Source organism: Cupressus sempervirens, chromosome 2, assembly GCF_028749045.1.
Source record: "Cupressus sempervirens isolate cs-2001-9-10 chromosome 2, ASM2874904v1, whole genome shotgun sequence".
Taxonomy (NCBI): domain Eukaryota; kingdom Viridiplantae; phylum Streptophyta; class Pinopsida; order Cupressales; family Cupressaceae; genus Cupressus; species Cupressus sempervirens.
The window spans coordinates 249481991-249626169 of NC_143119.1; the positions used below are offsets into that span (position 1 = coordinate 249481991).

A 144179-nucleotide genomic window follows, 5' to 3' on the forward strand; every position below is an offset into this window, starting at 1 on the left:
TGGAATAAAGAATATTAGATAAGGAGATCAAATCAGAATTGGAAAGAGAAGATCCATAACCGAGCAATAGAGTGCTAACTAAAGGATCAAGTATTGACATATTCTAACTAGTATATCAAGGCAAATCTCTTAATAGAGTTCTTTTAACATACCTATTCAAATCTCCTAATAGAGTTCTTACTTAATTGTAAGTTTAAATCCTTTAATCAAGGTAGACTGAATAAGTCTTGTAAGATCTCAATAGGGTAGACCCCTCATAGTGTAGATCATCGGAAGTGATCAAATATTATAGCCTTAAAAAGCACACTTGACTACTACAATGGTGAATATTTTTGGGTGTCATCCCCACCCTAGTTTTACATTCATCTTGGATACTTTTTGGGTTACCAATTCTTGTTTGTTATGTGTTTTCATTTACTTTTGTGGAAGTGATGCATACTTTGATCTATTTGAACATAGCAATTTATGGTTATATGGTTGATGATCTAGATATGAGATGGGTTAATGGTGAATGCATTTGATTTACTATTTGTTTCAAGAAGTGAAAAGTTTTATAGATCTCGATTCATCCCCCTATTAGTATCTTACTTCCCAGTAAGACTGCAAACATTAATATGTGATTAAATATACTACTAAACATATGACTAAATAAGTGACTAAATGAATGATCAAAATCAATGACCAAATAAGTAATTAAAATTATTTAGTACTGTTATAAATAACTTGATATTAACTACTATTAGCCATGTGACTAAGTTTAGTCACATATATACAGGTTTTAGTAGTTTCTTTAGTCACATATTATTATTTTTGTACTAGTGCCTTTTTACTTACATATTCCAACTTTACTTTTTTGTAACTTCCTCTCTCAAAAAGTGATACTTGACTGATAGATGCTTAGTCTTTGAATATAAAAATTGATACTTTGACATGTTGAGAGTCCTTGTGTTATCACAATGAATGTAGATAGGCTCATCAATTACAATACTAATATCTTTTAACATTTTTTTCATCCATACCAAGTGGAATTAATTACAAAGATATATAATACTACTTCTTTGATTAACCAAGAAACCAATCTCATTCCAAGAAATAATTCTCCTTCACTTGTACTTTTCCTATCATCCAAAGTTCCTTCGCTATCAATGTCATTAAAAGAATAAAAAGTTAAATCATCAAATCTATCATAGAACAAACAATAATCCAATTTTCCTTTCAAATATCTAAATATTTTCTTTACAACCACAAAATTTGTTGTTTCTTTAGGTTCTTCTTGAAACCTTACAACAATTTCAACTACATTAGATATATCTAGTCTGTGAGTTAGATATTACAACTCTACAATAATTTACCTAAACCTTATCTAAAACACATCTAGTGAGTCATTAGTAGAAGATAATTTGTAACTTATAACCATAGGTGGTCTTAATAGCTTCCAATTCTCCATTCCAAACTTTTTCAACAAATCCTTAAGATATTTAGTTTGAGATATAAACCCAAGAAATATTGTATTTCCCCTATAATTGATATTTCAAAATCACCTATCATTACATTAGAATTTTTTTTACTCATTTCATCACTTCTATCAAATATGATATCATCAATAAAAATTAATTAATAAACAAGATACCATTAGAGCTAGTTTGTAACTATAGATTATTGTCTGCACTACCGTTCTTGAAACCACAATGTAAAAGATACATGTCCAATCTAGCATACAAATCCTTTGTTGTCTTCTTTAATTTATGCAATGCTTTCTTCAATTTGCATATTGTGTCTTATCTATCAGTTAATAAAAAACCATATGGTTGTTCTATGTAAACTTCCCCTAAAGTTCATCATTCAATAATTCAAATCTCACATCCATTTGATAAATCTTAAAGTCCTTATGACATTCATAAGCCAAAAATAATCTAATTGATTCAAGTCTATCCATAGGAGAAAATGTGTCATCAAAAGCAATACCTTCCTATTGTGAATAACCTTTACAAACCAATCTTTCTTTATTCATTATAACTTCACCTTTCTCATTTATCTTATTCTTGAAAACCCATTTAGTCCCTATAAAATTATTATTCTTAGGCCTAGTAATTGATGCCCAAGTTTTTTTGTTCTTAATCTGATCCAATTCTTCATGTACTTATTTAATGTGAAATTCATATTTATAAGCTTCATCAATAGACTTAGGTACTACTTGTGAAATTAAACATAACTCATTTCTCATTTTAGCTCTTTTCATAACACCTTTTTTAGTGTTAAAAATTATCTAATCTTTAGAATTATTCAATGTTACATGCTTTGAAGTTCTAGGATTTTCCATTTACTTATCAACACATACTTGGATCCAATTATCAATCTCACGAAAGCAATGAAGTGCAAGGCAAGAGAATCCCCAAATGAGATTTCCTAGCCCCCAACAAATAACCCCACAATGGTAACACAACGCAAGATATAAGATTTGATGTCAAACACAACTCTTTATTCATAAAACAACTAATTACATGCAATGTACAATGTTGTAAGGCCTTCCAAATTACAACCAAATACAAAGCAAGTAATAGTTTTGCAAGATCCTTTGAGATCCAACCCAAACCCTTACCTAGTCTAGAACTACACTCTAGTAGAAACCTCCAAGGAAGATCTAAATGTGTGCTTACAAGCCCACCAAGCAATCTCTTTGTTTTCCAAGCCACAACTATTAACTCTTCTCAAAATTCGCTCCTATTCCACATCCTCTTCTCCAAGCTGGATGAATATATCTTAAGACTCCACAAGATCCGTTACTTATACCTAGCTAAACCACAAGTCAGCCTAGAAAGTTACAAATTAAATAAATCCTTATATTAAATACATGTTGAGCCACAAGTCAACCTATAATAGATACTAAATACCAAATTCCTTAGAAGGCTTACAACATTCATTAAATACACCTAGAATAAATAACCAAGACTCAAATAGGTCCACACAAACTCCCATGATCACTCCACATCATGATCTCAATCCTCATGAAATAAATGCACTAAGTCAAATAAGAAAATCCATGAGAACTCCATCCTCCAAGCCACACTATCAAGCGTTAGCAAAACCCACAAGCATTGCCTAGTTTGATAGGTGTCGAGAAATATAGTATAAGATAAGAAACAATGTAGATGTAGAGCAAGCCTTCAACGACCAAGCCCCTTCAATGACTGAGCACCTTGACAAAAACTACACCTAGTAATGACCACGCACCACTCCTTTGGTGACCAAGTCCTCAACTCTAAAGCCAAAATGCAACATTTCTAACTACCCTAGGATGCTTTTGTATCATAATTTCTCTAGTTCTTGTTCTTGATTTTCTTTTAGTCTAGTTCCCTTCATTACCTGAATCATAATCATAAACTCTTTCGTGTATCAAAAATCTCTTATCAATATTCAAATTATCACTTTCAGTTATCTTCATTAATATGATATTATAAAATCTATATGATTTTCTCCTAGTAGAGTAACCAAGAAATATTCCTTCATGATGACACGGGAAAGATATGCTAGTAAGGAATAAGGTGGAATAAGCTCAACTTAAACCTTCCAACACTCTGTTGCTCAGAATCACACATGGAAGCTTTGTACAAAATTCAAATAAACAACAGAGAATATGAGGCCATATGCAACATATTCATAGGTTTAATTATTTCACTTCATATATAAAGAAAACCAACATGCTTGGCTATGAGGCCTTCCAAGTTGTGGCCATATACAAAAAGAATTCTAAAATAAGAGTCCAAGGTCACATCTCTATCTTCTTCCTATTACTCTATTACTTCTTGATGATATGTTTTTACATCTAACCAAGCTTCTTATATAGCTAGCTAAGCCACAAGTCAACTAGTTAGGCATATGATTACAATTTAGGTCCAAACTTGGAAGAATAAATTGGAACCCAAGAAAAGGATGAAAAAAAGATCATGCACACTTCAGGATAGGTCCACACAAGATTTAGGAGTCAGCTCCTAATTGCACAAAATGCCATGTAAGCATAGAAACTGCACCGATCAAAACAACAATGCCTCACTAGAAGAAAACTGTAAGAAACAGAGATCATGAAGAATGACAAAAAACTCAAGAAACATAAAGCATTAGAAACTCAAGAAACAGAAAGCATTAGAACTCACACTTTGTGATAGGATTAACCACAAACATAAATAATAATTAAATGCAAATATAACCAATATCAAAAAATAATAAATCACATAGAAGAGAGCACAAGACACAAAGATTTAACATGGTTCACCCAATTCTTGGGCTACATCCACCAAACAGTGAGTCCAATATTGTTATTATTATCCAGTGATTACAATTTGCAATCCCTTACAACTCAATACCGCCAAAAGAAGCTACAATCCCATCATACATTATGAATCCCTAACCTTAAGACATTTTATAGAAGCTTTTGTCACTTACAAAATTAGAGCTAGAATAAGTTGTCCAATAGAAAAATAATATCTGGTGCCTTTTACAATAGTTAATTTATTTTTGGCTTCAAGGGCAACACCCTCAAAAACCCCTGTGGGGTTGTTGCCCCTTGACCCCACCCTATACTATGACAGGGAGCACACCTAGGGTGCTTCCCAAGGACCCTACAAAAGGTGCTACCCCTTGACCCCATCTTGGTGGTGTTGCCCCCAAAACCCCATAGTAATAATCTAGGGGAAATTGTGTCAAATAAAGGGGGTAAATTAACCTCCAAGTAAGATTAGGCTCCACAATACAAAAATTCTGACTTGGAGACTGATCATAGCACCACTAAAATTGTAGCTCCCACTGGAATGTAAAACCACCTAAACTATGTTGTTCATTTATTTTGTTCAATCTAGAGGATCAACCAAAGATAAAGAGGAGTTCAAATTTTCTTTTGTCACTACCTTTTTAAACATATATGTTGGATTATCATCCATATGTATCTTTTCTAGCTCTGAATGTCTATCATCCAAAAATGACTGAACAAAATGGTACCACATCTATATGTGTTTAGTCATTGAATGTAGAGTAGAATTCTTTGCAAGATGAATGAAACTCTAGCTATTTGCAAACAAATAATTATCTCTTTGTGGGTGTCCCAATTCTTCCATGAACAATTGAAGCCATATCATCTCCTTGGCTACCTGTGTATCAGCAACATACTATGCCTGTGTAGTGGATAATCATTGGCATTCTACAACTGAGAAATTCAACTCACTATTGTCCTATCAATAGTAAATACATAACCTATAGTATTTGACCTGCTATCAATATCCCTTGCCAAATCTAAGTCAACATAGCCCTGAAAATTAGTAATAGATTCCCAAAAATGTAAATACTTACTGGATGTTCCTCTCAAATATCTGAGAATCCATTTGACAAAATTCCAATGCTCAATCCTTGAATGAATCATATACCTACTAACAACTCCTACTACATGTGTAATATTTGGCCTATTACATACCATAGCATAGATTAAACTTCCTAGAGCTGAAGCATCTGGTACCTTGGACATTTTAAAGTCCTCTAACAAGGCCACTTCTAATAGTGTGATTAAATCCTCTAAGCAGGTCACATTTAACAATGTGTATTGTAACTTTTAATAGGGTTAGATCCTAATAGGGCTCACTTTAGAAGAGTGAAAAAGTGGTGGCATGTTGCTGTTGGTTTTTCCCAAATTTGGTTTCTATGTTAAATCCTAGTGTCAAACTTTTGTTGAATGTTTTATGGTGTTTTACTTTTTAAATGTTTACATTCAACAAGTATGTTATATTAGGAAAATGAACTACTAGTAATTTTTTTAATACATTGTTGGGTGTCTTAATTGGAAACCAAGATACTTGGGGGGAGGGGGGGCACGTGAATCAGGATCTTTAACACTTATCACTTCTCACAATAATATAGTGCATTCATCAAATTTACCATTTCATATCTAATGTCTTACACATGCATAACTTATAAAATCAAATTGTTATAACATGTAGATCTAATTTATCACATGCATCAAATGTAATCACATAATGCAAAGATTTTTTTACCCAGAAACCCTCTGAGGTGAAGGTAAAATTGGGGTGAGGATGACATCCACAAATATTCACTACTACATTAATAAAGTTAACATGTTAGGGTTATAATGTTTGACCATATCTAATGAAATATCATGTGAGGGGCTTGCCCTTTGAAAGGTGTTTGAGACTGTTAGGTCTCACCCTATGAAAGGATTTTACACTTACAACAAAGTAATTAAGGACTTAGTTAAGAGATTTACAAAGATATGTTAAGACCACTCTATTAAGATATTATCCTTGACTCAATTTGTTAAAATTGATTCAGTACCTAATCCTCAGTTTTCTTTGATAACCTTATGTCAGAGCTCCTCTCTTCAGTCTGATCCAATCTCTTATCTAATAAAACTTTACTATCCTTCACTGCTTGATTAGGCCACTTCTCTTACTCTGCAATAACTGGCCTCTTCTACAATGCTCGCACTATCACCCTTGACCTTGCTTTGTGATAACACAAATATCTTGTTTTCTCCTTCTCATTACATCACCATGCTCTTCATGATTACTTTGCTCTTTCTAGTTAAGTTAAAATCTGATCTAAGTTAAGTTTTCTAGATGCTTCCTTGTTTCACCTCTTCATTTGATTGGTTCATCACAGAACACAGGGATATGTGATCCATGTCATAAAATGTGTATTAACATCTATAACAACCTCTACAAGTATTAAATATCTTGTCAATGTCTACTTGAAATGATTTACCTCAACTTTTGTATCATCCCTGACTTGACTGTCAATTTTGTGTTTCTTGGCACTAATTATCTATGATAATCGACATTCATTGTATATGCTATTGATGCTTGATATTTACTATGCTTGGGACTTTCTGTGTAACTCAACATCAATATGCTCAAACTGCTAGGTAAACATTAGACTTGGCTTATTAGATAACCAAAGACTTGCTAGGCTCCTATAAAGCTTTGGCATTTACATGTTTTATACATAAGTCTTTACATGACTCGGCCTATATAGAGTAGCTTGGTCATAGTGATGACCTTCTAACTCTTCCTAGTAAATGACTAAGTGTTTGATACTAATAGACAATAATAGTTAGAGATATCAACAATCTCCCCCTCTGACATTAGTGGTAAAAATACTTTGTCATGATTACATTGTTACAATGATATTATGAGTACTCCCCCTAATCTTGTGAATTAGTTCTAATAGAACTACAAAACTTTTTCTGAATATATAATAAAAAATAAACAATGTATACACTTGACTCTGAGTAGTTTGATTGTTTTAGTGTCATATCATGTTTGTCTTCTGAATTATTATCTCTGAGTCTTTTGCTCTAACATTACCTTTGTGATCATTATTCCATTCAAAATATGTAATCAATAACTACTTGTCAATCTTTGTGCCTATGTTGCCTATTAGTGTCCAAACATTTAGTCATTACTAGACAAGGATGAATGGTCATCACTATGACCGAGTCATCTAGTAAAGGTCAAGCACATGAGGAGTAGGATTTGTTTACTTTTCATGTTGAGCAAGTCAGAGATTGCCGAGCACCCTAGTTAAGACTAAGTGCATATATAAGCCAAGCTAACACAATAGAGACTGAGTAAATTGAAAAGATAGTTTTTGCCAAAAAAATAGTAAGAAATAAGTATGTAGAAGTTGAGTGCCAATATGAAATTTATTTATGACTGAATGTCAAAACATTCAGATGTTTAGCAGACTAGTTTTGTCATATGAGTTTGTAATTTCACAAATATCTATGTAATCATCTTGGCCGACTTCTATATGATATTTAATGATTATAGAGACAATTAAGATAGAGATTATGCACCATTACATAAGGTAATGATCCTGAGGAAAGAAAATAAACCAATCAAAAAATCAAAAGGAAATGACAAAAGAAGATGAACAATGAACCATTCATTATGATCCAAAACTTTCAAAGATTATCTCTTTAAAGATGGTTCTAACCCTAGGATCAAGAGAGAGGAGTGTATGCATGTAAGAAGGAATGTGTGAATGCGCAAGTGAAGAAGAAAACAAGGATAGAATGGAGTAAGAAAGGCTAAGTCTAAAAGGAGATCAGACAAGGGAAATCCAAGCAGTGAAGGATTAACAGAGATATCAAATTAAGAGATTTGATCAAGACATTGTACAGAGGATATCCAAAATCAACTTACAAAGAAAACTAAGGGTTGGGTACTAAATCAATTTTTAACAAGATTAAATCGAGGAAAATCTCTTAACCGAGTGATCCTAACATATTTATGTAAATATCCTAATAGCGTCCTTACTTGATTGTAAGTGTAAAATCCTTTAATAGGCTAAAACTTAGCAGTCTTGAAGCTTTTAATAGGGCAGACCCCTCATGGGGTAGGTTATATTACGATCAAACATTGTAACCCTAACAGGTTAACTTTATTATTACATCAGTGAATATTTGTGGGTTTCATCCCCACCCCAATTTTACCTTCACATTGAAGTTGTTATGGATTATCAAATCATTTGTGTTATGTGTTAAATCTTTCATGGATGTCATGTTTTCAACATTACCGTTTTAATATTACATTTGAGATATGAGATGAATTAGGTGCAAAATCAATAATTTGTATTTTCAAGTTAAAGTTTAAGATCATGATTCACCACTCTCCCCCTCTCAGTATCTTGTTTCCCATTAAATCCTTCTAAAAATTGGTATCAGAGCCTAGTTCTCTTGGAAGAAGCTTAATAGCTTGAGAGGATCATATCTTGGAGATGGAGGAATGCAAGATGGAAAAAATCACTGAGAACTAGATGATTGAAATCTAAATCATATTGCAAGAATTTGAAGGAGAAAGAGAACAGTTAAAGAAATCATTAAGAAAAAGGAAAGAGATAGAAATTCAACCAAATGACACTATATATGGAAATAGATACAGAAGGACTATTTGATAGCAAAAAAGATGGAAACAGTGATGAAGAAATAACATAACTATTGGAGAAGAACAATATTCTAAGAAAAGAGAAAAAAGGATTCAAGAGAGAACATGAAACTTGATCAGTAAGACTATGTAAAGTAAGAGCAAAAGAAGAAAGATGAAGAAGAAAAATTCATGGCTGAAGAAGATAAAAGATAGATGAGAACCAAACTTGAAGAGAGATCATTTCAAGTATAGAAGCTCACAAATAATCAATTAGATATTATGAATCAACTGATAATTGCAACTAAGGAAGCAAATAGAAAGGACACAAAGATCATAAATTTGAGGTCACAAAATGAAAAACTAAGAAATGAGTTGAGCAATGAAAGCAAACTTCTATAAAGAATGAACAAACCTAGTGAGGTTGTAAATTACTTTGAAGAGCTGATGAGATCACCAAGATCAACAAGAGATACTTTTGGATTGGGATACAACAAGCACTTTTCATCTACTAAAGAAGGTGAATCAGCAAAGAGTGGAGAACATTAAATGCAAAACCCAAAGGAAAGACTACATGTCATTATTGTGGCAAACTTGGACACACAACCAACATATTTCGAAGCAAGAAAGGTATGCAAACTTCTAAATTTAAGTCTACTAGTAATTGCTTTAATTACAAGAAGGAAGGACACCAAGCACATGCATTCGTCTACTGAAGAAGGTGAATCATCAAAGAGTGGAGAACAAAAAAATGCAAAATCCAAAGGAAAGCCTACATGTCATTATTGTGGCAAACTTGGACACACAACCAACATATGTAGAAGTAAGAATGGTATGTAAACTTTTAAATCTAAGTGTACTAGTAATTGCTTTAATTACAAGGAAGGAAACCAAGCACATGAATTTAGATCAAAGCAAAAATGTGGCACCCACAATACCTAGATTCCAAGGACATTCTATAACTGTGAGAAATATGGACATAGAGCTCATGAGTGCAGATTCAAGACAAAATCCAACTGGACACTTGAGAAACAAGCACATGTTGGAAATATAAGAGGAGTAACTGAGAGGGGAGGGGTAAATCTGTTACCACAAAAACAAATCCAAGATCTCTTAAGATGTCAATATAATACAAAACCAAAACTCTATTAAAATGCAATATTGTTGTAACTCGGTTAACACAGGAACACCTAGTTTATACTAAGAATTAATGTCACCTGGTAAACACTGAAATAGTCATGTCTCAAGATGTTTAGTGTGTTTAACTTTAATTAACTTAGTTGCATAAATATAAATCAAATAGCATGAACACAAGAGACACTAAGATTTAATGTGGAAACCCAATTTGGGAAAACCACCAATTGCAACTAGTTACTATTTTTCACTCTTCTAAAGTGAGCCCTATTAACAGTGGCCTTGTTAGAGGTCTTTAGACACTTTAATCTAGAAATGTCACCTTGTTAGAGGATTTACAAAATAGTTGTTAGGCTAACTCTATTAAGAGATTTGATTCATTGCTACAATTATTAGAGAATAACAATGATTTGACCTAATTGTTGATGCAATTGACTTTGCTAATTTCATATCTTAGTTCTGGCTTGAATACTTGATCCTCCTTGATCAGATTTATCTTTGTAGCTCAGTCAACTCTGGATACTCTTTTATCCTTCGAATTTGCTTCATGTATTCATCTTCTTCTCTTCTACTTATTCCACTTATTCAATCCTTAACTTGGTCTTATATTTATATGGTTTACCTTGTCAAGTCAACTTGAATACACTTTCAAACAACTAATATTCATCCCTTGAGTCGACTAGAATTGACCAACAAAACTGTTAGATCCAATATGTTGATGTAGGAAAATCCTTCGTTAGCCAACCCAAATCGATCAACACTAACTCAGAAAAGACTTTCCTTCAGACTTCCTTTGGTAACCAAGTGAGCTCGATTAACACTAGTTCCATGCCAACTTTCCTTTGGTAACCAAGTGAACTCAATTAACACTTTTTACCTGCAAACTTTTTTGGAATGCATGGCATACATAGGAAACTTCCTTCAATGCTCGAGTGAGCTTGATTGACACTGATTGCTCAATAAAAGGCTTGAAATTTGTGTAACATCAAAGATAACATGCAATTAAATAATTGCATTCAATAATGTCCCTCTTTAGTATTGATGACAACACAACATGTCATGATACAAAGAAATTTTTAGAGAAAAAAATAGAAGTAAGGATAATATCCTTAGTTTAATTTTGATTCTCATCCATGAGAACTCCCTTTATCAATGTGAACTCCCACAAACATCAATCTCTCTAATTTCTTTGATTTCAATTTCTCCTTCTGATAAAAAACTCTCCTCTTTGACATCTGACTCAAAATTTCTGATTTCTAATATGATAAACTCTCCCTCTTTGACATCTTATGCCAAAGACAATAATTAATGTATTTTCCATGTACCTAATGTACCGATTCATATGCCAATATTTATGAAAGAACAAGAGGGGAAAACCATCAAGACCAAGGGCCTTATCACCCTCAAAAGAAAAAGTAGCCTTAGAAATCTCATCCGAAGAGGGAATGGTAGTCAAGACTGAGTTTTGAGCTTCAAAAATACTGGAAGGAATATTGTCCAAGAACATTTGCTACTTTTCCATATTCAAGTTTGGTCACACTGCAGCAAGCTACCAAAGAACAATCTAGCCTCCCTTTTAATGACATCTTCATTATTAGTCATACCATTAGCCATCATGAGTTTGGATATTCTATTAGCCATCCTATGCTTCAAGGTAGTCATATGAAAGAACTTGGTGTTTCTGTCACCTTCTTTAAGAAAAACTTTTCGGGAACGCTGTCTCCAAAAGGTGTCCTTAAAAATGAGATCATGAAGTTCAACCAGTTTATTGCTCTCTTCTTCCCTAGAGACCATCTCATAACCATCAGCTTGAATCTTGTTTTGAATGTCTTTAAGCTCCTCCAATATCTTGGTTTTGTTCTCAAAAATATTACCAAAAGTAGTTTTATTTTAGATTTTAATGTGTTTCTTGACATTTTTCAGTTTGGCCACCACTCTAAACATAGCTATACCCTCGATATCTATATTCCACCACTCCTGAATGAGGATCTCCAAATTAGGATGAAGGGTCTACATTTTTTCAAATCTAAAAGGGTAATTCTTTTTAAAACTAAAAGGGTCAACAGAAAAGAAAATTGGAAAGTGATCAGAGCCCACCCAAACCTAAGCATTAAGAGAGCATTTAAACTTCAAAATCCATTCATTGTTGATAAATAATCTGAATAAGATCCTTACCAGCTCTTCTATTCATCCATGTATACTCAACCCCATGTAAATCAAGATCATGAAGCATATGGGAGTCAATAAAGTGCATAAGATCGAATCTATTGTCCAAAATGGACTGATTGCCTCCCCTTTTTTCAGATTCCTTTAAGGGGGTATTAAAATCCCCTATCGCCAACTAGTTATCCTTAGCAAAAAGCTTTCTTTGATTAGAAATTTCTTCCCACAAAGCTTTCCTCCCCCACTTAGTATTAGGGGCGTAAAAATTAGCGAGAACCTAACTAAAATTATCCTTAGAATCAACAAAACACACATTCATCATATTTCTATTTTGATATATGAGTTCCCCTTGAATCCATTTGTTAATCCAAAACACCGCCAAGCCACCTGAAGCACCATCAGAGTCACTTCCAAAAATCTTTCCTCCCTTAAAAATAGAGAGGCGTTCCACCTTATCTTTGAGCATCTTAGTTTCCTATATAACAAAAATATCAGGTCTATTATCCCTAATCATATTTTTTAAAATATCATGTTTGTGAGGATTATTTAACCCTCAAATATTCCACGATATGATCTTCATAGTTTAACAAAATGTTTTGAATAGAGGATAGTTCTCTGACAACCATCAGCTATACTCTTAATAGCCTCAACTATTCTTTTATGTTGATTAGAAGGTCTACCAGCAGAAGATGGCGAAGACCCAACATCACCATTCTTGATGGTGGCACTACCATTCTTACATAGACCAATCTTACCCTTAGAAGGCTTGGGATCAACTTTGGCTCTCTTCTTGTTGATATTCACTAGGGTAAAGTTCTCTCCATCTTTAATCCTTCTGCCTCTAGATTTCTTCCCTCCTGTTGTCCCTCTAGATTAATAAATATGTTAATTCATATAATTCAAAACATTAATAATTTCTTTTTAATAAAAAAATACAAATTAACTCACCTGCGCCAGCCTTTAAAGCAGAGGGTTGTGCGGCCCTTACCTGCTATCGCAGGGCTTGTGACGGTTATCGTAGGTACGGTGCTGCCAGCACCAACCACGGGTTGGGAGGTGGGGGGTGGTGGCCCTACCTCCCCCTAAATATTTATTATTAAAATTAAATTCATTAAAACAAGATTCAAGTGTGTGTGTGTATATATATATATTTATTTTATTTTATTTTTTTTAATTTTTTTTTAATATATATTTTTAATAATTTATATAAAACAATAATCCCTTGAATAATATTTAATATAAATATTTTTTTTTTTAAAAATTATTTTCAACATTAATCCGATAGAGAAAATTCGACCAACCAATCAAATTTTCTCTTTAAATTTCCTTTTAAATTTCAAAACCCTCCCTAATTAATTTTCTCTTTTGACTTTTAAAACTTCCCGACTTAATTTTAATTCTCCAAAATCTACAGAACAAGGTTTATCCTTTACTATATTTTAAATCTTTATGAACACACAGAGGTATTAACATGCATTCAATAATTACAATATTGAAATGTTCAAAGATTCTTCACAAAGCAATTCGAATTCACAATCCAAAACATTCATCACAAGAATTATTCAAACAACCATTTAACAGACACAATGAAGACAAGAAGAAAAGGGCATATTTTAAAATATGTGAAAATCACAAGCGTCTACTTGGACACTAATGCTAACCGCTACGCCCTAGAAATTGTAGAGAAAATTCCTCCTCTTAGAACCTTCTCCTTTCCAAAAATTCCTTCCTTCTCCAAAATTTTTCTCTCAAAATTCACATCCCAAATTCATCCCCCTCGAAAATGAACCCTTAATTGGTGATAAGGAGTTCTCTCCTTAAATCGAGGCACTAATTGTGCGTTCACCCAGGAGAACTCTGTGCTCACCAGACTTTAACTGCTATTAACTTTTCTTAATCTTCCTTTATCTTTTCATGCATGTTCATCAAATTATAAAATAACTTTATTTACTTTTTACTTGACTTCTATTTTAATTGATTTATTAATTTTAATCTCATGCACACTTTATGCAATTAGAACATCTTTATTAAATTCACATGTTTTATCTTTTTGATTAATTTCTTATATTTTAATCTCATGCACGCATCATGCGGACTTAAAACTTTTTCATAATTTAATATTTTTTCACTTTTAAATTTATTTTTGAAACTTAATTGATAAAATATTTATTAATTTAAATAATAATAATATTTAGCATTTATTTAAAAATGAACTCTTAATATATTATTATTAAATTAAATTAATATTATCATGTTCTAAAATTATCCTTATAACTTTTATCTTCAAATTTAATTAATTTTCTAATTAATTAAATATAATTAAATATTAAAATATCATAATAATTTTCCATTAAATTAAATCATTAATTTAATCTTTTAATTAGACTTAATTAATAGAAAATTCACCAAAGACTCATAAAGTAAAATACGAAAACCCATCATAGTAAAACACATACAAAATCAAACTAAGGGTTATAATCATGAATTAATGTTATTCGATGCATTCAAAAGGTACACGACTCAAATACTTGTCCTAATTATCAATTAGAACAAATGGCTTAAGGGCTTAAGATTTGGACTTGAGAATTTATCTCCCCTCTCTTACCATTGAGATAATGCGATAGCGTATGCTCATCCTGGCAATTCACGGAAGTCGATACCCAATACCTGCAACCTGCATAAAATCCATGCATGTACAGACACAATATATATTCTAAGCTAAATAGGAAATGGCAGGAAGTGGTGCATCGTGTAGATCTCGACCAGCAGGTGACTATGACTCCCTTCCTTAACCACATCAGAAACGTCATACATAAAGGAAACAAACATGCACACCATACACATGCAGTATGGGGTAAGTATTCATAAGAAAACACATATAATGATCCATCTAACTAATCATCGTGAATAACTAAAATCACTGTACTAATCATCATACATACATGAAGTATAGAACATCAAGTAATCTCATCATATAATCCATTCAATCTAAAACAATATCTAATAATCTTAAAATAATGCCACTAATCATAAGCATAAAACTAGCCTAAAAGAGTTTGGAAACGATAGAAAAATGTAAACTAGGGGCAGGCACTACATGAACTACCATGCTAATTTCTTCCTTCCAGTATTTGATAGCAACATTCTTCTCTATCATTAGTGTCCTTGCACAATCCATAATTTATCTATTCCTTCTCTTTGCTATGTCATTTTACTGAGGTGTATGAGGTGTAGATACCTGTCTTTTGATTCCTCTTTCATTGCAAAATTCAATGAATTCATTTGAGATGAACTCACCTCCTCTATCTAACCTTAAACATTTTAGTTTCTTTCCTATTTCTTTCTCAACTCTAGCTAGATACCACTTGAACTTTTGAAAAGCTTCTAATTTATCCTTTAAAAATATAATTGTCATCATCCTAGAATAATCATCAACAAAAATAAATAAATACTTATCTCCATAGTAACTTTGTATGCCAATAGGTCCACAAAGGTTTATATGAATAAGCTCCAAAACTTCTTTAGAATGATAATTCTTTCTTTTGAAACTTGTCTTTCCCATCTTTCCAATTTGACAATTTTTGCACATGCCTATATCAGGTTTCTTTAGGCTTGGAATGCCTCTAACCCTTTATTCTTGCTTATGTTTACCATGTTATCAAAATTCACACGACACAACCTTTTAAGCCATAACCAACTTTCTTCTACTTTAGCAATGAAACATGAATTTTTAGTTAGATCTAGGTAAAATATATTGCCTCTTGTTTAATTGCTAGTCCCAACTAGATTTCCTTTTCCATGTAGCAGCTTGACTTTCCTATTCATGAATTCTACCTTGAATTCAATGTTATTCAATTGTGTCACACTAAGTATATTATGTTTTAGTCCTTCAACCCAATAGGCATTATCACAACTAAGTTCATTGGTTAGTGCAATACAACCTTTTCCTTTCACACAACAAGGTTCGTCATTTCCAAATCTAACACTCCCACCATTAGAGTGTTCCAAGTGCTGAAATTTAGATTTATCACCAATCATGTGGTGAGAACAAACACTATCTATGATCCATGTGTCATTCTTTCGAACATGAGAAATGAGGTCCATCTTATCATTTTCATCATCTGATTCATCCTTAACAACAATGTAAACCATTTCATCTTCATCGCTATTGTCAGAATCTTTAGCCATGTAGCAAGATTTCTTACCTTTATCCTTGCAACCTTTGTAGATTTTGAAATATTTCTTGCCTTTGTACTTGTCATGCTTCTTTTCTTCTTTGCCTTCTTTGTTTAGACATCTTGCAGCAATGTGACCAACTTCTTCACAAGAAAATTAGATCAAAGGTATTTTGCCTTTGTATTTTCCTTTGCCTTTGGGAAATATTCTTGCAAGAAATGCTCCAATGACTTCAAGATCATCATCAAAACCATCTTCATCTTCATTGTCAAACTTTTTGCTTTTAGATTTTGTAGCTTTCTTTTTGAGTGATAATTTATCTTGAAATGCAAACTCAATGTTATCAGAGTTAGGAACATAGTTATCAAAGTTATCTAACTCAAAGGTTGTCAACCTTCCCACTAGTGCATCCAAAGCTATATCAATCTTAGGATCACATCTCACTTCTTAAATATCTAGAACTCTAATTTCATAAATAGGAAGAAGAGTTCTGAGTGCCTTGTTGACCACTGTTACATCATCAATTTTTCCACTTGAGGCTCTCATTGCACTCACACTAGCTTTGATTCTTTCATTGTACTGTGTAATGTTCTCATCTAATTTCATCTTCATTTGTTCAAACTGACCTTTGAGACTTTTTGCCTTAGCTCTCCTTACATTGTCATCACTTCCATATATATCTTTCAGCTTGTTCCAACTTTCATGAGCATTAGAACAATCTTTGACTTCATCAAATTTAGCATAATTGAGAGTAGAAGCAATGTAAATCATCATTATCTTATGATTCTTCTTTTCTACAATTTAATCTAGAGTCAAAGTTCTAGTAGGTGCCACATATTTGTTCTCCATATGTTTCATGCCTGTGTCACCAATGGTTGCTAAATGGAGCTTCATGAGTTCCTGCCATGCTTGGAAGTTATCTCTGTTCAGCTTAGGAATCTCCCTTCTATAAGACATCTTGATCTTTAGTTTAGGTCCTTGATATACATGATGTTTAGTGTGTTTAACCTTAATTAACTTAGTTGCATAGACATAAATCAAATAACATGAACATAAGAGACACCAAGATTTAATGTGGAAACCCAATTTGGGAAACCTGCCAATTGCAACTAGCTGTTATTTTTCACTGTTTTGAAGTGAGTCTTGTTAGTAGCCAACCCTATTAAAGGATAAAATACACACTATTAGGTGTGACCCCGTTAAAAGATTTAATTCACCCTGTTAGGAGTAGCCTTAATTAAAGGTGTTCAAACACTTCAATCTAGAAATGCCACCGTGTTAGAGGATTTACAAAATAGCTACTAGGCTAACTCTATTAAGAAATTTGATTCAATGGTACAATTATTAGAGAGTAACAATGATTTGACTTGATTGTTGATGCAACTAACTTTGTTGATTTCAAATCTCATTTCTAGCTTGAATACTTGATCCTCCTTGATCAAATTTATTTTTGCAGCTCGATCAACTCTAGATGCTCTATTATCCTTTCAATTCACTTCTTGTATTCATCTTCTTCTCTTCTACTTATTTAATCCTCAACTTGACCTTATATTTATATGATGTACCTTGTCAAGTCAGCTTGAATACACTTTCAAAAAAAAAATCATTCGTTGAGTCAGCTAGAACTAACCAACAAAACTGTCAAATCCAATATGTTGATACAAGAAAATCCTTCATTAGCCAACCTAGCTCAGTAACTCAGAAAAGACTTTCCTTCAGACTTTCTTTGGTAATTGAGTGAGCTCAGTTAATGCTGGTTCCATGCCAACTTTCCTTTGGTAACTGAGTGAACTCGGTTAACACTATTTACCTGCAAACTTTCCTAGAATGCTCGACATACACAAGAAACTTCCTTCAACACCCAAGTGAACTTGGCTAATGTTGATTGCTCAGTAAAAGGCTTAACATTAGTGTAACATCAAAGAAAACATACAATTAATAATTATATTTAACACATGCACCAAGAAAAGGCAATTCGTATAATTGGTATTACAACACACAATATACTTGTCACTATTGTGGAGAGTATGGACACATTCCAGAGAATTGCATTAAGACACATTTAAGAGAAAATTACAAGAAGTGGCTGAATGGAGAACTAGTATGTTTCAATTGTCTCAAAGTTGACATATAAGTAGAAACTACAAAACCAGAGCACCATCACCAAACAATAAAAATGACAAAGGCAAAGACAAAGTTGAGGTGAAGAAAACATGGAAAGAAATAGTGGAGCAAGTGAAGTTGAGATCACCCAATCCAATGGATCAAGTGATCACACCACAACTAACTAAATGAAGAAGGCACGTAGGAACTGTATATTCAATGATATATTTTACATCAGTTCCTAACATAAATGTGCTAAAAGTTCATATTTTCATAAGTAAAGATGCATCAAGAATATATTTATAAAGAAAAAAGTAAAAGAGAATAATTTGCAACATGAAGTATCGAGCATCAGTGGTACAATCTGTATTGACTGAGCATTGCAGTATGGATCAAGTGATTGACTAAAGAGATGAATTGCCAAAACAAATTGGTATTCATTGAGTAAGGTAACCTGGATTGAGTAAGCATGAAGACTGAGCTAGTTGTCATACACCTACCAAATACAAAGATATTTATTGTAGACCTAAAATGGAAATTTAAAAGTATTCATCAAATTTGGGCATACATTTCTATTTACCAAATGATTTGAGAGCTCGCAAGTGATTTAAAGGCAATTAAGGTGAATTTAGCAATGAAACAAGAAAATCATAGTGGAGCATTGGCAAAATCAATAACATCAATAAGTGTTACTTTCGGTCCCGAGTTAATCATTTTTTGAAGATATCATAGAAGAGTTTATTTTTCAAAAACCCTAGACTGAAATGGCATCAACGAGTGAAATGTTGAAAGATAGCAACGCTTAAATTGTGAAGAATGCCTAGTGTCCTCCACCAATTTTTAGGAAAAATGTAAATGTCAAAAAGACTGAAGATGATATTGGCACTCTGTCATCAATTCCACCTAGATTTTTAACCATTCAAGATGTAAGATCCTTCTATTTCTACAAAGTATGAGAGATTGGAGATTTTGGGATAAGGGAAACTTATGAAAAACTATGCAATAATGGAGTATTGGAAGATGAAAATGAAATCATTGCTAAGAAAGGGATTACTCATACCTTAGGTTTTCCAAAAAAATTCAAAGTCAAATGGATAAAAGTCATGCTCAGTCACATCCATGACATGAAGATATGGTTAGAGAGGACCAATCAAAATCAACAAGGCCATAATACCTTGAGTTACTGGGTACGCTACCTTGGATCGACCAAAGAGTATAAGGAGTGTAGCCTAAAATGAAATTGAGAATTTAACCAAAGAAAAATGGAATGGTTACGGGATGTCAATTGATGAAATTGGAGATCCTCTAACTGAATTTCTAGTTTGTGTGATAGCACACAAATTTTACCAATCTAACAGATTTAACAGCATGTCATGTGTTGTGGTAGACCTAGGCTACAAAAGTGTTTAAAAGGATCATTCTTATGACCTTGCCAAGCTAAAACTACAACAACTACCATAAAACTTGGAAGCAGTAAGGAAGGAAAAGAACACATCATGTAAGTTCGGATATTTGCTAGTGTGTATATTTTTCTATGCACATTATTCATTCCCTATGATTGGGATGGTAGCATGGGATAGAAGCTAACCTTCTATGGAGCAGATAAATGATTTAATTAATATGGTAGGAGAAAATTTTGAAGCCATAATGGATAATTATTTTGAAGAATTCAAAATTAAAATGAGAAACTGAGTGAGGATCCCCAAATCAGTCATAGACAAATATTATGATGAGATGTGTTTTGTAGTAGATACAAATTTTGTACATGCTTAGGAAATATTACCAAGGATTTCATGGTTGAAACCTATTCCTTATGAGGTCAATGTTGACAAGGTTAAAACATTAGTGAGTTCTCTTTTGATTGAAGATATAGATGCAAATGTTGAGCAATTAGATGCATATGAGACAATAATGGCTAAACTAAGTGCAAAGGTTAGCGTGCCCAAAATAGAAAAGAAAAAGAAAGAGGAAAAGTCTTGAGGGAAAGGATAGCAAAGAAGGTGAAGGATCAGGACAACCTACTAAGGCCAATGAAGTAAAAAGTGAAAAATTAATTGTTACCGAGCCTAAGAGAACCAAGCAGAAGAAAGTACTAATTGTTGATCCAAAGGTGAAAGATGGTCCTAGTAAAGGTGTGAAGAAGGTTATTACACCTCAGAAGCTGAAATGAAAAATCATAACAAGATCAAAGACAACCCATCCCCTAGTTGTGAAAACTAAAGGAAGTCAATCTAAAAAGAAATTAGCCAGCTCATCAAAGCATAATATACAAGAGAGGTTGAGGAGAAAACTGATCATAGAACAAGAGGAAGAATATGATGAAGAAACCAAGTCTAATGAACTCAGAAAAATGCAAATCATGAAAAGACTCCCTCCAATGACTGTGAGTTAGGTTTGTGCAAAGATTAGAGAATCAGTAGATTTTGCAAGATTTAAGATTATAACTTATGATTCTTTGAATAATGGCAATCAAGTTAAGCTTGAAGGAGCTATGATTGATATGATGATCAAATTTAGATGTACACCCTTGGAATTGGGAGATTGATTCCCAAGATGCTTGTATAAATGGATTGATGCTAAATGGAAGTGGGTAGTATCTATAGAAAAGAAAATAAGAGAAAATAAATTGTCACAAGCTATGCCACATTTAGGGAAGACACATATGTCTATAGCCCTCAAAGATATTGTAAAGAAATTCATGCCAAGAGATAGTGCATACAAAATTTTGAAAAATAAAGCTCATGAAGTTGAGCAAGACAATATTTGTACATGGAAAGAAGCATTTGGATTTCTTATTCTAGGGTAAAAGCACAAACCTGTGTCACCCTTTTGTAGGGAAAAGGATAACAAAAGTATAATTGTTCACCTTTAATGACATAAAACTGGTATTATTATTTAGAGTTTGAAAATGAAGAAATTAAGGAAATGTGTAGAAATGGATGAAGTTTAGGATTATATATTTTAATTATTTGGAATAAGAATTGATATTTCCCTAATTTTTATAGAGTGTTTTTCAATTGCTCAAAAATGCTAAAAATTAGAGGTCTAGTTCCCACCACAAAACTATATGGAAATAAACTTATTTCCCTATGATCTGACTATATTATAGATAACATATATAGCTAGAACAATAAAAAATAAAAATTGACTTTAGACCTAAACTTTATCTTTTATAATGATTCACATTTCAACTCACCTAAAATCGATAGTTTTCATCTCCCACCATATTTTTCAAAATAAATCTATTCTAACTAGAAGAAAAATTATACATTTTGGAAGAGGACGCTCTCCTCTAGAACATCATATATATATATATATATATATATAATTTTTATTTTTATTTTAATTTTAAATTTTTTTTAAAATTTTGATATGACTTGTTATTTTTTTCTTTCTCAAAATTGACATATTTTCGAGTGTTAAAATATGTACTTGAATAATTTTTTAATTATAATACACTATATCTAATGACAACACTATAAACTCTATATGAGAACATTCTTGACTTTGTGCTCTATAAGATGGTTGTGATATTGCTATCAGGATTTAACTGTGTGATTATTGAGTCAAACTCATTGACCCATGTTTCATGAGTAGTGATTCAACATGAATCCATCTCTCATGAGAATAAATGGAACACTTAGCACTCATTAGATCTAGGTGATGCTCACATGGTAGCAATATCACAATTTGACTAGCTATGGAAATTATCTCCTACTTATCTATAAGATGGTATTTATATATTATTAAAAAGATATCTTAAAAATTAGTAATTGTTATTGAAACATCAATTTTCTTAGATAAACTTTTTTGTTTAGTAATTGTATACAAACTAATATAAAACATGCATTTAATAGACATTTCCAATTGGAAAAGTGTGAGACCATATGTAACTTAGCTAGAATGAATTTATCTAGATCATATGTTTGAAAAATAATAATTTTTACATAGAAATACTCAAATTTAGTCATTCTAATAAGTGAGCTTGAAAGGTGACACAACTATGTACTTTTACCCTCCAATAGGAGAAGTTAGAGATGGAAGAGATGTAATAGAATTTGAAGATTCCTATAAGGAAGAAGTTGCTAAACTAACTGAAGAAATCCAGTAACTAGTAGGCTAGTGTGAACAACAAGAGGTTGTTACCATTAAAGGTTTATCTAACACACTTCCACAGAAACAAAATGTACTAACTAAGGAAGACATGCATAGTTTAATGTTAGACACAACTCTACCTTGTACAAATCTAGTTCTGTTATAAATTGTAGATTATCCAAAGATTGAGAGTGCAAAGACTGATAATTTTGAGGTTACATCAATTATGGAGGATACAATTGTCAAGCAATAGGGAAAGGCTATAATTGTGTTTTCATAATTTACTTGTATGCCTATACTTCAGATAGAGGTGAAGATAGAAGAGGTCAAGGGCACAAAGTTGGCAGAAGAGGAGATGACACTAAAAGAGCAAGAAATAGGTATTACACACTATTAAGGACATTTTTGTGGATGTATTTGGCATAACTGACTTAGATAATTAGCATCAAAATTTGGATCACTTAGTGTATATAGTTGATAAAATTCAATTAGAAGATATAGAGACCAGTGATAAATTGATACAATGGTTTGAGAGAATAGTTGAGCATAAAGTACTGGAGAAAGTCTCTCATGAACTTGTAAATAGACAAGCAGAGCTTTCCAATTTAGTCACACAATTAGAATAAATTTTGAAGACTGTTCACTCATTATACATGAAACTATGTGATGTTAAGTCATTTAAACCAGAACATCAATTCTCCATTGATTTATTACATGTTAATATGCAGCCAAGTGTTATTTCATTGGGCAAGGACGTAAGTTCAAGCTCACTCTCATACAATAAGTTGACATTTAGTTAGTAGAGGTTATCTGAGCTCATGACTAGAGATAGTGAAATATGTAATAAGTTGATATTAATTCAATTCAAGTTGTTACCTCATTTGAAGATAATTCAAAAAGAAGTGTCTATAGCACAAAATATTTTGAAGAGAGACACACATTTTCCACATATTGAAGGTCTAATTGATCTAACTATCGAGCTAGAAATTAAATTTCAAGTTTTGGAGAAAGTAAAGGACCTATTGAATAAAGGCTATGTAGAAATTTTGGTGAACCACAAATAGTTTTTTGATAAGCACAAGCTAACCCTAGCAGCCCCAAGCCACTAATGATAAAAATAAGGGGGAAATATAAGTCAAGTCAAGGAGCAAAAAAGGGGGAAATATAGGGAAAGTCAAGGACCAAAAAAGGGATAACACACAAAGGAAATGGGAGTCATAAAATGTCACAACATTAGAATTTTTCATATTTTAGATCCTATTATAGTCTCAGGGGGAGCATCATTATTTGCATGGACAAATCTTTCATGAAAAAATATTTTTTCCACTAATGTCAAAGGGGGAGATTGTTGATTCTATGCCTATGTTTCATATTAGTGTCCAAACACTTAATCATTTACTAAGCAAGGATGAATGGTCATCACTACAACCAAGTCATCTAGTAAATGCCAAGCGCATGAGGACTTGTTTACTTTTCATACTAAGCAAGTTAGAGATTATTGAGCACCCTAGTTGAGATCAAGTGCATATATAAGCTGAGCTAACACACTGGAGACTGAGCAAATTAAAAAATAGTTTTGGACAAGAAAACAGTTAGAAATAACTATGTAGAAGCCGAGTGCTAGTGTGAATGTTATTTATGACCAAGTGTCAAGAATATTCAGATGTCGAGCATACCATTTTTTATATGAGTTTGTAATTGCACAAACACCTTATATGTAAATCATTTTGGCTGACTTCTATACAATATTTAATGATTGTAAAGATAGTTAAGATAGATATTACACATCATTACAGAAGGTAATAATCCCAAGGAAAGAAAATCAATCGATTAGAAAATTAAAAGGAAATAAAATAAGAAAATGAACTATGAACCATTGATTCTGATCCAGAACTTTCAAATGTTGTCTATTTAAAGAGGGTTTTAACCTTAGGATGAAGAGCGAGAAGTGTATGCATGTGTGAACAATTGTGTTAATGCACAAGTGAAGAAGTGAATAGGGATAAAATAGAGTAGGAAAGGGTAAGTTTAAAAGGAGATTAGACAAGAGAAATCCAAGAAGTGAAGGATTGAACAAAGATATCAAATTAAGAGATCAAATCAAGACATTGTACAGAGGAGATCCAAAATCAACTTACAGAGCAAACTGAGGGTCAAGCACTGAATCAATTTTTAACAAGATTGAATCAGGGAAAATCTCTTAATTGGGTGATCCTAACAAATCTATGTAAATATCCTAACAGAGTCCTTACTTGATTGTAAGTGTAAAATCCTTTAACAAGGCAGGACTTAACAGTCTTGAAGCTTTTAACAGGAGAGACTCCTCATAAGATAGGTCATATATTATAATGAAACATGGTAACCCTAACAGGTTAATTTTATTGTTACAATAGTGAAGATTTGTGGGTTTCATCCCCACCCCAATTTTACCTTCACATTGAAGTGTTTCTAGGTTTCAAATCATTTGTGTTATGTGTGGAATCTTTCATGGATGTTATGTTTTCAAAATTATAGTTTTAATATTACATTTGAGATATGAGATGAATTAGGTGTGAAATCAGTAATTTGTATTTGCAAGTTAAAGTTTAAGATCCTAATTAACCCCCCCTCTAAGTATCTTATTTCCCATTAAATCCTGCCAACACCTTGGACATTTTAGCCTCCTCTTCTTGTGTCTTTGGACACATCTCCTTAGTAAATTTTAAATGACTAAGTAAAGGTGTGTTGATAGCTTTAGCATTCTTCATAGATAAATGTTGTAAAACCTTCTCAATATAATTAGCCTAAGATAACGTCAATTTTATGTTCTTTCTATCTCTGCAAATTTTCATACCAAGGATTTGTTTTGTTGCCCCCAAATTCTTCATAGAAAATGAATGTGCCAATTGTTGTTTTATGTTAGACCCAGCTACAAGCATATCATCAATGTATAAACATAAAATATTGTAGATGTCATCATCTAACCTCTTAAAATAAACACAATGGTTAGAATGCCATCAAGTGCTCGTTCATAAAATTGACAAATTTAAGATACCATTGCTAAGGTGCTTGCTTCAAGCCATATAAACTTTTCTTCAATTTGCACACTAAATACTCCTTAACTTTAGCCTCAAGTTCTGTCATGACCCCTCCTAAAGAGAATCTTATAATTAGATAAAATATAATAATTCATATACTCTTATTGATTACTCACAAAAAGAATAATAATGATAAACTACATAGACTACTTATTATTTATTTATTTAACTATATTATCCATAATAATATAATTTATAATAATAATCCTATTTAATTATTTATATTATTCCTAAATTAATATTATTCATAATATATATATATATATATATATATATATATATATATTATTAGTCATATAAATAAATAAATAAATAATATAGTATACATATTTCAAAGTTTAAACACATGAGATTTCAATATAGTTATTTAAATATAAATAAACAAAATAGAAAACAAACTAACCATATATGATAGACTATATATATTGTTTGTTAAACCAATTTTATGGGACACGTCTGTTCAAGTGGGTGTACACATGGATATAAAAGTTGGTAGTATGACTTGGAAGGAGTATGGAATTACATTTCAACAAGCTTTCACTGAATTCATATTAACACGTGGACCGAGGAAAAGTATCGACATCAACATTAAAATGTGAAGGACAACATCCGAGATCGAATCATGGGAAGGGGAAGGTCATCACGAATCCACAGTGGCTGCAACATTTTGAACAAGGGAACCATTCCCATCGAGACGTAGTGGACGGAGGAGACAGACTGTTGTACCTTTCATTAAGACATGGAACGAGAGGTAGTGAAGAGTAATAATACCAATTATTCCCTTCTAAATACAAGACAAGACAATGGAATAAGGAAGAAAAGCATATCGTATATTTGGGGAGAAGCCAAGGCTTTTTAATATTGCAAAAGGGTAAGTCGCAACGATTTAAGGGGAAAGTCAAAAAGGGGGTCAATTTCATAAAGTGATTAATAGGAAGAGGATATAAAGTTGGGAAGTTTATTTATTAATTAAGGAAGGAGCATAAATCTTTTAATAAGGGAAACAAGAAGAAACATCATTAAGAGAACCTAATCCCAAGTGTCTTTTATCTTATACAAAGTTATCAAGTATATATATAAAGGATTTGTGATCTTCTTGGAAATAATTATAATTTTAAGTATAAAAAAAATATTTAGAGTCATTCATAAGACTTTAATTGGAACTTATAGTGATATTGAAGGACATTTAAAAAGGGGACATTAGAAATTCTCATGGTTGTGCCATATATATCTTCATTGAAATCACCATGAAGAAAGGTTGTTTTAACATCAAGCAACTCCAAATGAAAATATTCAGTAGCCACAATACTTAAAACAATACAAATAGAAGTTATTTTAACAACTGGAGAAAATATCTCATCAAAATCAATGTCTTTTTTCCATGTAAATCCTTTTACAACTAATTGGAATTTAAATATTTTCTTACTTCCATCATCTTGTTTCAACCTGTAAACACATTTATTCTATAAAATCCCTTTTACCTACAAGCAACTTACATAAATCCCAAGTCTAATTTTTCAGCAAGGAGTCCATTTCTTCAGTTATTGTAGACTCCCATTGAAGCTTTGTATCCACCTATAGAACTTCATTGTAGCATTCAAGTTCACTAGCATCTACTAATAAAATAGAATACAAAGAGGGAGAAAATCTTTTTGGAGGTCTACTTAGGTTTGTTGAGCATCGAACATTCATTGGGGTGTGTGGTTTTTTGTTGTTGCAGTTATTGTGGGGCATGAGCAATTGTTGGAACATCATCTTTTGGAGTATCATCCAACACTACGTAATCATTTTCTTTCTTCTCATGTTGCTCCAATAGATCTTTGTACAACACTTTCTCACTGAATCTGACATCCTTGCTTTTGAAAATTCTACAATTTTCAAAATTTTATTGGCTATAACCAAATTCATCAATGCCATATCCAAAAAATACACATTTCTTTGACTTAGCATCTATCTTGGTTCTATTTTCAAAATCTATATGTGCAAATGCTTTACAACTGAAAGTTTTGAGAAAAGTATAACTCACTTGATAAGTAGGAGATAATTTCCACAGCAAGTCAAATTGTGATATTGCTATCAGGATTCAACTGTGTAATTTTAAGTCAAACCCATTGACCCATGTTTCATGAGTAGTGATTCAACATGAATCCATCTCTCATGAGAATAAATGGAACACTTAGCACTCATTGGATCTAGGTGATGCTCACAAGGGTGAAGCATCGAGACTTCTCGGAAGGTCACCCATCCCAGTACTACTCCAGCCTGAGAGCACTTAACTATAGAGTTTCCTCCATGGTTAAACCCAAAGCTTGCAACCATTTGACTCAAAATTACACAGTTGAATCCTGATAGCAATATCACAATATAACTCACCTTCTTATCAGTCCATGCTTCCTCTATAATATCATAGTCCAAAGGAGTAGAGGGACCTCTATTGATCAAATATCTAATAGTATTGACATCCTCAATGCACGTGTCTAAGGGAAGCCCAACATGCAACCTCATGCTCCTTGCATGCTCCATTATTGTCATGTGCATGTGGTCAACCACTCCATTTTCTAGTGGAGTCCCTGGAATAGTTTTTTGTCTACGAATACTATTAGTGGAACAATAATATTCAAATTCATTACTAGAATACTCACCGCCATTATCAGATCTGAGACATTTTATCTTTTTACCAGTTTCATTTTCAACCAACCATTTCTATTTCTTAAAAGTTATGAATATGTCAGATTTATGTCTGAGCAAATAAAACTGTACTTTTGTAGTTGCATTATCAATAAATGTAACATAATAATGAGAGCCACCAAGAGAAGATACCTAAGATGGTCCCCAAACATCTATATGCACAAGCTCTTTTTTCTTTTCTTTTTCCTTCCAAGTCTTCACAAAACTCACTCTCTTTTGTTTTTCATACACACAAATTTTACAAAAATCTATATTGACACATTTAAAACCTGAAAGAAAATATTCTTTGAATGAACTAATTTCATACCTTTCTTACTCATGTGTTTGAGTATATTGTGCCATAGCACTGTATCAGAAACTACAACAATTGTATGTTCTCCCTACTCAACTATAGCAGTTGTTCCTAAACATTCATTTTTCTCTTAAACAATTAAAGTAGAAGGAATAGTATAACATATACAAAGCTATAAGGTGCCTACTTTCACACCTTTTGCTACTATTAAGGAACCTTTTGAAACCTTCCAATTTTTATCATTAAAAGTAACTCTGCAACTCTTATCACCCAATTGCCCTGCTGAAATTAAATTCCTACTCGGCTTTGAAACATATCTTACCTCTTGTAGTAGCCAATAATTCCCATTATGCAACTTAATTTTAATTTTTCCCTTTTCAACAACCTAATAGGGTTCATTATCCCCCAAATAAATAAGCCCAAAATCCCCTTGGATATAATTGAGGAAATAACCTCTATGGGGAGTAGCATGAAATGAAGCCCCTAAATCTAAAATGTATGAATCATCAACACTTTTGAAAGAAAGAAGTAAAGCTTCTTCTTTGGATTTTTACTTACCATATTGGCCTCCTTGTTCCCTTCTTGTTTGTCTCCTTCAATGTTCTTTTGAGTCCAACAATCTTTCTTCTTATGCCCTAGTTTCGCATAATACTCAAAATCTCTTGGTCCTCTTGATTGAGACCTCTTCCCCTTTGATTTTCCTCTTGATTTACCATGATTTCCAAAATTACTTCCTCTCTCATTCATTTTGCCTCTTGTTTGTGCACTCAAAGAACTTCCTAATGTAGAACCACTTAAGATTTTTCTACAAGTTTCTTCACCCAAAATAGCACCAATCACATCATCAAATTTTAGGGTATTAGATCCAGAAATAGAATTATGCATAGACATGACCAAGTCATTCCATCTTTTAGGAAAAGAATTAAAAATCAAGAGAGCCCTAATTTCTTCATAAAATTTAATATTTATAGAAGATAATTGACTAGTAACCATATTAAACTCATTTAAATGATTTGCAATAGAAATAAATACTTCATGAAAAATACCTTGTTTGAAGCAAAGGGCTTTTCATACAACCTTGCTAGGGTTTGCATCAACTATTTTTTTGTCTTGGCTTTTGTAATATTAAATGCCACCAATTGGGTTAAGCATAAACAAATACTTCCTAGTGCCTTTCGATCCAAAATATCCTAGTCCTCAACTGTCATAGTTGTCGATTTGTTGGATTTTCCTTCTAATGGCCACCATAAATAATTTTGATAAAGATAGACCTCCATTTTCATTTTCCATAATTGAAAGTTCTTGCCATTAAACTTCTCAACCTTCACCTTACCCTCATTTATGATTTCTCCCACTCAATTGTGAGACTCTCACTCAACCGCGAGACCTTCCTATGGAAGATAGCTTTAAAAAATGATGACACCTCACTTTGATAGCACTTGTTAGGTTTAACCACAAACAAAATTAATAATTACATGTAAATATAACCAATATCATTAAATAATAAATCACACAGAACAGAATACAAGATACAATAATTTGACGTGGTTCACCCAATCCATGGGTTATGTCCACCAAACAATGAGTCCAATATTATTATTATCTAGTGATTAAAATATGCAATCCCTTACAGCTCAATACCACTACAAGAAGCTACAATCTCATCATACATTATAAAAATCTTAAGCCTGCACCATTTTATACAGCTTTTGTCACTTACAAAATTAAGGTTGGAATAAGTTTTCCAATAGAAAAATAATAGCATATGCTTTTTACAATAGTCAATTCATTTGTGGCTTTGGGGGTGTTTCCTCATAAAACCCTCACAGGGTTGTTTCCGCTCGATCCCACCCTGTACTGCCAAAGGGAGCACACCTGGGGCACTACCCCTTGACCCCATCTTGGTATTGTTGCCCCCAAACCTCCATAGTAATAATCCGGTGGAAACTATGTTGAATAAAGTGGGGGAATCAACCTCCAAGTCTAATTAGACTCCACAACACAACACTTAGGACAAGGATGTAGGATAGGCCATCGACATGATATCAACTATGCACAACATGAAACCAAAATTAGCAATGGCTACTTCACAAACAATAGACTAGTATAGAAAATAATAAATATTTTTCGTTGATGCAAGATTGCTCAAAGACCTAAGATGCTCCTACATCATATACTTAGGGTTGATTAATAATTGATGTTCACATCGGGGATTCTTGGTATTCTGACATGAATCATAAAGATCCAACTTATCTTGCATAATCCATGAATTGCCTTCAATTGGTTTATCTTTACATAAAACTAAGTATTCCATGTAGTATTTCCTTTGGTACTCTTGCTTATTCTGATATTCAAGATCCTCTCAATGCCTTCTATCTTCTTATTTGGATAATCTAAATTGTCTTTCAATTCATCATCTGATTCAAAGTACTCAAAGATGTATACAAAATGGAATATAGGCAAAGTATCCATTTCTTCTAGTAATTCAACTTCAAAAGCATTTTCACTATCAGAATTTCTCAACATCTTACAAGGACCGAATTTCTTAATCTTTAGCCTATTGTAGGTGCCAATTGGAAATCTATTTTTCTTCAAATGAATCATAACTTCATATCCAACCTTAAAGTATTTATGTATCTTCTTGTTATCTACTCTCTATTTTTGTTTAAAATTATTGTCCTTAAAATTCCCCTTTACTTCCTAATGCAATGTCTTCATAAAATCTGCAAATTCTTTAACTTCAACACTTCTTTTATCATTAATAGGTAAATCTTTAAAATTTGTGGTTCCTTTAGGATGAAATCTAGTAACAATCTCAAAGGGTGTCTTCTTAGTGCTTCTATTCACTGAATTGTTATAGGAAAACTCTTCTCGAGCCAAAACCAAATCCCAATTAGCAAGCTCATCTTCAACCAAACATCTCAACAAATTACCCAAACTTATCTTCACAACTATTATTTGTCCATTTGTTTTTAGATGAAATGTAGAACTAAACTTTGGCTCAATATTCATCTTCTTCCAAAGTGTCTTCCAGAAATAACTACTAAACTTAGTATCTCCGTCTGAAATAATAGTTTTACACAAACCATGCAATCTTACCACTTTCTTAAAGAGTAATCCAACCACATGCACTCCATCATATGTTTTCTTACAAGGTATAAAAGCCATCTTTGAAAATCTATCAACCACCACCAAAATAGAATCAATACTTCGTTAAGTTCTAGGCAAACCAAAAAATAGACTCCACACTGATATCTTCCCAAGGATTACTATGTATAGGAAAAAGTGAATACAACCCCAAATTATGACTAGCTCCTTTTGTTATTTGACAAATTATGCAACTTGTAACAATTCTCTGCATGTCCTTATAAATATGTAGCCAAAAGTATCTCTCTAAAATCAGTCTTAATGTCTTACCAACGCCAAAGTGTCTGGCAAGTCCACCACTATGTTTCTCCTTCATGATGTTCTCTATCATATATCCTCTAGGTATGCACAATTGAATTCCCTTATACAACATATCTTCCTAGATAAAATAACCAGTCCACCTATGTCTCATGATATATTCTTCACAAGCTTTCCAAGGTTCTATAAAATTAGGATCAATTTCATACAAATACTTGAAATCATCAAAACCGAACACCTCAACTCTCATCTCTGTCAATAAATTCCTTCTGCTCAATACATCAACAACTTTATTTGATTGTCCACTCTTATGTTAAACTCAACCCACTTCATATGTCTCTAATTCAACTTAATCAGACTTCCCAAATATTGCAAAGCTTTATGGTTAGTATACAACACAAAATCTTTAGGCATCAGATAATGTCTCCATTTCTTCAAAGCTTGAACAATAGCATGGAGTTCCTAATCATAACTTGAATATTATCTCTTAGCATCATTCAAATTCTCACTAAAGAAAGCTACATGTCTTCCTTCTTGACTTGAAATAGCTCCAATAGCACTTCCACTAGCTTCACATTCAACTTGAAAAACTTTACTAAAATCAGGAAAATCAAGTGTAGACAATTATACAATCTTTTCTTTCATTGTTTCAAAGGTCTTTTGTGCTCCACGTGTCCTTTGAAATCCCTTTTATCTCTTCTCATATTCTAGTCATAACATTACAAATAGAACTAAAATTTTGGATGAAATTCCTATAAAAACTTTCCAACCCATGAAATGATCTCACCTCATGAATACTATTAGGTATAGGCCAATCAAGAATAACTTTTACCTTTTTAGGATCCATCTTCAAACCATTAGCCAAAATAAAAAAACTAAGATACACGGTCTCTTCCTTCATAATTAATCATTTCTTCAAGTTAATCATCAACTTCTCCTCCTTCAATTTCTACAATACTTGTCTAATATGCTCAAGATGTTCTTATTTAATCTTACTGAATATCAAAATGACATCAAGATAAACAATCACAAATTTACCCAAGAATCTCTTCAGAAATTCAATCTTCAGACTCATAAGAGTACTATGTACATTAGTTAAGCCAAAAGGCATAACTTGTTGACCTTGTTGTCAAATCATTTGTCAATTAGTGCCAAAACACTTGATCATTTGATTGGTCACATTGCTATTGAGCTTCACACTGTTAACCAAACTATTGTAGTGTTAACCAAGCCTTCACAATTTTAAATGATCTATTGCAATGTTAACTGAGCCTCACAGTGTAAACTGAGCTGTTGTAGTATCAACCAAGTAGAAAATAAGTCTTAAATAAGCAGAACAAAAAGCCAGTATAAACTGAGCTAGTCGTGTTAACCAAGTAGAGAAAATGTAGTGCTAATTGAGCTTTAGTGTCAACCGAGTTCTATATTGTCAACCAAGTTCTATAGCATTTTCAGAGTCATCAATGTTAACCAAGTTCATGTCTACTCCTGAGTGATCAATGTGGACTGAGCACCAGTGTCAACCAAGTGCTAGAGTTTGCAAAGTTCATTGTATTGCCGAGAGTAAGAATATCACCCGAGTGGTCTTCAAAACCTGAGTATCAGTAGTGAGCCAACTTGGTGAAGATTGTTGAATTTGGTATAGTAGCCGAGGTTAGAAGGTAGTTATTTAGATTGGTATATATGTAAGATATCTTGTCATATCCAAATGAGTATGTATAACAAGTATGAATGCAAATTGAAGAATAAAGGCTACAAGTAGTACAAGGAAAAGTAGAGTCTCATTTATCACAACAAGGTGATCATTTTAAACCAAAGGAATCTCATTCAACAAACTGAGTTGCAAAACAAAGATCAACTACTGGTTCATCCTAACAGATGCATTAGTCAAATCCTCTAACAAGGTGGACTTAACAGCCTTATGTAGAATCTCCTAATTGAGTACATACTTCATTGTATTGTATAAATCTTTTTACAAGGTGGACCTAGAAGTCCTTATTTCTCCTAAATTTGTAAGCCTTAACAAACCAACTTTATACTACAATACTAAAGCTTGTGGGTATCATCCCCACCCTAGTTTTACTTTCTATTTGCAAGGTTTCTAGGTTACTAATTATTGTGTCAAGTGTTATGAATGTTTTATTGCTTTTAGTCTTTTATGCATGCAATTAGATCATATTAGCTTAAAAGGGATTAATTGGTGAAATGAAGTAAAAAAATTATTGGTTCCTGATTCACCCCTCCCCTCTTATTCACCTAGCCTATTCTACATTTTCAACAATTGGTATCAAAGCATTTGGTTCTCACATCAGAAGTCTAGTAGCTTGAGAAAAGATCAGAGGTAATGGAAGTGTATAGATTGGAGAAAGCTATTGAAAATGAAAAGTTGGATCTGTAATTGGCCATGGAAAAATTCAAGAAAATGAAGGAGAAATTCTCTAAATCTCTGCAAAGAAGCAAATAACTAACAAGTACAAATGAATGATAATATCTACACAAAAGAAAGAGTTGAAGAAATTTTCCAAGACAGAAGTTCAGATGAAGCTGATGCAGAAATCAAAGACCTACTTGAGAAGAATCTCACTCTTCATGAAGAAGTCAAAAAGCTGAAAAGAGAACGAGAAATTTAGTCAATCAAAATGTGCTAAGAGATGGAATAAAAGGACATAGCAAAAGAAGAGAAAATATTGCTCACTAAAAAGATAGAAGAAAAGGATAATGAAATTCAACACCTATCTCTTCAGAAAGCAAAATTGATAAATCAACTCAATTGTGCAAAGCAAGAGCTAAGTAACTTAAGGATAGACAATGCAAGATTACAGAATGAATTCAGTATAGAAGGCAAGCCAATGAAAGAATAATGAAATCTCAAGAAAGCATGAATCAATTAGACAAGCAACTCAATTCAGTCATAGAGGAAAAGCTGGATTAGGCTATACAAATGAATCATCTTAGTAAGCAACTTAGAAGAACAAAATACCTACATGTAATCATTGTGGAAAGATAGGGCATACATCAAACAAGTGTTGGAGCAATGGTAAATCAAAATTTAGTAGAAAATGTTATAGTTGTAAAAAAAAATGTCATAGAGAAAGTGAATGCACAGAGAAAACCAAGTTTAAAGGAAAATGTTTAAATTGCAACAAACGAGGGCACAAATCTTCAAAATACAAAACCAAGAAATAGAACCTAGCAGAATAGATTGTGAAAGCTATCTTTAGTTGGGATTATAACACATGGTGTAGATGTTACTTATGTGGTGAGCATGGACATATTGGAGAAAATTGCATAAGAACTCACATGAGAAAGAGAGACCCTACAAAGAGATGTTTTGTATGCAAAGAACTTGATCATCTAGAAAAGAATTGTATGAACCGAACTACAATTGAAGATGAAAAGAAAGCAAACGCTGACAATATCAAAAATCAAATGAGGAAGCAATGGGTAAAGAAATCTCTAGAAAATGCAAGTTAAAGTCATGAGAATGTTGACACCCAAGACAATGAATTGGGTGACTCAACCATTTTAAAATGATGATCCATAAGGATCACTAGAACTGTGATTCTGAAGAAACATATTATATTAGTTCCAATCTACAAGCAAGAAGATCTAAATCAACATTTTAGATACATTGGGATCATTGAGTTGAAGAACTTACTGAGCAAAGTCAGGTTGTTGACCTAACTGAGCTTGGAGGTAGATGGCATATACCAAGTTTGGGACATAACCGAGCTTATGATTAGCAAGTTGAAGATCGAAGGTATCTTCCAAATTAAAGACTTCATTGAGCATCTCATGCCTGCCAAGTTTAACAGGCTATTACTAGGTTGACCTTTGTATGATGCATTAATGGTGACTTAAAGACAAATTTTTGGTTAAAAAGAAGAATAGAAAGGTTTTATTTTTCATCGTGAATTTGAGAGCGAAAAGAGAAGAGCATTCCAAAGCCCTTGAGTGATTTATTGTGAAATTTTCAGAGTTTATTCTTCCATCACTGAGTGATATGGCATCCTTATCAAGCAACAAAGTCAAGAAGGGATCCAAGATGTTAGTAAGGAATGTTGCGCTTGCAGACTCGAAGTTCAAGCTTTGTTCAATGATCACAGAAGAATTAGACCTAGTTGGTGTGCATTCACAAATTCCACTTAAGATACTTTTGATACATGACATTAGATCCTTTTATCATTGTTTGATTCCAGAATTGGGAAATTTAGAGATGAATCAAGTGTATGAAGCATTGTGTGTGGACGAAAACCTAAAACCTAAGCATAAACACCTAGAAGCAAAGGTTTTAACCCACATTTTGCATATATTGAGGGGTTCCCAAATCAACTGGATTAGGTTCATCCCGAGTCGTGTTCATGACATGCAGTTCTGACTCAACCAACCCATCCAAATCACAAAGAAAATGATTCATAAGGTTACCGGGTTTCCCGTGCTTGACAGACCTAAAACAACAAAAATCCTAGGTTAGGTTGAGCTGGTGAAGAAGAATCTTGTCAAGTGGGATGGTAGAGGAATGAAGCTTAATTATGTCATAGACATGGAGATAAATTTTGGAATTCATGTGATTGCTCACAAGATATATAGTTCCAGCTGACTGAACAATGTCCCGTGTGAAGTTGTGGACTTAGCATTCAAGGTGGTCAAGGAGAATCTATCCTTTGACCTCACCAAGTTGCAACTAAGCCAGTTAAGCAAGAACATGGAGAGCATATGAACATCCAAGACAAATCCATGTAAGTTTGGCTCACTTTTGACATGTTTATTCTTTTATGATTAGAATTTTTTTCCTTTCAAGGGCAATTTAGTATGGAAAAAGGACAAACCTATTACATATCAGATCAATGAGTTTATAGCTGAAATGGGAGACAATTTTGAGGGATCATGGATGTGTATTTTGATACTTTCAAGGAAATGATGCATAGTAGGTTTAAAATACCTAAGCAACTAGTGGATGATTATGAATAAGACATGTTTCTTTGTGGGTAGTGACAAGGTACATATACAGGTAGTTAGACCTAGAGTTGCATGGGTAAAACCTCTTGGCTATGAGGTAAACATTGATGATACTAAGGATATCATAGAGGCTCTTGTCAATGAGCCTATGGACCCTAAAGCACCCTATTTTGGAACCTACGAAGAGGCCAAAATTAGGATTTCTCTTGAGATCAAGATTCCTAAGATTTTGAAGAGAGGAATGAAGAAGGTAGATAAAATTGAGAAGGAGAATGTGAAATCTGGTTCCCCTCTTCTTCTTCTCATTAAAGGTAAGGGTGATGACATTGAAGATGAAGAAGAAGCAGAGGAAGAAGAATCATAAGAAGAAGCACCCAAGAAAAAAGGGAAAGTAACTATAACAAAAAGAGCTATGAGGTCCTCTCCTGCATTTTTCACCTAAAGGCATGCCAAATCTAGGAAGATACTCAAACTTGCAGTTGAAGATGAAGATGAAGAGTAGTAGATATCATTCAAAAGGCCTACCCTAACCTTTGAAGATAGATTGTAGTAACTCAAAGAAGGATGAGATATGGTAGATCTCAAATTTCTTAAGTATGAAACTAGAAATAAAAAGGATCAAAAGCAAATAGAAGAAGCCTTAGTGGAGAAGATGGCAAAGTGGAAATACTCTCTGAGTGAACTAGGCAGTCAAGTTCCTAACATTCTACTTGAGGTAGTATCACATCATTGGGAAAATGCAATCAATGTTGCCAGAGACATCCATGATCAAACCTTGGGAAAGGTAATGCAAGACATTTTAGATAAAGAAATAAAGGAGGCATTAAAAAGGCACAAACAATCATTAACCCTTAAGTTCAATGCACTCCTAATTTTGGCAAATGACATTGAGTCTGTTGTGCAATCCAATACAAATGCATGGAGGAACATTTATGTATTGAATGTTCCAAAGCCCACTGAAGAAGTTGTGCAAATTGATGATGATGAAGAGGAACAAGATGATCAAACAATCAGTGAAGATCTACCTGACATTCAGAATATCCAAGATTTATATCTTGAAAAGATTGCTATAGAGGTTATGGCCTCCCTCCCTAACTTTGTGAGCAAAGCCTTATAAGTGATATATAGCTCAAATAAGGCCACAACCGAGTCACAGACAATTGAGCTAAAAATTGTTCAACCTAGCACTCAATTGGCTATTGGAGATATCTTATCGAGTACATTGATGAATACTTTCACCACTACTTCATCTATCAAGCAATAGGCTCCACTCTTCATAGCTCCAAGCTAGACTGAGTTACAACAAAGTAGTGTAAGTACTCTTGCTATTGTTGTTGTTTATCAAATCAATAATGTTGTTTCTATTATGAGTGATTCCACAGTAAGTGCAATGACAGTTGAAGCTAAGCCTCAACCAAGCACTGAGGATTTTAACAAAGGTAAGGAAATCATTCCTTCACTCATTCCAAAGGAAAAAGGTAAAGAGGTAGAAGTTTCTCATGAGGAAATTAATCTAGAAGAGGACATAATAATTCTAGATTGGGATCTTTCCAATCTTACTCTTGATTAGATGGATACTCTTGGAGAACTTTGGAAGAAAAGGGCTAGATTGTAGAAGGTGAGAGCAGAGAAGAAGATAAGAAATCAAGTGCTGGAGGATATTAAAAGTATTCTTATGAATTTTTTTATATATACTAATTTGGATTTATCATACTACTTATATAATTTACATTATTACTAGAACTAATGTTATATCTTTATCTTATATAAAATATATTTTTCAATTTTGACAAAAGATAGGGGCTCAAGCTCTATTAGAGCTCTTGTTTCATCAAATGTTGAGAAGAATGTTAAATTTGTGGCTGAGAAGTTAGGCCACTAAATTATATTTGAAAATCCTGTCATCGGACTTGGAGCTTCCTACTGGAGATCTTTCTTTAACTCTCGTGTTAGGTCCCCCTTGTTGCATGAAATGGAGTTTGTGGAATTGGTGGCTTACACAGATATTAATTGTATTCATCTGGAAGGGAATGATGGGCTTCGATGTATGACATCATGGAAAATATTGAAAGTCCCTTGGCCATTTTCATGCAGATGGCCATAATTAGGTCATCTGTATTTCTTTCTTCTCATGTCAGAATTGCATAGTGTGGTTTAGGATTAAGACATGGCCTCCATGTAGTCAGGGAAAAATTTGCCATAAAAAAATCTCGAAAAACACAGAGAATATCTTTCATTGTTTGGGGGATATGGTCTTCCAAGAAAAATGTTATAAATATCATGATCATGGTTGAGATTTGAAAATTGTGACTGTGCAGAAAAAACCCTTTTCCTAAAAAATGAAAATCTTGCAGCCAAAGCTGGTTAGGTGCAGGGGCTTGGTAGTGTACATGGTGTGACATGAAGTCACCACAAAAATATAGGTGCTCGAAATTGTGCTGCTCAAATGGGACAAGGGTTACAATGTTCTTAGGAAGTAGGAGTCATGCAAGGCACTGTTGGAAATGACATCATCGACAGAGGCATCATTCTAATAAGTCCTGGTGTTTAGAGCAATTGCTCGCCAAGAGCCTCTAACAACCTACTCACAACTCCTATTTTTCCAGAAGCTTCCAAAACAAGAAAAATGATTGAAAGTTTCTACAACAATTCTTGATTTTTTTTAAAATTTAAAAATTGATAAAAACCCGAGCTAAAGTTTTCCACTCCACATGTGACCCTCCAAAGTGTTTGAATTGCTGCCTCTTGAAACCAATTTTCTGATAATTACCAGATAGATGATGTTGAATGTAAGGGACAATAAATAGCCACATTGTTGACTAGATTGGGAGGATTTTGAAGAAGAATGAAAGAGCCCATTTACGCAATTTTAGAGTCCAGGCCTGCAATTTCTGAAATCAATTTTGTTTGGCCTTCTTAATGGGGGCATCCAAAATGTATTCTTCACCCTCATTTTGACTAAATGTGTAGAGATTCAAAACCAAATAGCTTGTAGTCACTGTAGATGATGGAGCCTCCATCACTGCCTGTTCCATCTCTTATTGATGTCAGTTTGCACAACAAGATCAACAAATTGGCTGAAAATGCAGCCTTCGAAAAAATAATCAAGATGACTCTCCATAAGAGCCAAAGGGCATGCCTATTACGATTCGCTTGAGCTTTGCACTCGCTGGACAATTGATTTCGACAATGTTCTGAAAATGGAGAACTTTCCAAAAACTTCTTTTAAAAACTTTTTTTGATGCAGAAAATTAAATTTTACCCTTATTATAATTGCCACCATCCAATCAGAAAGTATAAATTATTGCTTAAAATTTTTTTTTTTTAATTACTATTTTGACCTTAAGAATTTATTTATTAGCTTTGATTATAAAAATTAATTGTGCCCACTACTAAAAACATTAGTACCTTGCCTTATGCAAGGTAAGGACTAACAAGAAAAAAGATCTTTTATCACATTAAAGAGACCGCGCAACATTTGCTACTATTGGCATACATATTGCACCTTGAATGTAAGTGCTAGTTATATAAATTAATTCAATAACCATTAAAAAAAATAAAATAAAAAGAGAGTGCTAGCATCATCGAACTTTATTTGGAAACCAACCATCGTCATTCTATCTTTTCGTATAAAACAAGTTTAATGCATTTATTCAACATGGCGGAAAGAAGGGGCTTCCAGATATGAGTTCGAGTTTGACTTGACAATTATCGTGATGCACATCGTACCGACCTTTTTATTCTCATGCTCAAAATTTATATTTCTTCCAAATTAACCACATTATTCATGAAAAATGATTTAATATTAAAAACAAAGGTAGCTTAGAAAATCTCCTCTAAATACGCAACCTCAGTATGTCCAAATCAATTTTAGTAATCAATTATGACGAGTACGATAAATTGCGTAATAATTTCGATAAAAGATAAATACAATATTTGCGATCATTACGCTCAAAAACCCCTTTCTGAAGAATCCCGAGACAAAAGTAATAAAAACAAAAAATATTCAGAAAAATCAATAAATATAAATATGAAAGTTTTCATATTAAAAAACAAAAAAGCACATATCATGATGCAGCGAAAGCTATCAGGTTCTGTCGGTCCTCGTAGTCCAAGTTGTTCCACATTTCGGCGTGTCATCAGAAGAGCTGCAGAAAATAATGATTTCCGCCTCCTCTCAAAGATCTTGACGAAATCAAACAACAACAGCCAGGGCTTAAAAGCAATACACATTTTTCTAAACTCCTTCAAAATCCGCCATTTCATGTCCATTATTAGACCACTGTATCCCACCAATACAGATCAGCTCTGCAGATATTTCTCTGAAATTCCTCTCAAAAATTAGAACAACCAATAAAAATGCCACAGGTGGCAAATGGTGGTTTCCCAGCGACAGAGAGGAAATGGCTGTTGCCCCTTCTGGCCAGTTTCGCCATCTCTTTCATTCTAATTATGGCAGCTTCGGAGGAATTCACGGGCCCTTTTTACAGAATCTTTTCTGTGCGACGTTCAGGGTTCGAATCTAGGGCGTCCACTGCGGTTATTAAGGGTCCGGGGCGGCCTGCCGTTCTGGCGTATGTGATTACAGGTACTCGCGGGGACGGGCCAAAAATACAGAGGTTATTGTGCGCGATTTACCATCCACGGAATCTTTATCTTCTGCACTTGGACCGCCTTGCTTCCGATGAAGAGAGGGTTCAGCTTGCGCTATATGTACAGTCAGTTAGGGTATTTAACGTCATGGAGAATGTTAATGTGGTGGGAAAGGCGGATACTGTGAATTACATGGGTTCTACTGCAATTGCAAATACTCTCCACGCGGCCGCGCTTCTGCTCAGGCTTAGCAACAATTGGGACTGGCTCTTCACGCTTAGCGCCGTGGATTATCCTATTGTTACGCAAGACGGTGCTCATTTTATTTATTTTTGCCTCTTTCTGAATATTTTATTTCCTTTTATAGAATATTTGTCGTTTTCTTTTTGATAGTTTTGTTTTGTTTCTAGTGAGTTTTCTAGTTTTGTTCGTCTGATTAAGGAGTTTGTTAACTTCGCTTTATTCGATCCTTTGTTCGGTGTCGTGATAGAATTTTATTTGATTTTAACGCTTTGTCATCTATTCTGTGGTTTGATCATTGCTGCTTTTCAAAGCTCAATTGCTATTTACTAGTACAACAAGTTACACGCAATTTTTTGGAATTCTCTAAATTGGGACATATAACTGGTTCAGATCCTGATCCCTCCATAGCCATGTACTTTAGTAACTGTGTTGAGTCTGGAAAGAATCTATACTATTCTGTGTTTTAGGTGTTCACTGTCTAAATTGGGTCATACAACTCGTTAAGTAACCGTGTCGAAGTCTGGAAAGAATCTATATTATTCTATGCTTCAGGTTTTTTTGCCCCTGTACTATATTGCTGTATTGTTTTGTTATGGGTATTTCAACGAGTTGCCATTTCGGGGAGAACAATCAGGCAAGCCCGTTAGAGCGATCGCAATTTTCGCAGGATCAGTTCATTTTAATTTTCTAATTTTATAGTCCCCTTTTTGTTGTGAATTTAGAGTAATGCTCTCTTTTTGTTCAGGAACCGAGAAGTAATACTAAATTTGTGTGATTTAGACACACCTTTATGTTTTTCACTCAATCATAGCATCCATGTTTGTGAAAAGAATTTCACAACTAAACATGATATTTGTTGAAGGAATATATATTAAAACGTGTATCCTTTAAATATCATCCTATATATAAACCACGACAAGAATGCTGTATAACACAGAGTGCTTGTCAATGGCAGTAAATTTGTTTTGTTCTTGAAGCTTGTGAATGACGAGTTTTGGTTTTGATGTTTTATTGCTCATGATGATTTCATGTTAGGAACTTGGGACAATAAAATAAAAAAATCGAATTGAACTTGGGCTAGAGAAAGCATAGGTCTGCAAATGTGACCTGCTTTCCTAAAAAGTAGAAAAAATAATGTTTTGATTGAATAGGCAATATTTTTTTTGTTTTTTCCTACTAGTTTGGAGCCTTTAATACTATGCACTTAATGATTGATTTATGGATAAAAGGGGCGCTTCTATTTGAGGTCATCTTACTGAAAGAAGCATTATTTAGTTTTATGATAATCCTTTGTCTAACATGCGAAACCAGACATCTGAATTCAGTGTCCATTTGATGGCGAAAGTATCTCCATTTACCATCTCTACAGCTAATAACAAGATCCTATAAGCTGAAATATAATATGACAAATGTAAAACTCTTTTACCTTCTCCGCCTCTGTCCTTAACCTCATTTCTCTCAATGTATGATACCATAAGGTAGGACCTATATTTGTGGACTGGAAGTAACATAAAGGGTATACTTAAAATGGATTCTTTAATGAGTTATCCAAGAACTAAACTGCTGTCTTATGGGAATAATATATCCAAATCTAGAATTATGGAATTCACAAAGGAAGGATTAAATCCAAATCTAGAATTATGGAATTCACAAAGGAAGGATTAAATCCAAATCTAGAATTATGGAATTCACAAAGGAAGGATTAAATCCAAATCTAGAATTATGGAATTCACAAAGGAAGGATTACAATATTGAATAGAGTGCAGATTAAGAACCAATATGCCCCCTTAATCTTATTTTTGAGGAAGATTGTGACTACAAAGAATCCCTGGAGTCTGGCGCCTGCAACAATATAAGTATGCAAGATTGCTCCTCCAAGTATGAAGGTTTAGAAGCTAACTCCTGCATGCCTTCTGAAGATGAAGTCTAGAAGTTGACTTCTGCATGCTTCCTGAAGATGAGTGCCCTGGCATTTCACTTGTGGGATCATAGCTTCTGCTATATCATTAAATAATATGAACTCTGAATTGTGTCTGTACTAGCTGCATCCATCCACAAGCTAATAATGTGGACTGCCTTCAATTGTGCCATCTGAAAACAAATATAGTTGTTGAGGAACCCAAAGAAAAAAATGTAGAAATACATGTAGGCCCTTCAGGTCCAAAACACACCAAGATCATCTGACTAAGAGGTGGTTGCAGACATAGAAACAGAACCAACCTATCTATAAGAGTCAATCCTGATGCCATCTCTATGCATCAAGGTTTGCTGGTATTGTTCCATTTATCAAAGCTTGTGGGCATCCATCCATCAAAATACATTTGCATACCATATAAACTGTGGGAAGCACTCATAATTCCAAATCATGCAAATCTGAAAACAAAAATCTACTCTGTGACAATTACATAAGTAGAATGTGGTGTATGCAAGATCTAATCACCTAAGTAACATCAACTGGAAGGGTTCCATGAGGAGTAAATACAAGTAAGAAGACTAGTTGCATAAGAGAAAATAACCAGTATCAGTTCATCTAAAAAGACAGGTTCGGTGTTATTGGGAAGAAGGAAAGATATTTGATTAGATGGTAAGACCATAGTTAGAGAACTCGCCAAGTTTTTCAGAAAAACTCTTTTTAGAAAAAAGAAAATAAATTATTTTTTAAATTTTTTTATTTTGTTAAAAACAAAAGGCTAAAAGCCTATATATATTGCATAAAATAGAGATATTTGCAGTATGCTACTAGAGCTGGGAAGAGGAAGATGTGATTGTAATGATGGATTTACTTCTAATTTGACAGAATCTATTTACTTTTTTGCTTCCACCATTAGCATTCCGCATGAGAATGCAATTTTGTACCCACTGTGCATTTCTATATATCTAAACTCTGCTTGTTTCATTTGTGTTCTCTTTAATTAACTCATTACATGCATCTTCTCATTGAATTTTGCCAAAAAAAAGTATTTTAAATTCAATTTAAGCTGTTTTTTAGGTTCCCAAGTTTTTTCCGAGTTGTTTTGAAAAACTGGCCGAGTTTTTCCCATTTTTTTGGGGAGGCTTGGCGAGTTGTTGCCAAGTGAGAGTTTTCCAACTATGGGCAAGACTATCCACAAACAAGTGGAACAATTGTGATCCAGCAATATTCATATTTTCTACATACAATGAACAACTATTCAACTCAAGAATGACAGCACAGCCCAGCATTGTACCACATATACAACAAATACTCAAATTCCATCTACAAGCAAGGCTTACAGGATTGTCTTCAAGCAACAAATGCAGTGCTTCTAAGCATAGTTCCAAGAATCACGGCGATTCATGCGATTCACGCGATTCAGCGATTCGATTCAAGCCAACCGATTTTTTGTGAATCGGTGAATCGAATCAGCGATAAAGGGTTTATGAAATAAGTTACTCACTAAATTTCAAGGGTTTTTTAAATTTTCCGATTCATGGCCGATTCGATTCCGATTCATGGCCGATTCACGATTTGATTCGGCCTTGCCGATTTCGATCCGATTCTGATTCTTGTTACTTTGCTTCTAAGCAAACATTTCAATATCTCAGTCAAAATATGGATTCATGTTGCGACAGTGTTGCCTAAAATTTAATGGCTCCTCTTTGGATTGCCTTATACTTTGTCTTTTGAAAGTGGTAGCTATCTATTCTGAGCACCATCCATGTCTGAGACATGAGATAATAGGAACATCGAACACTTTGAGAGATTCAGATTATACCTCAAAAATGTATATATTCTGCTAATTCTATGCTTTGATCAGACTTATTAATGATCCTTAGGTGGTGAACAATGAACTTCTCAAACCCTGATGTAATGAGTAATGATCAACCTTTGATCTGATCTGAAATTGAATTATTTTTGCAATATATATTCGCTGGATATTGTTGTTTGAAGGAGCAGACTGAAATGTAATTGTGTCTCTTTCAAACTACAACAATAACCTATCTATATATCATCACTAAGGGGCATGTCTCTCAAAGGGACATGTCCCTTAATCGGCGTACATCGCCTCTCCAGAAATTGGCGATCTGCTAGGAAAAATATATTAGTTACTAACACAATGTGTTAGTTTAGTAATGAATATTAAACAAATCCTTTAGAAATCGCTGGCTCACAAGGTAATTATAAGACTTAATGCCAGTCTTATGATATTCAAGGTGAGAAGATCAAGTGCAGTCGGCACATTCAGACCTGTAGGATTATCGGGTTACATACTTAACACTCCCTCTTAACTTGATAATCATACAGAGAGATATTATATCTAGCAACATCAATAGAGATGAATAAGCAAGAATTAATACTCTATATCTGTTTGAATCTTCTGAGTATGTGGTGTTGTAGAACACATGATACAATGTCATATTACTAAACCTGTGATATGACAAATCACTACTACTAGTGATAAGATATAGGGTAAATTGGAAGAGTAATTTGCTTTCTTCATTTATCCAAGTTGTGACTCATACATACTGGTATTTCTACATCACAATCATGATCCTGAGCTTAAGATCTGCCAAAAACAGGATAAATCTGGAAAATAATAAAATTCTTCCTTTATCCAAATTATGACTTATTGACATAGTAATTTCAACATCACAATATGATCTTAAACTCATCTATATCTTACAGTAGAACTCTATTGTTTAACACATTATCTAAGAGATCATCATCTCTCATAATGTGTTTTATACAAGTGTTCATTATCTCAGAGATCGTCACCTCTTAAATAATGAATACAAATGGTGGAGCCCATAACAGTCAATAGCTTGACAAAAAAAATCAATTATATTGATAATTTAAAGAGTACAGATGGATTACAGCCCTTAGGAAGTAAGAATTCATTGATTCTCCTTTCTTTATTTGACTGTGATTTAGTTGCCTTTTCAATGCGAGAACCCTAGTTGCATTGTTGACCTCATATGCATTTCGTAATGCTTTCATTATATCAAATGCAGTTTGATGTTTTGTAAGCATGGATACGATATCATTTTTTACTCCATCTAAAATGATTTGAATGACTTTCGCATTTCCTTTGCTCCAGATAGATTTATGAGGTTCAATTGGAGGTTGTTTGGATGCTTCATCAACAAATTCTCTTACATCATTCTCTTCAAGAATCATCATGATTCTGAATTTCCAGGCATCAAAGTGTTCTTTCCCATCAAACCTGCCCTCGGGTCTGATTGTGTATGCCATTGAAAATAGAAGATAGTTGCTAGATATATATGAAGTCTGATAACTGAATTTTGCAGAGCCTAGGTTCAACTACCAGAGCTTTGATACCATGTAAATATTCTGCTAATTCTGTGCTTTGATCAGACTTATTAACAATCCTTAGGTGGTGAATAATGAACTTCTCAAACTCTGATGTGATGAGGAATGATCAACCTTTGATCTGATCTGAAATTGAATTATCTCTGCAATATATATTTGCTGGATATTGTTGCTTGAAGGAGCAGATTGAAATGTAATTGTGTGTCTTTCAAACGACAACAATAACCTACCTATATATCATCACTAAAGGGCATGTCCCTCAAAGGGACATGTCCCTTCCTTAATTGGCATACATCTCCTCTCTAGAAATTGGCGATCTGCTAGGAAAAACATATTAATTACTAACTAACACAATGTGTTTGTTTAGTAATGAATATGAATATTAAACAAATCCTTTAGAAATCACCGGCTCACAAGGTAATCATAAAACTTAATGCCAATTGTATGGTATTCAAGGTGAGAAGATCAAGTGCGGTCTGCACATTCAGACTTGTAGGATTATTGGGTTACATAACAAAAAATAAACAGATTGCTGCTGAGAGAAATCTCTGAGTTGTGCCCAACCAATATTAAAGTTTCCATGGCTATTAACTCAGTGATAATGACACATGGCCTCCACTTCAATACTTCACTTTGGCAAGCTTCTATACTGATGAATATATGGTGTGGGCAGCCTTCTCTCAACTTCTTTCACCCACGGACAGCAGCAGAGGATGCCCCAAACACTGTATTTTGCAGTAGTTCCAGATAAGAACATTCTGCAATATTATTGCATCAATTATAATCTCTAGGACACAGGATTTGCTGAGGAATTATCCGCTACAATATTAAGTATTAACATGCTATACTTAATGGCAGGAAAATCTGTGATTATCAAAATCCTTGAATAGCCACTGTTAAATATTTGGTTTCCCAATTTAGTAATTGCTCTCTTCCCTTTGATAAAATCGCTTAGAGAATATTGCAACACTAATATGAGGAGTGACAGTCAATAGAAAATCAACTTTCCACCGTAATTTGTTTTATATTACATTATGTGTCTCCATGCAATCAGCAGAAATCCAATATTAATCTCCCAACATGTAATGTCCCCTCAGACTGGCAGGAGCATTGCTCTGATACCACTGTAATGCAAAGTTGCATGGATATGGATACGGCCATACATTAAGACCCCCAATATGGATACGGTTGGATACGATATATAAATAACACATACATATATATTTAACACTGTTTTCCAAGTTATTATAGGAGATTTTATTACTTCAAAACCAATATTGACAGATAAATGCTACATAATTATTTATAAGTTAATTTAACACTTTACAATATGTAAACATAGTAGAGTTGCAGTAGAAGATAACCCAAAACAGGGGTTGCTGAACTAGACAAACACTTTATTTGTCTTTCTCTTTTGGTGTAGGTTTTGTTTGTACTATTTTAAAAAAAAATTGCTTTAAAAATGTTTTTAAAAAAAAATAAATTTTGGAAGATTTGTGTCAAATCTTTTAAAAAATCAAATCCCATAGTATTTGGCACAGTTGGAAAATAAAGTTGTTTTAGGCAGACATGGGTTCCATATTCAACTTGTATCTGGGCAGTATCTGATATGTTTCCGAATTGGATACGGGGATACGTGAGCCCAAGGAGGGACAGAGGAGTTTCTGGCAACTCTGCTGTGATGTCCCCTTTCTGGTTTCCCTTATACTTTGCTTTCTGAAAGTGGCAGCCATCTATTCTGAGCACCATCCATGTCTGAGACATGAGATAATAAGAGCATCCAACACTTCTGAGCTAAGTTGCCAGTTCTGGTTCAGATTTGGATTCAGGTTTTAGATCCGGGTTCATGGGTTTGTTAGATTTTTTTTCGGGGTGGGTTTGGGTTCATCCATAAAAACCATATAAAAAAAAAAATATACATATATACAGCAGCAAATAAGCTCATATTACACCAGTATGCTAGTAGTAAAGTAACGTAGCAAAATACACCACCACATATATTAATGTTATAGTCCAAGTAACATAAAAATTGCCAAAATACACTATGATATCTATGTTTTAGTTCAAAAATAATAATGTCAACATCAACAATCAGCTTACAGGCACCCTTAAACACTCCTTGAGAAACAACAAGCAAACAAGAAAGTTTAGCAATGGAAGCAAGGAGTTTTCTTTTTCATTCATAAATGCAGAAATGAGATATGTTTCACCTTTTTAGTATTTTTAGTAGTCTATTTTAGGGTTGGAGGGTTGAGTTGATCAAAATAGACCAAAAAAGAACTTAGACCAAAAAAGAACTTTTGAAAATAAAGTCAAAAGTCCATCGAAATTTTGCTTCAAATTTGGCAAAATTTCGCCCATGTCCTTCTCAGCGAACGCACAGTCTAGATGTGGGGCCCTGGTTGTATTTTGGCCAGACAGCATCTGGACCCGTATTTGGGCTGGACCAAACCAGGATGCTGGGTTTCCAGGGAAGAATCTGGCAATTTAGCTTCTGAGAGATTATACCACGAGAAGATAGAGATTGCTGCCAAGAGAAATCTTAGAATCATTACCAACTAATATTAAAGTTTCCACGGCTATTTATCAGAAGCTTAGTCCCGATTGATATTCTTCTTGTTTATGTTTTCCAATGTCTTTGGGGGAGTGTAGGATATCATTTAAGTATGCCATGAAGGAATATGAGGTGAGGGTTCACATCTCTTCACAACTTAATTATATCCAAACAAATTGGGCTTATCTCATAGCTTTTATACCTATTTATTTTTTATCAGTTTTGAGTCTTTGACAAAAATCATTGAGCTCTAAACATATTAAACTCCTTTGCAGGATCGTACTCATATATCAGCTTGCTCTTTATTATTGGTCACTAGTATTACTGCATAAGGGGACAGGCTTACAGAAAATCATAAGTGTTAAATAAGACGATTTTCTGATGATTATTGTCTATTTTAGGGGTCTGTTATGCTGGGGACATGACATAAAACATATGAGAGGCACAAACTTAAGCCTTTTGATATCGATAGTGGCCATACATATCAATCAAGCATGCACATGACCACATCAAAGCAGTCAAAAAGGTTACATATGGAAGAAAAAAATAAAGCATTTGAATATGACACCATCGAAGGTTTTTAAAAGAGAGATGAGTTTTTAGAAAATGAGAGACAGAACTAAGGCTCCACATAAATAGGAAATTCCTGTCATTCTCAATGGGCTATCATTATATATCCAACACAAAGGAGCGACCTTCTGATCCTCATGTATGTAAGCATTGATCCAATGAACCACTTGGGATTACATATCATCATTACTACTAAGGGATATGCATGTTAAGAAAGTTAGCAATTAAGTATATTGAAACATCTGCTTAGAAGTTAGTAATTGATATTCATATATATATATATATAGAATTATAATTACTGTCAATATAATAGTGCAGTGTTTCCTTTATGAAATACATTATCATTATAACCTTAGACATTCGGATATGTAGATATTGGTTTTATCTGACATATGATTCACTGCCGATAATCATAGTCTTATTGCAATGGCAGGCACTAATCCAGTGCTATCGCAATCCTTATTTACTGCTAATACATCGACTGTCTTAGCGGGTGTCATCCCGTGACTTATATTAAGTATTATGTTGTTATTGGGTCTAACTTATACCCGCAGCATATATTGGTGTTGTTATCGTTTTTTTAAATGGTTGTGAATCAGTTGAGGCATGACAACGTAGGGTCATGCCCCTACTCGGTTGTGCTTCCATATGTATATATATCGATTCCAATCTATTCTGCAAGTGCAGATCATATCAATAAAGTGGCATAACGATCTCAGACCAGAATTGGATACTTCTACAATAAGAACAGATATATAAACAGTAAAGGATTCTAGTATATATAAGAAAGACACCAGTCTGCAATACCATATAAATCAGACTGAAACTGATTAATAAGTCTCCACCAAGATCTATTAAATTTACAATGCATACCTGTTGTGTGGCAACCAAATATCCAACTTTCCCTTTGGAAATTTGAGTGACCAATTCTATGGGCTCAAAAACATCTTGGCCATGCTTGCCTTGCAAGTCGTGTTCATATGGGCTCCAAACTGTTAAGAACCGTCCATGTAACTTCAGTTCTGGAACTATGGTCTTGCTTGGCTCCATGGGAAAAGTACTTAATCTTAAACTGGACATGATCTAACATTGGATGAAAGTATGTGACAAGCTTTCTCCTGGATCTGATGAATAAACAAAACTTTAAGTACTTTTATTCTTATTCTCTTCAAAGAACTAATGGATTAAAATTCTGATTTCTGAAACCATTTGAATCACAGTGTGAACTTGCTTGGATCTTCTTGCAAATCAGTTATATCTTATGTGCTAGTAACTGAAATTATATCTCTCAAGAAAGTGCCTATTGTTTAGGAGTCTTGAAGCCTAATGAACTTATGGGAATTTTCATCAGTGTCAAGAGTTCCTGATGCAACAGCCATGATGCTGCCTTTGATATCTTTCATCACAAACTTATTAAAATTCTTCTTTCTTTTTCAATTTGGTCGATTGAGACGGGAAAAGTAAGTTTGTGCTCAAACCAAGTAGACGATAGACATAATTAATCATCCTTTCAATACTGCAACTTTGCCAAATCCAAGTCTTTTCTGTTCAATTTTGGCTTATTTGATATATGAAATGCAAATTTGTAATTAAGTACATAATAGACACTATTAATTGTTCTATTGGCCATATCTAATGATATTTGATGACATATTATTTTGATGTACATCTGATCATCCGTAGACTTGCTAATAAAATTAAACTTAGTCATGTTTTTGGACTTGTAATGAGAACATCTTGAACCCATCACCTATTGACATGCATGAGAGCTTGTATGCAAAACTTGAAAATAGCAAAGAAAGCATTACTTTGATGATAGCCTGAATGGTAGTCCATGACCCTTGTCAACTCTTCCAGCTTCTTGAGATGCTTTCAACATTTTATGTTCTCTTGTACCAATTATTTCTGTTGTACTCTGATTTGCCACAATAGGAACACTTATTGACATCTTTATTTTTTTGTTTACATGCTTTAATTCTATAATTTCTCTTCCTTTCCGTACGATGAATTGAGTTTGCTCCATTGACCCGTGCATTCCATTATAGGCCAATTAGATTTGCTCATTAACAAGAATAGTGTAATCTACACTGACAACCTGCTTTTTTTTATGATTATTTATTTTCTGTTTGTTCTCTGAATGTTGAGTGTGGAGTTTTGAAGATGATACAATAATGCATCGATAGATAATACGATAGATATTTTGCAATAATGTTTAAAGAGAATAACACTCAAATGCTCAATATACAAAATATGCACAACTGGAAATAACATTCAGATATCTGACATAGCTTGAACAGTAGTATATTAGTTAAACTAACAATACCTGGATGACCAAATAGCTTCTAAATGATAGCACAAACTTACCCAGAAGGTGCAACACATTACAGGTCTGAAGCAAACTCTGGAGCAGCAAACTAGGTTTCTGAAAATACCTCCAAAATGCTTCCAAACCCACAATTGTTTCTCGTGTTTAGAACACCCAGATGCCTCTTTTTAAATAATAATCCCACTCAAACTGTAGGTGCCTAGAGCACAAGCCCTCACATACCACAGTGAGCTGTATGACCCGTTGGAGGAAATGAATGGCCGATAAAGGATGGACAAAATCTGCAACAATGCTCCTCCAACCTCCTTTCAAGTCTTTAACAAATATGTCCTCCATGTCCCTATTAAGTTTTGACACTAACTGATAAAACTGTAAACAATGTGCAAGGCACTCTCTTGCTTTGATGCCATGTAAGATTGGACTATGACAATAGCCACCCAAGATCAAGAGTACACAAATGAAAGCACAAAGAAGATCAATGTTACAAAATAATTATATTTTATTTGAAGGATGCAAATACTTAAGATGATCAGATTGCTTGTATGAGAGTTACAAGGGAGTATATATAGGATGCACCATCAAAGGACATGATTTCACAACAAATGTGGGATGAAGGAGATGCAGTCACATGTAATATCTGTTAGAGTGGAGTTTCTGTTGCACCAAAAGACTGATTTGTCAATGCTCGATACAACCACTCAACTTATAGTACACAAGAGGCGGTTAAGCCCATGTCACGAATTCTGAGGGGAGCACTGAACAAATTTTCAACAATCTCCCCCTCAGCGTTACTTGAGGGTTCGAGGGTTCGAACTTGTGACCAAGCTTTGATACCACTTGTTAGAGTGGGGTTGCTGTTGCACCGAAAGTCTGATTTGACTTGTTAGAGTGGGGTTGCTGTTGCACCAAAAGTCTGATTTGTCAATGCTCGATACAACCACTCAATTTATAGTATATAGGAGGCGGTTTAAGTCCCTATCACGAATCTCGAGTGGAGCACTGAACAAATTTCCATCTATATCTCCACCAAACTAAGAAAGTATAAGTTACATGATGCAAGTCTAGTTGAGTATATGCCTACCTAAGCACACATATAGTATCATATGTGCATATAATGCAATAAAATAAATATCTGAATTCGAAAAAACAAAATAATATACCAGCAGTTTGAAACCATAGGGTTAGCAAATGGAGGCTTGGGAATTGTTCAAGGATCTATCCAAAAGTCCAATGACTGGAGAGAAGATCCCCCTTTAAGACATGGAAAAGTACTCGTAAGATTATATAATAAAAGGTTAATGATTGATTAAGAACTTCACATTTTGCACATATAATCATTAAAAAAAATAATCATGCAATTATTGATCTATATGTACATTCCAATGTCTAACTTACTGGTATTTTGATTAGTGGAACTGAATGCATGAAGTTGGTGGATTTTTCTTTTTGGAAGGTGTTGATGTCAGTTTTGTACCACTACATAACATATAGGAATTGAATACTTGATACGGAATATCAAACACTCAAACCTCTCTTGAAAAGTAAATACTTGTGAAGACATGAGAAAAACTCCAATGTTCCTTACACCTGTGGACACTAACTCAGTTATATTAATGTGATTTGCTGGTTAATCATGTAGGCAACCTTACGTTGTTCATTCGAAGATAGCTTGAACTTTCTTTGTGATGGTGATGATGTCTGGCTTCGTAAAGTATATGAGCACCAAATAATGATGATGATGATGATGATGGAAGGTATGTTTGTCAATGACGCTTCTCCTTTTCTAACTTTCTTCTTAAATGAACTTTAACTACTGAACTACTTGATGCTTTACTTCTACTCCTATCAATGGAAAGATTAGCAAATGGATGGGGATCAAATATGATGAAAGCTTACTAGTGGCTCAGCCTCCATAGATGCAATGATTCAAGGGAAAAAGACTAGATTACTACACAAGGCTTTCTAACTAGCCGCTAGGATGCTAGTGGCCTAGTTTATGGATCCCTATCAAACATCCACTAATATCACCATACAACTATCCATCTACTCTTGCTCTTAACAACTTTCTTGAAATAAAATCTACTTTAACAACTTCAATGAAATTTAACTCTATTGGAAGTAGAAACCATGCAATAACACCAAGTGTTCTTAATCACCATGCAAGTCACAAAAATGATAACGAGAAGCAAATTTGGTATTATCTTAAGCAACAATTTTCTTCAACCCTTTGCAAATGAGAGCAAATGACCTTCTATAGGGGCCAAAATCACAACCAACGGTAGAGATTAAGAGACAAAATCAATGATTCATATTAGATCCCAAAAACCTTAATTAGGGTTGCCACCCCATCGGCTAATGAGAAGATGCCACTTCATCAATGTACTAATGAAAAAAAGAAAAAGTGGCAACTAATGAGAAGGCACCAAAATGGTAGCCAATCAGAATCAGATGCCTATCCTATCCAAGAAGAAGGAGAAATTGCCACTTAGGCTTACATCAAATGATCTTCTAATACAATTCTACCATTTTCTTTCATCTTTTTAGCCAAGGCAATGAACTTGGCTAGCTTGTCATTGACTTCCTTCATGGGAGGGCAAAGCATATGCCTTATCTTGAGCTCAGCTGAATTCATCATGTCACTTGCTGCTTGTAGTGTCTTCTCATGATCCTTCTCATATTCTTTTGCATATCCGATAAAGGCATTGAGGGAGGTAAGGGTGCCCAAATGTTTCTTCTTGATGGCAGCCTTCCCCAACTCATCCAATCTCGTTCTAAATTCTATCTCATTGATGCTCTCCTCTTTGATATCTTCAAAATCAAGTCCAACCCCAACATCGCTCATCATGGTTGAAATGGAAGTGTCAATGCTTGGGCTGTGCTATGCAATCTCATTCCGTATCTCTTCAAGTATCCTCAATCTGATAGTTAAGGCAACAAACCAAGACTTCACTGTACCCATTCCTCCTTCATCTGCCAACTTGGCTCTTTCCAAATATCTCTCCGATAGCTCAATAAATTTTTGTAGCCTGGGAATGACTAAGTCCTTGATTGGAAGGAAATCCTTCCACTCCCCTGCAAATGCTCTGTATTTGGCTTTAATAGCCACCAATGACTTGAATGTCGAGATAAAGGAAGGCAAAAAGTTTTGCCCATCTTGAATTATATCATTGATCCAATCCTTGACTTCGCGCAGCTGAGCCCTTCTATGTTGCTCCCGCTGTCTTGAGGAAGGGTTACCTGGTGCAACTGTTGGATAGGCTAGCAATCTCTCCAATACTTGTTTTCAGCCTCCAACTTTATAATCCCCTTGTTTGCCTTCCTCAAACTTTCTCTAATTGAAACCATGCCTTCCTGGATCTGCTCACATTCCATGTCATCTGTGATTCTTCCCAAGTTATGCTCTACAATCTCATACTCCTAAGCTACAAACTCATCCACTGCCTTGCTAACCTTTGGTATAGCAATCTAAACTTTTTAGTGACCCTCATCATTGCTCCTAATTATCTTCGCCACTGTTTTTGCAATTTGTTTCTGTTTCTCACTATCCTCCTTTTCCACTAACCCTTGAATATCTTCAATTGTTTGAACAGTCACCACCTCGCCTCTTGGCATAAGCATTTGTCTTAACCATAGTGGTGCAATGCATCTCCCCAAATTTAGGTTTGGTTCGACTAGCAAAGCATCACCAACAGCCTTGGGCACATGACATACTTCTTCACTAGTGACTGTCATATCATCTCCATCTTAGTTTTCCGAGAGAGGAGAGTACTCGGTACTATTACTGTAATTGCGTGATTCCAAATCAAAGCTCACCTCTATCGTAGCCCCTTGTCCACTTGTATTATCCTCTTGGCCTCTAACCTCAATTATGCTTTCCCTTGACAGTGCTGCATTCTGTCTCTTTGTTGGAGGTTCCTGATGTTCTTTATTTTTCTCAACCTCCAAACTTCTCTTCTTGCTCTTAATTGCTCTTTGTTGCTGGCTACTGCCTTCACCTTTCTGTCCGACTGACTTTGTTGGACCTTCTTCCTCTGGTTTCATCTTCTCATAGTAAGGTGTACCTTCCGACTTTGTAATTGTCTTAACTTCCTAGCGTACCATGACTCGGTGTGTAGATCAACTGTCCTTGTAACTGCCTCTAAGAAAGGATCGTGATGATCATCCCAGTCCACTGGACCCAATTCTCTTCCATCTACTGTATCATAATCTTCTCTTAGCACATTTTCACATCTTCCAGTTGATCGGGAATATCAAGGGCTCTCCCTCTAATTGCCCTCATCATGCCCACTGACAACTTTGAGAAAGCTAGCTTTCTCACATGAAGGTCATCCTGTGCATTGGCCCAAAAATCTTCTATAGTAGGAATATGTTTGAACGTTTTTTCGTGAGATGCCTTGATAAGACCATTAGGATCGAATCCTTGTCTTGCTCTATACCATCCTAGATGATATCGCTCTAACTCTTTCTCTGTAGCTGCAAAGGCGACAACATTGGGGCAAGTATCATTGCCTATTCCAAATGAGAAGGTAATCCCTATCTCACCTTTAAGCTTCATCATCTTGTCATAATGCTCAAGTTGCCCAGCCAACTCCATCAAAACTATCTTGTCGGGTGGGTACCTTGGTAGTCTCTTGGGACAAACAATACTTCCTGCCACTCTAATGTTTGTAAATTGTGGAAATTGGATGAATCAACTCCCATAGTTCTTAATTTTTACTTCCACTTCCATTGAGAGCCTTCTAGCAGGTGTCCCTTTTAATATCCTTACTGTCTTCATAGCAAAGGTGCCATAAAACATCTTTTGGTGTTGTGCAAATGAAGCTGTGGATAGCACTCATGTACCAAACATTGCCCCGGCCCATTGCCAATCACTCCTAAGGCCTTAAGTCTAGGATTTTCATATAGACTCGCAATCAGATAGAAAAGATAGGACCCTATATAGAATTGTTTTTGATTTTGCACTGTCCTAAGTTGCAACTCTAAATTTTCACTTATGATTCTAGCCCAATCAAATTTTCTCTTTCCATTTTCAATTTCATCAATAAAGTAGTACATCAAGTTCTCGAATTGAATACCTTGAGCCATGCCCATGATCCGGCTAAGAATTACAATAAGGTCGTCGTACTTTGATTTGAAATCTGACTTGGTGAGTTTTGACAACTTGGTAACTCCCTTTTTGCCTTTGTGTAACCAATTCAGCTTTAAATGAATGAAGTAGGCTTCCTGATTATCCTGAAATAAGTTGGCATCCGGATCCATCATTACGACTATCATGACTCTATGTTGGGGAATATTGAATACTTCTTCGACCACTTGTCTACTGATGTTAGCCAACACTCTCTTTCCTTCATACAAAATGATGGACTTGGTCACAATATCAAACCGGGATGCACACTCCATTACCAATTCCAGACAAGGCAAGGTAGGAGGGAAAGCCGCTGCATATACAATTCTGCTCTTGTAGATCTTCTTTGCCATGGGGAATTGTCTTTCCTTCAATCTATCCTTCAATTGTACCATGTTTACCATGCCAATATTGGTATCACTTATTCACTTCACTTTCGAGAAGAAGGTGGTCTTAGGCATCATGTCTTTTTTGTCTTTTTTGGTATTTGTTCCCTTTGGGTTCTTGCCTGCACTAACATCTACCAACTTAAACACTTATTTCTACCCCTTTGTTCTAAATGATATGGACTACACTTATCAATCTCCAACCTTCTTTCTATCGATGGAATCTAGCTTATTTCTGCCTCTCCAAATCCTATCTCTACACTTATCAATCTCCAAACTTTAATTCTAGGGGTGGGACTATCACTTATTTCTGCCTCTTCGTTACCTTAGGATAGAGTACACTTATATCTCCCAACTTCAATCCTAGGGTGGTCTAGCTTATTTCTGCCTCTCAAAGTGTTCTATTATGAAATCTAGACTTATATCTCCCAACTTTAGCCTATTAATGGAACGATGAAGTGGTGGATGATGAGTGTAAGAAAAAAAAAAGGGAAACGAACCAAGCAAGAACAAGGAATAGAATCCACCTTTAAAACCAATCTTCATCTCTAAAAATGAATAGAATTTTACCTTAAATCTGTCTTTACCAATAACCGGGCCCTCTTCAAGTTCGGATCAGATCTCGTAAATTTCAATGCAAAAATTAGAATTTGGACTTCCTTGAAATCGCCCACACTTGCCAAAAATCAGACTTTAAATCACATTGTCCTTTCACCAAATAAAATCGCCAAATTATGGAAGGAGAAATTGCTGCCAAATATGGAGAAATCAGACTTCAAAAAAATCACCCAAGTTGGGTAGAAATTCGCCCAAGCAAGAAGGATAAAAATGCTGCCAAGAAATGAAGAATCTGCCCCAAAAATCCCCCAAGCAAGAAATTCGCCTCCCTTCGAAGAAAATTGCATATCGAAGGAGGAGGAGGAAAAAGGAATGAGGAAATAAGAGGAGGGGAAGCCTGTAACAAACGGTTTTTCATATCGAAAACAAGACGGTTTAAACAAAGAATTTCCAACATTCATAAATAGATAACTGAATTCCTTTTCCTATGACATTAATAGTTTTTAGCAATTAACTGAAATAACCATAACCATATCAATGTTCATTTGAAATTAGCTAGTTTAACGATTAACTGAAGATAACTGTATCAATAATCATTTGAAATAACTAGGTTAATAATTAACTAAACATAATTGTATTCTTGATCAACTAAAATAACTAATTTTAATGATCAACTAGAAACAACTGTATTTATGATCAACTGTAATAACTAATTAAACGATCAATTGGAAGTAACTATAGTTATGATCAACTGTAATAACTAATTAAACTATCAACTGGAAATAATTGTATTTATGATCAACTGTAATAACTAATTAAACAATCAACTGAAAATAATAGTGATTATGATCAATTGAAATAATAAGATCGACTATCCTTTCTTCATACAAGTAATGCTTAACAAGGAAAGAAGGAAAAACAATCCAAGATTCATTCGGAGGATCTTTTGCTGGTTGTGCAAGCCTTGACTTTGGTGAGAGGAGAACCATTAACATAGGCTTAACCTCCCAACCTCGGATCATACTTATCCCCACACATTCTATTAAATTAGAATGACCCTCCCTACCTCGGGATCGGGCTTGGGATGTTCTTAGTCTAGCCACCTGAGCATCTTGATGTTTAGAATGTCTGCACAGTTATGAAACGAACATGCTTGCATAACTGGCGCTATTGACATCAAGAGATCATTAGATGGCAACCATGCCTTAAACTACCTTGGCCAAGGATTTCAGATGGGTTCATTGACCCGATTACCATCGCTCGATTTGACAACAGGTCTCATTATAGGGATGAGCATGAGCTATCAAGTAAGATCTATTTATTTTATTTTGAAATATCAAGTCTGATTTTTATTCTCTTTATCCTTGCAGGATTTCATTTCACCTCTTCACCTTTTCCATGGCTAAACAACCAGTGTGTCCTAGGTGATCCGAATTCTTAGAGCAATTGGCTCTATTAATTTATGACAAATGGTTGCTTTTAGCATTTCACATTTTTGTGATTAAATACTTACAAAAGTTCTCTGTATTTTAGCTTCCATTGGCTAAATATTTTTTATGATTCCATCACTTGGTACTTTACTATGAATCATAACAATGTTTTCGTATGATTATTCAAGATCGAATATAGCGTGCAATCTATTGTTATGGAATTGGAAAGCTTTACTAATTATGAAGGAAATAAATTTAGCAACATGGAAAGATTGATCATTCACATGACCTGGTATATTATCCGAAGTTGCCTGAGATTTGTTGGGCACTAGAGATTTGCCCTTCTTCAGTCGATTTCTCAGAGTATAAAGGCAGCTTCACTTCCAAAGAAAGAAATATGTGTGGCAACATGCACAAAATGTCAACACTTATATCTGCAGAAGGTTCCGAGTTGATAGAGGTTTGAAGGCTATGAAAACCGGAGCTAAGAGCATGGAGAATATATGATAGAATGAGGAAAAGAGTCGGGTTATGGCAATCGGGTGTATAGGTAGAATGTTATCATACCATAGCAAGGCAGTCAGGTGTTGAGGGTGGCAGAGAGAATAAGAAATGTATAGCCGAGTGTGTGGAAAAAATATGATCCTGACTCCTCTCACGTCTTCCATATAAAGGAACAAGCCATGACTTCTTAGCTTCCACTAGTTTAAAAGATTATATGCCAATTCAAATTGCCAAGTGTTAAATCAATTGAAAAGAAAGGGGAAAATAAAAGGTTGGAAAAATTATAATTCAATTTTTATTATAATATATATTTACATACGTTTATGTAAGTATATCAATGGGGTGACATCATTTTATTAAGTTATTATAATATAATGGTGCCCTTTGAGTTATGTTTTTATATTTTAATTAGATTATTTTATGCTTTCTTAGATTATTTTCTTAATAGCTCATGCGGGTCCCACAAATATATCCTGTGTTCAAGTCGTTGTGTCCTATCCAAAGAAGTTTAAGGTCATACTTGTTGATCCCGATGACTGAACTAAGCGAGCATCCCATTTTGATGATCCCGTTTAGCAATGCCTCCCCTCTTTCATCTTCTCTTGCAATCACCCATGAAAACACTTCCGCCATAATAACAATTCTATAATAATTTCATATAAACATTTTAAAAGACTTTAAATTATTAATCATAATTTCAAATGAAGCAACTGCTAATCATCTAATAACAGTTAATGGTTAACGACCATCTTCATTAATAGTTAATACAACGTATATAAATAACTACTTATTTCACATGATCATTAAAGAATAATCTGTTAAATCCAACGGTTATGAACAAGTTTTAAAATTAGGTCAAATTTTTGGGATGTAACAAAGCCCCTCTTATACCACACTTTTTGCCTCGCCAAGTGGGCCGACTTGCCTGGAGGGAAAACAAAATTAAGTTAATCCCATAATTAATGGCCCAAATCTAAATACAACATTAAAATTACTTAGCTCTATAGTGAAATTGGCCCATTTAGTTGCTAGTTTTGATCAAAAGTTGCAAAATAAAAGCAAGGTAAGCTTAGAAGATGCCAAAATTTTCATTTAATAATGTTTTGGCAATTAAAATATCATTAAAATCGAATTTAGTAAGCCAAAATCAATTTTCAATTCCAAATTACTAATTTCTTTTAACATTTTTAAAATCCTTTAGGCAAAATTTCAACCAAATTAATTAGATTTTGCAATTTAATCCAATTTCAATTTCACTATCAAAAGGAAATTTCCTTTTCACCAAAAAAAAAATATTCAAGAGTTTCCAAAATGAGTAAATCTAAAAAAAATCATTTTGAAAATGCTCAAGCTTATACAATTATTCCAAATTTTCAAAAAAAAAAAATTCATCTAAGTCCAAAATTTGCAATATATCTTGCCAAATATCGTTCAAACCATCAAAAAAGTGTTGTTTTTGAAATCTGTTTGGCCTAAGGATAAAATTACATGTACTGAAAAATCAAGTTTCGCACCGGGTGAAAACAAATCAAATCAAATCTCTCTTGGCCTGAAGGCATCCAAGTGTAAAATTTTCAAATCAAAAACCCTTGGGCAACTCCAAATTTGCTAAGGCAACTGGAAAAAAAGAAGGGGGTCCCCAAAATTTTGTTGGGGCAATGATGTGAGAACCTCACAACAGAAGGTAGTATTATGGTAAAATAATGATGTATAACTAAACAAAGAACATAAATGATCTATATATAGAAGAATACACAAGAATGTTTCTATAACAAACAAAGAGAGAGAAATAGAAACATTTTGAAGCGAGAAAGAGAGTTTCCATATTGAATAGAGAGAGGATATGGAAACATAGAAGAAGAGTGACCATTAAAAATAGACGTAAATCTACGGAAGAGAGAGAAACAAAAACTGGGAGGTTTAACTCTAATGCCCTCCCTTAATGGTCAGTCTAACTTCAAAACAATTTTTTTTTTTTTTGCAAGGGAATCCACTTTGTAGGTACTACATTGTTGGTTTGTGGTAGCATTGGCTGCGGTAGGACGAGTGTCAATACTCAAAACAAGCACCTCAAGGTGACAATAGTCGAAGATCTTCATCATTCTCTACTTCTAGGTGTTGTAGTTTTTTCCGTTGAATCGCTGACTGCTTTGCAAGAGAAGATCGGTGAGAGATGCCATGACACGTTTTGATGCAAAAAAAATGAATATCTGAAAGGGCACAAACTTTGAGGCAGATTGACGGAAGACCTTCAAAAAATGAGAGGACACCTAGAAGAGAGCTCGAAAAACCCAGAAAGGATGTAAAATTAACTTCTGAATCTGCTGGCTCAAAAATTGAGGCATGGAAACTGATGCACCTAGAAAAACAGAGACCGATCTAGTAGCGATTTGCAAAAACCTACCAAGATTCAACAATTTTTTTTTTCAAACAACAAAGCACTTGAGAGTTTTGAAAGAAATCCTTTCCATTTTAGTAAAAAACAAGAAATTGCAGGTTTGCTGTAAAAAGGAGGAAAATGAAACTGTTGGCCACAGATCAAAGACAAGGATGTAGGAAAATTCTAGAGAATGCCAATAACAGTAGATATGCAGGAAAAAAACAGTTTGAAAAGACCTCAACAATGGCTGCGATTTGTATAGAAATGATGAGCAAAAAAACCAGTCAAATGGTGGCAATGTGCAGAAATAAAACCATGAAAAGAGGGGAAGATTGTGCCTAAAAAAGTGACTAGGCAGAGCTGACAGACTTGTTTGAACAAACACGAGCTAGGAGAAGAACAGGCACTGAAAAAACTTGGGAAAAACAATGCCAAAAACAGGTTCCAAACCAAAAACGCTGCCCAGAATGAGGACGCTAAAACCCTAGTCAGGTTTGGAGAAAAAATCCCGACAAACAAATTTTTGAACACACCTAGGCCAAGGTTGTTGAAAATCTGGAGTCTAAGATTTCATGAAGAAATAAAGATTTTCAAAACCGAAAAATAACTCAAAAAATTTCAATAATGAAATTATTATTTTTCAAAAAAATAACTCTGGTACTATATTATGGTAAAAATAATGAATGTGTTATTAAATAGAGATCATAAATGATCTATATATACAAGAATACACAAGAATGTTTTTATAACAAACAAAAAGAGAGATAGAAAATTTTGAAGAGAGAAAGAAGTTTCCATATTGAACAGATAGAGAATATGGAATCATAGAAGAAGAGTGACCATTAGAAATAGAAGTAAATTTATGGAAAAGAGAAACAAAAATAGAGAGATTTAACTCTAATAGGCAGGTTTATCATGGTTTAATGGTCATTGGTTGATTCTATTCCATTATAACAGGGAGCCAAAAACATCTGTAGATAATTTTACCAAATGAACACATGCACGTCAGATAATAAGAAACACATGATCTCAGGCTACAAGTCAAAGAGGATGTGGTCAATCTTCTTTCTCAAGGTAATCTGCAAATTCTTGGGTTCTCTCTAATTGTTTACCTTTGTCCTCGTTCTGTATTAAATATACTGAGAAGAATCTTCTCATCATCAACTTTTGATCCACACTTCAACTCCACATGCAATAAGAAGTCATCTCTTTTGATGGAGGTTGACACACACGGGTCAACTACATGGTTAGATTACAGATTGAAGGTTGATGCAGTATCAGTGATTTAGTTTAGCTAAGACTGGCTAGCCTTTTGGCATCATTATTTTTAGTGAATATGAGCGAAACAGTAAACAGTAAACTATCTCTTAACTCTACAGGATTTGATGTGCCGATGCTGAAAATGATGCTACAGTACAGCTGGTACACTGGATGGCTCAAGCTAACACTTGGGATACGCATTAGCATCAAATACCAAGGAAGTTAGGAAACAGATAGTTTTGCCCTGAACTAGAAGTGCATGTCTGTGTAAGTGGCAATCGATATGATCATTGACATGCAAATGCATATTGTATTGAAGGATGGGTAGATTCTAAGTCACAGCATTTGTCAAACTTCATCTGTGAAATTTGAATTTTGGCAAATTTTTACCCTTGCCGAACTTCATCTGAATTTTATGATATTTAATATAATATTGTTTGATTTGAAATAATAATGAGGTAGTTAAATTCAATTTTAAACTTATGTATTTTTTTTGGATAGATGACTTATATTTAAAAATAAATAAATTTATTTAACGCAAGTATATGTCAATTTGTATTTTGAATGTTTACCCTTACCAAACTTCATCCAAATTTTACAATTGCCGAATTAGAATTAGAATTCAAATCTTGCAAGTTAGGGTAGATTTCAAGTGGGGTTAAGTTGAAATCACTAGCTTAGGCTGTTCGATATAGGGCTGAATCCTACATGTGATATGGTAATTTTTGCACTAGATTAATTACGCTTTCTCCATTCCATAGAATAGCCTTTTTCACTGACATTAAATACTCTGATATCTAGGATTATTCTTGAGGTATTTGGGGAACATGACAAGTTAAGGGGAATGTGAGTATTAGACCAAACATGACTCATCCAGTTTTTCAGATTAAAATAAACATGTCAAATAGGAGCAGAATTGAAACAACGGGTTTTCTAATATCCCTTCTGAACTACGAAAGATTGTTCTCATGGATAACCAGAAGTATCCATATTTTGGTTCCCATTGATGGATTTTGAATATTGTTGTCTAGTATAGCTACAAGTGTATAGTTGGTGTTGGCAATTAGTGTCGTATTGTCCTCTCTATGTTCGGTTGTGCTCATTTCTATTTTATTCCTGGTTTTTGCAGATTTACTTCATGTACTATGCTCATTTCTATTTTATTCCTGGTTTTTGCAGATTTACTTCATGTACTATCAGTTTTACCAAGGGATCTGAACTTCATTGACCACACAAGTGACCTTGGATGGAAAGAGTATGTAATACAAATTGGGTGTTCAAACCTGCATTTCATTTTCAAAGGATACATCAGACCGGAGATTCTTTTTGGAGATCATGTTTCATTCATTTTATTTAAAAATTAGGAAAGGAAAGTAAGTTTTTTGAAATATAGTTTGCCTTTTCAGGTATCAGAGGGGAAAGCCCATCATCATTGATCCTGGTTTGTATTTATCAAGGAAGAGTGAAATTGTTTATGCTTCACAGAAACGACAGATGCCAGATGCTTACAGGGTTTTTACAGGTCACTTACCATATCCTTAACAATTTTTTTTCTTGTTTGTGAGAAGTCTGGAATCCATTTCACTATTATTTTCTTCTATATATTATGATTTCACTTTTGTTTTTTTATCTTCATGGCAATTTCTATTTGAACAGTGCTTAATTGTTAGTAAAGCAACTTATTGCTAGAAAAATTGAACGCACTTTACTGCTAGTTTTGCAAAAGACAGGCAGCATGAATTAGTGTATGGAACACAGAATATAGACACAACTGTAGAATCACATGATGGATTAATTTTCAAGCTGAAAATCATAACAGTAATGCTAAAATTAGAATACTTAGATTTCACTGTGCAACAAGCTCAGTAGTGTAGTACTCATTATCAAATTGAAATTTCAAAAATTTCTCCTCACTAGATTTATTAGAATCATTTGGCTCCTTTGCAAGAGGTCCTGAACCAATCTTGGTTGCATGATCTGGGCCTCATTGATCTGCCATGGCTTCTCAGATTCTATATTTCGCTCAATTCTCGAGGTCTCCTTGTACTCATTTGTCTTGCCACCAATAAGATGGAAGATACTTTATGCAACAATTCACTGTATTTTTGGACTCTCCTTGTACTCATTTGTTTTATGACTTAATTAAATGCAAGTTGTTCTCCACCAAGCTTCTATCCTTTCCTAAAGGTAAGTTTGTACTTGTAATAGAGTGGATAAAGAAATTCATTGGTCATTTTCTTTCAGCAACTAATGAACTAGGAAGTTCTGAAAGGACTGAAAGGAGGTGAATGTGAGTTTACATACCAATGATGAAGGTCCATATATGTTGCCACCAGCATAATGGATTGTCATGTGCCGAAGTCTTGTAGGAATTTGAATTAAGTTAAAAAAAAATTAGTCCACTCAGATGTCTTTATTGCAGCATCTTACAATGCACTTTTTGTTAAAGTATAGCTTCAGTTGGATCTGATAAAGTTGATATCAGTATATGGAACAGGTTTACAACTTTACACATACATGTACGTATGCATTTGTATATACATATACATACATATATTCATGTGTTTGATTTCCTCCACATACTGATATCACAAGCTATCTAATACCTCGTGATCATGCCCAGATCAGGCTGCATATATACATATATGCTGCTGTGATTATTTTCTCTTAAATCGAACATTGATTCATGACAATAATATCATCGAATGGCTTCCTTGTATTGCCCAGATCAAACAGCAATTTGTGTTACCATGATCACCCAGGATATTATCGGGCTTGTGTTTAATATGAACGCCCAAGTTAATGTAATCGGGCCTGCATTTAATATTGCCCAGTTTAGGTTCGGGTGTTAACAAATGGTGTGTTAATTGTGATTTGTTATGAATCATGTCACGTCCCGCAGAGACATGTCTCTACGATGACATGACTATTCAACCTTGTATATATAGTGATTCAAATGCAACGGAAAACATATCAATCACAAGGAAATAGTACTATCCATTGCATCCGCAATCATCAGCGATTATCTCCTCTATATCTGCAGTCATATCAATTGAAGATTGTTAGTATTATCACAGGTTAGAATTTCAGAGAAATATAAACATTGCATATACATTCTTGCAGTCATGTGTTTACATATAAGTACTCCATTATAGTGAATCTTTGATAACTGAATTATAAATAAATAAAATTCTATCTCAGATCCTAGATTCCTTAACACTTTTCGATGTCCTTGTCACCAAAAGAACAATTTTAGGAGGGTTTTCAACAAATTCTTCAGATTGAAGAAGGTTTGTCTTGTGTTGAATTCTGACAGATTATCTTTGTGAAACTCTTGTGGTCATCAAACTCTTGTAGTCATCAAGTTAAGAAAATTTACTCCACTCAGATTTGATTATTGCAGCATCTTCTGTGCCATACTGAACATCCTGGTCACCAGTAAAACAACTTCAGGAGGGTTTTACACAAACCATTGCAGATTCATTTCATATGCAGCCATGTGCAAGGGGGTGTTTGATATGGCCTAACTTAATTGAATGATGGGTTGAACATTCTTACTGTAAGATTGTGATGTGAGATTTCTATGAGGAATCATGGCCTTCATTTGTTTGAGAATGCTATCCATACATGCAAAGATCTCTCCAAGGATAGGAATGTTAGAGCCTTATATTAGATGACCGTAAAAACTAGGGATATGATGTATCTTACATTTGACAAAATGTTTCTTTGGCCACCACATAGTTCATTCTCTTTATCCTATCTATCTTGGACCGCTCCAATGTAAATTTGCTCATTTTAGAGTTGTTCATTGCAAGGTCTTAAGCAACTCAAGCCTTCTGTCATAAAATGAAGTAAGATGCAAAATGGACGTTAATTGGCTTGAGGGATTCTGCCTTTCAAAAGAGCTATCTATGCTCAGTGCTGTTGAATGCATTGTTCATTGCATGCATACAATATATTGGCTAGTAATGTGTCTGTAAGTAGCCTCAAATAATTTCTTTGCTGCCTTGCACACAATTCTGGTACCTATGCCTAGCTGCATTAGCAGAAACACCAACCTTCTTGTGGTGTCATGCGAAATCTGGAAATGAAAACTCTTGCTTTTGGGCTTTACAGAAGGATCAACAACCCAGGGGAAGTAAGGGCATTTTGTACATGTCTGTCTTATAAACAAGGGAGTGCGTCTAATTTCCATCCACCCATCCGTGAGATTGCAGTACCTATGTGTCACTCTTGATCATCTCCTCCATCATTAACCTTGGAATAATGAATTTTAAGATGGTGGTTCTTAATTTTGTTATTGCAGGGAGGCACATATGGTGGACTTTCTTTGCATGGTTACTTGAAAACCATATTGAAATAAGGAGATCAAATGATCTGATATGGAATCTTGTTGGCCAATTGTTTTTGTTAATGGCATCATCTGTCTCCTCTGCAGCCCCTGGCCATTTAACAATTGTGATTTGGGTTGTTGCTGGACTTACATTTCCCCGTTTCCTTTGCACTCATCTCTAGGGTGAACTGCAGTTATAGAATTATGCCCAGAAGCCCTAGGAAAGTTTTAGATAGTGCAGAGATGCTTGCATTATGTCATCTAATAATTCCTGCTCTCTTTTCAATTTTATCATTTAGAACAAGGCCCAACTTCTTTACTAGATAAATCTAGGAGGTGTACATTAACTCCTGTAAGGCTGCCCTTCCATTTAAGGCTGCCAATGTTGCATTTCCAATGCTGATTCCCTGTTGAATTATGGGCCTTGTTTTTGTCAAGAGTTACTGCAAAATTTTGTGAAGTTTTTTTCTCATTGAATGGTCCCTTAGAATATGTTGATTTATCAGGATTGCTGCAAATGTATTAACATTGCCTCATTGGTATATGTTTTCCAAGAGCTGCGATCACTCTCTTATATTGTGGAAAACACATGGAGAGACATGTCCCTTTACGGGCCATGTTTATTCACTATTATTTAATTAATATAACAATTATATATTATATAAACTCACACACACATATATTTAGTTTAGTCTCATGGGTTTATCCAACTGAAGCTACCAAACATTAACACTCCCTCTTACCTAGGGAGGATAAACACGTAGATATTATGCCATTGATAATATACAGAATGACAAAATTTGATGATATCTTTGATTAGAATATATCCACCATTTTGATATCAAATTTGATATCATGAGTATCGGTCTCCAAAATATCAACATATGATATTCACCAAATACTTTGAGTATTGGCCTATAGAATATCAACATATGATATTCACCAAGTACTCAATAAGGTAATGGCCTGTAGAATATCAACACATGATATTCACCAAATACCTATCATATATCTATACAAACAACTCATAGACCGTCAAGTGAATGACATCTAACACTTAATTGTTGATTTACAAGATATAATTTATCATTATCTATTTCAACGTTTACATAAAATGTATATCATGATTTAAGTTATTGTAAGTTCATCACCTTTCAATAACTTCTGCAAATACAAGTGATAATCATTTGGAAGTTGTCACTTCCTTATGATGTACACAGGGGGTAGCCCATCAAAATCATGCCGTCACACATGACATCTAAAGTTAACATGAAGTCAAAACTTCCTCTGACTCTGATAATGATCAAGATCTTTAAAAATCAACTGAAACAGATCCTCTATCTGCTCCTTCTGACGGATGTATTAGACTCCCTCTAAATGTGAAATTCTTCTCTTTCAAGAATTCTTCATCCATTGATCTTATGACTGCAAGCATCAAGATCTTTCTCCCTTCTTAATCTGTCCTGAAGACATTTCATTTGAAGAGATAAATAACTCATAAATAAACCATCTTGAGGGGAAATATCAATGATATAAGCATGCAATATTTTCTCGCTTAATGTTATAGTAAGAATTAACTACATAAAGATTCATGGTCATTATTCAAGAGCATTAAATTAAAAAATACTTATCTCTTAATTCATTTTGTTGCAACTAGTTTACTTTTCATGGAGATGTCAAAATTTTCTTCTTGGATGCACTCAGGTCTGATTTGTCTGCTACTCCAAGGAATGATGTCAAGTGTGCGACAAAGTCAATAATCTTGAACATTGCTCCCAAATGTGGTGCTCAAGAATGGGGTTAAATCCTAGGCAAATTACTAGCTGCCCACCAAGACAAATCTCCTCCAATGGCGGGTGAATCAAGACTGACAATGTTGGGAGGACAACTTCATCCGAATTGATATGGAGGACACCTCCATATCAGTCCTCTTATAGTCTAGTTAGCGGTGGGTCCACCCTTGGTGACTTGTACAGCCTATGTAACCTGATTGCACCCTAACATACTTTTAATTCCTGTGCCTATTCATTTGATGTTGGACTTGCATGGGGTATCGTTCCCAAGACTCGTAGATTCCTTCCTTAACATGGACAATCTTGTCTCACCTTCTACTCTATATCTGACAGTGGTAATGGGTTCGATAACTGGTTTAGTCCCCATTCGATGTATTTTTGTTTCTCTTAATTCAATTCCACTTTTAAATTGCACTTCATTCTTTTTTCCATTCGGGCATCTTCATTATCCATTAATGGGTGGGACTGATAAAAGAGTCACCCTATTTAATTTTCTTCATTTTGTTTGTTTTTCTTTCGGTCACTTCTAGAAAAGAGGAGCTGTGCTGACGTGTCTGTGGGAGTTTGACTTCTTAAAAAACCCTAACAGCAGTTGATCCTAACAATGCATCACCATCCTACAACAGCTATCCTTCCTTCTCTACCTTTTCAAAAAAAATGCATCACACTCCATTCACGGCATCTCATCTTCTTGTTAGTTATGGTGCAATTCATAAAAAATGTATGCTCTATTACAGATATCCATTAGTCACACATACAACCCGTTTTCTAAAGCTTCGTTTTGTCAGTAAAGACATCATGCAGCTGCTCGTCTGTTTGTTGTTTTGCTTGATCACCTCTTTAATGTGAGGAATGTGCTTCTTTCCCAATCTTGTGTGGATTAGCTGCATGGTGTTGTACCTCTTCTTCATATTCGGTCTTGCAGAAATATATAGTCTGTTTTAAAACTTACTTTCTTTGACTACCAGGTTGATGACATGGGCCCATTTGCTTTATTATGCGGTGGTTTTTCTTTTCATATGTGTCACAATTTGTTCCTCCACAAACAAGCCTGTGTATTTCACATTATCTTTATCTCTAATTTTCTTACATTTGCAGTCTATCTCTGATACCATGTTGATTTATCAGGATCACTGCAAATGTATTAACATAGCCTCTTCGTTATATGCTTTCAAGAGCAGTGATCTCTCTCTTATATTGTGGAAAACACATGGAGAGACATGTCCCTTTATGGGGCATATCTATTCATTATTATTTAATTAATATAACAATTAATTATTTAATTATATATATATATATATATATATAATCTTAAATATATAATTTATATATCTTCAGTTTAGTCTCATGGGTTTATCCAACTGAAGCTACTAAACACTAACAGAATATTGAATCGATATCTTTGAAAGGCAGTTAAAAAGCAAAGCATTTCCAACTGAACTTTCAATCTGTGTGCTTAACCCTGTTAATCCTCCAATTTGACTGCACATTTCACTTTTATCCTCAAGTCATTTAACTGACATTGACCCCAAAATCAGAATGGGAAAATTAATTAAAAAATAATTATTTTTTTACTACATTATGAGTGGCAAAAAATCCAACATTTTTTTATCTCAGAAATAAAATATGTAACATTTTAACTCACAAACAAAATACACAAGGAACTTAACTGGCCAATGCAAGTTTAAAAAAAAGAAGCTGCCTCGAGATGAAATGGAAGGAAGAGTGTGGATGCTTTAAAATGAAAAGCATTTTTTTTGATGGGTAAGAGGCCGAGGACAAGATTAATTATTATTATAATTATTTGTTAAGTTTGACTAGACTCAAACCCAGGACCTCCCAAATAAGAGGCTCACAATTTACTGTTGTGTTGTAGGCTCTTGCTTTTTTAAAATGAAAATCTTTGATATGCAGATTTAGGGGAGCTTTTCAAGGATCCAAAATTCTGTACTTGTGGGTATAAATATTGGAAGTCATCAGCAGAAGGGAACTTAATCTTTGACCCTCTTCTCATTCCCAGTGTGAATGATACTATCCCTACTTTACATTGAGTATTGCAATAAGGTTTTCTAAAGAAAATTGGGGAGCCCACAGGGAATATGTTAAAAAAAATATAGGTATCTAAATGTTCTTAACTCTCAACAATCTGAAACAATGTAATTTTGAATTAAAATCTCTCTCCTAATGAATCATTTTAGATCTGGGACTGGAATGGTAATAACATGTGGATTATGAGAACATTCCTTAACATTGTTAATTTGGTATAGTTTTAGAAGTTGTCTCTGTTTAGACAACCTTGCTTTTTGGTTCATGCTATTTTTAGTGCCTTTAAAAACTCTATTTATTTGTGCATTGCCAATACAATTTCTTATTCTGGTTTTTAACTATTTCATTGGGGTCTCTGCCAACATCAATATATTTTAAATAGTCTCTGGCTGAAAACACTTGACCAGAACCTGCAGATGCACAAAACAATGTCCAACTGAGATAAATGAAAGGTTTGTTGATATTATAGTGGCAGGAGTTATCTTTCTCTCCTGTATTTGAAATAAATTAATATATTATATGGCCAATTCAAGTGGAGTGATGCTTCATTTCATATTATATCATATCAAAGCTGAATCATCCCAGATGTTGTCTCACCTTGTAACACTACAGCTAAGGAGCTGACATAAAGTTGCAGCAGGAGACACTTCAACTGTAATGTTGTCTTTTATTGTGTAGGAGTTGGACTCTTCGTTGCCAAGACAATGAAGAGTCCAACTCTTCACGATCAAGAAAAGTTCTTTTGTCAAGTAGACATTCACATTCATTTTGCTGATTGATATTCCTTAAATGGGTGCGTGGTGGTGATGGATTATTCATTTTTTGTCCGCATATTCAGAAGTGCTATGATTCATTGCTTCAGTTTGGCCTAATATTTGGGCATTGTAAGACAGTCTTCTGCTCATCTCAAATATTAAAATATGCAAGTGATATATTTGTGGCTGGGTTTTTCTTTCTCAAGTTGGAGGCTCTTCCAGGGTATTTTTCTATTGATTATCATAAAACAAAAAAACAAAGCATCCATGATTAACAGGAGTATAACCCTGCTCAGACTACTGAGGGTACACCATGATGACTACTGAGGGTACACCATGATGATCCCAAGCCCCAATATCAAAATATAAAGTTATAAACGGAAATAATGATGAGTTCAAAAAGTACAACATAGTTTTAACCTTTAGGAATACAATTCAAAGTCCAGAATATCTACTACATAATCTGGGAGATCACTGCTGGAATCAGAGGTAGTAATATAAAAATTTTAATGGGAGAAACATGTTGGTTAATGAAAACATCAGACTCCTTGCTGAACTGCTCCTGTCTGCGAGCACTTCCAGTAACTTCTTTATTCCTCCATTTACCACTGTCCTTTAGCTGCTGGATGAACTTTGCCACAGTGATGTCAAACTCGTCTCTGTCTTTGATGGTTGTGTATCCAGGTGCTATCTCCTTCTCCACCATTGCCTTTCCTTCCTTTAGAATCTGAAGGAATTTGCTTTCTTTCATCTTGATGATGGCTGTAACCTGCAATGCAACATCAGTATATTTGAGTCTCCGCAGAGACTCAATAAGGTGCCTGCCCTTGAAAACATCATTATTTCCAATTTTCCAAATGTTTCATAATAAGACAGATGAAAGAATAGACCAAAAGATGTTACACCATTTGCTGCTATTGTCAAAAGAACCAGTGATAATGTTATCAAAAGATAAATTTTTGTTAAGATTCAAACCAAAAAAGATTTCAAACTTCTCTGGCAAAGATGCAATCAAAGAACACATGATAGACAGATTAAAAGTTTCTTCAAACAGATCAGATATTAGGTTCCTCTCGACTTTAAAGGTAATTTGTGCATGAAGAGACACCAGATAAGATAAGATAATGATATTAATGTCCAACAGAAGACCAAAAGATTACAGCAATAAAGGAAACCCCAGCAGGAGCATACAAAGATGTCCGAACAAAACAAAAACAGCCAAAGAAATAACAATAAAGAACAGAGACCAAGAAAGCGCTAGGAATCTTTCTTGGGCGAGAAGAAATTTGTCACGGAATGAAACAACTGCCGATGCGAAGAATCATTGCCCTGTCTCTGATCACTCCTAGAAGAGCATCGCTGGTGCAAGTAGTCAGAACGGGATCTGACACATCTAGAAAACCCATTAGCCTGAATAGAGCTGGAAGAGCTTTTCACACCACGCAAAGGGGATAATGGTGTGAAAAAGGCAGTTTTGAGTTGAGTAGATGAGTGCCGGTGGAGAAGCAGTGACTGGATCGTGCTATAACGAAGCGTGGTGGCCTCTCGAATATAAAGAGCAAGACATCTTTGATCATAGTAGCTGAAAAAGTCATGTAGAGAAAAGCAATCTCTAAACAAACAAAAGAATCTTCCTCTAATCTCATAGTAGATGGGTCATCGAAAAAGAAATGAGCTTCATTCTCCACCTCCCCCAAAGTACAAAGCAAACAGATCTGCTCCCCACAATCAATATGATGATTAGTTTGAGCACGAAGACAGTGGGAATCAACTCTGAAAGAACCTAAAGAGATCCACAAGGCATGGGACCACTTTCGTAAAAGATAGCAAGGATGGGTAATGATCCCATCAGATACCTCAAGAAAGTGCTCCGCATAAAAAATCATACGTGGACGCACCCTGCCAGGAGGGTTAACCCAAGTAGTAGAAATGTAAAGTCTATAGATATCAAGACAAACATGCTCATACAGCTCCTTTTGAGAGGGGAGAAGATGAGCAGGGGCATCCAAAGAGAACTGAAAAGGAGGGAGATGATCCATGCCAATCTCGATCGAACTCAGCAGAGAAGAAACCTGTGCATACCAACAACGCGCGTGAGAACTAGAACTAGACTTAGCAGCCGCAATGGAGATAGAAGAGTAGTAAGCCAAGTAGGAGTAGCGGTTCTGATCCGCAACAATATCAGCAAACCCACGAAGACAATGAAGGAACCCGACCAAATCAGAAATGGCCGCGAGTTTGAAAGGATGAACACCAAACTCGGCTAAAATGATATTGTGAGGAATGAACCTGTGACATCTGATGATGCGCCTCAAGAACAAAGTTTGAATCCGCTCAATCGAGGCCTAGTTAGAGCTAAGAAGAGAAGGGCCCCAAACCACAGAGCGGTAAAGGACAGTCGGTCGTACCAAAATGTCTAAAAGAGATAACTTAGACGAGGTATCTTGGAAGTGATGTTTGAAACACTGTTCCTCAAGCAAAGCAAGTGAATCCATACCCTTATTAACTTTGGGCTGAATAACAAGTCTCATACTAAAATGCGGACCAGAAAACATGACCCCCAAATAGGTGTAGGATGAAGTAATCTCAATCTCCTGGCCTTGAAAAATAAAGTGAAGATGAGAGGTCTTTAAACAGTTAAAGACCATGATCCGAGTCTTACCCTAGTTAATAAGAAGCTGTCTCTAATCACAAAATAAAGCCAGACCATCAAGAAGTCTCTGCAATCTATCTGGAGAAGAAGCAAGGAGAACCACATCATTTGCAAAAAGAAGGATAGAAATTAGAACCTGATGAAGATAGCAGCCATCACCCGAGAGCGAAGACTTCAAGAGAAAGTCCTCAAGTTCATCAATATACAACCCAAATAAAGTAGGCAAGAGAGGACATCTATGCCTAACCCCAATAGTGCTATGGATCGGATCTGAGAAACTCTCCGGAGTCTGGAATTTGACAACAATAGTCTCATACAATCTCATGATAGAGATACGAAGCATCTCAGAAATACCAATCTCCCTAAGTCTCTCAAATAGGGCCACCCTAGGAACATAATTGAAAGCTTTGCGAAAATCAACAAAGCAACAATAGAAGAAACAATACAGTTTAGGTTCAATAGGATGTTTCAACAAGTTTGAAAGGATCTTATTCCAGTCAAATGGCTTATATTGGAGGTTCCATTTAAGTTTGAGATGGCTAAGGATATCAAGATTATGAATAAGGAGGGAGTAAACGTATTTGGATTTGACAAGGTGGAGGGGAGTGGAGTCAGGTCAAAACAGTTGGAAAACTCTCACTTGGCAACAACTCGCCAAGCCCCTAAAAGTTTACTCGGGAAAAAATTGGCCATTTTTTTATTAAAAAAACTCGGGAAAACTCAGGAACCTACAAAAACTGCTAAAATTTGATTAAAAATACATTTGAAATTTCAATAAGAAGATGCTTTTTATGAGTTAATTAAAGAGAACACAAAAGAAACAAGCTGAGTTTAGATATATGTAAATGCCTCCCAATGTAGAGAATTAACTGGCAAACAAAACGATATTGTTTTTTTCCTTTATCCTGCCGTCTTCTAACACAGCAAGTTGTTTTTAAAAACTCGCCGATTACTCGGTGATTAAATGCAAAAAAGGGCGAGTTTTTACTCCGCGATTAAATCTGCCAACAACTTGCCTGGGTAAAAAACTCGGCATTTAGTGGCAAATCGCTGATTATTCAGTGATTATGTCAACTATGGTTGGAAGGAATAGGATTCTTTGGTACAACAACCTTTTATCCAAAAAATATATACCGAGTGCACCGTTTCAAGATGGTAAAAGTTCTCCATTGTGACTCTGGTATATTATATTTCTCCTTAAGCTCAGATCACTGAACGAGGGAGCTGCCATTAATTATATCCTTGAAACTGACAATACCTTTCTCTGCCCATCTTCTAGCAGAGCAACCTTGAACAAAAGCTAGGTGTTTGTCATCATGCATTAGATTCCACGAGATGGAGCTCTGATGTTACCTTGTTCATATCTCTTCTTACCACCAAAGAGGTGTCTGACATATTTCCAGCTCTCCAGATGGATTTAAATACATTGGATCCACCCACGCTAACATTGCAGTTTAAGGTGAGAAGGTCTGATATATTTAAATCAGTTTTGGAATTTAGCTTTGGTAGGATGGGCTCTGGATAAGTTATTCCTGACAAGAACTTTCTGGGGTTCATCCGCTTGTATAGCTTTAGCTATCCATCTAATAGCAAGTGCAATCCCTTGCATTCTTAAGTCTTTCAACCCCAATCCTCCTAAATCTTTGCTTCTTGAACACCAGTCCCAACAAACTGAATGATATTTCTTATTACCTTTACCATCTGACCACATGAAATCTCTGATAATCTTTTGATTGAAAAGCCATGCAGAAGATAAATATATGGAATAATAAGAGAGGATTTTCTGACAAATTTCTACTCTGCCAGCCATGGTATGGTTGTCAGCAATTCATTTTCTCAACTTCTTGGCAATTTTCCCCTTAGTCCACATCCGCATATCATTAATGTTCGGATTAACAGCAAATGGAATCCCTAAGTATCTCACTGCACGATTGGGTCCTCCCCATCCTATACCGTATTTGAGGCACCAGTGTGGCGGTCCTTTTTCCCATCCCAGCAAGATGGATTTTGAGAGAGAAATCTTACTATGTGAGGCAGTACAAAAGATATTTAATTTCTCCGTAAGGTGTTCCATATTCCATTCTTCTAAACAATAGGGGATGGCTGTGTGATCTGCAAACTGAAAATTACAAAGCTCTTGGTTTTCTAGGGTATTTGTTGTGCCTTGAGTTTATTATTTTGTTTTTGCCGCTTATTTTCATATCTGGTAGAAAAAATTAACACGATATCAGAGCAGGTATAAGCAAGATTAGGATCAGATTCATTCAAGCAGCGAAATCTTCTTCTCTTCTCCTTGTCTAAATAAGTCTTTCTAAGCATCGAAGATGGTGTATGGGCTCATGGTTGAAGATAGGCTTCGTGGTGGATTGAACTTTCCCCCTTGAAAATTCAGAGTTCCTATTACATTGGAAGAAAATAATCTTCTAGACTTTGTGGAGAATAATGTGGCTGAGCCATCCAATGAGGCTGAGAAAACTCAATAGAAGAAGAATGACATTAAAGCTAGCAAGTTCCTGATAGATTCTGTGAAGGATTATCTTGTGCCAATTATATCCAAGATGAAGTCAGCCAAAGTCATGTTCAAGACTCTCCAAGACCTGTATGAGATCAACAATGCCAGCAGAGCTCTTGCCTTGAGGCAAAAACTTCACCATATAAAAATGGCTAAAGGAGATTCAGCCTGTTCCTTCTTCATGAAGTTTATTGAGTTGAAAGATTAGTTATATGCCATTGGAGATATATTTGAAGATAGAGACCTAGTTATGGTGGTAATGAATGGTCTTCCTCAATTTTGGGAGTCATTTAGCCAAGGCATTTGTGGAAGATCTAAAATACCCAAGTTTGATCATCTAGAGTTGATTGTATTCAAGAGGAATCCAAGTTGACAGCAAGAGGAAATAAACAAAGTTCTTGTAATGAAGAAATTTATATTCTTGCTGTTCAAATGTGCAGGAAGAGATGGAGAGAAGGGGGAGAAGATAATTTCAAGAGGAATAGAGATAGAAATTCAGATTCAGCTCTTGAACCAAAGGAGGAGGAGGATCTTTCTCACATTCAATTTTTCAAATACGACAAGTCTAGTTACTATTATCGAAATTGTACATCAAGAACAAAACAACAAGCTTCTATTGCAAATGTTGATGAGGTGTCACCTCAAAAGGATTCTGATGACAACTTAAGGGGATTTCTTTTCATCTCAGCTCTTTCAAGCAACATTCCAATTGACAACAACAATTGGTTGATTGATAGTGGCGCTTCATGTTACATTACAGGATATTGAGTGCTTCTTTCTGACTAGGTAGAAAGAGAAACCAACTTACTAGTGATAATCAAGGATGATGCTTGTTATTCAATAAAAGGTGTTGGGGCCACTTTTCTTCATTCAAATTTTGGCATCCATCATCATTTGAGTGATGTCTTGTTTGTTCCAAGAACCAAAAGAAATCTTGTCTCAATTTCAGCATTGGAGGACAAAGGTATCAAGTTGCATTTTTTGAAGGCAAAGTTCTTGCTTGGTTGAAGAACTCTAGCATCAAAAGAGAGTCCATACAAACTTTCTATTCATCCAATTGAAGTTTTATTGTATGTCTCCATGAATTCAAGTGAGCTATGGCATATGAGACTTGCTCTTCTACATTTCAAAGCTCTTCCATTTATGGAGAAAATGGTTTTTGGTTTACTGAAGCTTAGTTAGGAACATGATGGCATTTGCAAAGGATGTACAATGGGAAAGAATATTAAAGGTTCTTTCACAATATTGAAGTAGATCAAAAAGAATTTTAGATCTTATTTATTTTTATTTATGTGGACCAATGTTTGTGGCATCTCTGAGTGGATTTTGGTATTTTGTGATTTTCATCGATTACTATTCTCAAAAGACTTGGATTAACTTCTTGAAATCAAAGGAGTCTAGAGAAGTTCCTTATAAGTTCAAAGAATTCAAAGCTCAAGTTGGAAAGATGTTTGGGAAAAGGATCAAGGTTCTAAGATCTGATAATGGAGGAAAATACACTTCTAGAGGTTTCCAAAATTTCTGCATTGAGGTAGGGATTAAGAGGGAGATTTTTGTTCCGTGCAACCCTCAACAAAATGGAGTTGTAGGAAGGAAGAATGGATCCATGGTTGAGGTAGCCAAAGCTATGATTCACGATTAAAAATCTACAAAATTTTCTTTGGGCAGAGGCTTCTAGAATTGCTATGTATGTTCAGAACTAAAGCTCTCATCAAATATTGAAATACATGATTTTTGAAGAGGCTTTCATAGGTGTGAAACCTGAGGTTACTCATTTAAGAATTTTTGGTTGTCTTATTTATGTTCATGTACCTAAAGATAAAAGATCTAAACTAGAACCTTCAAAAGATCAAAAAGGTCTTACTTGGAGATAGACAATGAAGAACAAGAGATATCTCTGAATATGGATATTTCTCCTGATCATTCTACAAAGATTCAGAGAGGGTATTCTAAACCAGAATCCCATAGAACCAATTGATGGGCCAAGTAATATTGATATAGATTGAAAGAGATCTCTATGGGCCAGACATACCATGCAAGAGACAAAAGAGTATGTAGCTCCTTGTGGCACCTTTAGAGAAAGAAAGAGATTGTAAAAGTTTCTTGGACATGTGACATGAATGAGTCACATCATTGAGCCTAAGCCTTCTAGCTTTGAGGAGCCATTCAATCAACAAGTTTGGAGAGATGCCATGACAAAAGAATATTAGAATATTAGTCTATCCTCAAGAATGGTGCTTGGGATGTTGTACCTAGGCTTGAAGGAAAATCAGTTGTGTCTTCCATGTGGTTTTCAATATCAAACATGCAACTGGTGCGAGCATCGAGAAGTACAAAGCAAGATTTGTGGCAAGAGATTTCTCTTAGAAGTAGGGAATAAATAATGAGGATACATTTTCTCCTTATGCTCGTTATACATTTTATTTGGGCTGTCATTGCTTTTGCATCAACTAAAGGCTGGAATCTATATCAAATGGACATAAAGACTACATTTCTTAACGGTGTGATTGAAGGAGTGTCCATCGACTAACCAGATGGTTTAGTGATTCATAGGAGGGAGATTCATGTATGCAAATTGAAGAAGGCTTTGTATAGTCTAAAGCAAGCAAATATTGATCAATACTTGATGAGCTTCGGATTATCCAAGAATGATGCAAATTCCAACCTTTACTTAAAGATAGTTGATGGTAAGATTTTAATATTGGTTCTTTATGTTGATGATTCATTTCTTATTGGAGCAGATAATCGCATTGTGCAAGAAAGAATTATTCTTCGAGTTTGAGATGGAGGATCTTGGTCTTACGCACTACTTTCTAGGACTAGAAGTGTGACATAGGCCTAATGAGATTATTCTTTGTCAAGGGAAATATGCCATATATATATTGAAGAGATTTGGTGATGGATTGCAAGTCTATGTCTACACCTATCCCACCATGTATAAACAATTGAGTGGATCGTTGATGTGTATATTTAATACTAGACTAGATATTTGTTATGCAGTGAATGCTCTTAGCCAATTCATGTGTGAGCCAAGACAAATTCATCTAGTTGTAGAAAAACAAAATTCGAGATACTTACATGGCACAACGAGATATGGCTTTAGATATACTTCCTATGAAGATCTGAAATTAAAAGGTTACTCTAATTCCACTTGGGCTAGGAGTGTAACCGAGAGAAAGAGTACCTCTGCATGTTACTACAGCTTAGGGTCTGCCATGATTTCTTGGTGCAACATGAAACGATCATTTGTAGCCCAAAGCATTGCAAATTCTGAATACATTTTAACATGTATAGCAGCTCGAGAAGTAGTGCCGCTTTGAAAGACCCTTGCAGGATTGTTTGGTTAAACAAAGAAGCTAATTTGTGATTCGTTGTGATAATTAAAGCTACGGGAAACTCTCTTTTAATCTAATGTTTCATGACAGAACAAAACATGTGGAGATCAAATATCATTACATCAGAGATATGGTGCTGAGGGAAGCAATTCAACTTTAATATACTTGTAGTGATGAACAAATAGTTGACATTCTCACAAGCCTCTCTCTAGAGTGAAATTTGCACATTTTCAAGACAATCATGTTGGTGTGGAGAATGTTGCCCTTGCTAGAGGGAATCTCAGCAATAGTGATCCTTACTATATGCTAAAAATGCATATTTCTCCGAGACAAAGAAATATGAGGTGAAAACCCTTGGAGAAATGTTGCTCTTTCCACTCATGGGAGTAGCCATGGCGGATGTCATGTTGAGATGAGCACTTGTCCATATGCTTCCTTCTACACGTGCGAGTAGCCACAGTGGGCGTCATGTTGAGTGACTCAATTATGTTATCACATTAAGATGTGATGATCTCTTTCCAACAAATGGTTGTAGCCATTATGCGTGTCATGTTGAGAGACTCCATGACATGAATATCTAAATAGATAGCAAGAGGGAGTGTTGATGTTATAGTGGCAGGAATTATCTTTCTCTTCTTGTTAATAGATTTTGTGATAAACTCTTTTCGCAAATGGTTGTAGCCATTATGAGTGTCATGTTGAGAGACTCCATGACATGTATATCCAAATAGATACCTCCCTAGCTAAGAGGGAGTGTTGATGTTATAGTGTTAGTTTGTGGTGACTGATCAGGAAGTACTGTACATACTTAATTCTTTTGGGTCCTATTTTATTTGGAATTTTGGGCCAACATGTTGTAATTAATTATAACCCTAAAGCGTCAAAAATACTTGTATAAAAGTGCTTAGGGTTAGGGATTTTCATAATTTGTGATGCGATAATTGTTTCTTGCGGCGATATTGAGCTATAAGGGATTACGGATTGTAATTATTGGATCATAATAATATTGGACTTGCTGTTTGGTGGACGTAGCCCAGAGATTGGGTGTAACACACTAAATCTTGGTGTCTTGTGTTCTCTTCTGTGTGATTCAGTATTTTCTGATATTGTTTATATTTGCATGTAATTGTTATCTCTGTTTGTGGTTTAATCCTAACATATAGAAGCAGGGATTATCTTTTGCTTCTATATTCAAAATAAATAAATATATTATATGGCTGATTCAAGTGGAGTGACACTTCATTTGAAATTATATATTATTGAACCTAAGTCACAAGGTTTGAATTCAAATTTGAGTTCGTTGATCATAAAATTCGGATGAAATTCGACAAGGGTAAAAATTCAGAAAAAATCGACATTACAAGTAATATATCCACAAAATTGCCAAAATAGTTTGACATTGCTAAATAATTAAACTAAATAACTAAATATTATATCAAAATAAAATAATATTATTATAGATAACAGCATTATATTAAATATCATAAAATTCGGATGAAGTTTGGAAAGGGTAAAAATTCGCTGAAATTCTGGAAGAAATTCGGCGAATCTTGTGACCTGGATTGAAGCTGAATCATTATATACGTCGTCTCACCTTGTAACGTTACAGCTAAGGAGTTCACATTAGACACTTCAATTGTAACATCATCTTTTATTGCTTAGGAGGTTGACTCATCATTGCCAAGACAATGAAGAGTCCCGACTCTCCATGATCAAAACAAGTTCTTTTTCAGGTAGACAGTCATATTCATTTTACTGATTGATATTCTTTGCTGGGGGCATGGGCATGGAGTATTCATTTTTTGTCTGCATATTCATAGGTGCTATGATTCATTGCTTCAGTTTGGCCTAGTTTTTGGGCATTGTAAAACAGTCTTATGATCATTCATAAATATATAAGTGATATATAATATATCTGTGACTGTATTTTTCTCCCTCAAGTTGGAGGCTTTCCCAGGGTATTTGTTGTGTCTTGAGTTCATTATTTTGACTTTGCTGCTTGTTTTCATTTCTCGTATACAAAATTAACAAGGTTGGCCAACAAAATTAAAAAAAGACAAAAGAACATAATAATGCAGAACAAGTAAAAGTAAATTCTAAAGAGTATATGAATATCTAACAAAAGGTAAGTCAACAACCGTAGCTTCTCTCAAATTCCAATAGCAAGTCATGACAAAAGGTGTAAGTCAACAACTGTAGCTTCTCTCAAATTCCGATTGCAAGTCATCACTTTCTCATGCAGGATCTGAGTGAACCTGAACAAAACGAAGAGCACGATGATGGTAAGATCTCAATGCTATCAGTAGATACTTCCAAAGTTGCCAGCCTAGTGAAGTACAGAAAATTTGAGAATTACCAGCAGCAGATTTAATTGACTTGATTGAATCTTAGGAAAAGAAAATGTGATGTCCCTTTGCACACTCTTGTAGGGTTTGTGCTAAATTCTTAAATTCCAAATTTAGGAGACTTATTTCTAACTATAATTTGTAGACAATTTTTGTTTCCTTCCACAAATGAGAGTATTGAATGTGACTTGTAAATATATATATATATATATTATCAATCCCCTTATTCCATGAATTAGATGAAGGAAAGAATAATTAATGAACTATATATCGATGTGATATAGAATTATATTGTCAACACAATAATTCTGATATAATTCTCTGATCTGAAATCAGTATGTTAATTCTTCTACGAGATGTTTCGATGGGAATATAAAATGGTTTAGAACTTCCAGCTATGATATCAGACTTAATAAGTGAGATGAGATAGTATTGCTTATAATGGGAAGGCTTTATTTATTGGATGCAATGTATAATTATGCAAGCTATATCTGCTATATCACCAAATTGATTATATCCTTGGTATGACAAATTTTATTTAGGGAGGTGAAGGAACACTCGTATGTTCCGGGTAAAGGAGTTTGGGTATAATGTTGAATTGATCCTTTATGGTTCAAATGGTTTACAATTGCAATCACTACTAGAATCAATTGCAATCACTACTAGAATGTACTTATTATGAGTCTGCAATTAAAATGCTTATCATTGTTCGTAGCTTTACCTTGCTGAATGTGCAATGACCTTATGAATTTGTTAATGCAACTGATTATCTCTATTACTACTTCTCCGCAATCCTTATATCTTCCTTTTTGTATTTCTTTAATCCCACTCCCTTCGATGCCCCTTTTTCTTCTAAGGGTCTGGTTCTATACATCCCTTAAGAGGAAAAAGACGCGACTTTTTCTGTGACAGCCCAATGTGGCAACTCATCACATAAATCACTACTTTCATAGTACATGGCGCTTGCAACTGGTTGTTTGGTGTTTGTTTGGAATAATCATGACTGTTGTCAATGTTGGTGTTTGTTTAATAGCATCTTTATAGTCTTTAATTAATGCTAAACTATTATTAACTATTAAGTGAATTGCCGACCTTCACTCAATCAGTGTACATCAAGCACATTTGGTATGTTGTTCTCTTGATTAGTCAGTAGTCTTTTATTAATGATAAACGATGCACACAGGTTTAGAGTTTTAGGATTTATTGCTGTCCATTTTGTGATTGCTGTGTTTGCAGTTTGTATTGAGATGTTATTGCTGATTTGGAGATAATCTTTTTCATCTGTTAGGTCCTCATATGTTATTGCCGTTCAAATATAAATTTGCTTCCTTAATCGATATTGATGGATAAATTATGAGACCATTTGCAGCCGCGTCCATCCAAGTTATGACCAGAACTGCACAAGGTAACATATTGAGAGGGTTGATCATTCTGCATAGGACAAATGTACTGTCTTCTGAAGAGTGAAGACCCATTATATGGGGTGCTTATTTTTAATGTTTGGGATATATTGTGATTTGTTGTAACTTTTTATGAACATATTTTATAATATATCTCAGGTCTGTATGGTATTAATATTTAATTAATATTTATGTAGTTGCACGATAGTATACCAAATAAATATATTATACATATTAAATATGTAATATACATAATATTTACATTTATATTTATAGTTTGTATTAAAATATTATCAGTTGTTTCTAATATAATATAATATAATTATATTTTTTCATTCATTCTTATATTTTAATATAATTATTTATTGATCATTTTCTAAGTTTATTAATTTGTGTATTGTTAAATATTATTTCAAAAAATGGATGATGTAATTAGGGTTTCAAACGGAGTGCTATGAAAGAAAATGGTTGGCAGATCTATTTGAAATCCTTACACAATCCAAGGAAAGTCAAGTAGAAGAAGGATAAAATCTAGAAACTCAAACAATCCCAAGTAGCCAATGGAATAGTTTTAAGTGGAAGACAAAATTTTGGAAGAAGAGAGATCTGAGTTATCCTCAAGCCTCTAAACAAAAATATTCACTCTGATTCATCTTCAACCCCATTGGGCACCTTTACATGCAACAGAAGAAAAAGATGGAAAAATTAGTGCTCTTATTTCAAGAAATAGGTAGAGCAGATCATATGCTGTAACTTCTCAAAAGCCCATGATTCGTTCCGATCTTTTAAGGCATGTCAATCAAATTCATGTTTCCTTCTAATTGGGCATGGCTGCTTATATTTTCTCATTAGATATATGAGTTGATTTGTGCATTGCTAGTAACTTCATACCACCATATGACAGCAGTAGAATCAGCTATTAGAAATGATCAAGAAATGAGCTGGAAATCTGAAGATTCGAAGAAACCATCCTCATAGGAGGCTTGAGCTCTATGAAAAATCCAGCTGAAAAAAGGAGCATATTTTTTAAATCTTAGAGCCTCCGTTGATCTTCTTACTCTTCTCTGTTACATGTTGAATTCATCGAAGGAAAACTCACCTGGTTTAGGAGGAGAAGAAACTCTTTATTTTAGCTTCACAAATAGATCTAATAATTGTAATTGGATACTGGTTCTCACTTCATTTCTATGTAAACATTAGAGTACGTGATAGAACATTCTGTATCTTTGGCCATTGATAGTGGAAATCAGTAATGTAATCAACATGACAAGGCGTAAGCAAATCAAATATGAGTGTACGTGACTTCTTTTCACAAACTTCTTGTGGCAAAGTAATGACGTGGTGGGAAAAAGCTAACCATATCAAGAGCCACTGTATGCATCTCTTTATGAACAAACTCAAAACACCTGAAACAAAAAATGTAGGCCTTGAATAAGATTTCGTTTGGAAATATCTTTGTTGAAATAACTGGAAGACAACAGCAACTGGGTGTTATGCAAACCCAAATCAGAGAAGGATTGATAGGAAGCAAGGAAACCAAGAAGAAAGTTTTTGGATGGTGATCCTTGGGCTCTTGATAACCTAAGTTCTCATAAACATTTCAGCTCTAAAGGTTTTTCCTTTGGTGATGATAATTTATTAATTAGCAGTAGCAAGATGATACTATGATAGTTGAAGGTAATGACCCTTTTTTTCTTGCTTCCGTGTCTTGTTTTGGGCATCATAAGGTTTGCTGTTTCTTTTATTACTTCTTCCCGTGTTGATTTTATTCCAGATCTCCTGTGCCATTTTCTAATGTTGATGGGTCTAAAGGTGTGGTCTTGTATTATCTTTTGGTAAGGGTGTTTGGTAGAATAGAGTAACATTGATTCTGGTGAATGACATTGATATTCTTGTCTATTTGGCCTCAGTTGTAAGATTTCTGGGGTGACGAAAAGTGATCATATATCTTTTTCTCAATTTGTTCTTGGTAGTTCCTCCTCAGCTGTAGGTGTTGTTCCTAATTGTGCTGACAGTCTTAATGCTGGTTCTTACTCTGCTGTTGTGGGTGTTTCTGCTCATTGTTTAAAGTTTAGTACTGCTGTTGTTGGCTTTATATATACAGAGACGGGTTAGAAAGTAAGAGTTGATGCCCATGTTCCTAATGCCACACATGGTGATGTGATTCCAGTGATGAAGATTCTTTTCTTCCTCTCCCAGCAAATCATATCAGAATTTATCAAAATGATTAGCTTGAGGAATGCATTTATTTAGATTGAATACTATGAGGATGAATGTTGAAAATATGGTTGTGAAAAAGAAAGGCCTAGCTCTGCTAAATAACTGATTGGGTATATTGTTTTTTATGCGTTGTTGACCAAGTGCAATTTAATTTTGTTGTATCTGGTCACGGACTATGTTTTGTATATTTGATTGGTTGCTGGGTGGTCGATCATAATCTTCTATTTTAGTGTCTTTATTATTACAGATTGTTGTCAGGATGGTGCTATCATGAAGGATAGGTTATTTGTCAAGGAATTCAGAAAGGGTTAGGAGGTTGTCAATGGGCGCTGTTCTTTGTGATGATCCTTGAATAGTAAGAGCTCTCATGTAATTTCAATAAGGGGATGGTCCTCAAGAGCTTGAGTTAATAAAGTTATTATATGAATTGAAAGCATGTTACCTTGGGAAAGTTTTCAATGTCAGTAATCTCCGAGTAGTAGAAAATAATATATTCTATGGTTAAGAACGTTGGACCAGCTAGCAGTTTTGAAATAGTTTTGTGGGATGACGGTGTTTGGAATGATATCCAGTAGTTAGTAGGCAAAAATATATTATGGGTAACTCCTGATTTTCATATGTAATAATTGTCATATATGTTTGGTATAGCAAGCTAAGTAAGCTGTTGCTGTTGTGTGCCTTCAGGGTCCTAAGCATGCTTTATCTAGAAGTTTCAAAGGATTTTCTCTGGTACAATTGAACCTAAGAAGTTCCATTTTTAAGATGGGTTCTTTTGTTTAATAAGCTAGCTGTGGGTGTGACCATGTTAAGTCAGGAGTCCAATTCTTGTCTAGTTTGTTAGAATGTTGAGTCTATTGTTTATTTATTTGTGAACCCTTATGCTAAGTTAGTCTGGAACTATTAAACCCTTCGTGGACTAAATTTATTGATGAGGAGTCAGTTGTCCAGTTTGATATCTTATTTGAGAAAATTGTAATGTCCCCAACCAATTATTTTGGGCAAGTAAATTTTGGGTTTTAAGTATTCTCATTGAAACTGATAAAAACCAGAAATTTCCCTTTACACAATAACCTTAATAACCTCATATTACAAATCAGGTTCACAGAATGTTTAATAAAGAACCAGACATCTAATATATAGAATTGGCTTTTTGCATATTACTATATTACAAAATGCTGCTACAGAAGCAGTAACAAATGGAAATACAACAATGTTAAACCCACAGTCATAACTTTGAGTTACTCAGCTATAACACTTGCAATATAATAGAGACATGGGCTGCACTGCTGTAACAGTAGCTGAACAACACAATAATTATGCTACGACCTGCAAGTTGACACATAATATATCGCTGGAATTTGCCACCATGAAAAGCTCAAACACAATCTCTAAGTGAAATTGTCCCTTTGGCCAAAGGAGTCTCATAATTTGATGCATGAAATCAGAGAGTTTCCTTCCACTGATCTTTGGCAAGTCCAAAGTTTTTTGTCCTCAAATGTGATTGATTGAACATAAGGGTTTAGAACAGCTTTGGATAGGGTTTTTGTGTATATCCAATGAGGATACCCCACAGAGAGTTCAGGTCCTCAACACCCCAAGAGAAAATTTAAAAATTTGCACGAAAGTCCACAGACACCGGAATGGTATGTTGCCAAGGATGCCCGTTCTTCTTGGGTGCCATTTTCCCTTGAATTACATATGAAGTTGTGCCCATTGTCAGCCAACTGGAGGGTTCCGGCGGTGTTTTTGTAGCCGACGGATTGACTGTCGTCGGTGTTTTGTATTTTGTAGCCGACGGGTAAATAGTTTGTAGCGGATGTAATGTTGTGGCCGATGGACTCCTTCGGGAAGGTTCAGCGGTAGTATTTATATCCCGTCTGGGATCATTGTGAAGCATAATCATCTACTATTGCGAATATTATGAAGCCTAATGTATGTTCTGGCATATGCAAATATAATTCTGCTATTCTGTTCCATTGTCTGTATGCGTTGATTTCCTTACCAGTACGGTAAAGCCGTTGCCTTATGAATCTGGAAGGTGGGAGGAATGAAGATTAATGCCAAATCAGCTTAACAAGGATCAAAATAAGGCGAAGGGAAAAGATGGAATCCGTACTGCACAAGAACATTTAATTCTGGCACAGCAAGCAGACCGCAGAAGGAGATTCCAGAAGATTGCCGACGGAAACAGGAGTGCGGAGGAATTGTTGGAGGAGACTCGACAGCGGGTGGAATTGGTGGAAGAAGCATGAGAGGAGTTCTTGAATTTGTGTTCGCCGAGGGAAGAAAATTCAGACGGAAGAGCATCAACTTGCACGGCTCGCAGTGCCGAGGGAGCACGAGTGTGGAGTGACCTCTTCGTCCGGGATAGACTTCCACGGGAAACAACTTCAAAAGATCCTTCTTCTTCACCAAGGTTTGTAGCTGTCGAGACCTCCGGTGTGGGAGTGCAGACCTCCGATGTGGGAGAGCAGTCCGCCGGTGTGGGAGTGCAGACCGCCGGTGTGGGAGTGCAGACTGCCGGTGCGGGAGTGCAGACCTCCAGTGTTGTGATGGCGGGACCCAAAGAAAAGCTGCCGAAATTTGAAGGCGATGGTACAGTGGACCCCATTCGACATTGTAAGACATGATAGACGATCTGGTGGGCAAATGGGATCACAGATGCCAACGAATGGGTCAGGCAATTTCCGGCAACCCTACGGGGTGTGGCGATTGATTGGTTTTCGGATACAGATCCACAAAAGCTAAATAGCTGGGATAGCATTAAAAAGGAGTTCATGGCGGAATTTAAACTCTTGCGGGATGATAGTGAAATCGTAGCGGAGATTTTCAATACCAAACAGGGGAAGCACGAAACTGTCCGCATCTACGCCAGGAGATTAAAAGACTTAATAAACAAAATGGAAAGCAAGCCGGCAGACGGATTGCAGAAAAGATGGTTCGTGGACGGCCTACGATTGGAATTGCGGAGGAAAATGAAAATTGTGCCACCATCATCATATGTGGACGCGTATAACAGAGCATTGGACCTTAAAAGTGAGCAGAAAACAAAGAAGAAGAAAACTAGCTCCTCTGATTCTGATGCCGACGAGTCTGCCGGAGATGATAGCAGTGACGACGAAGGTAGCAGCAAGAAGGTTCGTGCCCTACAAAAGGACATGGTTCATATGATGGAGTTTAAAAACATGCAGAAGGAGCCAAAAGGCAGTGAACTCTGATGCACAGAGTGTAAGACCAACGATCATACTAAAGGATCGTGTCCAAAGAACCAATTTTGTGACATTTGTTAGATCATGGGCCCTTCGACAAAGGACTGTCCCTTTAACATGAAGACAAGAGGATCTCCGCAGGTGCTTCTTACGCAACAGGCTTCCCCGTCGGGCAGTAACGGAAATGCAAACATTGATGGTGCCACATTTGGAGGGTACAGGAATAATAGCAGAGGGCAAAATAACAACAATGCAAACAATAATAATAATAATGGGAGCCGAAGTCGAACTCAGTATGATGCAAACAGACGGCCAATCGTTCAATGTCGAGCATGTAATTTGTGGGGTCATTTTGCGCGAGATTGTATAGCGGCAAACCCATCGAAATTATTATGCAAATGGTGCGGACCCGGGGATCACGAAGATTCCAAGTGTCCAAAGTTTGGAGTAAACTTGATCACTATCGGCACGGATGTAGAGGAGGTTCTGGCAATTACACGGAGGCAAGCGGAGGAAAAAAGAAAATTGGGGGAAGTGCAGGCGGAAATTGCAAAGGCATCGTCGGCGGAGACATCTCGGTTGAAGGACATCACCGGCACCTTGGCAAGGAACTTCGCCGAACAAAACATTGTACGATAGATCTTACAAATGGAGATACCGATCAAGATAAGTGACCTCACAATGCCCCAATTACGGACAGCCATTCTGAATCATACACCATTTCAGCAAGTAACGAAGGACACAGGAAGGGACAATAGGGAAGTGATGACAACAAACCCAATGCTGCTGGCACTCACATCCGGACGGCATCCGACGATCGTCGAGATGGGGATTTTGGGAAATGTTTTGACAGAGACAATTGTTGACGGAGGGTCCGGCGTGAATGTCTTATCGGAGGATACCTGGAAGAAGTTGGGAAAGCCGACGCTGTGGCCACCTACATTCCAGTTGCTCACGGCGGACCAACACGGAATCAAACCGTTGGGAATCTTGAGGGCGCAACCGGTAACCATTGGTACGCAACCATTTTTATTGGATTTTGTGGTCATTCCATTGAAAAGAAAAGAATATGATGCTATTCTGGGATGGGATTGGTTGGTGCAAGCAAAAGTAAAACATGATTGGAAACGAAATACCTTATCAATGGAGCGCGGCGGCAAAAGATTCATAATTGACCTGCACACACAAATGGTAGGTGAGGAGGCAACATCGTCAGACTCAGAAGGTGAAGGCAACAATGATGACGAAAGAAATGACGACGAAAGAAAGAGGAGAATGGAACCGGACGAAGAAGGAATATTGAGACTAGACGGAGGATTGAATGACGACGACCTAGACTTGGTGAATGGCCTTTACCATTGGCAAATAGAAGACTACGAACTCTTTCCGAGTTGTAATATGCTAAGGGTCGACGAAGGTGAGAAAAAGGAGGAAAATGAGTGTCCGGAGGAATACAAAGAAGCAGATGACGCAAAGGAGGTTACGGCTGAAGAAGGGAAGGACATACAATACAGACCCAGAAAAAAGAAAGATCCCACCATTCAGTACACGGTGAACGGACCGCACAGGAGGAAAATAACGCATTACACCATAAAATTACTTCAAGGGTACTGACACCAAGGAAATAAGCTAGATGCGCGAAGACCGCAAGCACAGTGAGCGATGGAGGTAACACAGAACAGACATAAGGCGTGGCATGACAAACTCAGTAGGTTTCAGTCGGAGCAGTTGGTACTCAAGTACGACGGTTGGGATGAAATGAAACAGGAAAGGTTTAAGGCAAGATGGGTTGGACCAGATTAGACCCGGTAGGTCGGCGACAATTGGGTGATAAAATTGGAGACATTGGACGAGCAAGAGGTGCCTTCGGTAGTCAATGGATTTAAATTGCAAATATATGGTGCCAGGAAGACTCCGTCGCTGTCATAGAATGGCCAGCTGACTTTGTCGTCGTTGCAGAATGGCGATGCCAAGAGGAAAAATTGAGGTGCTGTCTTTTTATTTTATTTTATTTTAGTCAAAAAAAAAAGGAAAAAAAAGAAGAAAAATTGAGGAAAAAAAAAGAAGGAAAAAAAAAAAAAAATTAGAAAAAAAAAAAGAAGAAAAATTGAGGGAAAAAAAAAAAAAAGAAAAAGAAAAAAAAAACAAGGGGGGCCCGCGGGTAGTCTGTCCGCGGGTGTAAGAAAGGCCCTGCGGGCAGCTTGTCCGTGGGTGTAAGAAGGCCCTGCGGGCAGCTTGTCCGTGGGTGTAAGAAGGCCCTGCGGGCAGTCTGTCCGCGGGTGTAAAAAGAAGCAAAGGCTCGTGGGCAGTCTGTCCGTGGGTGTAAAAAGAAGCAAAGGCCCGCGGACAGTCTGTCCGCGAGTAAGTGAAAAAAGGCCCGCGGACAGTCTGTCCGCGGGTAAGTGAAAAGCCATGCGGGCATAAAAACAAAAAAAATTCGCTCGACTTCAAATTCCTTCCTTTAGCCCGGCGTAGCGCGGAAGACTTCTCTGCGGGGGATTTCTTTTTTCCACGGATATACATAAACTGCCGTGGAAAGCCGGTCTTGATAGTTCTGCAGTAGCCTTTTCTTCTTTCGTGGGTAATGTATGATAACAGCGGACAGCTTGGAAGCAAAACTGTTATCTATTCCAACGTATCAGGAGGATCGATGCAGCATGTACCCCGCTTTTGCCTTCATTTCTTCGCTCGCGGCGTTCAAATTGGGTGGTGTTGATGTGATACATTTGAAATTCTGAAGTCGTAGCTGGAGGTGTTCTGCAGTCATAACTCCGAGGGGATTCAACTTCATAATCCTCTGTTCAGGATTCGAGCAGGTTGGAGAAGAATTTCTGTGTGCAAAGGGATTTGTGGTGGATTGTAGAGGAGTAGGAAAGAGGAAGCAGTATTTCAAAAAAGAAAAAAAGAAAAAAACGACGACAGATTCAAGTTGTTCAGAATGAGTTACAGATGATGCCAAAAAGGAGGGGACGCATCAGTGGTTGCCAGAAAGAGTGTAGAATCGGCAAAAAATGACAGTAATGGTGTGTTCCGTGCAGGACCCCGCCGGGGGCGTTGCCCCTTGGACCCCCAGTCGTTGCGGATATCAGTTGTGGGAGTTTGACCAGTTGAGAAGAGTTGAAGTTGCTGCAGGCATGGACTTTCTGTGTACCAGAGGCACTGGTAGTAGGTGTTGGCTGTGAGGCTGTCTTGGTGGATGCGTAGAGAGCTCGGGAGGAGCTGATCATTCAGTTGGAGGCAGTACAGCGACACTTGGCCTGGGGTACCGAGGAGTTGGACAGAGAAAGCAGCATGGGTGGCTATCAAGGTCAGCTTGAGGAGACAGTATTGTGTTAGCAGAGACTACAAATGCAATAGGATGAATGTAAAAGTGATGTGGCAGAAGCAGATTTTTCTTGTTGCAGTTAGTTCGTTAATGTATTTTGTTTGTTAATTTGTCTCAGATATTTTGTTAGTCGTCAGGAGACGACTGTTTTTTTTTTGGGGGGATGGTGTCAGCCGACTGGATGGTTTCGGTGGTGTTTCTGTAGCCAACGGATTGACTGTCGTTGGTGTTTTGTATTTTGTAGCCGACGGGTAAATAGTTTGTAGTGGATGTAATGTTGTGGCCGATGGACTCCTTCGGGAAGGTTCGGCGGTAGTATTTATATCCCGTTTGGGATCATTGTAAAGCATAATCATCTACTATTGCGAATATTATGAAGCCTAATGTATGTTCTGGCATATGCGAATATAATTCTGCTATTCTATTCCATTGTCTATATGCGTTGATTTCCTTACCAGTACGGTAAACACCCATGTGTGCAGTGTTGTGCTTGAAAGTCATGGGGATGCGAATCTCGTGTCTTGCAAATGCTCTGTACAATAAGGGTGCAAGGTTTGAGTCTTGAACCCCTAGCTACCGCATTAATGGAAGCAAAGGTTGTTTTTTCTGTTTTTGTTGTTGGAGCTTGAAGGTGCATGTATATCCACACGCTAAAGACAAAATAATGTTTTTGGGCAGAAGGGAAACTTTATAATGAAATAATGGTGTCAAAATTGAGCATTAATGGATTGAATGTAGGTGAGGTAAAGTTTGAACAAGCTGTCGTGATGTGATAGGGTGGTTGAAATTTTTGTGTTCTAGGGGTCACACATACTTGCTACTGCTTTTAAGGTATGCCTGCACTTCTAACACATATAGTATAATTGCTAGAAGTTGTAGGTAGTTGAAGATTGAAGATGCTTAGGTAAAAGAATAAGCAAAAGTTTGACTCTGATAAGATCTATTGATTTAGCAGAAGAGTTTGAGAGTTGGTCATGACTAGAAATAGGTGCCCAAATAGAGGTAAGGTCACATGTCCGACTATAACAAAATAAGTTGAAATATTGAGCTGGGAGTTTATTGTCAGGGATTACATATGAAGGGTACCTAGGGAACACAAACTCTGACACTCTAGTGGGGAACAAATAGAAGGCATGATGGGACAGACAAATCTGAAAGTTTGGCGCTGAAGGGACTTGGGAAAAGTCAGACTTGGAAAGGAATGCCAGGATTAGGAGCTCTGAAACTTGAACGCTCAGAAGATTAGAGGTATGCTTTGGGGACCTTAGATAGACAAAGGTGGAAAAGAAAAGAAAGAATACACAGAAAATTAGACCATGGAAAACATGGGAAATAGGAAACAGGTATTATAGTACATTGCATAAGTTATTACAAAAAGGGGAAATGACAAAAAATTTAAGTTCTTGTTTTGATAAGTGTCTTTTTAAGCTGTGGTTTTTGATTTGTTCTTGGTTTTGTTTGATGTTGGATTCTCTTTGTTGATTGTGGTCTGACGGTTTATATGAACTATATATGCAACCTTATTTCAATATAAAAAACACAACATACTTCGGGATTTGATCCACTAGAAGTCAAATTCATAATTGACTCGTGTTATTTCTTTGGAGTTTGGACCACTTATCTTACTTAACCCCCTTTTTTCTTTTATCTTGTTTTGTCCTAATGACTTGTAATGACCCTTTTTTTGGTACATCCAACATTCCTTGCAAGTAACTTTCTTGGAGAGCACCCTTTTTAATTTCTCAATGGTTAACCATCCTCTATGTCTCGTTTGCATCGTATTCCCTTGATCTTGATCTTTCCCAACCTACCTAACCATTCCTTCACCCTTCACACACCCTTCATTTTATTCTATTCTCCATTGTACTTCTTGTTTTCTTTCTCCCTTTTGTGTTTTTCACCATTTGGCTCACCCATCCTTGCCATTAATTACCAATATTATCCCATGCTTTTTTCATATGTTTGTTCCAACTTTGTTACTTATTTTGTCTTTTTCTCATTGCCATTTCCAATAGCCCCTCAACATGGCACAACCACTTAAGTGCCTTCGACAATTGCCTTTTTGCCCTTCCCATCTGGTGGTTTCTTACACCCGACCTTGATTTTATGACATTATATGTGGAGGCTTCCTCGTTCAATTACATCACACCCTCATGACTGTATTTGACAGATCTAAGCATGAAGGTTGGAAATAATTTGAATGACATCTTACCATTAGCAAGGCTAAATATTTTCTCAATTAATACTGCTGTTTGATATTTTTGTTGTTGTTTTACTCAAAAGACCCATTTGCTTTGTTTTTTCAAACTCATGTCTTCTACAGCTGCAAATGCACATTTATCAGAAAAGAAGTGATAAATCCTAAGAGGTATATAGTCTTTTCATTAAATTTTTCATGCTTAAAGATCTAGGTATAGATATATTCACAAAAGACATTAATGATCAAATGCCGGTGCAGTCTTAGAGGCACAAACCTACTCTTGGACAGCATTTAGGATTTATATATTGTTTAAAGATTTGAGATAGAGATGTTTGCAAACAAATTGTTATATTTTGCATACTTCTGATACCCTTTGTCTTGTTCCTCATACAAAGGCTTCAAAACTCCTCTGCCCCAACACCACTGGAGGATTCTTCACTTATGAAATGATGGTAGACAGAACTGGGACAAGATTATATTAACTAAAGAAGAAGGCCTAGATTGTTAAGAGTACGCCATAAATTTGGGCCGAACCTTTGCAAATGCACTGCCATTATAGGCAAAATAGAAAGAACCTCAATGGATACTTCAAAAATTTAAAGACAGAATGACAAGACAAATGGTATCAGAAGGCTAGCTGCCTCTAAGGGACATGGTGCTGTTCCTATTGACAATGCGGATATTCCTCATCTCATATTTACAAAATCATCCACAAACAACTCAGGTTTTTTCTTCTAAGCTACGCATAATATTTATATTGATGGCGGGGGTATTTCTGAGTGTCTCAGATCTACTTCAACATCCTTAAAGATTTAAGGTTTGTTCTTCTCAGGCTATGCATAATGCTAGATTGTCTTGGATTTACAACTGCTTCCTCAAAGAAGAAGGGTTCATTTTTCTTAAGCTATGCACAGTATCAATCTTCTTCAAGATTGACATTCACAGGGTAAGCTCCTCTCCATCCCTTCATTCATAGGACTCAACCCCAAGGGATAAACACTATTCCTGGGCTGAGTTTTCTCTGCCTTGATATCTAAAATTTGCTCCTTCCCTACTGACATTATCTCTACAATGCTTCACAACCCATTCTGCCCATGGAACCTGGCTTGGTTTATGTAATGTCCCCTTCCTAAATTGCCCTAGAATTTACCCTGGAATCACAATTGCAACAAATTAGAGTTTGGGTTACATCTTCCCAAGTAAATATTCCTCTGAAAATGGTGAATCTGGATTTGAATCCTGCAGTCATAACATAATGGCATGTGTGTATATATATATATATATATTCAATGATTGGATTTGATAATATCATAATCATATACTATCAGTCATATCACTAATATTATGAAAGCATGTTAAAGATTGGAGGAATATACATGATAGGTCTGCCTGAAGCCATTTCCACACTAACCCCAAGAGTGGATGTCAGCCAGACCCCCTCTCTTTGCTCGCTTAGTGGTTTGCTTGTAGCTGCTTCCTCTATCAAAGTCTCACCCTCCAAAAGACACATGCCACCTTGCATAGTTGGGTGGAGGTTTCTTGATATTATGTAAGTGCCATCTTTGCTCTCTTACATGGCTTTTACCCTCATGTGCCTTGGACCCTTCGCACAAGATGGGTTGCAGACAGTCTGGCACAACCTATATTCAACTTAGCTTTCAATAAAGCATTATGTATTATAATATTATTTATATGTACATGAATATAATTATACTACAATTACTTGTAAGAAGGAAAGGCACTAAAGATGCCCAATTTGATATAAAATCAGTCTACCGACCTGAAAATAATCTCTTGGATGTAAATGCTGATCAATCTCTATGTTTTGATTTTAGTCCTTTTGTGTGCTCTTTGTGATGATTGCTTAGACAATCATTGATGATTATATTTGTTTAAATTATCCTTGATGATTGTATTTGTTGATGTAATGGACTGCTGAATGTATTAATTGATTTGATTGTATTCGTGAGATCCTTGATTGCTCATTACTTTTGTTTGATCAGTGTCAACTATATATATAATGATTGCTGATCGCTTTCAATTCTCTTTCTGCCTATCCATCTTCTAAATCTGCAAGAATCTGTTCATACAAATCTCCTTTAGATTCTCTTATAATCGTAAGTTAAGGTCACTCTAAATATTCTTTTCCATCACCTAAATTTCGTCTTCTCGACATCTGCTTAATCCTTTGTTTATGTCTGACTTGCTGGTCTGTGGTCATTGCTCTGCTTATGTCTGAATATATTCTTTTCCTATGTCTGACCTGCTGTTCTGAGGTTGTTGCTCTGCTCCACGCCTCCATATATTCCCCAAGTTGATCTCCCTTGGATGTCATTTCTAAATGAAAGCTTCTCCACTTTGTATCTTCCTGTGTGGTGGGGAGTCCCACCTCTCCATTATGGCTGCCCTTTGTAATGGTCACAACCTTCCACAATTTCTACCTTTGGAAGAGTCACAACCCCTAATCATTTTTACCCTTTGAAGAGTCATGACCCTTATTAATTGCCACACTTTGAAAGAGTCAACCCTTCATTACCTTTGCCCTTGGAAGGAGTCATTTCCTTATTTTCTTCCCCTTTCTCCTTCCTCTCTCCCCCCTTTTTCAAGTGAAGTTCTCTGCTCCCTATTATATCCATGTTTGAGGGAGTTGCAACTTTTCATTAATGCCTCTTGATCTTTTTATTTAACTTGATTAACTTGTATATAATACTTTATTATTACTATTTATTTATATTTTAATTTTAATAATTACTATCTATAATTAAACCCCGTTTCAGAAAGGGGATATTACAGTTTACATCAATTTAGTAGTGATGTTTCCACCTATTGAGTTTTGGGTTTTCTTTTAGTCCCAATATCAAAATAATCTTCCTCCAAGTTCTTGTACTCAGGCATAGCAGATATAGGGCAACCCCATGTAAGAAGCAATGTTCCATGGAGTCTTGGGCTGTGGGCATGGGTCTTGGGTATGAAGGGACCAAGGGCCTTGATTTAGGGATGGCAGGTGGATGGTGGCATGTCCTGGTCTGAGGGCAGACACAATCCTATAACAAGGCCTTTGGAATGACACAAACCTTCACGGTACATGCCACTTTCACAAAATAATCGCAATATCTTTCGCAACACGTCCTTACTATTTCTAATCAAATCCAGACAGAATCCTATAACAAGGCCTTTGGAATGACACAAACCTTCATGGTGCATGCCACTCTCACAAAATAATCGCAATATTTTTTGCAACATGTCCTTAGTATTTCTAATCAAATCTTTATTCTTCAAAATATTTTTTTGTGACTGATTAGGGTACAGGTGGGGCTCATAAACCATTAGGATTAAGGTTATTTGCACAACCATCGATTTTTAAATTATTAAAGAAAACTACCTTTTGAGCTGAATGGTGCAGGGGGTGCCTGAGCATGTCCAGGGCATCCAGAGATTTGACCAAGCCCTCTTGCAGACCCCAAAACAGGGGAACATCCTAGAAATGTACCCTGCCAGGCATTGGTGATGGCAGAACAGTGGGGGAATGTCTCCACAAAGTCCCTTCATTTGGAGAACAACCCTTTCTCACTAACAGTTCAATTTTCTGGGGGTGTCCTCATGGAACATGTAAGCTCATGATGCCACTGTCAAGATTCAAAAGTATGAAATCCACCTTTAATGTCCTGGTTATAGAAGTAAATGAAAATGGATTGAATATGTACACCACTCAGAATTGTATTATTCATTTGGTGGCTAGTAATGATCAGTGGCTTGATTGCGTGTAAGTAAAATAAAATGGATTAAATGTGCTCATCAGCACTCTGAATTGTATTCTTCACTTGATGGCTATTACTGGGCTACTATTTACTTGTCTTCAATATTACCAATACAAAATTTCTGCAATCAAGGATGCAATCGTGAGGATCCTGCAAAATCAAAAAGGTATGGTAAAGTTGTGTAGAGGGGTTTCACAATGACTCCATTGTAAAGGAAGAATTCTACGACCTATTAAAATAATGTGATGTTTCTTTAATGGTCATCTTAGTTAGTCTTTAGTTTATTAGGTAGTGCCTATTTTCGTATTTATTTCACTAGTATTTCTTTTAGAAACATTGTCTTTGTAAATCTTTTAAGATGCAGTTCAAAAACAATATTGATTTACCATAGCATGGTATTAGAGCGGGTTGATGGGATTTTAGAAGATTTGACAAATTTTTCGAGCCCCTTTTGATGTGAAATTTTTTTTCTTTGATTTTTTAAAATCTAAATCGTTGGATGTATGTTATGAAAATTTTATGGTTTGTATTTGAAGACTTATGCTGAAAAACGCGAGCTTGGTTGAGGGTTTTGAATCTTGATCATGCAATTTTGTGGTTTGAGCAAGTCTTTGAATTTCAAAAGTTGCATGTCCTTTCATATTTGTTGCATGCGCATTTTGTGAGTTGCATGTGCTATTTTACCATGTGAAGTCTCATGTTTTGTCGCATAAAGGTTTCCCTAACGGGTTATCATAATTTTTTCTCTTCAAAAAATTCTGATGGGTTTTCATAATTTTTTCCCCTCTGAAATTCGGGTGGGTTTTATAAATTTTTGTCCATAAAATATTGCTCTAGATTTTATAATATTCTCCTTAAATAAGTTATTGTAAGGTCTTATAATTTTCTCCTAAAAAGTTCTGTTCTGATTTTGTTTCTGGTTTTGATTGATTTTTCACTCGAGTTTGTTTCTTTTTCAAATTTTGTCCATAAAAATCATTTCTGGTTTATATAATTTGCAAAATTGTTCATTCGCGTGGGAGTTTTTTGTTGTTGATTTTTTACGCTCTTTTCTGAAAAAAACAGTGCTTTGTAAACTTCAGTTTCCAAAAAAATCACAGCTTCTTGTAGTCTGTTTTGAGTTGTAGTGCTCATTTGCAGAAGATCTTGGTGAATCATCTTGTAGTTTAGTGCTCATCTGCTAAAGGGTTAGGTGATTTTCCTCAAAATCGTGATTTCAATTTCATCTCGGTGTCTCTGGCTATAGGGAGTAATACCTTTGTTACCTGACATCAAATCGGATGACTTCTCGGTCATTAACATTTTGCAGATCCAGGGAGTGTCTCAGCAGCAGCAGAATGTTTTGAAGAGTTTGTGACAAGACAATAGCTAGATGATGACCGTTAAGGGGGATATTAACATAATGTCATGTCTTTAGCGGTCATTTTAGTCTTTAGTTTATTAGGTAGTTTTGATTTTTGTCTTTAGTTCATGATTGTTTCTTTTATAAACATTGTCTTTGTAAACCCATAAAAGGAGATGGGTCTCTTTTAGAAACATCGTCTTTGTAAACCCATAAAAGGAGCTTCAATTTTCTGTGTTTGAAAACAACATTGATTTATCATTACACGACCAAGGAAGGAGAGGAAATTGTTCAGCATCTATACTGCCCATAAGCTGGTCATTTTCAAGTTTGTTCTGGATAGGAACTCTATGAAGGAGTCAATCGATGGCTCTTGAGACATCTGAACAAACTTTGAAAAGCTTTAGTCCTACTGGATGGGTTCCTTTTGTGCACTGGGGATCTCCTTTGCCATCTATATGCTATAACTGCACTATTTTTGAAGTTCTTATTGAAGAGATGATTTGAGTATTTGGCCCAAAGCTTTTAAAGTTGCACTAATTCTAGTTCGTTTTTATTGTTAGTGGTTTAGTAGCTCCTCTTGTAGCTGCAGTTCTCTTTTGTGCTCTTTTGCTATTGTTATCTGCTACAAGACATTCAGCCCTTGAGCCATTTGCTAAGGCCTATTATATTGTAACCACTTTTTGTCATCAATAAATACTGTCACTGATAATATAAAAAATGAGTGGAGATATATTAAAAACAAATCCCTGTTCCAAGTGAAATAAAGAATGACAATGTTATTTATGTCATTTCAAGTTTTTAGGTGAAAGGAAAACAGAAATGGCCATTTATAAATATATGCCAGTGGGGCAAAAAAATGAAGAAACCAGCCTGTACTGATTAGTCATGACAATGGGCTATCTAATCTATATTCAAAATGCACTAATTGAACAAACAGGCCATGAAAAATTATACTGCTCATTGCTTCAATTGGAATGTCTTCTAAAGAAAATGCCATTGCAGGATGCAAACAAATGGTGAAGATTGATGATTTTGTGCCTAACAGAATGATAACATTGATGGCTGACCAAATCCTCTTTATTCCTCATTCTTTCTTTCCTCTTTGCCTTTTCCTTGTTGCAAATGCAAAATGAAACATATTTATGAGTTGCATTAGGTTGGGGGCTTTGGTGAGCCCCGTCAGTATTGGGTTTGAATAATTTGATAGGTAAAATTGATCAATCTATCAATATAAGAGATATTTACAGCTGGGGCAGAGGAAGCATTGTATACGATTTCCTGTTGTCTGTAACGAAACAATGTTCAACCATAATAGTATTTGTGAACATAAAAAAGTTACCTCAACATGGGATGCATCTAAAATTATAAATATTAAAAATTTTCAGCTGTTGTACAATGAGCATAAATATTGAGTATAACCATACCAAAAGGACAGAAATCTCAAGGATAGCGATTTCAGAAAGGTTAATGTGCATGCTAGTGGAGGCTGCGGTAGTTCTTTATGTCACAAGGGTAGCTCTCCTCAATTTAGCTTGTTTACACCTTGTTTCATGATATTTGATGTCTAACCTGAGGTGATTTAGTTTGAAATAAACACTTCCCAAATTAAACTATTATTGACTTGTATTTAATTGATAAGTACGAGGTTTTTACACAGCAAGGAAAAATTCAACTATGTAGTTTTTGAGTCAAATTCATTGACCCATATTTCATGAGTGGTGGTTCACAAGAACCTATTGCTCATGAGAATGAATGAAACACTGAGCACTCATTGGTTCACAAGAACTCATCGCTCATGACAACCAATGGAACACTGAGCACTCATTGTATAGGTGATGCTCATGGGAAGAATCAGGCCTTCCCAGGAGGTCATCCATCTCAGTATTGCTCCAACTCAAGCGTGCTTAACCATGGAGTTTGCTCTGAGGTTTAGCCCGCTTTGCTTGCTACACCATTTGCAAAACCTTCAACAAGTGTTGTGCCATAGCATTTAATTGAAAATATAGTGCCTTTGTATTTATTTGGAAATATTGTAGCCAATTGAAGTTTTAAAAATTGGATATTATTATTTCCTTTTATGTTGAAATTTCTGGTCTTCTAGATCACTAATTAAACTCAAATTTATGAAGTAAAATAGATATTTGGGAAAATAATATATTATTAGATTATACTGATTGCGATTCACTAAAATTTACTTCAGATATGTGCAATTAATAATGCTTTTGTTCTTAATGGCAGGTTCTCCCTGGGTTGTACTGAGTCGATATTTTGTGGAGTATTGTATTCTAGGGTGGGACAACCTACCAAGGACAGTTCTGATGTATTTTTCAAATGTTGTACTATCACAGGAGGGCTACTTCCACACTGTTATTTGTAATGCCCCAGAATTCAAAAACACTACTGTAAACAGCGATTTGCATTACTTGATTTGGGATACACCTCCAAAACCTGAACCTCATCATCTCAATCTGAGTGATTTTGAGAACATACAGGAAAGTGGTGCTGCTTTTGCACGACAGTTTGAACAGGATGACCCGGTGCTTGACAAGATTGACACTGTTATTTTGAATCGTAGGCAAGGTCAACTTGCACCTGGCGGGTGGTGTGCAGGGAAGTATAGCAAGAGGAGAAATTCGTGTTCTGATCTGGGTGATATAAATACTATCATGCCAGGTCCCCGTGCAAAATTGTTTGAGAATTTGATGCTGACTCTGCTTTCCAATGGTACTTTTCGATCCAACCAATGCAAATTCCAATGATAGCTTTCGCCAATGAATTAAAATTATCAGGAATATGACTGTCTGGACAACCAGCCCATGCTGTTCGCATGTGCTTCATAGCTTTGAATCTCTGCGGAAGGCATGGCATTTGAAAGAGGAAGAACGTTCCTTTGGCAAACTACTGAGAAGTTGGACCAGAGTTTAAAATAGGGTTTAAAGCATTGGGAATCTTTCAACTTCCAACATCTAATCTTGGTCTTCTGAAGGATTGTACCTGGGAAATACCTCGGCATGCGATGGTACTTGCATGACATTTGTTCAAATTAATTGCGGGATTTTTTAATCTTAAGTAAATATGTTTATATATATATTTTTTCAAAAACAAATCCGACCACACTGGGCTCTTTTAAACCAGCAAATCCACTTAGTCTTATGTAAATTATGTCATTTGAAAGTAGACTAGACGAGAAATGGTTTTTATCATTTTCAAAGGGAACGCAAATACATGTTTGTAGAATGAGTTCTTCAAACCCATTACTGCTTTCCTGGATTTTTTCCTGTTGCATTACATTTTGGGACATCCTATCAAGGTACTTTCATAGTGCCAGACAATGCATTGTTGGCTTGGCAATGCGGCTTAATATTTACTGTAATCATTTATCAAAGATAAAGCGAGGTAATTGACCGATCATAGGTCTCGTTAATGGGTCGTATTCATGGTTGAAGCTAAAACGGCTGCAATAATTTGTTTCCGTTATTTGAAATTCAGCAGACGGATATCCGATTTTGTTAAAAATTCCTGTGAAATATTTGATGCTCATATGGAAAACTGGCAATGCTTGAAGCTATCATCACTCGAGCAACTCTTAATCAAGATGTTTCTTTTAGCTTGCATCCTCTGATTTTACAGATAATTATGCACATTTTAAGTTGAGATTGTTTGAGCGTGGATATGCTATTAAAAAAAAAAAGAAAAAAGTTGACAGCCTTTATCCTTTTTGTGCCAAATGATATTTTTATTAAAAGAGGGGTACAAATTTATTAAGACAAGGAGAGATACAAAAGGGAGAGTTCAGCAAGGAGCTCTATCCTGATCGACAAGTTCATCAAATGCACAAGACAATTCAGGAGTAATTTTTCTCTATCTGTAACATTCAATCCTGCACATGATCAGAAGCTCATTTAGCCAAGCAATCCACAGCTCCATTCCACACTCCCAAGGAATGTACGCAAAACAGACTCCAGAGATCTACAAAAGAGGAGTCTGATTAACAACTGAAGCCTGGTGCCAAATGATATTTCATTCAAATATCTACATGGAAATTTTTGAAGCACTTTATTTTTAGTTAGAAATTTGATAGAAATAAATGATGCTATTAATCATTCAGTTTATAGTGTGTACGTCTTTTTGTGCAATTTGTACTGTCTTGTTGTGCCATGTTTAGGATCATATTTACTGCACAATCATTTTTAATATTCTTTAAATTAAGTGGTAGGAAAGAAACATTAAATTTCAAATTTATTTTAAGGTACAAATTGTTGATAAAACATAATGAGTCAACGGGCCCTTGGTCTACTGGTGAAGTTGAATGGTTCACAAAGAGCCCACTAGGGATCAAGTTTTGCTGAGTGCAAGATCCATAGACATCATAAGGGATGAGGCCGGGATTGTGCCTCGGGCGAATTTGGCAGTGTGGATGCTCCTCAGTCCTTGGCTCTTAGCCGACGAGGTGTTCAGTATTCAGGCACGTGTGAGCCCGTATCGGGTACCTAAAATTGTTAATGGTGGCCTTCACTGGTTGGTAGCTCGCAGGCTTGTGCCTCGCTGGGCTACCTCGCAGATCTGAACCCTCCATAAAAAAAAATAAAAAAAATAAAACATAATGAAATGATATATGTATATGCATATGTATATATATATATATATGTGTGTGTGTGTGTGTGTTAAAAGATCAAATTTTATAATAATATTAAAGAGAGGTAATATATGTTTTGTCATGCAATGTTCAGGATATGTATCTATATATAATAATAATGTTAAAGTACAAAAGATTATGGGCCAATATGCTTTGCAATTTGATATAACTAGAAATAAAACAATTTTTTTTTTGTAATGCAACACTATTTTTGACTAGAAAAAACTTTTAAAAAGATAACAAACAAACAATATGTTTTGTAATATAATGATATTTGCTGAATTACATATATCTTTCCACTACACAATGGAATGGTAAATCACTTTCCTTCATGCATGCTCTAATAAGATTAATTTAAGGGATGTGTTGATACAATTTTTTCGTACATAACATGTCATATCTTTTTGATGTCGTTCTTTCTTTGAAATATGATAAGTTCGTTGCTTAGACAATAAGTATGATGCCAAAGTTTACCATCAAACCATTCATAGTTGATTTTCATGTAAGGTTACACTTATTGTTTTTGTTTCCATTTTGTTGCATCTTTGGATTCAATACCATCAAACCATTCATAGTTGATTTTCATGTAAGGTTCCACTAATTGTTTTTGTTTAACATAGTTTTTAACCCATAATAACTACTATTTTTGGGTTCAAAACTAATTGTTATAATTGCTCATTTTACTTTACCTTATCATGGTAAGTTATTCTACCGACAAGAATAGTTGCTTTTGCGATGCCCCCTTTTGTTATAATTGCCCATTTTACTTTATGGAATTTGTGAAGTGTTTGCCTACCAATATTGTGTAACACCTTCATGATGATGACGATGAATGTCTTCTTGAAGGTTGCTAGAGAGATGGTAGTTAGAAAAAAGAGTGAGGCAATAGAAACTTTGTTTGGAATATGTATTTGAATGTACATATGAATTAAGCTAAGGCATGTTAGGAGGCATGTATGAGCATTGTAATACTTGTGTACCCTTCTTGTATTAATGATTTTTGCCGATTTTCTTATTGGAGTTAGATTGCACTCGTTTTTGTAGCTTGCCAAAGCCCTTGAAACAAGTTAGAAACTAAATGAAACATAAAGGAAGTACTCAAGTCTATGACCAAGAATTTTATGTTATAGTGCAAGCCTTAATGAATTATAGGCATTTTTTGTTGGGTAAAGAATTTGGGTATAATAAGACCTCTATGTTTTGCAATGAAACAACAATCAAGGTAAGTTAAACTAGGGACACACAATGGGTGAAGTACTTAAACAAAGTGTCTAGTTTGTTTTGAAAAATAAAAGTGGTATGCACTTAGGAAAAAATATTTGTGCAATGGAGTTGTATTCAGATGACCCTAGTTAAAAAGAAATATGATAGGTGGTCAAAATCCAATGGAAAAGGACATGAATCCATGATTGGAGTATTTCATTTAAAATTATTTTTGGTTTGAAGGGTAGAAGTTATGTATACCCAAGGGTTTGATAAGAGAAAACCTCAAAAGATATTGGCACAACTTAGGGAAGCTTATTTTTGGTTTGGTGTGAGTGCAAACATAAAGAGAATGGTATAAGGTTGAAACTTTTGTTAGTGTGCTAAATAAGCAAGATGAAATACAAAGTTATAATGAGCATTGCCTATACCAAAGACACCCTAGGATCGTATAACCATGGACTTTGTCTGAGGATTGCCTCACACGCATGGTTCAATTTTTGTTGCAATAGACATTCTCAAAGATGGTTCATATAATACTATGTATGAAGACCTATGATGCATCCCAAATAGCTACACCACTTTTCAACGAGGTAGTTTGGCTACATGGATTGCCTGAAAACATACTAAAAAGGGGATACCCAATTTGTTGTTTTCACGTAAAATATGAAAGAAGATAGGCACTAATTAGGATTTAGCTCAACCTATCATCCATATATTGGTGGATAGATGGAGGTTGTGAACAAATATTTGAGAAACTTGTTGAGATGTTGGTGGGAGAAGAGTCATAAAAAATGGATCTTATTTTGGTACAAGCCGACATTTCTTACAACCTTGTCCACATAAGTGTTGGGAGGAGCCCATTCTTGATAGTTGCTACAACCCAAGAAGTGTTGATAAGTTGAGGGAGAGTGTAAAGTTTGCATGGGAAGAGTGTTGTAGTAGAAGATGTTTTGGATTATCTTTACTAATTTCACAAGGAGGTGAAAGAATATATAGAAAATCGTGCCTAGAAGTATAAAGAGCATGCTGAAAAAGATGGAAGGGAATAAGAGTTTGAGATGTGACTTAGTTTTTTTAAATTTGGGGAAAGAAAGGTTCCAACAAGGAACATGTAACAAGTTAAAATGGAATAAGATTATCCCATGTCATGTATTGAGGAAATTGGGATGTGACTTAGTTTTTTTAAAATCTGGGGAAAGAAAGGTAGTTTTTTTAAAAAAAAATTTGGGGAAAGAAAGTTTCCAACAAGGAACATGTAACAAGTTAAAATGGAATAAGATTATCCCATGTCACGTATTGAGGAAATTGTCATCTAGTGCTTATGAAATCAACTTGTCAGATAAAATAGAAGTGTGCTTCATTCTCAACATTGTCCATCTTTATAAGTGATATAGAGGGGATTAAAATTTCTAAGAATATTCACTTACCAATTCATCAAATGTATAAGGATGGATATATTAGAAAAGTGGGCAACACAATATTTTGCTACATGGCTAAGAAGAGTACATGAAAGGACTATGTTTGAATACATGGTCCATTGGAAAACATAGTTGTAGATGAAGCTTCCTAGCTTAGTGCTAGATGCTTGCCAAGTATGAAATTTCAATTCCAGACTTCCCATAATGCGTATGGCTTTTTAGCTTATGGAATATTTCACTTATTTGAAATGCATTTTGAGGGAGCGTCAAGGCTCACATATAAGCCTTCTGTAAGAATTTGCCAATAGAAACAACCAAAAATCTAGAGACCAATGAATAAAAAAAGAAGGAAGAGAGACAATATGAATAAGAAAAATTGTAATCTCCTCAATATGCAATAATTGAATCGCAATAGAGAATCAATGAGTATAATATCTATGTGCATGCTTAAATAGGTGTGCTTAGTAACTAGGAGATAAGAAAGAGATAACTTACATAAGGTGAAACATGTCCACCAAAGATGGATCATCCTTCATTGTGTCATGAAGTATCTGCAACATGTGGAGGATACTATGTGATAAGTGCACTAAAGCTAGAGACAAAAAATAAAATGGAATGTGATAAAAATTATCACCACCTAAAGTGGACTTTCTCTTACACAATGTGTAAATAAAGGTACAAACTCTTTAAGTGTCTCATATGCAAATAATATGTATGTATTATCTTAAGTAAGCCAAAGGTGTATGATTGACGCCTCCTCAATCTGTAGGAAGAAATCTCAAAATGTATAGTCTTTAAGATTTGCTCAAGTGTCCTCATGTCGATACTGATGGTTTTGTTATTCCTAAGGGATCAAATTATTTCGGGGGGGGGGGGGGGGGGGGGGTTGTGGGTGGGTTGGGGGTGAATTAGTAATCTATTAGTTAAACAAATTTTCAACCTTTAAAGCCTTTCACAAGGTTAACTTAATAGAATCAAATGAAAACTTCAAACACATAAGCATATCCACAAGATAATGAAAAACTTGACACGTAAATTTGATCTTATGGAAACATGATTTGGTTGAAAACTATGGTGGGAATTATTACCCATGAAATGCGCACTCTTCTGAAGTACATGTTAGGAGCTTAACCTATTAAGAGTTTACAAAGACATTATTTGGTGCCACCTCGTCAAGGAATTTACCTCTAGTCTTTTTAGGAGCTTGACCCTATTAGGATTATCCTTGTTAGAGGAAATAATATATTAGTTAGAGTGCTACCCTATTAAAGGATCTAAAATAAAAAACCTATTAGGATCCACTGGGTTAAGGGATTTAGATTGTTGTGTTGGACTAAGATACATCAATTGGGCCAGTGGTGAATGATGAACTCAAGTATTGAGTTAGAAGATGGTGTTGTCATTGATTGACAACTACTTACAAGAAGTCACAAAGTTTTGCAAGTGAAACCAATGGGAGAATGGTATACCGATCAAGATAGTAGAGTGAAGGGGAATCGTGAAAGTAAAGTAGTTGCAACCTAGTCACCATTGATGTGACAATGTGAGAGGAAGGTTTGAACAAGACAAAGACATGTAGTTTAGTAATGCGATGGAGTATGGTTGAAGCTGTAGACTTGCAGGAAGATAAGCTGGCCTACAAGCATAGGCACCTACAAATAGTTAGGAGTGTCTTGTGATTATGCTCATTGTGCAACTCAAAATTCAAATTGCAGTTTGAGTGGGATAACTTTAGGGTTTCTATTTGTAGTTTGAGAAAGTGATTTAAGGATCATTTGACACTCATTTTTGAGTTGTTGGAAAACGAAAAGGTGTAGAAGACCACTATTTAGAAGAAAGAGCTAAGAATGTTGTTGACCCTACAACTATGAAAATTAGAGAATACATCAAAGGAAGTTAGTTTTGAACAGAGAGCTACAACAAGTGCAAAGCACATGAGACGAAGAGGTGTAGAGTGCATAAGGGAGCTCACCCAACTAGAAGCAATGGAGGAAGATCATAGCATCTTCAAGAAGACACAATGAATGATCTATTAGGCAAGGTGTGCCATACAGTTAGATCATATACATTATTTTTCTTTCTAACCATAACATCTATTCTAAGCCTTTATTAAGGCAGACTTGTAAGAAGTCTTCGAAATCCTCTAACAAGGCTTCTCTTAGAAAGAGATCTAAATCCTCTAGCAAGGTAGCCTTAATAGGCTGATGTAATCCTAACAATTTACTAGCATTCCTAATAGGACACGTTCTAAAAACACATGTAAGCCTTTAATAGGGCACCCTCTTTCTTGCAAGGAAAGGGTAGTTGACGCATTACTCCCACCGTAGTTTTAATCCTTACATTGGGCATTTCCACATAAAAATATGTCATTAATGCATGCTTCTCTTAAGATGCTCCTGAGAAATAGATAGTTGTAGCAAGAGTTGATAGAATATTTTTGCTCCCTTGGGATTGAAATCGACATGAGGTAAAGGGAATGCATAAATGAGCCAAATATGTGCAAATCAAGATATAGAAATGCAAATGATGACTAATATGAGATTAGAACCAAAGAATGACCATAAAGCAGTGATAAAATGCCCCAGTTTGACTAGAGTCTACCACGAAGGATAAAGTATGCAAATTAGGTCAAATCAAGTAAAAAAGATGATTGAGAAGTGAAATATGTGAAATAAAGTAGATATAAAGTGCGAAAATGATGAAGATATGGAGAAATGAGGATGCCCTAGCGAAGATTTGAAGATTAGACCTCAAAAGATCATCTAATTGCATAGAAGAAGATATAATTTTGACTATCAAGATGAACTATAATTTTGATTTTGATCTCAAAAATGGATCCAGGATATCAAAATTAGCAAGGGGCGCAATTTTTGTAGAATTTTGAGAAGTTTCAAAAATGAGTCAAAATGAGGTTGGACTATATAAGGGGTCCAATGGTCATTTTCAATTCATTTGTCTTTTGTGGTTTTGAGAGCTTTTGAGGGATTTGGAGAGAGAAAATGACTTTAGTAGGCATTCTGACCCGCAGACACCATTTCGAGTGCAACCAGTTACATAACCAACCACTTGAGTATGAGGCTGCAGTATGTATTTGAAATTTTATCAGCTTTTGGAGCATTTATTGCATTTTTGGTGCATTTCAAGGGTTTTGAAAAGAAATATCGCACGATACTTTAAAAGTATCGCATGGGTATTTTAAGAAATATTGTGCGATATTTTTTTCAACCATAAAGTATCACATAGTCTAATAAATTGTATCGCCTTGGTTATACCCAAATGTCATCTTACATGGTGTGGAATATCGCTTTGGCAAAAAGTATCGCCTGGGTATTATGAAAAGTATTGTGCGATACTTTATCAGCATAAAGTATCGTCTGCACATAGTAAAATGTGTTGCTTGATTTATTTTAAAGCTTTTTCAGCATGTTTGAGTATTATTTGTTGTCATTTTTCTTGGTTGATGATGTTTATAGCATATATTGATGTTTTTAACATTCTTTTGACTCAGTTTTGTAGATTGCTTTTCTTGCTCTTCACATCAGAGCCCCCAAAGTGGTGGGGTTGCGCATCCTTCATCATCTAAATGATGATGAGAAGGCCACCATATCGAGTATGGGGCTGAAGTGTGTGACACAAATGCCCCATATACGGGCAAACCATGGGTTACTAAGTGCTTTAGCTATGCAGTGGCACAACAAGCATAACACTTTCCATCTGCCAACTGGTGAGGCTACGATTACATTGGAGGATCTATATCACATCCTTTGTGTTCCATGCTATGGAGATCCGATGAGTTTTTATATTTGGTTGCTTGTTTTTTGTTTAGTTTCGTATATCCATATGAGATGTACTCATGTGAGTTTTGCATGTCATAGATTTATTATGATCAAACCCTAATAGAGAGAGGCTTAGTAGTACAATAGATATTTTGAGATGTGATAATCTTGGATCACAACTTGACCTGGGAGAGGCTCATAGATGAGTATGGAAATGATCATCCACTTTCTTTCCTTATGTGATCTTTAGTTTCTTAAGCTATGGTTATCGATAGGGGCTAGAAGGGATTCCCACTAGGATGGGGCAAACTAATAGTAGATTTGCTTGGGTAACCCCAGAGGGGCATGGGACCTGTGGTTCATGCAGATATGTACAGGGTGGTCCATGAGATAGCTTACTGATAGGGGAAGACATGGGAATGTGGTACAATGCTGGCCTAGGTATAGGCATGAGAGCATATCATAGTGATTCAACCATGAGTGTAGTCATGAAAGCGTAGTGAGCCCTTCATTTTTAGGTATATAGGGTTCATTCCACAGAGTCATAGTGGAGATTTGACTTACTACCAATGTCTCTTTGATGAGCTCACTTCATTTGTTTGGCGACCCTATCGTGAGTGCCACAGATGATCTGACGCATGGGAGCTTGAGTATATGCATTCTAGTCGAATAATGTATATGTATGAGATGCAAAGGAACCCGTTCCCTAGATCCACATAACTGGATTCCCTGCACGTGGTAGCAAGACATGGGGGAGATGGAGGAGATGGTGGAGGAGGCAGAGGTAGGAGTGGCAGGCACATGGAGGTCGAGAGTAGTTCTTGATATAGTGGGAGGAGATGGACGCAGACCCAGGCCGTGAGTGAGGAGGATTATGAGCAGGAGGAGGATGAGGAGGAGGAAGAGCATCCATTAAAATGCATGCAAGTGGAGTGAGTAGAGGCATGCCAAGAGCAGCCTACCAAAGGAGATGGAGGGGAGGATGACCTTGGTGCTAGATCCAGGCCTTGGAGACAGAGCTACAGATAACACAAGTTTCCTTAGCTATGTGAGATCATTAATTGATAGACGAGTAGGCATGGGGGGATGAGCTCCGTAGGGAGCGAGATGCTGCTAGGCGAGAGTCAACGCATCACAGGGCACAAGCTACTTACTATTAAGAAACATACAGAGGTGTGGTGCTTCCAGGATAGGGGTTGCCAGATTATTGATAGCAAGCAAGTAGATAGGAGGCAAGCTCCACGTCCATGACCACCACCAACCCAAGAGGGTGGGAGTCAGTCCTAGAGTTAGGAGTAGCCTAGGATGATGTCCTTGTGACATTTTTTTTTTTTGTACCATTTTTATTTTAAGACATTCATCAAGATTTTAGATGCCATATTGTATTGTAACATCTTTGATATATATATGAGCTACTAGATTTTATCAATATCTTTGTGTACTTGCCTCATTTTATGAATTTTGTATATGGATGTTTCAGTTTTCTACTCATGTTTATGTACTCATGGATCTCTCTCATGTATATTTTAGCTCTCATGTGTATGATGTAGACTAATGTTTTTAAAATGTAATACTTAGATAGATTAGATGTGATTTTTGGACTAACCCCTTGTGATGTTAGGATAACAAAGAGATGAAGTGAGAGATCAAGAAGGTGAAAGACATGATCGAGAAGAAAGTGAAGGAAATATGAAAGCACTTAGCTGATATGTCCGAGAAAAGATGAAGACAAAGCTCTCCCCATATGCATACATGCAAGACTAAGCTTAAAATGAACCTATGATGCAAACTAATATGCAAAGTGGTTTACTTGCAAGGGATGCAAAACATTTAGACTCTAATTTCACCATTGATAATTTATTAAGGACATCGTCACATGTTATCTTGTTAGTCAGTTCAATAGTGCCTTTACCTTTTATAACACATGGGATATCATTACCAAATTTAACACATCCATTGTTGTATAGACCTATATCTTCAAATTTGTCTTTATCACCAGTCATTTGATTGGAACATCTAATATCAATTATCCATCTATCACTTTTTTCGACACAAAAAAAATAATGCAATTTTCTCATCTTCATCAGAATCTTCTTTCATAGCAACATAAACAACATCATCATCATTACTCTCAGATTCATTATCAGTATTTTCTTCAACAATATAACAAGATTTCTTACCTTTCTCATCCTTGCTTCTCTTGTAGTCTTTGTCATCTCTTCTTTCTTTGTAATTGGTTTCCTTCCTTTCATCTTATCTTATTTGTCAGGGCATCTAACAACAATATGACCAACTTTGTTACATGAAAAACAAATGATAGATAATTTACTTTTGTATTTACTTCTTCCTTTGCCAAACCTTTTTGCAATGAGGGCCTCAAGTTCATCAATCTCATCATCTTAACTATCACTTTCACTCTTCACATGTTTTCCTTTCTTCTTGCTAAGAACAAGTCATGACTTCAAAGCAGATTCAGTGATAGTACGTGTATAGTTGTCAAAATTAGACATCTCAAAAGTAGTAACTCTACTAATTACACCTTCTAAGGTCAACTTTTTATTTGGTGTGCATCTCAATTCTTGTATTGCAGAGACTCTAATGGCATAGATAGGGAGTAGAGTCCTCAATACCTTGTTTATCTCTATTTCATCTTTGATTTCTCCATTTGCACCTAAAATAGCATTAAAAACCTCTTTAACTCTTGTGCAATATTGTACTATGTTCTCATCTTCCATCATTCTCATGTCATCAAAATTTCCTCTCAAGCTTTTTGATCTAGCTCTTAAAACATTGTCATCACCTCCATATATGGTCTTCAATTTGTCCCACATATTCTTTGTAGTATTGCAATCTTTTAGGTCATCAAACTTGACATAGCTTAGGGCTAAGGCAATCTCCAACATTGCTTGGTTGTGATCTAACTTCTGTCTCACTTCATCAACAATCAGAGGAGTAGTTTTTACTTCTACATATTCATTTTCTAGAAACTTGACAACATCAATGATACTAGACATGTGTAGCTTCATTAGGGTCTGCCATGTAGGAAAGTTCTCTTTATTTAGCTTGGATACATCTCTCTTGTTCATCATGATCTTTGGATTTAAGTACCTTCAAAATTTTCTCTATAAGCACTGAGCTCTGATACCAATTATTAAATAATGTTTAGAATAATTGAGAGTGGGGGAGAGGTAGGGATGAATCAGTTACTCAAGGTCTATATGTACCATTTGAACAATTAAACATTAATCACCTCACTGTTCTGCTTATCTAACTATTGCTCTATCACTACTGTAAAACTATAATAAACATAACTTGCATTGCATAATGAAAACATTATCAAATGTAAACATGCATAAAACATTCATCATAGTTTGACACTAGGATTTTACATGGAAATCCAATTTGGGAAAAACCACTTGCAACATGTCACTCTTTTTCACTCTTTTGAAGTGAGCTTTGTCAGGAGCCAACCCTGTCAAAGGTTACAATACATACTATTAAATGTGACTTGGTTAGAGGATTTAATCACCCTATTAGGAGTGGCCTTGTAAGAGGACTTTGATCATTTCATTTAGAATGTCACCTAGTTAAAGGATTTACACAAACTATTAAGTCTTCAAATGACTGTTAGGTCAACCTCTGTTAAAAGGATTTCAATAAAAATTGTCTACAATGATAAGAAAGAAAATAGTAGACTTTATCTATGTAATTAAAAATCAATTTTTCTAGTTCAAATATCTTTTCGGTCCTTATGCTAGTTCACTGATAAGCCTTTCACTGTCATCTCTAATCTTGATCTGCTTGTTCACCCTTCAAGCAATCAATCCACTCTTCTCATCAACACTTAAGAATTTTGGCCTAATTTTCTTATCAACAACAACATCATCTCTACAAGATTTCTCCTTTAGCTTCGCATTCACATACTTGTGTGCTTCTGATCAACCTTTCTCTGTATGTCTCTCTCTTCACATACAAACTCCCTCATACAGACACTGGCTGGGCTCAATTTGGCTTGATTAGACACAGTTGGACATCATGCTTAATGATCAATTCTATATGTCTTTAAATATGCAAGTCATGATTTACCATTTTCTATATCCACCATAGATCTTAGGGTTTACGATCATATTCAACTTGATTCAATGTATCTATTCATCTTCTTGATCATACTCTAGAAATTCTCTAGAATCTGTCTATTAGGTCTTTACCTAATCACCTCATTGAATTTAATGATCCAACTCATCAATCTTATCTTCAACACATTTTACATCTCTGAAAAAATCAACTTAATCAAATTATTCTTACAATTTTTTTGAATTTTGTTCTCTTACTGTCGCTCGATAATCTCTAAATATTGATACTCAGTTAACACTGAATACTCTGTCTCTGTAAAACTTCTTTCTTGGCATCAACTAAATTTCTTGATTGATGCTAATGCTCAGCCAACACTAGATTTTCTCAGAACTAATTGTGGCTCCATTGACACTAGCATTACTTGGCACTGCTTAGTATTTTTCTCTTTTTCTCGGCTTAGCCTAGCTTTCTTGACATAAACAATTACTTTCCTTTGTCAATGTCTATCTAACCAAATGTCCATTTTAACTCCCTTTTCATAACTTCAACCTTTCCTCTAGGTGCTATAGTTATGAGTAACTTCATAAAACCTCTTAATCAATCATATAGGTATGACATTTAGATTAGGTAGCAATATGTCTCATCCATAGATTTGACATCAATGACAATACAACAATTGTTCCAATTGTAAGTTTCCAACAATATGTACATATATATGTACACACACACACACACACACACACACACACACACACACACACATGTACATATATATAGACACACACACACACACACACACACACACACACACACACACACACACACACACACACAAGACCAACAAATATAACATATAAAACTTAATTACATAAAAATAAAATAAAAATAAGAATACAATATATATATATATATATATATATATATATATATATATATATATATATATATATATATATATATATATATATATATATATATATATATATATATATATATATCAGACCAACAAATATAACATATAAAATGTAATTACATAAAAAGAAGAATACAATATATACACACACACACACATGTATATATATGTAAGTACATATATACATACATACATATATGTATATATGCATGTACATGTATATATATGTATGTACATGTGTATATATATGTACATACATGTATATTAATGTATGTACATCTATATATATAAGCTGACAACTCAAAACACCCAAAAATTATAAATAAAAAAAAGGGCACCAATGATACAAAGATCCTCGTGCTACCATGAGAAATATAAATGCACAAATGAGGGAAAAACTATAAAAAACTATATAACAAATATATCTTATAAAAATATAACTAAATACCATTATACACACACACACACACACACACACACACACACACACACACACACACACACACACACACACACACACACACACACACACACACGATAAAAAATCAACAAGGAAAAAATAAAATGAAAATCAATAAGAATAAATACATACAAAAATAAAAACACACAAGAAAATGAATAAATTAGATATCTAAAAATAAAGAACAAGTAAAATAGATACAAAATAATAGAAAACATAAACACAAATAGATTCAATAATATATCACATTCGATATTAAATAGGCCCAAGCCTCCTTTCTTTCTGGCTCTTGTCTCAAGTCCACCCAATCTCTTTCTTCTTTGCTTTCCTCCCTTCCTTTTGTGGATGACATCTCCCAAAGAATTGCTAAAATCTTAACTAGAAAGGGATTTCATGTCGCCTACAAGCCCTTTTCAAAGTTGAATAACCACCTCCCCTTACTCAAGGACACTAAAGACTCTTTGTTTGAGTTAGGAATTTATAAGATTGCTTGTTCATGTAACATTCCCTACATAAGAGAGTCTTGTTGCTCGTTTCTCACTAGAATCTACGACCATAGCACAAATATCAAGCATGAGAGGGTTCATAAGTTCACTTTAGCTAAGCACTCATTGACTACTAAGCATCATATTTGTTTGAAGAATGCCCAAATCCTTTCCAAAGAGGGCAAATATTTCAGAAGGAAACTCAAGGAGGCCATTGAAATTAACTATATCCCATTAACCTCAATCAAGATGATGGTTGGGCCATTAGCCTCTCTTAGCAACCTCTATTAGGTGCTTGCATTAATCCCCATCATTCTTGATTCTTTCCTTATTCCCTCTCTCATGTCTCTCTGTAGTATGCATGCTCTATCTTGCTTATTTCCGCCACCCTCTTTTTCCTTTGTTGATTTCTCCTTTTCTCTTTTTGTTTCCTTTTTGTATCTTGTGTGTGGGGTGGGGGTGTCCTTTGTCTATGTCATTTCTTTTCTCTTTCTAAATTTGTCTAGGTATTGCATGGTTCATTTCACTCACACCCACACACAGAGCATCTTTTTTATGTGTGTTCTTCATGGTGGTTTACACACACACACACACACACACACACACACACACAACATCTTTTTTGTGTGTGTTCTTCGTGGTGATTTACACACACACACACACACACACACACACATTGCATTTTTTGTGTGTGTGTTCTTCATGGTGGTACACACACACACACACACACACACACACACACACACACACACACACACACACATGTGCACATGCGTGTGCGCACGCACGCACACGCGTGTGCACACGCACACACATACACACATCTGTGTGTGTGTGCGCACTATATTATTGAATTTGTTTCTGTTCATGTTTTGTTATTTTTATATATGTTGCGTCTTTATTTTGATTGGTGTTTTGGATAATTTTATATCTATTTTGCTTGTTGTCCTTTATTATTAGATATCTAATTTATTCATTTTCTTGTGTGTTTTTATTTTTGTACATATTTATTCTTATTGATTTTTATTTTTATTTTTTCTACATTTATTTTTTCTCCTATATATATATATATATATATATATATATATATATATATATATATATATATATATATATATATATATATATATATATATATATATATATATATATATATATATATATATATATATGCATCTACACACACACACACACACACACACACACACACACACACACACACACACACACACACACACACACACACACACACACACACACACATTATTGCATTTAGATATATTTTTATAGGATATATATTTATTAATTTTTTTTTTTTTTTTTGTAGTTTTGCCCTCGTTTTTTTATTTATATTTTTCATGGTATCACGAGGGTCTTTGTATCTTTAGTGTCCTTTTTTTTATTTGATTTTTTTGGGTGTTCTGTGTTATGTGTGTGTGTGTGTGTGTGTGTGTGTGTACATATATGTATATATAGTACACAGACATATATATGTACATATATGTACATATAGTACATATCTGTATATATATACATATAGTACATATCTGTATATATATACATACATATATATGTACATATATGTATATATATACATATACATATACATATATAAATATATGCATGCACACACACACACACATGTATGTATGTACGTACACACACAAACACACACACACACACACATACACATAGATGCAATTATTTAGTTGTTTTTATGTTTTATTTTTTATTTTCATTGTATTCTTATTTTTATTTTATTTTTATGTAATTAGGTTTTATATGTTATATTTGTTGGCATTTATTACGCTGAGAGGCGTTTTATACAATGGGAGCACAAATGCAAATCCCAGTACAAGAATATGCCAAAATAGATTCTCTGTCAATAAAAATGAAATGGGAGTGGTTACACACTAATTTGATTAAAAGAGATTTTATAAATGTATTTTATTTCGCCATGGCCATGTGGCACCTTATAAAATAATAATAAAAAAATTTATTCACAAAATAATAGCCTCAAAATAATAGGGTGACATATGGCCATCCTAAAATAATAGGGTGGCACATGGTCATCCCGAAATAATAGGCCCAAAATAATAGGGTGACACATGGTTGTCTTGAAATAATAGGCCTCAAAATAATAGGGTGGCAAATGACCATACTAAAATAAAAATGTCAAAATAATAGGACCCCAATAATTTAAAAAAATAAAAAAATAAAGAACTTATAAATAAATTTAAAAATAAAATATTCTTAATTGTTATAAATACTACATCAAATAATTTTTATAAAATAATATATATCATTCAATGATACTATTATGCATAATAATATGTAATATATAATTTTAGTTGGATGTTTTTCTTTGAGATTGAGTTTGACAAATGCCTACAAATAATTAAAGATTCGTGACAACTATCATTAAAGTTGTGGAGAACGCAATATTGCCAATTGACTATGTTGAGGAAATGGAAGTAATGTAGATGAAAGATACAAAAAAATTCCTACGTAACACATATGCAAAAGTGGATGGGTTCCCCTAAATGATGAAAGAAGTCTTTTACAATCATTGTTCAAATAAAGTTCGCAAAGGAATCCTAATCATTGAAGAATGTGACATGTATTTACACTATTACAAAGATTTTTTTGTATATAGTTCATTCTTGTCTCTGATTTCAAAATTTTACATCTAATTAGTTGTATTGGGAGTTTAGTTTCCTCATTGTTCTATGTAACTTTCATGAAGAAGAGAGCCAACAAAAATAAATTTATTTTTGTACAAAAGATTTCTTCAATGGATGTGGTTACTAAATATGTTTATTAAGAAAGAAAATCATAAGTCTAAATAGATGTCCTTAATGACATACATATTTATTGATTGCAACAAAGGGAGTTTATTGAAGAAAGTCTCATGTTTTGAATTGCATGGTAACTTGAGGTGAGGTGTTTTCATGAATGCTAAAGAGGGGGAATGTTGGAAACTATAATTGGAATAATTGTTTTGCTGTCATTGATGTCAAACCTTACTAGTGAGACAATTTCTACCTAAGTAGAGTTCAATATCAAGATGATTAATGAAGAGGATTCAAGAAGAAGAGATAACAAGAGTCGAAAGGTTGAGTTATGTGAAGCTACAATGGGCACTTGATCAATTGGAATTTGACAAGATAATGTGTTGTTTAATCATAGTACTAAGTGGAGAAGATTGTTGAGTTGAAGACTGGTTGAGATGATCAATGAAGGACCAAATGCATAGGATAAATCGAGCTTCAAAGCATAAGATTAAGGAACTTATAATGGAAGCCGAGTTGTTCTAGTGTCAACTGAGTAAACAGTAGAAGCCAAGAAAATATAGTGGTGACTGAGCACTAGTAAAGACCAAGTATTAGAAAAGTTAGAGAAATGAAGATAGTAGAAGCCAAGAAAGGTAGTTAGTGATGATTGAGTTATCTAGTGATGACCAAGGCCAAGGAACATGGTTTTGACTAAGTGATACCATTTGACAGTTTGTGAAGGAATTGAGATTCCTAGCGGACATAGTTGAAATTTTGGATTGGTCAAATAACATAAAGGATACATATTTTTGAGCCTGAGATTTTAATGCAAGAGAAACTGTGTTTGAGTCTTTCTAGGCATGGATCCAAAGGGAAGTTTTGAGAAGTATCCAGAAGGAGAAGGAAGAAACAAAATGATGGAAGGATTTGATGAATCTAACCTAACCCTAAGATCAATGGTGACGTTTAAGTGGAAAAAGATGAAAAATAGCTATTTAATGAGGCATAAGCACTAACCTAGAGAGGTTAGCAGTTGCTAATTTTGTTGACTGGAAAACCAGAGAAGAAGGTTGTGAAGACAGAGAAGATCAAAGGTGAAGAGTGATTGGTTGAAGGATTTTCTCCAAGCGTATTAGAGATCGGTGAGGAAGACATGAATGGAGTTTGGTCAATGAGTTAGTAGATGAGCTACATTCTTATCTATATTTGCAATATGAGTTATATTTATCAGATCAACTTGGTTTTACTTTCTAACCATTGTATCAGTTAAAATCCTTTAATCAAGGTTGACCTAACTGCAATTTGTAAATTCTTTAATCAAGATGACATTCTAATGGAGTTTTCTTAAGTCCTCTAGTAAGGCCACTCCTAACAAGGTGATTAAATCCTTTAACAGGGTCACACCTAATAGTGTGTATTGTAACCTTTAATAGGGTTGGCTCCTAACAAAGCTCACTTCAAAAGAGTAAAAAATTGATGACATGTTACTGGTGGTTTTCCCAAATTGGGTTTCCATGTTAAATCATGGTGTTACATTTGTGCGAATGTTGTTTGAAATGATTTACATTCAATAAGTTAGTTACTATTGGGACAATGGACTTCAAATTTATGTTATTGATAAGTTTCTATTTTGACCGAGTGGATTAAATAATAGATCTAAGTCATTTGAAGTATTTAAAGGTTTAATTAGTATATCTTGATCTAAAGATAACCAATTCACCCGTCATCCTCTCAGTTATTCTAAATCATTCTAACATTAAGGTAATGGCTATAACATAGAGGATAAGGATTTTGGATATCCTTTAATTCTTAATCTCTACTAGGGAAAATATGTCCTTAATAGTAAAGTCATGTTGAAAAGGTAAGGTATTAACCATGTCATCTTTTTCACAAGGAAGAGAGTAATCAACATTATCATCTAGAGGTTCATCCCAAATAGTTCCATTATCAAGAGTAGGAACATCATGAATCACTAAAGGTTGATCAAAATCATCTTTAAAAAATGAGCCTCAATGAAATAATACACAAAATTATCATCATATGCATCAAATGAAATGTCCGGAAAATCATGGGAAAATAAAGATAGAAACCCCATTGAAAGGAAATGCAACGAATACATGTAATTTTTTTATATTTTAACAAATAAAATATATGAAATTTAATCTATATGTAAGTGTAAAAGGATATATAAATACAAAAGATGTAAACAAATTAAGAGAAGGAAACATAACTCTAGAAGATAGAAAAATCTATTTCTAATAGGAAAGAGGGCACAACTTGGGTTCTCTAGAGAAAGATGAACACACAATATAATGCATAATCTAACGCCAAAATTAAAAAAGGAAATATCCATTGGAAATATAATAGGGAAAGTAAGATACTGGGGAGGGGGGGGGGAGAGGATGAATCAGGATGTATGAAACTTTAACTCTTTAAACACGAACCACATTTGACATCTCATCATTAACTTTCATTTAAACCTTAACTTTGTATCAATGCAATCATGTACTTCAACATAACATCAGATATAATATCTAATTGCATGAAAAATATCATAAACACATAACACACTTAACACACAAATTTGGTAATGGAGAAACCCTCCAAGGTGAAGGTAAAACTATAGTGGGGATGACACCCATAAAATCTTCACTACTGCAACAATAAAGTGTGTTTGTTAAGGCTAGAATGTTTGATCACTTTTGATGATCTACCATGTGAGGGGTCAGCCCTATTGAAGGCTTAAAAAAAATTAGGTCTACATTGACTAAATAATTTTACATCACAACTAGGTGAGTACTCTATTAGGATATCTACAAAGGCCTATTAAATCCACTATGTTAAGATATCTGAACCTTGAAGCACCTATTAGAATGCATAGTACCCAATCTTTTCTATGTACTTCAATATGATATCACCTCATTGTTGTTGATACTCAATGAATTCTCATTACACTACTTGATTGCTTCTGTCTTTCACCTCTGATTCAACTCAAAAAATTTCATCGAAACTTCTTTCAGTCATACATACTCATAGAGATAGGAAATAGGTAGAAACACTCTTATATAGCTATTTTTTGAATCTTCTAGATCATAATACATGATCTAGATTAATCCCTTTTTCATTTGGTCTTTGCAATCTTCTTATTAGTGGATTTCCTTTCATAAAGATTAATGATCTTCATCATTATGAGTAATCAACTTCTTGATTAGCTCCTCAATCTATAAGACACACTTCTAGCTTGACAAAAATGGTTTACATAAGTTTTTGTGCCATTAAAAACTCATAAACAAAAACTATTTTTACTTAGAACTGACTTTCCTTTGATGCTTGACACAAACATTGTTTTATGCTGTCCCTCGGCCTTCACTCTTCTTGGATCATATTGTAAAGTCTCTCTATCTTACTTGACATATACTATATCCTGAATCACTTGGAATTCACTAAACTAAAAAGATCAAATTCCCACAATCCATTGTATTGAGTGATTTGTTTCTAGATTTGATTGCGATAGTATTTTTACCATCAACATTTTGAATCACACTATGTGATCCATCATCATGAGACTCACTTTGTTTTGTATCTCTTGCTCTTTATCTTGATGATGGATCACATAGTGTGATTCAAAATGTTGATGGTAAAAATCTTAACATAATCACATCTAGAAAGAAATTACTGAATTCACTAAACTATTTGAAAAATATTAAGTGTACTCAATACTAACTAGTGATCACCATGAATGGAATATGTACACTTTACATAATACTTGCTCAATCTATATAGTGTCTTGGTCCCAGTGGTGATTGATCAAAGTTGCTTAGAAAATGACTAAGTATTTTGCATTGATAGACAATATCAAGATTTTCTTTAGGGTCAAAATTTTCCCTTTTGGCATTAGTGTTAAAAATACTTGTCATGATTGACATTTCATGCTCAACATAACTTTGAAATTTTAGAATGCTAAAATCTATAAAACCTCTCCCTTAGAATGTGCTCCATACCTTACCTCTACTTGATAGCTATATACATGCTCTGCCTCAATCTTTATTTCCCCTTAAGCTTGATCATATATTATTTCCTCCTTGTTTTTGTCATTATTGTTGTGTGGTATTAGAAGGGGCTAAACCATACTTATCCAAAAATGGTTTATGAATCTGCAAAATTGTTGCCAATGGGCTACCCATGCAATCCTCAAAGACTCTATTGATTGAATCTAAATCTCTAATTTAGCTGCAAGAGCTACCCTATTATCTTCTATTGAGAAGTTTGGATCTCTCTTTATTATCTCTTTTGCATTTTGTAAATGCATCTGCATGAACTCGTAATGAGTTTTTAGAATAGCCTGAACTGAGATAATTTTTTCTCTTATTGTGCTATCTTCAATTGCAACTTGACTTGTCCCTCTTGCAAAAATCTTAACTTGTGAAAATGTACTAAACTAGAACTTGTGTCCATGTTCAGTGTATTGGCACTATACCTCAAATCATATTTATTCTTGTCCATTAGAGCTCTTATTTATTTTGTGAAGATAGATACACCACATAATTTCCTAAATAATATATGTACATTTTGAATGAGTTTTTCTAAATTATATACAAGTTTGGAAAGCTTTACATGTCTTATTGTAGTCTTTGCTGCAATCTATTCCATGACCTTCTTGTCAAATTTCCTCTCCAACCATTGCATTAGCCTTTCATTTGTGTCAATGTCTAGGTCATTATATCTCTTCACTATTTTAACCAAATTTTCAATGATTGGAGCTTTCTCCTTAAAATTATCAACAAAAACTGTGTCAAAGAATATGTTCTTGATCTCATAAAGTACTTCATTATTGTTCTCTTCTCATCTCCTCTTGTCTGGTTTTCCTTTCCAGAAACTCTTGAAGTGTCTTCATTTGATTATATGTTAGGTTATTTATGTCCCAGTTTGGAATTACAATCACTTCGTCAAGTGTAATAGGTTTTCCTTGAATTCCTCTAGGATATTTCAACTTTCTTTTCTTGGATTTCTTCCCCTTTTATTCTGGGGTACTGGTGTTTGACACAAATAGCTATATAATTTGAGTGGAAATTTCCAAGCTCAATCTCTAATATTTTTTGGCACCTGTTGTCCTCATCTCTTCATTAGTTTTTCTCTCTCCAGTAATTTTCACCTATTGTTCAAGTGCATTAACCTTTATTTGTTCATCAGTAGAAATGAGTTCACTTGTTGAACTTGATTGCACAACCTCCTTTGTTCACTCAATCCGTGGTCCTAAGGAATTTACTATCACATATGTAGTAGATTGATCTACTATAGAATGTGAACTATCTTCCTTTACTTCTCCTTCAATACTAACCTTATTGTCATCATTGATCTATTCAGGTTCTTGTACATTACCACCTTTACTAGTTGGCACAATCTATTTCTTGGGAACACTTACATTTGCATGTGCTTGATTATCAACAAGATTTATAGTAATGATAGAAATAGGCATCTGTTCAATCAATTGAGAAGTTACCTATGTATCAATTTTAGGACATTCCTTCACTTTTACCAACACACAATTGGTGTTCATCAACACCTCTTTTGCTAACTTTTGTGTAGGATCTTGCTCCTTCTCTAGCTCAGTCAATGTTTTCTTCTCTGAATCTTCCTTTGCATCAACTAAACCTTTCTATTGATCTTCAATGGGTTCATCCTCTATGGTGATTATTTCTATTTGGTTCTCACTTTCTTGAGCCATTATCTGAATTGTATCAACTAGTTTCTCAACATCATCATACATATCCTCTTTGTTATCCAATCCTATTTCACCTGCCTCCTCTTCCTCATCTTTAGTTTCTTCATCATCAGGAACTGGGCCATATATCTTCTTCCACATCAACTTTCTCTCCTAAACTAGTTCCTCAACTCTATTCTTTAGTAACATGTATGCTCTTTGTTTTTGAAAAAAATTATTTGTATGGGTCTTCTTATATGGGTCCTCATTGCTAAGAAGATTTATTGATTAGTAAGTTTAGAGACAATTTGGACTAATGAAACTTGTCTTATTTGCCTTTCACATACTAGAAGCCATTTCCATTTAGCATCAACTTTATTGTATAGCTCTTCTAGAACCATCTTACCTAATTTAATAGGTGTATACTTAAAAGTGACCATCATATCTAATATTTCTTTCTCTACTTTGCTTTTATCAGCATTACTTAGTTCATCATATTTTATGACATGAAAACTTGATAGTCCTGTACTATTCCTTGTATTATCACATGCCTCATATAAATTTTGTGGCTTCTTGTGAATAGCTATCATGAATTGACTCAAATCATCTGTCTAACTCCTCTTTGCTTCCTCTTCTTCATCATCATCCTTAACTATGAGCCTTCTCCTTGGTTTCTTCATTAGTTTTCTTGACTCTACTTCCTTAGAGGTTTCCTTTCTCTTTGCTTGAGCTATCTTCTTTTTTCTAATCTTGACAACTCCTTTCATTTGAGGTTTGTAGAAAATATAGTTATAGTTTCCCTAGCCCTTTGTCTCATTATCCTTGGTGGAGTGGGTGTCACTTCTACAACAATCTTCTTTACCTTAGGCTTGGCAACAACAACTTGTTTCTCTTTAGTAGCCTGTGGCTTGACAACATTGAAAAAATAAGGCAAGCTAGGTTAAAGAGAAGGGAGGGGAGAATCAAGAACATATAAAACTTAAACTTATTTCATCAATTAATTCTTCATATAATATTCTGATCTAATTGCATGCATGAAAGAATGAAATCATTAGAACATTCATAACACTTTGACACAAGATATGGTGATCTAGAAACCTTCCAATTAGAAAGTAAAACTGAGGTCTTGATGCAGAGAGAGGTGGTTGATCCAGAAAAAATTGCATATTATCTTGATATTATCTTAATATACATTGAATTGAGAGGCTCACTACCTTTCCATATTCTAATATTACAGACATTGTTTACTCAACATAATATCATTTCGATATAATGGCATCTATTAGTATATGACTCCATGATTGATTACTAAATCAAAGTCACCTATGGATGTTTTACCTTCAATACTTATGTGTGCAAGGGTTCTATTACGTTCAAAAACCATTTCCAACACCAAAAACCAATCAAGCTCTTCCATCATTACCTTATCACATAAGGGACCGCCACCTTCTTATCATTATCAAACACTGATGAAGTCTTTCTGAAACATACTATAGAGTGACCACTCCTCTCAAACCCGAATCTCTTCACACTTTCTTCCTTTCCCTTCATGGCTTGCTGGCATGCCGCTATCTTCACTAGCATCTGGTCGGGTACCACCTTGTATTCAGGCTGTCACTCTCCCTTATCGAATGGGGTTCAAGAAACCGCCATCCTTACCATACAATGAGCATTATCACAATGCTTCGAGTTGGACTGAATCAAAGACACCACCCTTTTAATACCAATACCAATCCTGATAACTCATACATTGTGGGTTATTGAGTTCTTCCTCTTGTTCACAGACCCGTCACCTTTCTCTATACATGACACCATTCCTAGTATCATTCGGGCTATTTAATGAGCCACCATCCTAGTTGTTACCAATTCTCTTCCCTTCAATTGGTATCGATTCCAAGATGAAGACATACCTGATATGGTGTCTCCTTCATGCAGGCGTACCTGTAATCAATAGGAAACAGTGCACGGTTATGCTTACTATCTTTACGACCCTTCTTTCATTATCTAGTTGACTTAGGGAAAATGAGAAGCCATCTTTTCTTTGTATTGACGATGGGGGGATAGTGTAGTCAAGCTAGGAATTGGAAGTTTTCATTAACCATTTCTTCTCCATATCAATACCATACTCATGCTCCAAACATCCGATTAAAACTGAATACAAATAATGGAAAGACAAACATGAATATGAGAGAAATACAAGAAAACATTAAAGCCATTAAATTAGATTCAAATTATTTAGAAATATGAATGACGACTCTCTGGTCGAAGGCAAAAGAGTCGATTCTTTACACTCTCCTCTTTGCTACCTCCCTTCATAGCCTTTTTCTCCATTGACCGTCTTCTTTCCATTACAATAATGTTCTTTTAAAGACATGTTTGGTGGTTTCAAACTATTCAACTACCATGAGTGGTTATATTTGATTCGATCCTTTGATTACAAAAACCGATTTCATGTTTATTAAAATACATTTTCAATACTAGATTATGATTTAATGAAATTCTAAAGTGAGGTGGAGGTGGTGCTCCTGCACCATACTCCTGAGCTTCAAAATTTTCTATGTCCTCATGGAAAGGCATTGGTGAGAATCTGGGATCTTCGCCTCTACATCACTAAATCAATGCCTCCTCCACTTTCTATATTACTTTCAATTGTGAATCCTATCCATGGAGTTATGCTGGTTGCCTTCAATGATGTTTTAGCTATTGCACAATCCACTCATCCATGCCACATCTATCCCTCACTTGGGAGTTCTATCATGCCTCTCTCCCCAAGACTATTGGTAAAACACAATAGACCAATATTTGGACTTGGATCATGACCCTCATGGTAGACATTCATGTCCACTTAATGTAGTTGAGTGAACCGACACCAATCTCCAACCAAAATTTCATAAAAAGAATCTAAAATAAACCCAAAATAGGGTTAGGTCCTAATGTGAATCTACACACTCTCAAGAGCTTCTAGCTTTGATACCACTTGATGAAGAGAGAGGTGGTTGATCCAACAAAATCTACATATTAGCTTGATATCATCTTAATAGACATTGAATTAAGAGGCTCACTACCTTTCCATATTCTAATATTACTAACATTGTTTACTCAACGTAATATCATTTTGATATAATGACATCTATAAGCATATGAATCCATGATTGATTACTAAATCAAAGTCACCTATGGATGTTTTACCTTCAACACTTATTGTTTACTAGGGTTCTAATACGTTCCACCACCATTTTCAACACCAAAAACCAATCAGGCTCTTCCATTATTACCTTATCACATAAGGGACCACCACCTTCTTATCATTATCAAACATCGATGAAGTCTTTTTGAAACATACTATAGAGTGACCACTCCTCTTAAACCTAAATCTCTTCATACTTTCTTCCTTTCCCTTTATAGCTTGCTGCCATATGGCTATCTTCACTAGCATGTGGTTGGATACCACCTTGCATTCAGGTTGTCACTCTCCCTTATCAAATGGGGTTCAAGACACCACCACCTTTACCATACAACAAGCATTATCACAATGCTTTGAGTTGGACTTAATCAAAGCCACCACCTTTTTAATATCAAATGCCAATCTCAATAACTCATACATTGTAGGTTATCGGGTTCTTCCTCTTGTTCATAGACCTTTCACCTTTCTCTATACACGACACCATTCCTAGTATCATTCGAGCTATTTAACAAGCCACAATCTTGGTTGTTACCAATTCTCTTCCCTTTAATTGGTATTAGTTCCACGATGAAGACATACTCGATATGGTGTCTCCTTCATGCAGAAGCACCTGTAATCAATAGAAAACAATGCACAATTATGCTCATTATCTTTACAACCCATCTTTCATTACTCAATTGGCTTAAGGAAAATGAGAAGCCATGTTTTCTTTGTATTGACGATGAGAGGATAGTGCAGCCAAGTTAGGAAGTTGGGTAGTTTTTATTTACCATTTCTTCTCCATATCAATAGCATACTCATGCTCCAAACATCTGAATAAAACTAAATACAAATAATGGAAAGACAAACATGAATATGCAATAAATACAAGAAAACATTAAAACCATTACATTAGGTTCAAATTATTTGGAAATATGAATGACGACTCTCTGGCTAAAGGCCAAAGAATCGATTCTTTACATTCTCCTCTTTGCTACCTCCCTTTGTAGCCGTTTTTTGTATAGACCATCTTCTTTCCGTTACAATAATGCCTTTAAAAAAAAATGTTTGGTGGTTTCAAACCATTCAACTACCATGAGTGTTTATATTTGATTCAATCCTTTGATGACAAAAACCCATTTCATGTTTATTACAATACATTTTCATCACTAGATTATGATTTAATGAAATTCTAAAGGCAGGTGGAGGTGGTGCTCTTGCACCATACTCCTGAGCTTCGAAATTTTCCATGTCCTCATGGAAAGGTATTGGTGAGAATCTGGTATCTTCAACTCTACATCATCACTAGATTGATGCCTCCTCTTGTTTCTATGTCACTTTGAGTTGTGACTCCTATCCATGGAGTTATACTGGTTACCTTCAATGATGCTTTAGCTATTGCAAAATCTACTCATCCATGCCACATCTATCCCTCACCTGGGAGTTCTATCATGCCTCTCTCCCCAACACTATTAGTAACACACAATAGAATAATCTTTGGCCTTGGATCATTTCTTATGATCCTCACGGTAGACATTCATGTCCACTCACTGCAGCTAAGTGAACTAGCACCAGTCCATGACCAAAACTTCATAAAAAGAATCTAAAATGAACCCAACATAGGGTTAGGTCTCGATGTGAATCTACATAATCTCAATAGCTTCTAGCTCTTATACCGCTTGATGTAGAGAGAGGCAATTGATCCAACAAAATCTGCATATTAGCTTAATATTGTCTTAATAGATATTGAATTAAGAGGCTCACTACCTTTCTATATTCTAATATTACTGAAATTGTTTACTCAACATAATATCATTTTGATATAATGCTATTAGCATATGAATCCATGATTTATTACTGAATCAAAGTCACCTATGGATGTTTTACCTTCAACACTTATTGTGGGCTAGGGTTCTAATATGTTTCACCACCATTTTCAACACCAAAAACCTATTAGGCTCTTCCATTATTACATTATCACATAAGGAACCACCACCTTCTTATCATTATCAAACACTGATTGAAGTCTTTCTAAAACATACTCTAGAGTGACCACTCCTCTCAAACCCAAATCTCTTTATACCTTCTTCCTTTCCCTTCACAACTTGTTGCCATGCTGCTATCTTCACTAGCATGTGGTCGGGTACCACCTTGCATTCGAGCTGCCACTCTCCCTTATCAAATGGTTTTCAAGACATTGCCACTCTTAACATACAATGAGCATTATCGCAATGATTCGGGTTGGACTTAATCAAAGCCACCACCTTTTTAATATCAAATATTGATAACTCATACATTGCTGATTATCGGGTTCTTCCTCTTGTTCACAGACTCGTCACCTTTCTCTATATATGACACCCTTCCTAGTATTATTGGGACTATTTAATGAGCCTCCATCCTAGTTGTTACCAATTCTCTTCCCTTCAATTGGTATAGGTTCTACAATGAAGACATACCTGATATGATGTAATCTTCATGCAAAAGCACCCGTAATCAATAGGAAACAGTGCACGGTTATGCTCACTGTCTTTACGATCCATCTTTGATTACCTAGTTGGCTTAACAAAAATGAGAAGCCATATTTTCTTTGTATCGATGATTGGAGGATAGTGCAGTCAAGTTAGGAAGTTGGTGGTTTTCATTAACTGTTTCTTCTCCATATCAATACCATACTCATTCTCCAAACATCTGATTAAATCCAAATATAAATAACGGATAGACAAACATGAATATGAGAGCAATACAAGAAAAAATTAAAGCCATTACATTAGATTCAAATTATTTGAAAATATGAATGGTTGCTCTTTGGCTAAAGGCCAGAGAGCCGATTCTTTATACACTCCTCTTCACTACCTCCTTACGTAACCTTTTTTCTATTGACTGTCTTCTTTCCATTACAATAATGTATTTTTAAAGATAATGTTTGGCAATTTCAAACCGTTCAATTACCATGTGTGGTTATATTCAATTCGATCCTTTGATTACAAAAACTCATTTCATGTTTATTAAAATACATTTTCATCACTAGATTATGATTTTAAAGAAATTCTAAAGTGAGGTGGAGGTGGTGATCCTACACTAGGTCTTTAGTACTATAGTATAAAGTTAATCTGTTAAGGCTTACAATTGATCACTTTTGGCAATTTTTTCCATTAGGAGAAATAAGGATTGTGAGGTCTACCTTGTTAAAGGATTTACAAACATATAATGAAATACGCATTCGGTTAGGAGATTTAGAAAAAGACTGTTAAGTCTACCTTGTTAAAGGATTTGACTGATGCCCTTGTTGTGAGTGGTAAATGTGGGACTCTGTGATTCACACATACTTCAACATGATCATTATTTGAAGAATCATCCCGAAATGAACATTAGATTATTCATCCAAAATGATCAACATGTCGATCTTTTGCCTCCTAACTAGATTGATTTTTCTATTCACTCTCAGATTAAGAAGCTAGCAACCAGAAATCTAGAATGAAGAATTTTTAAAGATAAATGATGTGCAAGATTAATCTAAATGAGATGAAAATTAATCTAAGAAAAGGAAAGAACAATAAATCTAAATGAGTGCCTATTTAAGCTAGATGAGATTAATATGCAAGAAAATAAAAGCTATGAATGTAAATATGTGAGTAATTAATTCAATATAAGTTCGATACAATTCATTTGCAACCTTTGAAATGAGGAATTGAGAGTTTCTTAAACAAAATTCTTGAATTGATCAACAATTAAGATCAATTTGGATGGACGGTTTAGATTGGAAATGAGATTCAGTTAGAATGGAAACTTTCTTGTGCAAATGAAGTTAATTGATTACTTTTGAGTGGAATAAGGAGTTAATTGATTTAATTCCTTTTTCAATTTTAGTCAACTCAGAGTTTCCATTTCTGATTTGAAGAAAGAATTCAGAGAGTATATTTAATTTAATAAAGTTAAATATTACCTCATAAATGTATAATCTTAATTAATTGAATAATTAAACTCAATAATTAAAATGAAGATATATTAAATTAAATACAATACATTAAATTCTTTAATGTATAATTTAGCAAGAGGGGTAAATTTAATTTAATTAAAGTGCTAGGACTCATAATTAAATTAAATTAATTAATAGGTTTACCTACGCTAATTTAATTTTGATTTAAGAATTAAATAAAGTATGTGATTAATGTAGATTAGAGATTTTTTGCATTTGACACTAAGGTTAAGTAGTGACTATTAGAATTTATAAAATTGCCTAGTAAAATAGGACTTTAAGATTGATTAATAGACTAGCATTGGTTTAGCATGGCAATGTGCCAATTTTGGAGTATTTCATTTGCCCCTCTTTGAATGAATGTGTGAGCAACACATTTGATTCAAAGAAATCAAAAGTATGGAGCATAGATCAAGAAATGAGATTGGTTTCAAAATTGATGATATAGAGACCAATCGATAAGCTTTTTAAGGTTATCTCCAGAATGAAGTTTAACCTTAGGGAATCTAAATAACATATCTAGATACCAAATTAATAAGATTTTTAAGGTTATCTCTAGAATGAAGCTTAACCTTAGGGAATCCAAATAGAACACCTAGATACCAAAATTGATAGAACAAAAATTATCAAACTTCAGAGAATTGTTCCCAGAATGAGACTTAATTCTTAGGAGTTGGGGTTAGACTATCCCGATACCTGTCCATTAGAAGATGACAAGATTAATCATGACTCATAGAATTATCCCAAGAATGAGGCTTAATCCTTAGGGGTTAGGGTTAAACTGTCCTGATACCTATCCATTGAATAGTGATTAAAAGAAAGAGCTTAGAATTGTCCCTAGAATGTGGCTTAATTCTCAACAAGAGATAGGATTATCTCCAAAACAATGCTTAACCCTCAACAAGAATTTAGAATTGTTTCCAGAATTGAGCTTAATCCCATAGAGCCTAGATATAACACCTAAATATTGGTCCATAAAAGAGATAAAAAGACCTATCATGAGTCATAGAATCATCCCTAGGATGAGGCTTGATCTTCAGGAGTCAGGGTTAGACTATCCTGATACGTTACATCAAACTTTGACAAGAACTACTATAAGATTGATTAGTTGATCAAAAGATGAGATAAATGTCATATGATGCCAAATAGAGGGGAAAAAGATGTCTTGAGTGATGAGATGCCCCAGGTGATGAGAACATAAGATTCAGATTGAGTTAAAGTTAGTTTTGAAAAAGTGAATGATGTAATCATCCTGCTTCTTTAGGAGAAAAATTAAAAGATGACACACTAGAATAGTGATGCCAAGTAGTATATCAAAAAATACTAAAGAAATCCAAGGTTTGGAAGAATATAGAAGAGATCAGAAGGATTTGAACAAAATGTGAAGTTGATTTGAAGTGTTTTTGAGGTTGAAAATACCAAGTTTGATTAAGATTGACTAGGGTTGACCTAAGTTGACTTTTCTAATTATTTTTGGAAAATTTAAAGAGACATGAAATGTGAAAATATTTCAAGATTCACAAAGTATCATAAAAATTGATTGCACAAGTGTTTGATTACATTGGTCCCAATCTTTCAAAATGCAATTTTGAGATGTTGAAATGTATCAGATTTTGAATTTGGTCCCGAAAATGCGTTTAGAGCATCCAAATTAGGTAGGAAGGTGATTAATCAATCATTTTTGCAATCTTGAAGAAACATGATACTTTGAAGAAGTTGACAACCTCTCAGTCAAAAGATTCAAGTAAAGTAGTGATCGACATGTGCTCTTATGCAAGTGGAGTGTGCAATGTAACCCAATGCTAGATACATCCCTAGGTCTGGTTACTGAACTCATAAAATTATCATCACCAAGTGTTTAGTTAGACCCACAAATGTCATACAATCTGGATTGACATTGCAATCATGAGAATATGAATATGACGTGTTGTAGTTTTGTTAGGATTAAATGTAAGCATTAAGGCACCATAAGCCAAGATGACCAAAATATTTGTCTCTTTTATTGTGCAAGCAAACGTAAGCATCAGATCATAAGTGCTAGGATTACTAGAATGTTTCTTGTGTGAAAAAAAACTAGACACATAAGAGATCCTTCTTATGCTAAATATGTAGTGAAGATTCTGTCTATAATGATCCTTGCCTTCGTAACTTGAGACATAAGTGTGCTAAGTATACTCGTAGTGACCCATATGTTCACTTAGTAGGATGAGTATCAATATTTACTATAGCATAGATAATTCACTCAAACAAGCAAGAAAAAAACCCAACCTCAGTGAAGAATCTATATAAAAAGAGTCAAGGTACACATGACCATCCAATACGAGATAGAGGCTCTTATAGTGGACACCCATTTTATATGGATGCTTTAGATCATTGGAACTAAACCATCAAATAGAAAGAAAAGAAAACATCATGCCCTCAGTCCTTGCTTCTCTTAATCAATAGAGATATCATCGAGTTGCTCAAAGAAGAATGATAAAGCGAAAGAAAAATAGATAAAGAAAAGCTTAATATATTTCAAACAGTATGAATATTTTCATTTTAGTATCACCATTACATGATTGATGTCAAGTGTCAATGTTTAGAACATATGTGAAAGAAATCTCTTTAGTAGGGTGACAATAGCAGATAGACTCAGTTAGGACAACTGGTGACTAATATCATAGAGAAATAGTGATTGATAAGAATCTTAGTAAGGAACTAAGCTATAGTTGAAAGATGTAGTTAGAACAATTGGTGACTAATGTGAAAGAGATCTTCCATAATAGAAATCCCTAGAGTGACACAAGCAATAGTAGGCATATACAGTTAGAACAATTGGTGACTAAAGCTTAAGAGATCTTCTTTGAGAGAAAACTTTGTAGTGACACAAGCAATAGTAGATAGACACAATTAGAACAACTAGTGACTGACGCGAAAGAGATTCCTATGACACTGTAGGATGTTTCTCCGAAGTTTATGACAAGATTCAATCCATGGATACATGAGAAAAAGCAGCAAACTAAAGTAGTAAAGCAACTGTACAAGAGCTAGAAGATGTGCTACAAGATGTAGCATTTGAAACAAGAGGTGCCTATTTATCAGGTTTTCACCTTCTTGGCAGAGATTCTCTCTCTTTTTTTTTTAACATGATGCCTATTTGGCAAGTTTTCATCAATGACATTGTTTTTTAATTTTTCAAATTTTTTGTTCTTTTTCAATTCTTCAATTTTTTTGGTATTACCAGGGTGTCTATTGTTAGGTTTTCACCAAGCTAATGATTTTTTTAGGACATTTATGTATGTACAAAGAGCTTTGGAAATCATGTTAGCTATAGAACCTCTTCAGATGAAGAGTATTAATTGGCTCCTTGAGCGATTCTCCCTTAGTTGTTGAAAGATGGTAAGCATAAAATCTAAACACTGCAGTAGCTATGTATGGGCCAAGCCAATTGGGTTAGAAATTCCCTTTTTGTACCTATTGTTTTTGATTTTTAGGGTTCTCCCTTAGGACAAGATCACCCATTTGGAAGTCACATGGCTTGATTTCTTGTTGTAGCTCTTAGACATACATTTTTGGTAAGCTCAAAGATGATCATATGCCACTTGTCAATGCTCATCTAACAATTCTAGCTCTTGAAGCTGAGATCTTCTATAGTCATCATCAATAATGAGGCCTTTCATAGAGATTCTCAAAATAGGTATCTCAACCTCAACTAGAAGCACATCATCTTCTCCATATACCAAAGAAAAGGGCATTATCCATGTTGGAGTTCTGATACTAGTTCTATAAGCCCATAAAGCTGGATTAATTTGAAGATGCCAGTCCCTTCTAGATTTGTTGAGTGTATGATGTAAGATCATAAGGATAGCCTTGTTGGATAGATCTACTGGACCATTACCTGAAGGGTAATAAATAGAAGACCAATGTTACATGATTTTAAACCTTTTGCACAACTCTTTAAGATCCTTGTTTTTAAACTATCCTCCATTGTCAGTAATAATGGATGAAGGTACACCATACCTACATATTCTATAAATCATAATGAATAGAGCTACATTTTTTTCCATTTCTACAAAGAGAGGGACTACCTCTACCAATTTAGTGAAGTAGTCTATAGCTGTAATAATGAACTAGTTATGTCCATTTGAAGAAGATGGGTGAATCTGACCCACCAGATTAAAGGCCCACTATTGAAATGGCCATAGAGTGATAGATGGAATTAGCTCAATGGCTAGAGCATGAATCAGATTCCCATAGAGCTGACATTGTTTGCAAGACTTGATGAACTTGATTGCCTCTTGCTCCATATTCGACCAATAGTAACCAACTCTAATAAGTTTATGAGATAGTGTCAAGCTGTTAGAGTAAGATCCATAAATGCCCTCTTATACATCAATTAATGTGCATTTGGACTTGTCAAGTTATGGAAACCTAAGGAGTGTTCCATCGAGACCTCTCCTAAACAAGTCATCAACAATAATAACATACCGTGAAGCACTGTGGATAACATGATATTTTTTGTTCTAGATTAGATTGTATGAAATTGTTTGGTCATGCATGCAAGAGTATACATGGTTGTAGCAGGATGAATCATGTCCTATGATAGAGCAAATAATCTATGATTCAGGGGAATTATAGGCAGGGTAGAGTAATTTCTCCACCAAGAATTTGTGTCGAAGACTTTTCTCTGGCATCTATAGCATGGAAGCAAGAGTAACCATTGCATCAACCACTTTGTTGTCTACCTAAGGAATTTGCTAAAAAGAGACATGAGAAAAGTATTTCTTCAGATCATCCACAATTCACTTATAGGGTATCAAATTCTCATGCTTCATTTGATACACATCATTGACCTAGTTGATTACGGGTTGTAAGTTACCAAAGATATTCAATTCATCTACTTTATATTCCACTATATTCTTGATGCCATTGATTAGGGCTTTATATTCTACAATATTGTTTGTACAAGGAAACAAGATCTTGTACACCTTAGGCAATTAGTACTTCTATAGTGTTTTAAATAAGAGCCTAGCACCAAATCCTTGTTGTGTGAAGGAACTGTCAAAGAATATCACCCAAGTTTTATGTGTTAGCATTAAAATGGACTCATCAGGAAAGTCAATGTTTAGCAAGAGAAGAATTTGCATTGGTGCATCTGCTAATTGATGAAAAATTTCCCATCCTTTAATAGCCTTTATTTCAACATAGGTGATATCAAATTCACTTAGTATCATGACCAATTTAGCTAACCCTCCTGTTAGATCTACCTTGTTAAGTAATTATTTCAGTAGATTAATCTTAGCAACTAGTTGCGTAGTATGAACAAGCATGTAGTGTCTCAACTTTTGGGAAGAAAATACGAATGCCAAGAAAGCTTTCTCAATAATGCTATAGTCCATTTCATAAGAAATCAATGTGTAAGTTAGATAGTAGATAGCTCATTCCTTATTATCATTGTCCTCCTAAGCTAACAAGATACCAAGGGATGACTCTATTTCTGAGATGTATAGAATGAGAGGCTTCTCATAGATAGGAGGCATTAGGTTTAGTGGAATAATAAAGTGTTACTTTGTCTATGTTAAACTTTGACCACAGTCTTTGTTCTAGTCATATTTCATGCCTTTATGTAGAGTCTTAGTAAAAGGTTGTGATCTATCCACCAACTGTGAGATGAATTTTTGAATCGATTGAAGTCTTCCTTGTAAGCCCCTCATTTGATTGATATTATAGGGTGGAGGCATGTCCATGATTGCTTGTAATTTCTTTGGATCTACCTCAATTCCTTTTACAGAGACGATGTACCCAATTAGTTTCCCAGAAGTTACACCGAATACATATTTCTTAGGGTTGAATCTTAGACTAGAAATTTCTCCATATGATCTAGATGGGTCCCAAATATTGAAGATGAGTGTTGCATTTTGTATTCTTAACCAAAGTATCATCAACATAGTCCTGCATCATCTTATGCATCATATCATGGAAGATTTTTGTAACTACCCTTTGGTACGTGTCACTAGCATTTTTAGACCAAATGACATTACATTCCAATAGAAGTTTCCCATGCACAAGTGAATGTATTTTTCTCCCAGTTTTCAGGTGTAATTTTTATTTAATTATAACCAAAAAAATCCATCCACAAGTGAGTACATTTCATATCTTTCTGTCATATCAACTATCACATTAATGTTGGGAAGTGGAAAATCATCCTTTGGACATGCTAAGTTTAGATCTTAGAAATCTATGCAAACTTGAATATATTTGTCATGTTTGGAGACTGGAACAATGCTTGATATCCATTCAACATAGTTGATAGCATGGATGAAACCAACTTTTAGAAGCTTTTCCAATTCAGCTTTAACAAGTAATGCAACATGAGAATGCATTTTCCTAAACTTCTATTTGATACTTTTTACTCTTGGTGTAATAGATAAGTGATGCATTATGAGATTAAGATCCAAGCTTGGCATGTATGACTATGTCCACGCAAAATTTATATTTTTCTCTTAGAAGAAGGCAATAAATTCCTCTTTCTCTTTTGTAGATAAAGGTTGTGCAAGGTGTATCATGTCAGGCTGTTCCTCTATTCCCAAGTTGATCGGTTGTGTTGGCTTTATATATACTAACGATCTCTCCTAAAAATGACTAGGAAGTGCATCAAATATCTCATCCTCAGGTGCCTCATAGAGGTTTTTACCTTTAGACACATATTCTAGTTTTACTATTTTAGGTTCCAATACTACCATGATGTGGTTTTCACCATCAGACCTTCTATTTCTTTTTCTTTTTATTGTGTGATTGAGCTATTTGATGTAAACTTCAGTCATGTTGACACTCTGTTTATCAGTGGAAGATGTTACTAGTTTGTAAAATTTAAGTAGCAAGCAAGAGTATAGTCACTTTGGAATGTAGGGATTTTACTAGATGCATTATAATTCTAGTCTATAAGCTCATGATAGGTGAGTGAAAGAGATGTGGTAGCTTCAATGGTGTTCATAGTATATTCATCAAATGCTTGGACAAGTAATTTGAGACCTAGAGCGGCTACGTCCAAAGGTGTGTTTGAATGCCTTTGAGTTCTAACAACATTAATTGAAGACTCGATGACACTAGTGGGATGAGACTCATCCAACCTAACCCTAGATGATTCGCCTACTTCAAGTTGATTTTCATAAATATGAACTTGATCTAAATCTTTGTCTATAGTTTCTTTTGAGAAAGAATCAAGTTCATATTCTTAAGAATCTATACTACATGGAGACAGATTATAGAATTCCCCAACAGTAATAGGGACAAATTGTCCTACACCATCTAGATTTTTAAAAATTCACTCAACAACTATAGTGTGAATAGAATCTCCTTGTTGCTACTAAAAATGGGGAGGATCAGTGGTATTATCAAAAGAATTACTATCAACATCTACAATGCTGACACATGGCACAAAGTCATCTTATTTTGTGAAGAATTTAGCAAGATGAAAATGAATTGGATAAGGATAAATATCCGCACCATTAGAAATATCCTCATGATTATCTAATTTTTTTTGTGACTCATGTTCAAATGAACTCTATAGATTCTGGTATAAATTTGTTAATCCTTAGATGAAAGGGGATCTGTAAGGAAACTTGGCAATAAAGAATATAACCGTTTCCACATAACCCATAATAGATCTAAAATAAACACGGAATTAAAATCCACATGCAAGAGAATAGAAAACATACCCACAAAATTGTGACACAAGATATACCCTGGGAAACCCTCATTGAGGGAAAAAACCCAGCCTCCAAAAGCATCCATCACCATGTATTATTCAGTAAAAAATACCATTTCCATACAACCATGGAAGCCTTCATGGCCATAGCCACAACCGAGCAAACTATGTAAACAAGCATGAATCCACACATCCCATGCCATGCTTCCAACCTTCACAAATGCTCCCTTGGCTAACCTGTCAAGCCTTGTCCCGCTCAACTCTTGCCTTTTGTCTTCTCCTTGTCGCTCTCTTTCTCTTCTCTACAACAACTACCCTTGTGGATGCTTATATAGTAGCAAGTCTCAAAAAACCACTAAGTGGTATTACATAAACCATGTGCTACCTAACCCACTGACCCCACATTTAATATTGGGCATTTAATTCTTTTCCCCAATATTAAATAATTACATGAAATATTATCACAATGTTACAATACAACTCATCAAGAATATTCCATGGAAAATCTTTACATGTTGCATGTCCATCTAGGTACAACATTACATAATAAAAATAAAATAATAAAATAACAATATTATGTAATGTGTGCAACACCCATTATCTCAACAATCTCCCACTTGTTGTATACATTGCATAGGGTCAATCCGTAGCCACATAAATGAACAAGGGAACAATCCCTCCTAGCACATCCACCATCATGGATCAAAATACACCAAGTGCTCCATCCTGGTACCTGCAACAAAATCAAAGTATCCAGCATCTCAAACATGAATGATCTCACCTCCTATTATGCCACTACCACTGGACATACATAGAAGCCATCCAAAGAGAAAGCCACCCAACCTGTCGCATTAGAAGATCATAAAATCTTGTACCAACTAAAATTCCAAGCACAAATAACCTGATCCAAAGGTAATCACATGTATCCGTATTTGTCAAAATATCCATAGCTGAAATAGCACCCACAGCAAAGTGCCAAACCCATCCAACTATCCATACCTCAAAGGTATAACAAGTGAATCTTATATCACCGACATATCCAATCTATAACCTGCAATCACAAGCCTCAAGAGCAATACCTGCCACATATATACCAAGAAGCTCCCACTGCAAAAGATAATGTCAAATCTATAACCAATCCACTCAACACATCTCAAAGAAGTGAATCCATGTAGTATCAAGGACATCCACAATACATAAACTGATATCCTGCAAGAACAACTCTCATAACAAGTCTCCAATAGTCTCCCAAATTCTCCACAACCAATAGAGGAAAGAGATAAAGGAATAACCATGTCATCTCTCACATGACATACATGAGCACAAACCAGTGATCACAATCTCCAACCAATCTCAAATCCAATGTAGGCAATACTGAACATCCAAGAAGATAACCAAGACCAAGAGAAACCATGCAAATCATAACCTGTATCATGTCCTTCTACACACACCTCTAGATGTAAACTGTGCAAGTATGATCTCCTCCATAAAACCCCAACAAGAAGCCTCAACAACACCCAAACCATACCATATAACTAATCATGGATGTAAGCCTCTCACAAGAAGATCAAACTCATAAAACCATTCCTAATCCAAGGAAAATGCCCAATATAAAACCATCTCCCAAACTCAACCAGCATAACAACATATGCACATGGAGATAACCAATGCTTAACCATCTCTCAAATGAACCCTTCAGAACTAACTCATGTACCATAGCTCAAGATCCATATCCATGAAAGACAAGCATAAATATAATGCAACTGAGAGAAACAATGGGCTATACCTCTCAAGTAGCAAACTACCGAGTAGACCAAGAGTGGGGAATGAGAATGCTCATCAAGATACCCAAGTCTCCAACCAAGACTCATCTAAGAACAATCTCCTCTCAAGTCCATATCAGGTGACTGCCCCTCAGACTTCTTGCTGAAACCATCAACCGTCCCAACAAATACTTCTCTAATCCAAGAGAAATCAGCGTCACCACTGTCTCTAAGTATCCATGAGCACCTGTAACAAATCAATCTATGCCAACTCCAAATGCAACATAGCAATATCATGAAGTATCCAGCTTATGATCAGTGTACTCAATACCAAAAAACTAAACCAAGATCAATGTCAAAGTTCCAACTATGGCCTCAGGAACATAAACATGACAACATGATCTTACCATCTCAACTAAAGAGATAACATGCTCCATATGAACATACTATAACATGTCACAACTCTAAACGTGTATCAAGAGTATACCATGAAATAATAATGAAACCATCCTCATACCAAGGATAACATGCCAAATGAAAAATATAAACCACACCTTTGCCAAGAACCCTGTGAGTCCTCAAGATGCAACCATCTCCACACACCATGAAGAAAACCATTTCCACATACCAGGAAGAACCATCTCCACATACCATGAAGATAACCAAGAACTCCATAAGTC

At 35.0% G+C, this 144179-nt stretch overlaps 1 protein-coding gene across 1 annotated transcript; it reads left to right on the forward strand.

Moving 5' to 3' along the window:
- Positions 1-41091: 41091 nt before the first annotated feature.
- LOC149571994 (beta-glucuronosyltransferase GlcAT14A-like) lies at positions 41092-104888 on the forward strand. Its single transcript, XM_089813363.1, has 4 exons — positions 41092-41922; positions 65415-65490; positions 65642-65757; positions 103703-104888. Exons 1-4 carry the CDS (start codon positions 41376-41378, stop codon positions 104221-104223), a joined length of 1260 nt encoding a protein of 419 aa, XP_089669489.1. The 5' UTR covers positions 41092-41375; the 3' UTR covers positions 104224-104888.
- Positions 104889-144179: the final 39291 nt, after the last annotated feature.

Excerpts from the sequence above, each read along its gene's own strand:
- LOC149571994 (XM_089813363.1), top strand. The coding sequence starts at position 41,376 with ATGCCACAGGTGGCAAATGGTGGTTTCCCAGCGACAGAGAGGAAATGG. Across the intron at positions 41,923-65,414 it reads TCCTATTGTTACGCAAGACG|ATTTACTTCATGTACTATCA; the intron begins GTGCTCATTTTA and ends TGGTTTTTGCAG. Across the intron at positions 65,491-65,641 it reads AGTGACCTTGGATGGAAAGA|GTATCAGAGGGGAAAGCCCA; the intron begins GTATGTAATACA and ends TTGCCTTTTCAG.